The sequence below is a fragment of the Polypterus senegalus genome, chromosome 10 (assembly GCF_016835505.1).
Source record: "Polypterus senegalus isolate Bchr_013 chromosome 10, ASM1683550v1, whole genome shotgun sequence".
In the NCBI taxonomy this organism is placed as follows: domain Eukaryota; kingdom Metazoa; phylum Chordata; class Cladistia; order Polypteriformes; family Polypteridae; genus Polypterus; species Polypterus senegalus.
In genome coordinates this window covers 88496667-88640845 of record NC_053163.1, presented here as the reverse complement: position 1 = coordinate 88640845, position 144179 = coordinate 88496667, and the positions used below count along the sequence as shown (strand labels likewise).

Genomic DNA, 144179 nt, shown 5'->3' with positions numbered 1-144179 from the left:
CATCTATCCATCCATTCTCTTCCGCTTATCCGAGACCGGGTCGCAGGGGCAGCAGCTTGAGCAGAGATGCCCAGACTTCCCTCTCCTTGGCCACTTCTACTACCTCATCTGGGGGAATCCCGAGGCGTTCCCAGGCCAGCTGAGAGACATAGTCCCTCCAGCATGTCCTGGGTCTTCTCCGGGGCCGCCTCCTGGTTAGATGTGCCCGGAACTCCTCACCAGATTACTGAGCTTCTCACCCTATCTTCAAGGGAAAACCCAGACACCCTGTGGAGGAAACTCATTTCAGCCGCTTGTATTCGCGATCTCGTTCTTTCGGTCACTACCCACAGCTCATGACCATAGGTGAGGGTAGGAATGTAGACCCTCACAATACATTTGGGCCTACCAGGCCTGACCGGCATCCTCCCCCACCATCGAAGCCAACTCACCACCAGATGGTGTTCAGTTGACAGCTCCGCCCCTCTCTTCACCCAAGTGTCCAAGATATGTGGCTGCAAGTCCGACGACACAACCACGAAGTTGATCATCGAACTGAGGCCTAGGGTGTCCAGGTGCCAGGTGCACATATGGACACCCATATGCTTGAACATGGTGTTCATTATGGACAATCTGTGATGAGCACAGAAGTCAACAACATCAACAACAACATGTATTTATATAGCACATTTTCATACAAAAAATGTAGTTCAAAGTGCTTTACGTAATGAAGAATAAAAAAATAAAAGACACAGTAAGAAAAATAAGTCAACATTAATTAATATAGAATAAGAGTAAGGTCCGATGGCCGGGGAGGACAAAAAAAACAAACAAAAAAAAAAACTCCAGACGGCTGGAGAAAAAAATAAAATCTGCAAGGATTTTAGACCATGAGACTGCCCAGTCCCCTCTGGGCATTCTACCTAACATAAATTAACAGTCCTCTTTGTATTTAGGGTTCTCACAGAAGGACTTGAAGATGATGGTCATGTAGACTTCTGGCTTTTAGTCCATCAATGTTGGAGCATCATGATGCTTTGAGTAGGTGGTGGTGGCGCAGGCCGCCACCAAAAAGACACTGGAAAAAGAAACAGAAGAGAGAGTAGAGGTTAGTATGGATTTTAGAGCCAAAACCAAGTCCAAAACCAAAACACCGCTCGGGTTAAGATCGGCGGGGCCATTCCTCCCAGTCACCCCCTTTCGGGTCTCACTGTCATTGCCCACATGAACATTGAAGTCTCCCAGCAGAATGAAGGATTCCCCAGAAGGTGTGCCCTCTAGCACCCCCTCCAGGGACTCCAAAAAGGGTGGGTACAAAAAACAGTTAGCAACAGTTACCTACCTAAAGGCACAAGGAGTCTACTCTCTTGTCTACTGGGGTGAACCCCAATGAAAAGGCTCCAAGTTGGGGGGTAATAAGTATGCCCACACCCGCTCGGCGCCTCTCACCAGAGGCAACTCCAGAATGATAGAGAGTCCAGACTCTCTCAACGAGATTGCTTCCAGAGACCACGCTGTGCGTCGAGGTGTGCCCAACTATATCTAGCCGGAATCTCTCGACCTTGCGCACTAGCTCAGGCTCCATCCCCTTCCCTGGTGACCCATGTCTGGGCAAGGGAAAATGCTGTCCAAAGTTTTTATTCTTCATGGTAGGTTTTCTCTTGTCCCTCACCTAGGACCAGTTTGCCTTGGGTGAACCTACCAGGGGCATAAAGCCCCCTGACAACAGAACTCCTAGGATCATTGGGACACACAAACCCCTCCATCACGATAAGGTGGCGGCTCGAGGAGGAGAGACACATTCCTAGGACACATTAGTGTACCTGGCCAATAAAGTGAATTCTGATTCTGATTATTGCTATTTTGGAAAAAAATTAGGCAAATAGGACTTTTTTGAACTGAATGGCTTATTTCTGTCAAAGTTGTTTTAATCTGTATCCACCAGTTTTTCTTCCTGTGAAGCCAATGTCTGTTCCAGACATAATAAGCATAAGGCAAGAATATTTTCTAGATGTTATGTCTGTCCTTTGAACTCACATGGAGCAGCCTTAGAGTTGGGCGATGTGTTGCCTCACTCTGGGAGGATATTTGAGTCTTCAGAGTATATCTGTCCAAACATTTTCAAACTTGCTTAATCCAGGTCAGGGTTGTAAGGAGAAGAATAAAATAACACCCTTAAATGTAAAAAATAAATAATAAATAAATAGAAATAAAATTTTAGATAAAACAGTGGCCTATGTGTCTGTAAGTTTTTCTCTGGTTTTTCCAGTTTTCCTCCCACATTAATGTTAGATTAATTTATAAGACTAAAGACTAGCCATTGTGAATGACTGGAGTGAGTGTGAATCTGCCCAGTGGTGGATTGGCATCATGTCTGGGTTTGGGTCTTACCCTATACCCAGGATCTGACACCTTATAACACTTGTCACACATGTTCGAATGGAAGGTAGCTAATGGGCCTAAATAGTGATAATTCCACGCCAGACCAGGGGAGGGCGAGGCGCACTGACTTTCTCTCTCAATCCTCTGCAGACCATTCATGGGAAATCCCATTGGGTTCCCACCACGCCTACGACGTCCGGGGTCTATGATGACATCACTTCCGGTTCCACTGTCTATGATGATGTCACTTCCGGCAAATATGATGATGTCACTTCCGGTCCCAGGCTTTAAAGCTGCCATCTTTGCATCTCTAAAGCAGTTCTGTCTTGAACTTTGCACTAGTCATAGCTCTTGAAAAATGTACCCATTTGCAGCCAGGGCATATTACACAGGTAGCTGCCCCAAACCTTTGATGAATCCTGTATATTCTTATCACACACTGTACTGGATACAATATCATAACATTAGAAAACAAATGAAGAGAAGAACTGCCTCAGTAAAATACAACTTTAATGTGAGTAGAACTGGAAAAAAGCTGATTCAAGAAAAATATGAAAAGATAAAAGATTTTATTCATACACTCGCACTATAACAGTATTTTCAGCCTTTCTTAGTGGCTATGGTTTTGGAGTATTAAGCACAAGGTTGCCAGTGCAATGTCTGCTTCTGAATTACTGTGTTAAACTGCCTGGGATTTCAAAAATATAAATGTAAAAAATGTATGGAGTACCATAGCCAAGACCTTTTTAAATAAACGATTACACTGACATCAATATCACTGGTTAACTAGATATGCTTGCTTGTGTCTGTAATTAATTTTTGATTTTATATTATTGTTGCAGTCTTATACCTGTAAATCTGTATCAGAACTATAAGCCTATACTCAGTAAAAAGTGCTACAGTGTGAAATGAACTGGACTTGTGCAGCATTTTATGATGGTATGTACTTACTATACTGTAAAAAGGCAGTATATTAAAATAAAGGCTGTATTTTATTTTTGCACTACTTTCAAAAGCCATATTGCCTAATAGCTTAACAGCATATTCTCTGCATTCACTTTACAGACAGCCAACTCCATTGCTATGCTATTAAAGCATTCGTAGAAGTGAAATAAAAGAAAAACAGTACATATAATTCAGTCAGACGGCAGTGGAACAGAAAGTTACCTGGTTGCATTTCCCTAATTCATCCTCCTTTCTTCGTATTTGCACTTCCAACAGTGTTTCCCCAATAGAGTTGACAGTTTAAGTAATTCTTTCCACTTTCTTTATCATCGCTGCCTGGATACGATGGAGGCAGGCTGACCTTAACACCCATTTGGCTTTGTTACTGTTATATCTTACAACACAGTTTTTTTGTGTGTGAAAGAAACCCAACATAGAGGCATTTGCTGAAATAAAGAGTAGCTACCTTTATTGCAAAACTATCTAAGTATATGCTTTCTATCCTCTGCATCTTGTTCTTTTACACCCTTCACATGCATATCCCCTCTCAAAACATCAATAAACCTCCTCTTTTCCTCTTACCTGGCAACCCTACCTACAATTCAAAAATGAGCAGGTTGGCATATCCAGTTATGTTAAATTTCACCAGGGTTAATGTGGATGTGCACATGAGTGGGCTTTCTAATGGACTGGTGAACTGACCAGGGGCCTCATGTATAAACCGTGCGTACGCACAGAAATGTTGCGTAAGAACTTTTCCACGTTCAAATCGCGATGTATAAAACCTACACTTGGCGAAAAGCCACCCACTTTTCCACGGTACCTCATGCCTTGTCGTAGCATAGTTCTCCGCTCGGTTTTGCAGACTGGCGGCACCCAGCGTCAAAGCAGTGCTACTGTTCCTGTGTGGTTACACCTTATTTTCCTGACGCGGCTTTATAAATACACCGAAACTAACCGCATATTGTTTATTAGTGTAATGCATCTGATTGTAATTAACTTGTAACAATATAATGGTAGAGGGAACAGCCATAGTATTCCAAATACCATAACTGCTTTAGCGTTGTTACTCTCACTTCTCCTTCTTCTTCTTCTTGTTCTTCTTTCAGCTGCCCCCGTTAGGAGTTGCCACAGCGGATCATCTTTTTCAATATTTCTCTCACTGCACGACTCGGAGTATTTATATCACTGTATCTGAGTGTGAATCACAGCAGCAGCTGATCGGAAAGAGAATTATCGGTACACAGCTTCAAGGACACTCAGCCACTGCAAAACGTTTTAAAGCCTTTCCTGTACAGACCTCGCGGTTCAGAAACCGTTTCATCCCAAGAACTTTAAATGCACTCAATCAATTGCACCTTGTAGAACTGTTTGTACTTATAAGTACAATCACCCCACTGTAAACTTGCACTACAGTTATAATATCGAACAACCTGAGCCACTTTATAAAGCGCGTATTTACATATGATGATGATATAATTTTTAAGGTGAAATGCAGCAAAATATGTTTATTAAATTATACAGATAAAACTTTAACTTCATTTAAATAATCTATATTCTTCACTGGGAGTGTCGTTAAGGATAGAATAATTAAACATGTACTACGAAGATATTTCAGTGTTCCTTAAACGTTTTGAAGAATCAGATGGCTTAACTTCTATTACAGAGCTGATTGTGTGGCGATCGGTTACTTGGGGAAAGAAAAGCACTGACTGCAGTGACGGCTAAGCCAATATATATTGAATATAACACAGAAAAAGAAAATAACAACACAGCTAAAAACGCAGCGACAAATTTCGGCAAAAGTTAAATGCTTGTGTCATGAGCACGAGGCAGCTATGCAGTGTCTGCAACATCCACCGTGCATAAGATACCATATTGACATTGGCAGGCGAAGGAGCCAACGATTCTTCCTCTGCCCAGTGCCACCACAAGCCTAGAGCCGTACTGCTGCAATAAATTATTTCATCGAAGTGAAACACATGTTTAATAACGTGCTTTAACTCCTATCATCATGAAAATGACATCACGTATACATCTCAGTATTTTAGTTATTCAGAGAGCTGTAATATCATGAATGTAATGGAGTCTGTGTCCAGTTGGAAGAAGAGAGCCGGTTTAAGAAGCAAGTAGTGATTCACACACATAGGCACATAGAAGATCAAATACAAAACAAAGCATTTAACGTGCTACTTTAATTACGATGTGATTTGAGAAACTGGTTAATTAAACGATTTTAAGATGAAGTTTATGATGTTCTACTTTAATGACAAAATAAACTACGTGATTAAAGTGGAAATGTCGAGATTGAAGTTGACATTTCGTGCTTTTTCCCTACTGTGTGCCTTATTTCCGGAACAGTGCGATTTTGTGAATGTGAGCTTTCAAGTTTCTCCAACACGCTATATGACTCGATCAACTTCCTTTTGTTGATTATACCACGGTTTATTTGAACAAATAGTATGTTTTTCCTTTGCCTCCACTTGGTATTCGCTGAAATTCTTATATTTTCCCCTGTGCTTTTCCCATTGTCTTTTCACAGAAGGCTGAGTTTAAGGGTGATTTATATTCATTCGCATATTCAAAGAGGCGTAATTCTGGGAGGAGTTGGGGCGTTACATAAAGCGCGTGCACGAGCGTTAGTTTTCACGCTGATCGGGATTTATGTAGCGGAAGAACGTGGAAGTTGAAGTACGCACAGATTCCTGCATCTGGATTTTTCTGTGCGTAAACACATTTCGGTTTTTGTGCTTACACCATGTAATAGTGCGAGTTCTACGCACGGCGTTATACATGAGGCCCCTGGATTCAAGTTATGGCTCAAGTGCTAATTGTTTAGAGTTTATACATTCTCCCTGTGCCAATGTCTGTTTTCCTTCCACAGCAAGTTATCTTACTTGCCAGTTTTTGACTGGACGCTAAGAGTGAGTGCAGTGTGCGTGACTGGAACCAAAAACTGGGTGGGTTCCCACCTTGCACCCAATATTGCTAATGTTCCATTAGCCTTCTGACAGACTTTAAGATGTACTTATTTGTAAGCATGTAAGATCTTATTTTGCCAATATAAGCTACCTAGTGACAACTTTATGGGTTTATAGGGTCATTATTATCATGTTTTCAGAGGAGAGTGAAATTCTCATTTACTTAAATCCGCACTGTTAACACATTTTAGATGGCTATAGTAAATTCTTTTAGCTGTTTCACACACCAAGCCCACAACTTGCTTTTGTTTAGGAGTTAGGCAGAATCATAGATTCAATTCCTGGCCTGGGCATTGATATTAAGAACTCAGTATTCTCCCCAAATTCACACACTTCTGGGGCCTCATGTATAACGCCGTGCGTAGAACTCGCACTATAACATGGCGTAAGCACAAAAGCCGAAATGTGTTTACGCACAGAAAAATCCAGATGCAGGAATCTGTGCGTACTCCAACTTCCACGTTCTTCCGCTACATAAATCCCGATCAGCGTGAAAACTAACGCTCGTGCACGCGCATTATGTAACGCCCCAAATCCTCCCAGAATTACGCCTATTTGAATATGCAAATCAATATAAATCGCCCTTAAGCGCAGCCTTCTGTGAAAAGACAATGGGAAAAGCACGGGGAAAATATAAGAATTTCAGCGAATACCAAGTGGAGGCAAATGAAAAACATACTATTTGTTCAAATAAACCGTGGTATAATCAACAAAAGGAAGTTGATCGAGTGACATAGCGTGTTGGAGAAACTTAAAAGCTCACATTCACAAATCGCACAGTGCCGGAAATAAAAAAGAAGTCACATATCAAAGTCGCCGTGAAAAGCCGAGTTGTAAGCCCACTGTCTGAGTGTCATATGAAAGCTTATTAGGGTACAGAGAAAAAAGGCACACAGTGAGGAAAAAGCACAAAATGTCAACTTCAATCTCGACATTTCCACTTTAATCACGTAGTTTATTTTGTCATTAAAGTAGAACATCATAAACTTCATCTTAAAATCGTTTAATTAACCAGTTTCTCAAATCACATCGTAATTAAAGTAGCACGTTAAATGCTTTGTTTTGTATTTGATCTTCTATTTGCTCTATGTATGTGAATCACTACTTGCTTCTTAAACCGGCTCTCTTCCTCCTACTGGACACAGAATCAATTACATTCGTAATATTACATTTCTCTGAATAAGTAAAATACTGAGATGTATACGTGATATCATTTTCATGATGATAGGAGTTAAAGCACGTTATTAAACATGTGTTTCACTTCGATGAAATAATTTATTAAGGCTTGTGGTGGCACTGGGCAGAGGAAGAATCGGTGGCTCCTTCGCCCGCCCGTCAGTGAGGTAGCTTATGCACAGTGGAAGGCTACGTCCGTTGCGGACACTGCATAGCCGCCTCGTGCTCATGACACAAGCATTTAACTTTTGCCGAAATTTGTTGCTGCGTTTTTAGCTGTGTTGTTATTTTCTTTTTCTGTGTTATATTCAATATATATTGGTGTAGCCGTCACTGCAGTCAATGCTTTTCTTTCCCCAAGTAACTGATCGCCACACAATCAGCTCTGTAATAGAAGTTAAGCCATCTGTAAGCTTAGCGCTGATTCTTCAAAACGTTTAAGGAACACTGAAATATCTTCGTAGTACATGTTTAATTATTCTATCCTTAACGACACTCCCAGTGAAGAATATAGATTATTTAAATTAAGTTAAAGTTTTATCTGTGTAATTTAATAAACATATTTTGCTGAATTTCACCTTATAAATGATATCGTTTCTGTTTCTGAACCGCGAGGTCCGTACAGGAAAGGCTTTAAAACATTTTGCAGTGGCTGAGACAGCGTGTCCTTGAAGCTGTATACCGATAATTCTCTTTCCGATCAGCTGCTGCTGTGATTCACACACAGATACAGTGATATAAATACTCCGAGTGGTGCAGTGAGAGAAATATTGAAAAAGATGATCCGCTGTGGCAACTCCTAACAAGAGGAGCTGAAAGAAGAAGAAGAAGAAGAAGTGAGAGTAACAACGCTAAAGCAGTTATGGTATTTGGAATACTATGGCTGTTCCCTCTACCATTATATTGTTACAAGTTAATCACAATCAGATGCATTACACTAATAAACAATATGCGGTTAGTTTCGGTGTATTTATAAAAGCCGCGTCAGGAAAATAAGGTGTAACCACAAAGGAACAGTAGCACTGCTTTGATGCTGGGTGCCGCCAGTCTGCAAAACCGAGCGGAGAACTTGCGTATGACAAGGTATGAGGTACCGTGGAAAAGTGCGTGGATTTACGCCAAGTTTAGGTTTTATACATCGCGATTTGAATGTGGAAAAGTTCTTACGCAACGTTTCTGTGCGTATGCACCGTTTATACATGAGGCCCCTGGTCCTCTGTGAGTAAATGTGCCCTGCAATAGACTAGTGTTATATGCAGGGTGAGTTCCTGCTGTGAACCTGAAGCTACTGGGATTAGCTTTGACCACCCCAACAGTGCAAAAAAAGGGTTCATAAAATAAATGAACATAATATAATGTAATGGTAAGCATCATCACAGATTGTACAGCTAGTAGATGTTGGATATTACATAGAGAAACCTAAATATAGAATCAGTTCTCTACTGATGTGCATGAAAAAGAAGGGAACAACACATAAAAGGTTGAAGTCCCCAACATGAAAGCCCAGTATTATTCCCCTAGGCAGTTAAAAAAAAGAAGAAAAGTACGAGGGTACAAGACACTAGTTGTTGAATAATAAGCTTTCTTTCAGAAGAAATGACGTTGTCACAAATAATGCACTGAGAGAACATGTTGGTCTTCAACTGACTAACTGTCACATTTACAGGTTCGGCATCTGTTTAATATACAGACTGGACGGGGAGCAGTCCTGGAAGGAGAACAACTGATGACATTTTATGAAGGACAGGAGAGCAGAAAAAAATGCTAGTGACTCTGCAGCAGCTTCTTTCATCTCCTTGTGTATCTGATGTCCACGTAAGGCAGGCTGTTATCTGACTCACTTACTGTATCTGACAAGTGATAAAAGGAAGCAGCTTAGACATCTTAAATTTTTTTTGATTTGAGAAATACGACTAAATAGTAACTGAAGAGTAAGGCTGTTCTCAGTGGCACCTTCTCAAAAAATTATCTGTGTACAAATTAAATAAAAGAAGCACAATTTTTAATAAATAAATTTATGTAAAATTAGTTAGACTTAAATGTTGACAGAAATTCTCTTCATGCACAGAAACAGAACAACACCTAAAAGAAACAACAGGGGTGTGTACCATTAAGTCCAATGGGTGTGTGTAAGGAGGAGTGTGGTACTGATATGGAGGTTGCCTCTTGTGTGATTGTTTTGTTGTTTGTGTACACAACTCCTTAATTTTCAAAGTTTCCCAATAATTACCTCATCGTCCTTTACTTGTGATGCAAATTTTTTGTGGTTTAGGAAGAGTTCATAAAAATGGCTACAAGCTCCTTAAAAAAAACACAGTTTACTTTTGATGGAGTGGTGGCTCTGAGTCTAGGGATCTGATCTGGCAATCAGAAGGTTGCTGGTTCAAATCCCGTAAATGCCAAAAGTGACTCTACTTCGTTGGGCCCTTGAACAAGGCCCTTAAAATGGCTCCGTCCTGGGGATGACGTTAATCTACATCCAGCCTTGCATGTAGGCCCTCCAACCTGCACGGAAAAACCTGGGGGTTGGTGGCAGAATTGTCACTCCAGCCACCATAAAAAACCTCACACTGTTCCACTCCATCTGAAATAGTGTGGTGCTGAGGTGTCACCCATTGCATGTCTGCACTCGGGCGCTGAGTTGGTTTGTCATGTGGTGGGTGCTGCAATGCGTTGCATCAGCACATGCTCTTCTCTCTCTCTTACTTTTGATACATGATAAGGTTTTATAGAGTATATGAGATTATTATAGCTACATGTATAAAATAGTCCATTCATGTTGTTCCACAATTGTATGGTGCTGTTAACTTCTACAAGGCACATTGACCACTCACTGACTTTCAAGACAAACATGTCTAAGTGAGGAAACGTAAACAGGTACAAGGAGAATGTGGAAAATCCTCACAGACACCGTTCTAAATGTGCATCAGAGCTAGGTCCTTTGAGCTGTGCAGCAGCTATGTTAACTACTATGCCATCGACAGCATCTATAAATGTAATAAATTTAAAATAAAACAAAAAATAAATATGTAATATAGATATTTTATTATACACACATAAACATCTACAGTATGTATATTCAAATTCTTGCAGTATTTCTGTTTCTTAATTAGGTAGGTGGTAATACCATGTTATGTACATTAAGTTTGGGTAAATAATGATAAAGATGGATAAAAACATAATTGTATATTATATGCAGACTCAGGTGACACTAAACCTCTGGGAACACATGTTGTCTTGATAAAGGAAAAAGAAACCGAGGCTCTGTTTATGCTCATCCTCTATTATTCATCCTTATTTACTTAACTTTATTTTCCATCCATGTACTGAGATAGTTCTTCTTTAGAACATTTCTTTAACACTCATTTTTTGTAAACAAGATTCTCCCCTGACATGTTTCTTTTTAATTTCATTTTTAACCCAAAAATATAGAAGGTATTCTCTTCTTTTTCAGAGTTTATCCATGCATTCATATTTTTGTGCTTTCTGACCTCTTTCCTTCTAAAATGTTCTGTATATTGTACTCCGACTACTTGTACTTTAGTACTCCTCCATAAATTCCCTTGCCCCTATTCCTTTTATCTGGCCCAGCACACTTCCTTATATTCTATTTCGATACGTTTTTTTTTCTTTTTCAGTTCTTCTGTCTTAGCATATTTTCTGCACTTCTCCCAGCTGAGTAGTACATTTATTCAAATTCTTCTTTAAGATCTAGAGCACATCCATGTGGCCACCACAAGGAATTACCATAATCTGTCATTATAAGTGCACTTCAAGAATTGTAGATATTAGTGTTTTTTGTCTCTGTATGGTTTATTTTTTTCTATAAAACATGTAATATCTGAGATTAGTTAGTAATAAAGTATATAAATGGAAAGACAGTATAGGATCACTGGTGAATCTAAAACAAACAATTCACACATTAAGCAAAATTTTTCGTTTGTTTGTTACACAGTTCCCAATGAGTTTTAGATAAACTCCACTTTACAAAAGACCTTTGATGGAAAAGATCATTAGTTTACAAGGGTGTATATTTATTTAATTAATTTGTTTAATAAGATGCACATCTAGATTTCTGGAAAACTGGACAATAATAGACATGATAATAACTCACAGCTATAAATTGGATAGATAGATAGATAGATAGATAGATAGATAGATAGATAGATAGATAGATAGATAGATAGATAGATAGATAGATAGATAATGGTGAATGTTGACCATCAATAGCTCAATCGTTACCATCCCACAAATGTTTCACTATAGTAAGATGTTGTGGTTGTGAAGATTGCTCGATTAATTGTTAATGCAACCTTTCCAGAATTTTCTAGCTGTTTGGCATGGGGCATTATTGTGTCAAAAAGGCTAATTTACAGAAACAATTCACCACTGTCATGCAGAAATACACCCGATTGGCAGATATCCTTTGGTATTTAAATGTTTCTGTAGTTAGCCTTGAGAAACAACATATGTGCTGCAGAAACACATATCGCACTGTTGCATTGCTTTGTCTAACAGGCATTGTTCACAAGATTAACCCATAGGCTTTTTCACCATATTTGACCCAATAATCAGTATGCATCAACAGGAAGAGACAGACCTCTTCAAACCAGGTGAGGTTTTTCTAATCTCTCAGTGTTTATAAGCTCACCAGAAAAAGTTTTTTGTTTGAAAACTTGGACGAGTCATTGTTTGTCATACTTAGTCTCTATATTGTGTCAACATTTGAGAAGTTTTGAGTTGTTATGTGTCTTTTTTAGGAATGACTACTGCATTTTAATTACTCTGGAAAAGTTGAGATACCCTCTTTAACTTCAAGTATAAAAAATTTGTTTCTTGCCCCAGGGTTACCATTCCCATAAATGAAAGTCTCTTGATTGTGATTGCTCGGTTTTAAGGATATGGCAGAACTTTAATGATGAATAAAGAATGTACTGCATTTTTAGCAATATCATATTGTTAGTGTGGTATATTTTTTTCTTTTGATCAGTTTTGTTCCATTCAAAATGAATCAGAATTATATAAGTTTGATGTACTACTATATGTGACACTATTGGCTTTGAGTGTACAATGTGATTAGGTAGCTACCAGCAGCCATTTTCAGAACTGTATATGTACAAGCTCACAGTTAAATTTAGGTTTGCTTGAGTATAGTCAAAAGCACTCCAAAAAGGGTGGGCAAAACGTATAGACGTTCTTTGTGATCCTGTTTACTACTGAGCTTTGACTCTTTTGACTTAGAGTACTGTTTTCTCTTTGGATCTTGGCTTGGAAATCATAATTAATGATATTGATGGAGTTGGTCTCGTCCATTGTGAGTGATGGACATCTAGGATGGAGTTCCTCTGGCAGTGGTGTTATCTAGCTTTTTTACTATGTATTCGAGGTATCCCGTATTTAGTCATCTACAAGTACTGTATATTATAAAGCATGAGCAGGAAACCAAGGGGTCAGAATGAGAAGGAAGAGAAGGGAAAAGTAGTTAAAGTCTCATTAAAGTCTAAGCCAGCCCCTAGTTCAAAAAACAGCCTGCCAGAAGCCAAGTTGGAAGAGACAAGTGAAGGTATGGATTAGCCAGGATCTTATGCTGCAGCATATGTTCTGGCTAACAAGGATTGTGGAAAACAGCGGGTGAGGAAAGCACAGAGAATTCACTGATCTCAGATGGGATATTGGAACCAAGCAAGGCCTCTTTATCCCCGCTGTCAACTACTACTAACACCCCCAGCGAGTCAGCAGAATCAACTCCAACAGGTTACATATCTCCACTCAGAGCATGGAGAAGATCAAAATGAGCTACATGAGCTGAAGGCGATAATTATCATACTCACGAGAAAAATAGATGATATTCACAAGAGAACAGACAGAATTTATATTAGAATAGACAGTAGAGTCGACAGCAGAATGAACAAGCTGTTTCAGGAAATAAGATCAGGAGGTACGTTTAAATAATAAATCTGATGTGAACCTTAAGAAAATTCTAACAAGTAGCGATGAAAAAATACAGGAGAATATAAGCAAAATTGAGAAAAAAATAAGAAAACTCAGCGATAACCAGAAAGATGTTAAACTAAAGTTAGATATAGAAGACAAAATATCAGAATCAAAGGTCTCCTGGAAACCATGGAAGTCAAACTCAGTGAAATTCATAGCTGAATTACTTTCTAAAAAAACTGGAGAAGGCTTTAAATTGAATTCGGAGATCACTGCAGCTTATCACATACATGGTTTGAATGTCGCAAAACAGAGAAATTTGACTTTCCAATTCAAGAAACTAAGTATCAAAGAAAACTTTACGTTAATTCTCATACAGAAAGAGGAGATTATATTTTAAAATAATCACATTTGTATTTTCCCAGACTTCTCCCCTTCAACAGCTGCTAAATGAGCTGCATTCTACAGTATCAAACAGTACTTATGCAACTCAGAAATCAGATACAGCCTCTTGTTTACAGTCAAATTGAAAGTTTTTTTCTGAAGGTCAATTCTGCATTTTCATTTCTTCCAAAGAAGCTGAAAAAGGGCTAAAAGACTTGTCCAGAATGTGAACACGAGTCATGTTGTGTTCTGGTTATGCAATATGCTCACTACTTAGTCTATCTTAAGTGCCACATTTACCATAACTATACATTCTGTTTCCATTCCTTTCTATTCCCTTTCGGCCACTTTTTCTTTTTTCATTTACAGTTACCATAAATATACTGTACTGCTCAAAAGAATTAAAGGAACACTTTTTAATCAGAGAATAGCATAAAGTCAATGAAACTTATGGGATATTAATCTGGTCAGTTAAGTAGCAGAGGGGGTTGTTAATCAGTTTCAGCTGCTGTGGTGTTAATGAAATTAACAACAGATGCACTAGAGGGGCAACAATGAGATGACCCCCAAAACAGGAATGGTTTAACAGGTGGAGGCCACTGACATTTTTCCCTCCTCATCTTTTCTGACTGTTTCTTCACTAGTTTTGCATTTGGTTACAGTCAGTGTCACTACTGGTAGCACGAGGTGATACCTGGACTCTACAGAGGTTGCACAGGTAGTCCAACTTCTCCAGGATGGCACATCAATACGTGTCATTGCTAGAAGGTTTGCTGTGTCTCCCTGCACAGTCTCAAGGGCATGGAGGAGATTCTAGGAGACAAGCAGTTACTCTAGGAGAGCTGGAGAGGGCCATAGAAGGTCCATAACCCATCAGCAGGACCAGTATCTGCTCCTTTGGGCAAGGAGGAACAGGATGAGCACTGCCAGAGCCCTACAAAATGACCTCCAGCAGGCCACTCGTGTGAATGTCTCTGACCAAACAATCAGAAACAGACTTCATGAGGGTTGCCTGAGGGCCCAAATGTCTACTGCCCTGTGCTCACTGCACAGCACCGGGAGCTCAATTGGCATTTGCCATAGAATACCAGAATTGGCAGGTCCACCACTGGCGTCCTGTGCTTTTCACAGATGAGAGCAGGTTCACCTTGAGTATATGTGAAAGACGTGAAAGGGTCAGGAGAAGCCGTGGAGAATATTATGCTGCCTGTAACATCGTTTAGCATGACTGGTTTGGTGGTGGGTCAGTGATGATCTTGGAGGCATATCCATGGAGCGACTTACAGATCTCTACAGGCTAGACAACGGCATCTTGACTGCCATTAGGTATCAGGATGAAATCCTTGGACCCATTGTCAGACACTACGCTGGTGCAGTAGGTCCTGGTTTCCTCCTAATGCACGACAATGCCCGGCCTCATGTGGCAAGAGTATGCAGGCAGTACCTGGAGGATGAAGGAATTGAAACAATTGAATGGCCTTCACGATCCCCTGACTTAAACCCAATAGAACATCTGTGGGACATTATGTTTCGGTCCATTAGGCGCCGCCAGGTTGCTCCTCAGACTGTACAACAGCTCAGGGATGCCCTCATACAGATCTGGGAGGAAATGCCACAAGACACCATCCGTCGTCTCATTAGGAGCATGCCCCGACGTTGTCAAGCATGCATACAAGCTCGTGGGGGCCACACAAGATACTGAAAAGCATTTTGAGTAGCAGAAATTAAGTTTTTGAAAAAGTGGACTAGCCTGCCACATCTTCATTTCACTCTGATTTTAGGGTGTCTCTTTAAATAGTAAACTGTGGACAGTTTTGTAATTCCAGTATTAATTTACAAGCAGAAGCCAGGGGGCACACATTTCTACAGCACAGATCAAGCTGTGGAAATAAGTGTCTCCTCTGCTAGAAGAGATTATGAGACACAATCGACATGAAAGTGCTATAAAAGACTGTCTGATAGGCTTATTAAAGAAACTGTGCACAATTTTAACTGCCTGGTGTTCATTTTGTAATGGACCACTGCAGATGAGGAATGCCACAGGCTGCTAAAAGTTTTTTAAATACATTTGATGAATTTTAATCTCCCATGAAAAACGGTGCACAGAACTCCTATGTGTTTAATAGGGTAATTGCACCTGCTGTGAAAATGAGAATCCTCTCCAATGTGCAGGGGTGAAAGGGTGGGTGTGATAGGAAATGTATTTATTTATTTAAATATAACTATATTTCATTCCAATAGTTTTAATGGCTCACATGGCGGAGGTGAAATTTGAGTTCAACAACAAAACCTTTCCCGTGGAATTTCCCCCCCTTTTTTATTCCCAGGAAAAACCACCTGTGTACATGTTTAAAAGCAAGCTGTCACTTATAGCATGACAATGGATTGCTACATTTATTTTAACGAGCTGTCTTTTAAATGTCTTTGTAAAGTGTTACTGGATGTCGAGTAATGTATTATTTTTAGTCTTACTATGCACGTTTCTTTGTTGATGAGCCCCGTTGAAGAATTTTTGGTAACAGAACAGCAAACACGTCAAAACGACTGAAAACACAACTGACGACTGGTATTTTTCGATATCATTTTAACAAAGTTTACTGTCCGCCCTCAATCACAGAGCACCCCAGTAAAACGTCAATAGCGTTTAATACACCTGCAGCCTTAGAACGCAGATATCAGGACATCGATGCGCGTGCGTGTTTACTAACAGATATGACAGCATTTTGCACGGAGCATGCGTTAAAACAAATTGATTAAGATCAGCGAGTTTCAACGGTTCACATGTTTGCCGTAAGATTTTTTAAAGCAAACTAATTAAAACCTTCTTTGAAGAAATTTGACACAAAATAAGTCGACGACGCAGATTCTATACCATTTTATAGGATTTTTACATCATTATTTTAATAATATACATGTGTGGACTATAAAACAATACATGTATAATTTCGTGCATTTTAACCAGTTGACATCTCTCAACTTGTTTAAAAGTTGGATATAATTAATTTATATGAACCTTTACTTTAATAATATACACATTATGTTTGCATTGCGTGTGCACCTTGCTGTGTAATTATTTCAATGAACTCGTGGTATTGTCCCTATTCATACCCCACTACGCAGCGGCTGACTTTGATCATGCATTCACACGTATAATAAATAATAATAATGATAATATTACTATTATTATTATTATTATTGTTATGAATTCCTTACATTTCTTACTACTCAAAGCAATTTGTAAAAATAAATAAATGAATAAAATAACAGAAAGAAAGCCCCCCGGACACAAACCAGTGATCATTTAACTGCGAGTTAGTCAGTAGTGTGTGCGAACCAAGATGTGTGAGTTTGAGTGTTTGTGTTGTGTACGCGCGTGTGTGTTTGGTTTTCTCACTTTTACAGTAAAAACAGACATCAGTTATTTGTGAAGCAGGAATATTCTGATCATTCTGGTCCCTGATCACTGATAAACATTCAGAAGAAACAGCGCTATTCCAGTGTTTTTCTCCATAACATCCTTTCAGCAAACAGGACTCAGTTCCTTGCTGAAACAGATTGCCCTTTAATGAAATGCTGCCAATACGGAATAACAGAAATCACCCGGTGGCTTTCGGTCAATGATAAACCAGCGTCTGTTGAGGTGAAAAAATGGTAGGTACTGCGGTTGCTATCAATGCTTCCTGGTAACTCAGCTTTTGAGAAGAATCTGTTTTATGGGGTGAAAAAATAACCGCCCTTGACAGATACGCTTAATCAGTAGTACGTGCGACCCACGATTTGCGAGTTTGAGTGTGTGTGTGTGAGCGTGTACGTGCTTGTGTGTGGTTTTGTTAGTTTTACTATAAAAACAGGTAAACATCAGTTATTTGTGAAGCGGGAATATTCTGGTCACTTTGATCCCTAATCAACATTTAAAGAAAGTGAGCAACTCCAGTATTTTCCTCCATAACATCATTTCAGCAAACAGGACTAAGTTCCTTGCTGAAGCAGATCGCTCTTTATTGAAATGCTGCCAATAGGGAATAACAGATATCACCGGGCAGCTTTCCACCAATGATAAACCAGCATCTCATGAGGTGAAAAAATGGGACGTACTGTGGTTGCGATTGATGCTTTCTGGTAACTCTGCTTTTGAGAAGAATCTGTCATGGGTGGGACGAGAGGGAGCGAGTGAGGCGGGTACAATGAGCCGGAGCAAGGCGAAGAGGCGGGTATCTGTGCGAGTGTTTTAAATAATGAAAGGAAAAAATGTGCTTTGAAATCCACGCCCCCCAACCAAGAGGGCTTACGAAACAAAACGCGACAGACAGGCATATGCTACTTGTATAAAATGTGCACAATAATTACAACAGTGTTGAAGCAATGATGAAGCGAAAGGGAGATGCTAAACATGGGTGGTCGCGTTGTGCCTGCCCATAAATCCTAACCAATGTATATATCTGAACGGATGTATCTGAACCGATGTAAATATCTAAACCAATCTATTTTAACCAATACAGTATATACAGTATATTTAAACCAATGTATATCAACCAATATATATATCTCAACCAATGTATATATTTTAACAGATGTATTCAAACCATTGTATATATCACAACCAATGTATCTAAACCAATGTATATATCTGAACCGAAATATATATCTGAATGGATGTATTAAAATCAATGTACTGTATATATTCAAAACAATGTATCTGAACCGATATATATATCTGAACCAAAGTATATATTTACGAACCAATTTTTTTTTCCTGAACTGCCCCTCATACTATATATATATATATATATATATATATATATATATATATATATATATATATATATATATATATATATATATAATATGCCTCTATATATATATTATGGGGTGCCAATCAGTCAAATACATTGATTTTCTGAATATATAAAGTTGGTGTCAGAATATATAAAGTCAAAACTTGAATATATAAAGTCAGTGCTGGAATATATAAAGTCAGCGCTGGAATATATAAAGTCAAAACTTGAATATATAAAGTCATTCCAGAATCTATAAAGTCAAAACTTGAATATATAAAGTCAAAACTTGAATATATAAAGTCAGCATCAGAATATATAAAGTCAGCGCTGGAATATATAAAGTCAAAGTCAAAATATATTGATTGAAACGATTCAGGCACATTTTTAGTAAACTAAAAAAACTGAAACAAGTTAACAAAAACGTATTCAGAAAAATAAATTAAAAAAACACTGTTTGGTTAATGTTTTGAAAATGATGCATGTGCCCTGCCCAGGATTGGTTCCTGCCTTGCGCCCAGTGTTGGCTGGGATTGGCTCCAGCAGACCCCCGTGACCCTGTGGTCGGATTCAACGTGTTGGGAAATGGGATGGATATTCCAGCGCTGACTTTGTATATTCCGACGCTGACTTTATATATTCAAGCTTTGACTTTAAAAATTCCAACGCTGACTTTATATACTCGGGTTTTGGCTTTATATATTCCAGCACTGACTTTATATATTCAAGTTTTGACGTTATATATTCAGAAACAAGTTTTGACTTTATATATACCAACGCTGACTTTATATAATCAAGTTTTGACTTTATATATTCGGGAATGACTTTATATATTCAAGTTTTGACTTTATATATTCTGACGCCAACTACATATATTCAGAAAATCCAGGTATTTGCCTGTTTGGCACCCCATATCCAACCTGCTATATGCTAACTACAGGGTCACGGGGGTCTGCTGGAGCCAATCCCAGCCAACACAGGGCGCAAGGCAGGAAACAAACCCTGGGTGGGGTGCCAGCCCACCACAGGGCACACACACACACACACCAAGCACACACTAGGGACAATTCAGAATCGCCAATCCACCTAACCTGCATGTCTTTGGACTGTGGGAGGAAACCGGAGTACCTGGAGGAAACCCACGCAGATACAGGGAGAACATGTAAATTCCACCACTGTGCCACTGTATATATATATATAAACAGTGGAACCTCGGTTTGTGAGCATAATTCGTTCCGGAAACATGCTCGCAATCCAAAGCACTTGTATATCAAAGTGAATTTCCCCATAAGAAATAATTGAAACTCAGATGATTCATTCCACAACCCAAAACTATTCATATATAAATGATTAATACAAAATATAAAGTAAAAATACATAAAACAAATTAACCTGCACTTTACCTTTGAAAAGAATCATGGCTGGTGTGAGTGAGTTTCTAAATTCTTGTGGTATTCCACCCAATGGGACGACATGTGGAAGAACATCTCACAGCAATCGCAGTCTCCCAGCGCTGTAGCAGTTCGCTGTTAAAAGCGAATCCAGAAAGATCACAGACATGCTATAAGTGCCTGCCATCAGTGGGTGATACAAGGAACAAGGAACATTATAAATGCGCAGGGCACAGTACTACTTGGCCACAACACTGCCTGACTGCTGTGTCTGTGTATAGGAGAGTGGCAGACCCTGCTACAATAAATAACTGCGCTGTTGCTGTTTCAAGCTGAATAAAGCTGGTGGTGCAAGACGGGGACTTGCACGTCACAGCACACACATGCGCACACGTGCACACGCACGCACACACACAGTCACAATGCTGTAGTAAACAGTATATGCTCATACGGATGTTGACTATATGAGTGAGGCACGCTGACTCAGATGGAGAATAGGAGACGATTGCCTACAATCCTGCAGCGAGAGAGAGAGAGAGAAGAACCATCAGCTCAGTTGTGATTACATGATGCTCAGCAGACAAAGCGTATACATACTACTCGTATTGCAAGACGTCACTCGTTTATCAAGTCAAAATGTATTAAAAATTTTAGCTCGTCTTGCAATACATTCGTAAACCAAGTTACTCGCAAACACAGGTTCCACTGTATATATATAAAATGGGAACTCTTAAGATTTTTTTTTCCTTTTCCTTATTTCTTAAGGGGACTATATTTTACCCTAGATTTTTTTACATTTTTTTTACTTATGGACTGCACTATCATAAGATCTCTGATTTTTTTTTTTATCTTCCCTAAGAGGACTGTTTAACATCCTACCCTAATGTTCTACTCAATTCTATTCCAGAAGAAATATTGACCAGTTTTGAAGACTCAGACAGCATCTCAAAATGATATACAAATATTTTGAAGTCCCTTCCTTTGAAAGATCCCAGGGTATGGTGGGAAAAGGATTTTTTACTTACTATCTCAGAGAAGAAATGGAAGGCAGCCATGCATTGAATACACTCTAGTTCCATATGTGCAAAATATTCAATTATCCAACTTAAAATCTTTTATCGAGCACATTTATCTCATTTAAAATTGTCTAAAATGTGTTCAGGACAAAATTCAACCTGTTGCAGTTTAGCCTAGACTCACTATGCCACATGGCCTGGGCATGCACCAAATAAACATCCTTCAGGACAAAATTCTTTGAATGCCTATTTGACAGCCTTGGCGTCACAATCCCTCATTCCCCTTTAACATCTATGTTTGGTGTACTGCCAGATGGGCTTAAAGTGGAGAAGGACAAATTGATTATGATTGCCTATACTACACTACTAGTACACAGACTTATCTTATGTGTATTCCTTGATGTTCCTACTGACCTTCATTCCTCTCTTCTCTAAAGCATATCTCCACCACTCCAGGGTTTCCTTAACCTGCTCCCTGCTCTTACTGCAGATCATAATGTCATCAGCAAACATCATAGTCCATGGTGACTCCTGTCTAATCTCATCTGTCAACCTGTCCATCGCATTTGCAAAAATAAAGGGCTCACAGCCAATCCCTGATGTAATCCAACCTCCATGTTGAATGCATCTGTCACTTCTACCACAGACCTCAACACTGTCACACTCCCCTTGTACATATCCTGCACAACTCTTATATACTTCTCTGCCCCTCTCGACTTCTCCTGCCACAACTCCTCTCGAGGCACCCTGTTATATGATTTCTCCAGGTCCTCAAAGATGCAATACAACTCCTTCTGGCCTTCTCTATACTTCTTCATCAACACCCTCAAAGCAAACATTGCATATGTGGTGCTCTTTCTTGGCATGAAATCATACTGCTGCTCACTAATCATAACCTCCCTTCTTAAAATAGCTTCAACTAATCTTTCCTATAACTTCATGCTATGACTCATCAGTTTTATCCCACTGTAGTTACTACAGCTCTGCACATCCCCCTTATTCTTAAAAATTGGTACCAATACACTTATTCTCCACTCTTCAGGCATCCTCTCATTTTCCAAGATTCCATTAAACAATCTGGTTAAAAGCTCCACTGCTATCTCTCCTAGACACCTCCATGCTTCCACAGGTATGTCATCTGGACCAACAGCCTTTCCTTTCTTCACCCTCTTCATAGCTGTCCTTACTTCCCCCTTGCTAATCCATTGAACTTCCTGATTCACTATCGCCATATCATCCAACCTTCTCCCTCTCTCATTCTCTTCATTCATCAGTCTGTCAAAGTACTCTTTCCATCTGCTCAACAAACTCTCCTCATTTGTGAATATGTTTCCATCTTTATCCTTTATTACCCTACAATGCTGTATAACTTTCTCAACTTGGTCCCTCTGTCTGTCCAATAGGTAAGGTCCTTTTCTCCCTCCTTTGTGTCCATCCTCTCATACAACTCATCATACGCCTTTTCTTTAGCCTTCACCACCTCTCTCTTCACCTTACGCCTTATCTCCTTGTACTCTTGTCTACTTTCTGCATCTCTCTGACTATCTCACTTATTCTTTGCCAATCTGCTCCTCTGTATACTCTCCTGCACATCCCCATTCCACCACCAGGTTTCCCTTTTCTCCTTCCTATTTACAAATATCATGACATGCAGTCTTCTTACTGTCACCCTTACTACTTCTGCTGTAGTTGCCCAGCTGTCTGGTAACTCTTCACTGCCATCCAGTACCTGCCTTACCTTCTTCCCTAACTCAACCTTACAGTCTTCTTTTTTTCAACTGTCACCATTTGATCCTTGGCTCTGCCCTCACTCTTTTCCTCTATTTGATCTCCAATGTCATTCTACAGACCACCATCCTATGCTACTTAACTACACTTTCCCCTGCCACCACTTTGCAGTCTTCATTCTCCTTCAGATTGACTCTTCTGCATAGGATATAATCTTCCTGTGTGCATTTTGTTCTACTCTTGTAAGTCACCTATATTCCTCCATCTTCTTAAAATACAACGCTTGAAAATTGGACGTTTGCCCTTGCAATGGGGTACAAAAAAGTGAGCATATGCAAAGGATTCCTGACTATTTGCAAACAACATTATAGAAAGAAAACTTAATTCTGTGACTGCAAAAATGATTTCATTCCATACAAAGGACATCTAAATAAGCTCAAACTGACTTATAGTCAGGTCCATAAGTATTTGGACAGAGACACAAGTTTCATAACTTTGGCTCTGTGCACCACCATAATTGATTTTAAATGAAGCAATCATTATGGGGTTGAAGTATAGACTTTTAGCTTTAATTTAATTGGCAAAACAAAGCAGGTGAGATGGTTTGAATAAGGTAGTCTTAAGACATACATTAAAACAAGTGGGTCCCCAAGGTCCTAATTCAAGAAGAACAATTAAAATGAAGGCTGTTTTGTTTTTTTTCCACACAGAGTTAAATGAGAAAAACCTGATGGGTGGAACATTCAAAAACAAAGTCTATTTCTTCTTCATGCAAATATCCCATAAACAAAGTAGGGGTTATAACTTCCAAAACCTTAACCATTCGGTCCACTCTTTATTGAGTTCATTCATTCATCATTGGCTCCCAGATCTTTAACATGGTTCTTCTTTTATACTGTCTTGATTCTTTTCACAGGATGTATATCTTCTACTAGCAAAATACCCACACTTCGCAGCGGAAAAGTAGTGTGTTAAAGAAGTTATGATAAAGAAAAGGAAACATTTTAAAAATAACGTAACATGATTGTCAATGTAATTGTTTTGTCACTGCTATGAGTGTTGCTGTCATATATATATATCTATACTAATAAAAGGCAAAGCCCCCACTCACTCACTCACTCACTCACTCACTCACTCACTGACTCATCACTAATTCTCCAACTTCCCCTGTAGGTAGAAGGCTGAAATTTGGCAGGTTCATTCCTTACAGCTTCCTTACAAAAGTTGGGCACGTTTCATTTCGAAATTCTAAGCGTAATGGTCATAACTGGAAGCTGTTTGTCTCCATTTACTGTAATGGAGATGAGCTTGAACGCCGTGGGGGCGGAGTTTCGTGTGACATCATCACGCCTCCCACGTAATCACGCAGTACATAGAAAACCAGGAAGACCTTCAAAAAGCGCTGAAGAAAACATGCATTATATAATTGAGAAGGCAGCAAAACAATAAGAAGCGAGCGAGTGACATATACAACCATATTCATGAGTTCTGCTACTGAAACAAAGCACGATGTAAACCTACACTTTAAATTAAGTTCATAGACAGGCTGCCGCTGGCGTTTGTAATTTAGTGCCTGCCCATATAAGGTCAGTCCGTCAGCGGCAATCCAATAGCAAACTCCCACTAAATATTCACGGGTGAAGGACTGTGCTTATGCAGAGGAAGATGAGATGGTCAGGGTGGTGTTTGACACAAACTCAGCTTAAACTGCGAGAGAAAGTTTTAAGTGCCAGGACTAAGGTAACATTAAATACAGCCATGGACATCGCACGAGATGGCACCAGCACAGCTGGGAACCTTCGATGCATGTACACCGAGCGCTCACGGAACTGACGCAGTGCACAGATAAAAGCAACAGTTCCAAAGAGCGCTGAACAAAACCGAATTACACAATTGAAAAGGCAGCAAAAATATGAAGCGCCTGATACATACAAGCATATTCATAAATCCAACTACTGCGAAACAAAGCACACGGTGGAAAAGTCAATGTCCCGCTAAAGGAAGACAGTGTAAAAAACCCCGTGCATGCAGTGTGTCAGGTCTCAGATAAAGAAGAAGACGAGCTGTTTATTGATGCAGTAAGAAACGAATCGATGAATGAAACCTGTCATCTTTACAACGATTGACAAACACGGAATGTAACTTGAACACAACACATCCTACAAATACGAACCTGATTGAAAGAAATAATGATAATCAAATCCTTGATGACAGCAACACTCAGTAACACTCACAAAACAAATACTGTATATTGACAGTCATGTTACGTTATTTTTAAAATGTTCCCTTTTCTTTTTCTAGCTTTTTTAACACACTACTTCTCCGCTGCGATACGCAGGTATATATATATATGTATATATATCCCGATCTACATACTCGAATAATGGATACTTTATTTGCCATCAATGATTGTTTTGGTAAAGCCATACTCAGTGTATTCATTAGATGAACGGTAAAAAGTAAGAGCGAGGGGAGGATGACTTATTGAGGCATGCAGGCTGTAGTGCGCCAACTCTATCTGAATTGAAAAATATATCTTTTCAAGTTCTATTTAGTCCATATGTGTCAAACTCAGGGCCAGGGCCACATCCGCCCGGGCGTAATTATATCCGATCATTTTATATACTGTATTATTGTTATTAATGGCCCGGTATATGAAGCGCTGGTAACACAATAAACTACAGATCCCATAATGCAGCGCTTCAGCTGCCTTGCCGAACACTTACCGCGTTAATCAAGTCTAGCTTATGATGCTGCAAGTTATTGCGGCTAGCTCACACGATGCTGAAGAGAAAAGTTGATTCTGAAAATAGAGCCTTTAAAAACCGATGGGAGGCTGAGTATATGTTTACTGAACCCGTGTGTCTCATTTGTGGAGCTAATGTGGCTGTAATTACAGAATTTAATCTAAGACGGCACTATGAGACAAAACATCAGGGTAACCTGAATGCAATGCAGAAGATACAGAAAGCAGAATAATTAAATAAGAATCTGACACTTCAGCGGACGTTTTACTCGTGCACAATCACAAAGTGATTTCAAGTGAAGCTGCTTTTATGGGAGACACAAATGCATCAGTGCAACTTGCCCCACTTTCCCTATTACCAAGTAATGTTAAACCAAGTCGTCACTACGGTGTTCCCAAATATGCACTTTGCTGATAAACTGAGCGCACTGAGTTTGCACGGCGCTTTGGTGACTTTGAAGAACAAAAAAAGTCCGTCTACATGCGCTCGAACCTTGTGCATGTTTGGTAGCACATATCTGTGTGAGAAGCTCTTCTCAGTGATAAAGACTAACAAAACAGCACACAGGAGTCGCCTCACTGATGAGCACCTGCAATCCATCCTGAGAATCTCCACAACACAGAACCTCACAGCAAACAGAAACGAACTTGTTGCCAAAAAAAGATGCCAGGCGTCCAGCTCTAAAATGACATATGAGCAAAAACAACTGAATGATTTGATTTGTTATTGCTGAAAGGAACACATTTTATTTATATTTCCAGGTTTTGTTATGCAGCATGTTCATATTTGAATTTGTATAATTTTGACAGGATATATTTTTATGGAGAGCAAAATCTTTTGGGATATTTAAAATCTAAGTTTATTTTTATATAAAATTACATAAGAGTAAAGAAATTTGAATGTTTGTTCTTTTAACGTTTACTTTATTTCTAACTTGTATAATTTAGACAGGATATATTTTTATGGAGAGCAAAATATTATAAGTTGTTTAAGGTTTGAGTTGATTTATTCACGAATAATATTCCTGTCTGTTTTTACCATTCCTACCAAAGATATTTCTGTCGACTAAATAAAAATTCCTTCTATTTAAAATTTAAATAGAACTTGAACAAATATGATAGTTCATAATATCCACGCAGACTTGCACGTAAGAGCGGAGTTATCCGTTTTAACAAGCAGCGTATTGCACTGATAATGAAATAGCTGTGTGTGTATATATGTAGATATGTATGTATATGTATATATATGTTTATATATGTGTGTGTGTATGTATATATATATATATATGTATTTGTGTGTATATATGTGTGTGTATGTATGTATGTATGTGTGTATGTATATGTATGTGTGTATGTGTATATATGTAGATATGTAGATATATATGTTTATGTGTGTGTGTGTAAATATATATATATATATATATATATATATATATATATATATGACAGCAACATATCACTCACAACAGTGACAAAACAATTACATTGACAATCATGTTACGTTATTTTCAAAATGTTTCCTTTTCTTTTCATTGCTTCTTTAACACACTACTTCTCCGCTGCGAAGCGCGGGTATTTTGCTAGTATATACATATAGCAAAATACCGTGCTTCGCAGCGGAGAAGTAGTGTGTTAAAGAAGTTATGAAAAAGAAAAGGAAACATTTTAAAAATAAAGTAACATGATTGTCAATGTAATTGTTTTGTCACTGTTATGAGTGTTACTGTCATATATATATATATATATATTGCAAAATACCAACCAAGAGCGCAAAAGTACTGCCTTAAAATTTTTATTAAGAAGAAAAGTAAACCTTTTTAAACTGAGGGAAAATATACAAATAATTTGTCAAGGATCTCTTTGTATACCACATTATCAGTTCGGCCCTCCGGTTGTAATATGACCAAGCTGTGCGCTGAGCTTACTCTTGAGCATGCAACATACAGTTGGCCATGAGAAAAGTAATCTTGTTTCAAATCTCACAGCTTGGATTGCTGCTGTCATAATCGGTTTGAGTTTCATGGTTTGTTTCAATTACGACAGTATTTGCAGGACTTGAGCTGAAGCAAGTCAAGCATTGTAAGCACAGAACCGGTTTCATCGCTAACTTCACATCCAGCTTTTGAGAGTTTAAACATTTATAAACATTGAAGTGTCCACTACTGAAATCGTCACCTGTGAATCTAAGATGTTTAAGAGGCATTGGCGGTTGTCGAAAGGTGTAAAATATTTGGCCATTTCGGTACACTTGAAGCGACAACCGAACAATTCAGCAGCAGCCATCAACTCACATGCAGAACCATAGGTGAAGGGCTTAAGCATTTCACTCTTATTGTGCTCCTGTCTAGTATAATTATATCCTGTACCGTCATCAGTCCACACCTTGAACCTTTAACAGTCATTCAATACATAAGACACAATGTTCCTCTGGATATCAAGAGTGAGCCTGATATGGCCGTGCAATATGTAACACAGAGAATGGAAAAGGCAGGTGCCATCTCCGGGCATGGAAACCACTCGGTAAGTGACAGTTCTTTGATTGATGGTGATCACCTTGATAGACATGTTAATGGGGGTACGGTTGAAATGATAAAGGAAATGGGTTCCTGAACAATGTAAAGTAAGTCTAAAATACCTACACAATAACTATAATCGTAATAAATGAACAATAAAACAGCAGAGAAGCTGTGAATTAAATAAAAAGGCTGTAGTTATCAGCAGGGAGACATGAATCCCGTGGCGAGGCAAGGAAGGGAATTTAGAGACTGGAGTGACGGACGGCCTTATATAGGCAGGCAGCCAACAACGTGGGAGGCGTTGGGATGGGGAACCCAACACTGCCTCACACGGTGACCGAGCTGCAGGCTATGGACGTATATATGTACGTAAGTAGGATTCAGTTAGCGTTGGGAACCTGCGTACCAAATTTCTTGAAGATGGGCCCATAAGTAACAAAGACCTTTGAAAAGTTCAATATGGCGGCCGACAGTGGCATCATACCACTGAAATAAGTACCAAATTTCAGCCTTCTACCTACACGGGAAGTTGGAGAATTAGTGATGTTGGAAAGTTCAATATGGCGGCTGACAGTGGCGTCATACCACCGAAATAAGTACGTACATTGGTTTCGGTTAGCACAGGGAAGCCGCCTACCAAATTTCATGAAGATAGGACCATGAATAAGAAAGTTCAACATGACGGACGTTGTTGACCGTTATGACCATTACGCGTAGAATTTCGAAATGAAACCTGCTTAACTTTTGGAAGTAAGCTGTAAGGAATGAGCTTGCCAAATTGCAGCCTACTACCTACACGGGAAGTTGGAGAATTAGTGACATTGGAAACTTCAATATGGCGGCTGACAGTGGAATCATACCACTGAAATAAGTATGTACATCGGTTTTGGTTAGCGCAGGGAAGCCACCTACCAAATTTCGTGAAGATGGGGCCATAAATAAGAAAGTTCAACATGGCGGATGTTGTCGACTGTTATCGATCGTTATGACCGTTACGTGTAGAATTTTGAAATGAAACCTGCTTAACTTTTGTAAGTAAGCTGTTAGGAATAAGCCTGCCAAATTTCAGCCTTCTACCTACACGGGAAGTTGGAGAATTAGTGATGAGTGAGTCAGTGAGGGCTTTGCCTTTTATTAGTATAGATTCTGAATCCAAATATGAAACCATAGTCAGTCTTAATTACCACAGTTCAAACAACCTTGAGGATAGAAGACAACCTTTACAGAGGTGGTCAGCATCTGTTTCAGTTATGGACATTACTTTTGAAAGATGAAGTTTTCCTGAATAGCTAAGATACTAGTAAGAAATTAAAAATTGCTGGTATGGCAAAAAATAGATACAAAATACAAAAAACACTACAATTTACCTGTTTTCTTGTCTGAAAGTGAGGACAATGTCTATCTCTATGTAGCAGTTCACATTTGGCTGGAAACAATTCCAGCCTCTGACATCTCCATCTTATGAATCAATATACTCTGTGTCTATGTGGCATGTATTTCATCTGATCTAAACTCTCTGCCATCCCTTCCTCCTCTTTTTTGATGTTGTCTTCCACAAAGTATCTCCCTCTCATTGTTTGGATCCAGTGTTCCAAAAATATTGGCATACCTTTGACCCTATTTATATTTTCAAGTTCTGATTGGTGAGGGAACAGTTTTGATGCTTAGCATTTACACCTGGATAAAGAAGTGTTGAGTTAAGGTTGCAATGATTTGCGAAGTAGCTGACACATGTCCTTACAGATATATTTAACATCTCCCTGTGCCAGGCTGTTGTGCCATCTTGCTTTAAAACCTCAGAAATTATCCCGGTTCCGAAAAAACCCACAGTCACAACCATGAATGACTAACGCCCTGTAGCCCTCACACCAATAGTGATGAAATGTTTTGAGAGGCTGATCAAGGACCACATTATTTCTGTCCTACCCTCCTCATTTGACCCACTCCAGTTCGCCTACCGCTCTAACCGTGCCACTGATGATGCCATATCCATTACACTCCACCTTTCGCTGGAACATCTGGAGAACAGAGATGCTCTGGTCCACATGGTGTTTGTTGACTATAGTTCGGCCTTTAATACCATCATCTCTCACAATCTTATCAGCAAACTGGGTCTATTGGGACTGAGCACACCTCTGCTAAACTGGATATTGGACTTTCTAACGGACAGGCCTCAGTACGTACGGGTAAGGAAAAATAAATCAGACACCATCTCTTTGAGCACAGGTTCTCCACAGGGGTGCATTCCGAGTCCCATCCTCTTCACGCTCATGACCCACGACTGTTGTGCCAAGTTCAGCACAAACCACATCATTAAGTATCCGGACGACACGACGGTGGTGGGTCTCATTCGAGGTGATGGGGAGGGGGATTACAGAGAGGAGGTGAAGTCATTTGTGGAATGGTGTGATAAAAACAATCTGATACTGAATGTCAAAAAAAATGAAAGAATAGGTGATCTACTTCAGGAAGAAACAGCTGACACACACACCCCACCCGGTCTACATCAACAACACTGCTGTGGAAATTGTGCAGTCTACCAAGTTCCTAGAAATAAATGTGACAAACAACCTCGCCTAGTTCCTGTACACCTCCTCCATCACCAAGAAGGCTCACCAGCGCCTGATCTTCTTGCCCAAGAAGGCTCACCAGCGCCTGATCTTCTTGCAGAGGCTAAAGAGGGCCCATCTCCGCAAGTCAGTCCTCGTCACTTTCTACAGAGGGACCATAGAGAGTGTGCTAACCAGCAACAGCTCTCTGTGGCAGTAGAGCTGCAGCGCTTCAGACTGGAAAGCACTGAGGAAGGTGGTGAGGGCTGCTGAGAGGATCATTGGAGCCCCGCTACCTAATGTACAAGACTTGGAAAAACAATGCTCTCTGGCCAGAGCTCTGCAGAACTCTAGAGACCGCACTCATCCTGCCTCTGAACTCTTTTCCCTCATGCCCTTAGGCAGAAGATACCATAGCCTGAAATGCAGAACCACTAAGTATAAAAACAGTTTTTTTCCTACCACCGTTCGTCTTTTAAATACCATGTGTTTTTATTAATGTCTAGTGCATCGTCTTTTCGTTCTGCAGCACATATATGATGTTCTGCTGAATGACAAATAAAATTTAACTGAAATTGATTTGAATTGAAAATTTTGGCTACTCCCGTTAGGGGTTTCCACCGCGGATCAACTTCTTCCATATCTTTCTGTCCTCTGCATCTTGTTCTGTTACACCCACCACCTGCATGTCCTCTCTCACCACATCCATAAACCTTCGCTTAGGCCCTTCTCTTTTCCTCTTTCCCTGGCAGCTCTATCCTTAGCATCCTTCTCACAATATACCCAGCATCTCTCCTCTGCACATGTCCAAACCAACATGATCTCGCCTTTTTAAATTTGTCTCCCAACCGTCCAACTTGAGCTGACCCTCTAATGTTCTCATTTCTAATCCTATCCATCCTCATCACACCCAGTGAAAATCTTAGCATCTTTAACTCTGCTACCTCCAGCTCTGTCTCCTGCTTTCTGGTCAGTGCCATTGTCTCCAATCCATATAACATAGCTGGTCTCACTACCGTCCTGTTAACCTTCCCTTTCACTCTTGCTGATACCTGTCTGTCACAAATTACTCCTGACACTCTTCTCCACCCATTCCACCCTGCCTGCACTCTCTTTTTCACCTCTCTTCCACAATCCCCATTACTCTGTACTGTTGATTCCAAGTATTTAAACTCATCCACCTTCACCATCTCTACTCCTTGCATCCTCACCATTCCACTGACCTCCCTCTCATTTACACACATGTATTCTGTCTTGTTCCTACTGATCTTCATTCCTCTTCTCTCTAGAGCATATCTCCAACTCTCCAGGGTCTCCTCAACCTGCTCCATACTATTGCTACAGATTACAATGTCATCAGCAAACATCATAATCCACAGGGACTCCTGTTTAATCTTGTCTGTCAACCTGTCTATCACCATTGCAAATAAGAAAGGGCTCAGAGCTGATCCCTAATGTAATCCCTACTCCACCTTGAATGCATCTGTCGCTCCTACCACAGACCTCAACACTGTCATACTTCCCTCGTACATATCCTGTACAACTTTTAAGTACTTCTTGTCTTCCTCATACAATACCAAAGCTCCTCCCGAGGCACCCTGTCATATGCTTTCTCCAGGTCCACAAAGACGCAATGTAACTCCTTCTGGCCTTCTCTAAACTTCTCTATCAACTTCTCTATCAACATCCTCAGAGCAAACATTGCATCTGTGGTGCTCTTTATTAAATTCTTCATTAAACCATACTACTGCTCACTAATAATTACTTCACTTCTTAACCTAGGTTCCACTACTCTTTCCAATAACTTCATGCTGTGGCTCATCCGTTTTTTTCCCCTGTAGTTACTGCAGTCCTGCACATACTCCTTATTCTTAAAAATCAGCACCAGTACACTTCTTCTCCACTCCTCAGGCATTCTGTCACTTTCCAAGATTCCTTTAAATAATCTGGTTAAAAACTCCACTGCCATCTCTCCTAAACACCTCCATGCTTCCACAGGTATGTCATCTGGACCAACAGCCTTTCCATTTTTTATCCTCTTTATAGCTCTCCTTACTCCCTCCTTGCTAATTCGTTGCACTTCCTGATTCACTATCTCCACATTATCCAACCTCTTCTCTCTCTCGTTCTCTTCATTCATCAGCCTCTCAAAGTACTCTTTCAATCCGCTCAACACACTCTCCTCGTTTGTGAGTACGTTTCCATCTTTATCCTTTATCACCCTAACCTACTGCACATCTTTCCCAGCTCGGTCCCTCTGTCTAGCCAATCAGTACAGGTCCTTTTCTCCCTCCTTAGTGTCCAACCTCTCATACAACTCATCATACACCTTTTCTTTAGCCTTCACAACCCCTCTCTTCACCGTGTGCCTTATCTCCTTGTACTCTTGTCTACTTTCTGCATCTCTCTGACTATTCCACTTCTTCTTTGCCATCCTCTTCCTCTGTATACTCTTCTGTACTTACCCATTCCACCACCAGGTTTCCTTTTTCTCTTTCCTCTGTCCAGATGTCACTCCAAGCACCCTTCTTGCTGTCACCCTTACTACATTTGCTGTAGTTTCCCAGCTGTCTGGTAACTCTTCACTGCCACCCAGTGCCTGTGTCACCTCCTCTCTAAGCTCAACCTTGCAATCTTCCTTTTTCAGCTTCCAACATTTGATCCTTGGCTCTGCCCTCACTCTCTTCCTCTTCTTGACCTCCAATGTCATCCTACAGACCACCATCCTATGCTGCTTAACTACACTTTTCCCTGCCACCACTTTGCAGTCTTCAATCTCCTTCAGATCAGCTCTTCTACATAGGATGTAATCTACCTGTGTGCATCTTCCTCCACTCTTGTACTTAACCCTATGTTCCTCCCTATTCTTAAAATACGCATTCACCACAGCCATGTCCATCCTTTTGGTGAAATCCACTATCCTGACCTTCTTCATTCCTCTCCTTGACACCATACCTACCCATCACCTCCTCGTCTCCACTGTTACCTTCACCAACATGCCCATTGAATTCCATTCCAACCACCACTTTCTGTCCCTTGTATACACTGTTCATCACTTCATCCAACTCTCCTTTCTCACCCATTGGACACCCAACTTGCAGTGCATATGCACTAACAACATTCATCATCACACCTCCAATTTCCAGCTTCATAATCATTACTCTGCCTGACACTCTTTTCACCTCCAAAATACTATTGACATACTGTTCTTTCAGAATAACCCATTTCTCCTCTCATCCACACCATGATAGAACAATTTGAATCCACCTCCAATCCACCTGGCCTTACTCCCCCTTCCATTTAGTCTCTGGTATGCACAATATATCAACCTTCCTTCTCTGCAACATATCTGCTAACTCTCTCCCCTTACCAGTCATACAGCCAACATCCAAACTTCCTACCCTCGGTTCCACTCTCTTTACTTTCCTCCTCTCCTCCTATCCCCGGACATGTCTCCCCCCTCTTCTTCTCCATCTTCTTCTTCGACTTACAGTAGCCCAATTTATGCCAGCACCCTGTTGGCTGAGTTAAACAATTTTAATGCTAGTGTTTACTGCAAGAGCACAGGGTGAATTCAGAGATACAAGAGGACAATTGTTAAGAGTTTAGACGGATGTGTTTCACATTTGGTTGAACAAGATGAAACAAGTGAATTGTTCTAATGAGAGGTTGGGAGCAAGTGCTGATAGTATGTTGCCACAACCACCACACAACAAACCACCTGTATTGGAACAAAGTGCAGCAGGTGACACCTCAGCACCACAATGGAGCAGTGTGAGGTTTTTTTTTACAGTGGTAAAAAGTTTTACTGCCACCAACCTCCAAGTTTTCCCTATAAATCGAAGAACCTGCTTGCAGGCTAGATGCAGATTAACATCATATCCAATGGAGAAGAGTCACATCTAGGGGATTCGAACCAGCAACCCTCTGTTTGCTGGCGCAGATCTTAAGCCTCAGAACCACCACTCCACCCCAATTCTGTTAATATTATTGGGAAATGTACTGATCTACTGATGGCTGAAGTAAGGCTATAGGGGATTTTGTCAATTTAACATGTGTGTTAGCAAACCAAAAAAATCTAATTTTGTCATTTCTTGTATTCCCCAACAGTTTTTGTCCCATTCTTGCATGTATAACAAATATTGAGAAATGATTAGCAATTTCAGATTTTTAGTTATTGAAGTTGTAATTTTTTGCATCACAATTTAATTGTCCATTAGCTCAAGATTTCAATATATTTTTAAGTTTAATTGCTCTAGGTAAGCACACAACATTATGATATACCACTTGGAACTCATTATGGAGAAAAGAAAACTGGATTTATTGTAAACCAAGGTACAGTTACAAAGTGATATTATTTATGAATATTTTCCATAAAAATGTTAAGAGTGTTATAGTCTTCATTTTTTCCTGGTGGCATAGGCTTTTATCAATTTCTCTGTGCTTACTCATAATACTTATTACTTGTTCTTGTACTCATATCCAGTTACATATTTAGGATGTATTAATGATGGAAAAAAATGCAAGAATGAATGTCCATACTGCATTTTTTTTTCTTTTCTTTCTTTCTCTTTCTTTTCCATCATTTTGTTTGTGCTCCTTAACCTCTACCTTCTAAAAAAGGCTAAATTTCTTCTTCTTCTTTCCAAATCCTTTCATTTTCTTTCCAAATCCTTTCATCTTTTTCCCAAAGCCTTTTAACTTTTTGCCCAAGCCTTTCATTTTCTTACCCAGGCCCTTCATCTTCCCACGCATACCCTTTAATTTTTTGCCAATACCTTTTATTTTTTTGCCCACATTTTTTACCTTTCCTTTCATCTTTTTGCCCAGACCTTTCATCTTTTTCCCTAAATTTTTCACTTTCCCTTTCATTTTTTTGCCCATATTTTTTACCTTCCCTTTCAAATTCTTTACTTTTCCTTTAATTTTCTTACTCATATCTTTAACTTTTCCTTTCATCTTCTTGACATTCCCCTTTATCTTCTTTCCTGTATCTTTTACTTTTCCTTTCACCTTCTTGGCTGTATCTTTGACTTTCCCTTTCACCTCTTTAACTTTTCCTTTCACTTCTTTCACTTTCCCTTTGATATTCTTGCTCATTTCTTTCACCTTCCCAGTTGCTTCTTTTAATTTTTCTGCTCCAAGCTTCAGACTATCTCCATCACCTAGTTCAGAAAAACAATAAAGTATCAAAGTGTATTCTACATGGAAAATGAATACAATTTTAATTACCTCAAGTTAAAACTTTCAAATGGAGTCAAATGTAGCAAAAAGCAGAGAACTGATATATAAATAGCAGTCTGTCTGTCTGTCTTAATAATACAGAAACCAACATAATAATTTTAAGTAATTTTAAATAATGTGTTTTTATGTAGGACTAACACCCCATCATGGAGCTGATGGTGAAAATGACCAAAGCACATGCAAATCCCATCCACTGAAATGCCACGAACTCTGCCCCTTGTTCCCACTTAGAAAATGTGTGGAATAAGGGAGAATCAGAAATGTTCAGGGTCTTTAAACGTGTGCACAAGACAAATGTTTAAAAAGTGCAATTAAAAAAAGGAAACATAAACCTTTGAAAATGTCTCTTCACACATTCATGTATCCATTCTCTAAACTGCTTATCCAATTCAGAGTCACAGACAGCTGATAACTACTCTCCCAGCCTTGGGTGTAACCAACTCTGAATGTGATTGTAGTCAAATGAAATTTGCAGTTATTGCAGTCCTTTATAAAGATTCCAATTGATGTAAATTGTGTTCCTTGTGGAAACGAAGAAGAAAATCCACACAGATAGTGTCAAATCCCAGACCAGCACCTGTGCACATATTTCTGCATAATTTTTCCTCTCATTACAAAGATATTTAGATTAGATCAGGTGACTCTAAAGGTAGTGGGTTTGGTAGATTAGTTATCAATCGAACATTGATTGGTACTCATGGTTCCAAGAGAGTTTGGGATTATCTGTGACCCCATATTTATATAAAAAGAGAAAGGAAAATGAATTTGTGAATTAACTTTTTAAAGTGGCTCCACTACATGGTATTGGGTCTGACTCCTAGTCTGGTTACTGTGTGAAGCCACAGACCAGGGGTTTATGTTAATTAGAAACTGTAAATTCAGTCTGAATGAGTTTGAGTCTGTGCCTATTTTTGCCCTGTGAAGAACTGGCACCATGTCCAGGGCAGGATGCTGCCTTTTATTCAATACTACCAGAACAATCTCCTGCTTTCCTTGATTTTAAAACTGAATAAAGCAATGTCAGTTAAATATACAGATGGATTACTTAATAAATTGATAATTGTTTGGTAGTTACACTTGCCTAATCTGAAAATCTTTTAGATATATAGAAGTAAAATTCCATTATAATGAAAATCTTAACAACGAAAGTATTTTTATGGTCCCGACAGTTTCGCCATATAACGCGAGTCTATAGAAATCTCGTTACTATGAAGTACATTCAGCAGATACTTTAATTACAACAAAGTGTCCAAAAGACCTTGAAATGCTTGAATTAATTATCCACAGAGCAGTTAGTTCTGTGGCCGGAGCTCAGTTGTGCACAACGATCCCCAAACAGAAACATTGTGATTTTTTTTCTTTCTTTGCCTTTTTTGTTTCCTGTGGATTTCATTGATACCTTTTGCTTTTTGCTCGTCAACGTTTGAAAAACATCCATTGGAATTTAATTCATTGTCACCCTCCTATAGAAATGGCAGATACGAAGAAACGATAACAGTTCATATTAGAAAAAAAAATTACATTTTTGCAGCTTTTGATTGCAGCAAAATGAAAAAAAGTCGTTGCCAGTGAATTCGGAATTTCACCATCGACACTGTCAACTTTCTTTGTCTCAAAAGAGTTCAGAAACCTCACAATATGAAGAAGAAAAGTATGATTCAGCTCCTGATTGATAACTGTGCTGCCCACAACATGCTTCTGCATTTAGATAATGTTCGCGTTGAATTCCTCCCATCCAATTGCACAGTAGTGCTTCAGCCATTGGATTTGGGCATCATTCACAGCCTGAAAGTGTATTATTGCAAGGAAATGCTGAGAAAAATTCTCGTCAGCATAACTTGTAGGCAGGAGGAGATTCAAATTAACACGAAAGAAGCTATTGAAATGATTGCAAATGCCTGTACGCAAGAAAGCACTATAGTAACAAATATAGAATCTTATTACAATGAAATTTTTGTTACAACGTTATCGCCAATGTATGTGTGTGTATATGTATGTATGTTTCAGGATCACTTCCGAACAGCTGGAGCGATTTTCATGAAACTTCGTACACATATTTCTCATTGGTTTAAAATACTGCAGGGTGAAGTCAACCCTAACCCACCCCCTTCTGGGTAGGGAGTGGGTTTGATCTTCCTGTCTCTGTCTCTCCATAACAGATGTGAGGAGGACTCTATCCAGAGACAATCCACGGAAGGCTGCAGGACCTGACAACATACCTGGTCTTGTGCTCAAAGAATGTGCAAGTCAACTGGCTGGTGTCCTCACAGACATCTTCAACACATCTCTGAGCCAGTCGTCAGTCCCAACATGCTTCAAGTCGACCACCATCATACCAGTGCCAAAGAAGTCATCGGTGACATGCCTGAATGACTACCGACCAGTTGCACTCACACCAATCATAATGAAGTGCTTCGAAAGGTTAGTCATGTCACACATAAAGACTAATCTCCCTGCCTCCCTTGACCCTCTTCAGTTTGCATACCGCTCAAACAGGTCAACTGAGGATGCCATATGCTCTGCCCTTCACATCTCCCTGACACATCTGGATAAAAAAGACACATATGCCAGGATGCTATTCATAGACTTTAGCTCTGCCTTCAACACAATCATCCCTCTAAAGCTGGTTGTAAAACTGAGCAGGTTGGGCCTAAATACCACCCTCTGCAATTGGATCCTGGACTTCTTGACAGAGAGGCCCCAGTCAGTTCGGATGGGCCACAACACTTCCAGCATCCTCACACTGAGCACTGGAGCACCGCAGGGCTGTGTGCTTAGTCCACTGCTCTTCACCCTGCTGACTCACGACTGCACAGCCACAATCACATCATCAAGTTTGCGGATGATACGACGGTGCTGGGACTGATAAGCAGGGATGATGAAAGAGCATACAGAGATGAGGTGAAATGGCTGTCCGCATGATGTGAAGACAACAACAGAGATAATCGTGGACTTCAGAAAATCACGTCCTGCCCACATCCCGCTCAGCATCAACGGTTTAGATGTGGAGAATGTTAGGAGTACCAAGTTCCTCGGTGTGCACTTAACTGAGGAACTTATGTGGCCACATACTGTAACACCTCATCACTAATCAAGAAAGCCCAGCAGAGACTACACTTCCTGAGGCAGCTGAAGCAAGCACGTCTTCCCCCTTCCATCCTCACCATGTTCTACAGAGGCACCATAGAGAGTGTCCTGACCACCTGCATCACTGTCTGGTATGGCAACTGCAACATATCCGATCGCAACCGCCTGCAAAGGATAGTGAAGACAGCAGAGAACATTATTGGGGTGCATCTCCCTTCACTACAGGACATATTTTACAAACTCAAGTGTCCGCAAGGCCTGCAGCATTGTGCAGGACCCCTTACACCCCTCACATGGACTTTTCACACTTCTGCCATCCAAGAGAAGATACTTCAGCATCAAAGCCAAATCTGCGAGGCTGCAGGAGAGTTTTTACCCCCAAGCTGTTAGACTCCTTAACACCAGGCTGCCCCCTGGAACCTTCCACAAGGCCTCATCCACCACTAAAAACAGAACGTTTATACATGAAAACCACTATCCTGCTAAGATGAGTGTGCATGTAGAAAAGAACTGAAAATCTCATACTGACCTCTAAGGATTTTGACACTTTTGATATCCTTATGCTATGAAACATTCTGACCTGTCATTGTTTACACACGTCTTAAACAACTATTATCATACACTGATAATTTCTGTATTATCTATATCTATTATTTATTATTTATTATTTTACATATCTTACACATCAATATTGCTGCTACTTGTTTGTCCTATCTTTGCACAATGTCTTGTCTTGCTTGTGTTTTAATTTTAAATTTTTAAATTTGTATTCTATTTTTAATTTACTATTTGCACATCATGTTGTTACACTGTGGACCCTGAGCTTCACAATTTCGTCTATCTGTATACTTGTATATGGTTGAGATGACAATAAAGTATATACAGTATATATATAAAGCAGACTGTAACAATCTTGCGGTCTTACTAAATAAAACTGTCATGAAAATATTTTATAATAAAAAAACATTAAAATGAAATCATTCTAATCTGCAAGAATGATGTTTCGTTGTGTTTTGAAGTTATGAGTCAATTGCGTCAGATATAAAGTATGTAAGTTCCATTCACAAAATGATGGCATTTGACAAAATGTGCAAACTGAAAGCAGAAACAAATGTAAAACACTTCATGTGAGTGCTATCAGTGACATACTGCAGCTACAGCCCATTTATGCAAAACACACTGTCTGAAAAGGTGGCCAGCATGGAATCTGACTGGGTATCATCTTCTCACTGGGTTTGTTTAGCTCAAATGCTTTTCTGACACAGTTCACTCTCAGAAGAACTTTTTTGCTTTGAAACTTATCACACATTTCCCAGAACAATACTTACTCAACTATAAAAAAAACTGTAAAATTTTTAAGATAAATTGCATCCATTTCTTACCCATTATGTTTTCCATTGCCATCCCCATGATCTTCTGCTTCATATCTTCTTTCTCATCCTCTTCATGTTCCTCCTCCTCTTCCTCACCCTCTTCCTCTTCTTCCGATTCAGTTTTACCCTCTGAGGCATCTTCTCTGGAGTCAGTGCTGGTAGTTTCTTCATCTTTATATACTGCTTCATCATAATCATCATAATAGTAATCGCTATCCCCTTCACGATATTCATCTTCACAAGTGTCATGGTGTTTATAATCATAATCTCTATCATCAACAACTTCATGCTTTATGTCATCCACAATAGGAACCTTATCCTCTCCTTTTTTTTTCTTACTTTCTTTCTTTTCTACTATTTCCTCTTTCACAACATGCTCCAAATTCCCCTTTTGCCTGTTAATAAACAGATATTTAAGCAAACAGTCATTATGCTAATTATATGAATGACACCAATTTATGGACCATCTGCATAATTTATCAGATTTTTAAAACTCTTAATAAAATTCTCCATATGCATGGCAGATTGTGTCTTGCTGACTATCTCTGTTCTTTTTTTTTTTTTTTTATTTATTAATTTTATTACAATCAATACATAGCAATCAATTTTTACAAAAAAAAAAAAGAATTATGCTAAGAACAGATCGATCCCCACCCTTGAGAGAGAGAGCAAGCCAAACGGTGTAAAATTTAAGGCTTTTAAAAATACCTAAATCAACAAATTCTCTGTGCTTTATAAATCATTTCAAAATATTACTGATTAGATCCTGCCATGTTTTGAAAAAGTCTGCACAGATCCTCTAACTGAGTATTTGATTTTTTCCAATTTTAAATAATATAACACATCAGTTTCCCACTGACTTAAAAGAGGAGAGTTTGGGTTCTTCCAGTTTATCAGAATAAGTCTGCGTGCCAACAGTGTAGTGAATGCAATCACAATTTGTTTGTCTTTCTCCACTTTAAGACCCTCTGGAAGAACCCCAAACACAGCTGTTAATGGGTTAGGAGGGATTGTGAGTCCAAGACTGTCTGAGAGGTAATTAAAAATTTTTGTCCAGAATAATGTTAATTTGGAGCAGGCCCAGAACATGTGACCTAGTGAGGCTGGGGCTTTTGCAGCGTTCACAGGTTGGATCATGCCCTGGAAACATTTTGAGAGTTTTAGTCGAGACAGATGTGCTCGATATATAATTTTGAGTTGTATAATTGTATGCTTTGCATATGGAGCTTGAGTGAATTCTCTGCATTGCTACTTTCCACTCCTTTTCTGATATATTAATTGAGAGGTCATTTTCCCAGTGTCCTCTTGGATCTTTGAAAGGAAGGGATTGTAAAAGGATTTTATATATTGTAGAGATGGAGTCTAACTCCTTGAAATTGAGCAATAATTTTTCCAGCGTGGATGAGGGTGCAAGATGAGGAAAATCTGGAAGGTTCTGTTTAACAAAGTTCCTGATTTGAAGATAGTGAAAGAAATTTGTAGCTGGAATGTTAAATTTGGAATGTAATTGTTCATAGGATGCAAAGACGTTGTCTATATAAAGATCTCTAAGCAAGTTAATTCCAAATTTTTCCAGATATTAAAACTGCATATGTTTGTGAGGGTTGAAAGAGGTGGTTCTTTTGCAGGGTGCCACAGAAAGAAGCTTCTCCGTCTTAAAATGCTTTCTACATTGGTTCCAGATTCTAAGTGAGTGGAGCACAATTGGGTTATTAGTGTATTGCCGATAACGTGTGTTTATTGGAGCACAAAGCAAGGAATACAAAGAAGTACTGCAGGATTTTACTTCTATTGCGGTCCATGCCTGTGTATGTTCTTCTATTTGTGTCCAGGTTCTTATCGACTGTATATTTGCCCAGTAATAAAACTGGAAGTTAGGTAGAGCCATGCCGCCTTCTGCCTTTTGTCTTTGTAGGGTCGCTCTTTTGATGCGTGGATGTTTAGAATTCCAAATAAATGAGGTTATTGTTGAATCTAATTGCTTAAAAACGATTTATTAATGTATATTGGTATGTTTTGAAATAAAAAAAGGAGCTTAGGAAGAATATTCATCTTAACAGTGTTAATTCTTCCAGCTAGTGTGAGATGAAGGGTTGACCATCTATGCAAGTCTTGTTTAATTTTTTCCATGCAGACGACGAAATTTTGTTGATAAAGAGCTTTATGTTTACTTGTGATGTTTACCCGAGGTATTTAAACTGTTCTGCAATGATAAAAGGAAGGGTGTCTAATCTAATATTATATGCTTGCGAATTCACGGAAAGAGTACACTTTTATTCAGATTAATTCTGAGACCAGAGAGCTTTTGAAATTCTGTGAGTGCTGCTAAGACTGCAGGCACAGAATTTTCTGGGTCCGATATATACAGTACCATGTCATCTGCATATAATGAGATTTTCTGTTCCAGTCCTTCTCTGCTAATCCCCTTTATCTGATCAGTATTTCGACAATGTATTGCCAGTGGTTCAATGGCAATTGCAAACAGCAGTGGTGACAAAGGGCATCCTTGTCTTGTGCCACGTTCTAGTTTAAAGTAGTCTGAGCAAATGTTATTGATGCAAACTGAAGCTTCTGGGTTAGTATACAGTAATTTAATCCATGCACAAATGTTCGGGCCAAACCCAAACTTCTCCAAAATAGTAAAAGGTATTTCCATTCAATCATGTCGAATGCTTTTTCTGCATCCAATGATAATAATATTTCTGGGGTGTTTGATTTAGTTGGTGAGTATATTACATTAAACAGGCGTCGAAGATTTGAAGATAAGTGTCGGCCCCTAATAAATCCAGTTTGGTCTTGTGATATTACTGAGGGGAGCACTTTCTCCATCCTTCTAGCTATGATTTTAGAGAGTATTTTAACGTCGTTATTCAGAAGTGAAATTGGTCTGTATGATGCACATTGTAATAAGTCCTTATTTTGTTTTGGAAAGACAGTGATTAGTGCTTGGCGAAAGGTTTGTGGAAGAGATTGGTTATCTCTGGCTTCTGTAAATGTTGCTAATAGGAGGGAGCTAGCTGAGCGGAGAATTTCTTGTAAAACTCTGCAGGGTAGCCATCAGGGCCTGCTGCTTTTCCACCTTGGAGTGACTTTATAGCATCCAGTAATTCTGATAATGACAGAGGTTTATCGAGCTCCTCCACACTAATAGCGTCAATTTGTGGTATCTGTAATTTATCCAGAAATGCATTAGATTGTATATTGTCTTCTTTAAACTCAGTAGTATATAGGGATTTATAGTAGTCTCTAAAAGTGTACATTATATTTTTGTGTTCGATGATTTTATCTCCATTCGTGTTAGTAATTACCGAGATTGCGTTGCTACATCTTGCTTGTGAATTTGTTGCGCTAAAAGCTTATTAGCTTTCTCTCCATGTTCATAATAATGATGTCTGGATTTGTAAATTAGTTGTTCGGTTTCTTTAGTTGTCAAGAGGTTTAATTCTGAATGTAGAGCCTGCCTCCTCTTATGTAGAGTCTCGCTTGGTAGTCTGGCATGTTCTTCATCTATTTTAGTAATTTCGCTTTTATCTCTGCTACTTTCTTCGCTTCGGATTTATTTCTGTGGGAAAGATATGAGATAATCTGTCCTCTTAAGAAGGCCTTAAGAGTTTCCCAGAGTATTCCTGCAGAGATCTCAGGGGATGTATTTGTCTCTAGAAAGAATTCAATTTGTTTGGATATAAATTCAGTACAATTCTCGTCAGCTAATAGAAGCGGATTGAGACGCCATCTGGGGTGAGTGTATGGGGCTTAGTAATTTCAGCTCCAAGATCATCGGAGCATGGTCTGAAATAACAATAGCATCGTATTTACAAGATTTAATCTTAGGCAAGAAGTTATTATCTATAAAGAAGTAATCAATCCTTGAGTAGCAATGATGTACTGGTGAGTAGAAAGAATATGTTCTTGAATTTGGGTTTAAAAACCTCCAGGGATCTGATAAGTTGTGATCAGTTATAAACTTTGTAATTATCTTTGCGGTGTTAGTTGCCGTTCCCCCTGTGGAGGAAGTCTTATCTAAAAGTGGATTTAGAACACAATTAAAGTCCCCAGCCATTATAAGTTTATGAGTGTTCAGATTGGGAATGGATGCAAATAAATTTTGTATAAATTCCTTATCATCAACATTAGGTGCATAAACATTTATCAAAATCATTTTACAGTTAGATAAGTCTCCCATGACCATCACATATCTCCCTTCAGGATCCAATACTACATCTGATGCTACAAATGGTACTGTTCTATGTATGAGAATTCCCACCCCTCTAGTTTTCTTTGTAAAACTAGAATGGAACATTTGGCCAGTCCAGTCTTTTTGCAGCCGGAACTGATCCTTACTTAGTAAGTGGGTTTCCTGTAAAAATACTATTTTAGCATTTAGACCTGTTAGGTGAGAAAGTACTTTCTTTCTCTTTAATTCGTGATTCAGGCCTTTAACATTCCAGCTTACGAGTTAACTGTCCCATCATGGAGACACTGATTCTGAGTTTTTGGTGTCATATTATAGTCTTAACTGGAAGTGAAATAGTTTAGGTCTTAATTTCCTATTCCCCCAAGAGTTGTTGCCATGCAGCTTATTATTACGTTGATAGTTATAATTATAAAGATTGAGATGATAGATTAGATATAGATCAAGCCTGCTCTCTTTCTCTTCCCCTTAACCCCCACCCTCCCTTTTTGCCTCCCCAGGTGAGGCTAAAACCCACTTCATGCAGTCCCAGTCCTCTGACATACCCAGAGACAGAGCACGTCCAAAGCACATCAAGCCCCCATGCAGTGGCGCTTTAAGGTTAAAAGATAGAGATATCTGTTACCAATATAGTCTTTAAAAGAGGAAAAAGAAAAAAAAAAGAAAAGAATTTTGCACTTAATATATATACATATATATATATACACATATATACATACATATATACATATATATATATACATACACATACACATATACATATAATCTTCATCAATTTTAGTGCATTAAGATGATATCCCCAGATAATAAACCCAGGTGATGGTGTTAAAGATGTGTCCAAAACAAGCATAACAAGTCTTAATGCAGTAATAGCAATAACAGCAAACCAAGGGTATGATATTGAACAGTCTCATTTAGGGTACACATGAAATAATTAGAAAAGAAAAAAAAAAGAGGAGGAAAACGTAATTAAGCACAATAAAACATAAACATTTAGCCCTAGTAATACTAAGTAATGATAAGTAATAAGTAAGTAATAATAATATAAGAATATGAGAATATATGCTGATAAAAAACCCGTATTTTAAAACAAATAGATCAGACAGTAGATTATTAATCCTAGCTTTATCATTTACCGCCATGACTCACAATTATGTATCAGAATAGTCCGGGATCAGCTTTCTTAACTCATTTTCTGCCTCCTCCTTGCTAGCGAAAACATAGAAATGACCCTGCCATTCCACTTTCAGTTTTGCGGATACAGGAGGCCGTATTTGACATTGGCTTGCCGTAGCAGCTGTTTAATATTATAGAAGGCGGCGCTTGATAGCTGTTGCTGGAGAGAAGTCAGGGAAGACGCGAATGTGGCAATCTTCATATATAATATCTTCCCCTTTTTTTTTCCTGAGGAGTTCCATCACCTCTAACTTAAATGATAATCGTTCAAAACGACTATAAAAGATCTTGGTCGGGTCTGACGGTGTTTGATCCGCGTCTGCGTAAGCCGCTGCTATCTCAGATTCTGCTTTAAAGTCGCCCCGATTATTTTAGAAAAAGTTCAGTTCGAATTTCACGGGTTTAAACTTTCTCGATTCTCCGCAGGCCTTCAATTCTGACATTATACCTTCTATTCCCATCTTCTAAAGCAGCCAGTCTGTCTCCAAGTTTTTCTCCGAGTTTTTACATTCAACTGACATTTACTGCTCTTTCCTCGGCACTGGCAGCTAGATGTTCGGCTATTTCGATCCGATTCGTGAATGTCTCACTAAGATGCTCCAATCGATCAGCAAGCGTGCTCAGTTTAACTGAGTTTTTCTCAATGCGCTCTTCGATTTTACCCAGCACCTGTCGAAGTTCAAGTTGTACCTCTTGGCGCAGCCTTTCATTTGCCTGTTGGATTTCCTGTTTTAATTCCTGTTTCAGTCTCTCAAGTGCCTTTGCCGTTGCTTTCTCATTAGCCTTCTCGCTTTTCTTTATATCTTGCCTTAGCTCAGCGAGCAACACTTTCAGTTCAGATAGCTGAAATGTGCCTTCTTGTGCCGTAGATGAAGCAGCAGACTCTGCTGAAGCCGGTGTCCCGCTGCTCCAGTCCCGCGTATTGCGTAACTGAAGCCGCGGACCTCCCGCCTTTTCCAGTTTCAGGTAATCCTCTCCAATCGGCGAGCTATCCACATCTGCACTCACGATCGCACCTTCGCTCCCCTTTTCGCTCTCAGCCGGCGACGATGTAGCGGACCGTGGTCCCGAGGAGTCTGTACTTTCGCCCATCTGATCCAGGTCTGTCTCTGAGAGGCCGTATCTCGAACTAGGGCTTGCTGATCGCAGCTTGGATGTAGCTTTCGTCTTCGATTCTTTCGGACCCCCCTTCTTGTTGGCCATGTTTATATGTGTTTACATATACTGTAGCGGTCCCTCTCGGGTTGAATAAATACAGGATATCTCAGAATAATAAGCAAATAATATGAAAAATAGCACCACTGCTAGCGGAGCTCCACTTCAGACGTCCATCTCTCGCATCGGACGAGACCAACTCCCGACTATCTCTGTTCTAAAGACATCAAATTAGGAATGCACCTTGGTCACAGTACAGCCTTAATAGAGTGCTCTGTACTTTGCTTAAATAAAAAACAATTTAAAAAATAATGGTAAGAGAAATGGAAAAGCAAATGCCAATAATTAGGAAAAATAATGTGTTCTCTGTTTCTTGTGAACACCATTTCGATGATCATGTTAAACTACAAATTATATATGATCTTGTAAGCCTTTTAAGAAAAACATTTGAAAATTAAATGTCTTGATGATTGCTTACATCAGATTTGCTGCAATAAAGTCAAAGATTCTGCAGAGGGAGAATAACAGGAGGACGGAAGCAGTGCTACGGATGCCGAAGGTCGGGCCACATTTGGCGAAATTGTCCTTGGAGAATGGGGGACCAGGTGTCGAATTGGACTAATATTCCCCCTTGATTCTCCAGGGAATGCGGAACAAGGATCAGCCAAGGTCCGACCAGAAACTCCTCTTGGAGAAAGGCTACTCCGAATTATAATTCTTCGCTGGGGGAGGAGTACTGTGATATATGGCCGGCCGTTCATTCCGGCCAATACCCCCAAGCCGCCAGGTGGAGCCCTCCCTGCAGCAGGTAAGAGCCCCGAAGACCAGCAGGGCATCATGGACATTGGAGTCTTTATTCACAGCCCTGCTGGATACCATGGGGGCCGCTAGGAGACTCTGCAGGGAGGAACAACGATTATTTGCCTTACGCCCCTGAAGAAAAGGACTTTTGATCTGACCCGGAAGTGATAGGAGATCACATGGACTGTAGATTGGAACCTCTTCCGGGTCAGGGATTATAAAAGGACTCTGGGAACTCCCAGACGGAAAGCTGAGCTGGGTGGAAGAGTGGCAACGCGTCTGGGAGTGGTGGAGAGTTTATTGATTAGTTATTGCATTGTATTTGATGAGTATTGTGGATAGGAGGGTGCTTTGTGCACTGTGCAGTTTAACATTAATATAATTACATTTAAGTGCAAAAGTGAAGTTGATTTATAAGACTTGACCAAATCAGTCTTTAGATAATACATCAAAGTACAAGGTGCCTCATAAAGCAAATGTTCCTTCAGTGCATGACAGCCCAAATGATTACAGGACAATTAATAGTAATAGAAATGAAAGCAAAACAAAAATAATTTTTCTTCAATAAATGTGTTTTCATAAGTTGCATATTTTAAAATCATGACAAATATCTTGAAATTAAGGTAGTGTTAAGACAAGAGTTTTGGAATTCCAATTTCTTTCCGTTCTTATAGCTCACATTACAAGTATAATATAGTATTCATTTTAGTTTGGATTGAAAAAGTAAATGTGTCCAGTATTTACCAGCTGATTCATGGTGTAAGGAAATTAGTCACCACCTAATGTAGTTTGTGAAAATCAAAAATAATAATAAAAAACAAACTTGGTCTGATACTGGATGATATGGTACAATAATAATAACATCTTTTCAGCATTAACTACATATTGAATGTAGACTGATTAGTTTTCTTTTCTTTCCCTCCTTCACTAGACAATATATAGTATATATACTGCTGAAAAGAATTAAAGGAACACTTTTTAATCAGAGTATAGCATAAAGTCAATGAAACTTATGGGATATTAATCTGGTCAGTTAAGTAGCAGAGGGGGTTGTTAATCAGTTTCAGCTGCTGTGGTGTTAATGAAATTAACAACAGATGCACTAGAGGGGCAACAATGAGATGAACCCCAAAACAGGAATGGTTTAACAGGTGGAGGCCACTGACATTTTTCCCTCCTCATCTTTTCTGACTGTTTCTTCACTAGTTTTGCATTTGGCTACAGTCAGTGTCACTACTGGTAGCATGAGGCGATACCTGGACCCTACAGAGGTTGCACAGGTAGTCTAACTTCTCCAGGATGGCACATCAATACGTGTCATTGCCAGAAGGTTTGCTGTGTCTCCCTGCACAGTCTCAAGGGCATGGAGGAGATTCTAGGAGACAAGCAGTTACTCTAGGAGAGCTGGAGAGGGCCATAGAAGGTCCATAACCCATCAGCAGGACCAGTATCTGCTCTTTTGGGCAAGGAGGAACAGGATGAGCACTGCCAGAGCCCTACAAAATGACCTCCAGCAGGCCACTGGTATGAATGTCTCTGACCAAACAACCAGAAAGACTTCATGAGGGTGACCCAAGGGCCCCATGTCCTCTAATGGGCCCTGAGCTCACTGCCCAGCAGCATGCAGCTCGATTGGCATTCGCCATAGAATACCAGAATTGGCAGATGCACCACTGGTGCACTGTGCTTTTTACAGATGACAGCAGGTTCACCCTGAGCACGTGACAGAAGTGAAAGGGTCTGGAGAAGCCATGGAGAACATTATGCTGCTTGTAACATCATTCAGCATGAGCAGTTTGGTGGTGGGTTAATGATTGTCTGGGGAGGCATATCCATGGAGAGTCACACAGACCGCTACAGGCTTGACAAAGGCACCTTGGCTGCCATTAAGTATCAGGATGAAATCCTTGGACCCATTGTCAGATCCCCCACAACACAATCTGTCATCTCATTAGAAGCATGCACCAATGTTGTCAGGCATGTATACAAGAACACAGGGGCCATACAAAGTGCTGCGTACAATTTTGAGTTGCTGCAATTAAATTTTGGCAAAATGGACTAGCCTGCCACATAATTTTTTCACTCTGATTTTTAGGGCATCTTTGAATTCAGGGCTCTGTAGGTTGATCATTTTCATTTCCATCAAACGACGTGGCATCCTTTCGTTCCTAACACATTACTCACTCTCTATCAGTATAGATATCCAGGAGGATTGAGATCTGATGTGTTTTCAAAGTGTTCCTTTAATTTTTTTGAGCAGTTTATATATATATATATATATATATATATATATATATATATATATATATATATATATATATATATTGTCACACACGCGCATGGGAGGCAGCTAAAGGGCTTGAGTGAAGGCAGTTCTGAGGCATGCCGGGATGTGGCAGAGTGCACTGACTCTTTTTCTCACTTTCCTGTAGACCATTCCCGGGAGATTCCACCTGGCTCTCTTGACGTCACTTCCGGGACCGAGCCAATGGAAATAGACCTTACTAGCTCCGGCCCCTCTGATGTCACATCCGGGCTTGATCTAATGATTGATGAACACGTGCCCGATCCTTATGACCTCACTTCCTGTCTTCCCCTTTAAAAGCCTGCCCTTTTTCCCTTTTCCCTCAGTTTTTTTGGATTCGGTTGTATGCACTTCAGTGCTGTGTATTTCTATAAAAGAACGACTTTGCAGACAGGATACCAGATTATACGGGTGGCTGCCCCAAACCTTTATCTGAGTATGTCTCATTCTTGTGACAATATATATATATATATATATATATATATACACACACTTCATTTAGAAAAAAACAAAGACATCCATGCCATTATTAAACATATGAGGCAAACTGAAACTGCTAAAAGTCAAAAATAACATGAGTGGCATAATCAGTGAAATAAAGACAACCACAAAAATATGTAAAAGGACTAAGTAACTTCTCAGTGCAAATTAGTGTAAAGCCTATTGCTCTGTTAACAGTGTGTGTCTTGTATTTTAATAGTCCTGTGCTCAGGTTTTCATAAAGTTGAATGCAAGATCATCTGACAGATGTTGTAAATGCACTAAAATAAGCAGATGCTAAACTGACAAATTCTAATAACAACAGTGAAAAGATGTTACTATAAACTTTAATTTTACAATTTATGCCATTTGTAAAAAGTACATATTAAGTGGTAAGACTAAAGATAGCAGTGGAAAATGAGAAAAATAAGCCTACTGCAGTACCATCAGAGCCTCCAATACTGTATATGTGATTTGGTTATTGAAGGAGGATGACTGCTCCGAGTTGGCAGAAAAAATTATTTTGGGAGGATATAAACAGTTAAACTTTTCTTAACTCTTCTCCCCGTGTATTTTTTAAATGTTGAAATAGTTTTTGGGTCACCAAAAATATATCTAGTAACATTAAAGTAGCTGTTTGAATGATGGAGAGACAACACTAAGCCACAAATCTCATGTGCGCCAGTTACATAATATAGTTGCATTACCCAAATTTAGAACAACTACTTAATACAAATTTCCATATTATGTCTATATGTTTAAATTCACTTACATTATTTTAAACCACAGAAGAAGTGAAACTGCAGCAAGTCCTCCGATTATTGCAGCACTGAGAACTACCAATCGAGAAAGTCTTGGATATCCGGGAATCACTGTAACAATGGCAAAAAAAAAACAGAAAGTTTACATGTGATGTAACATTCAGGTGCGTTCGAGGGCTGTGCAAGCATTGTGGCTCTCAATGGATTAAGTTAGGTTCTATACCCTTCTCAATTCATGTTAGGGTTGCAGAGGCCAAAGACTGAAAGCAGGCCTGGTGGACAGGACTCTAGTCCATCACAAAGAACACTCTATTTCATATATACAGACACAATGACATGCACACCATATTCACACACAGTGACAATTTGCAAATGACAAGCCACATAGACTAATTTTAAAAAATAAAAACTTTTTGTTCGGTTGTAGAAATTTTCATGAAATGGAAATTGCTAGGCTATTCGCTTATGACAAATGTTAGGGAACAACAGAAGTGAAAGGCAACTCTAATGGTAAATTAGAGGGTGAGCAGATTTTCAAAGTCCCAGACTGGAACACTTGTATAGCATGCGTGCCCAAGCATAAAGCCAATTCTCATAATGCCTGCTTAATCTCATCATCATCAGTGATGATGCTTGAAGTGAGAGAAAAAAGTACTTTGTGTTTTTGTCTGTCTAATAGTCGTTCTCGCCATGCTGTTCATATTTAACACAAGTTCTTAATCAAGCTTTTCCCCCTGACCCCATAAAACAGACAATCAAGTGGCATCCATACAAGTCTTACAGAAGTGAACAGGAGGGAGGCCACAGAGATTCACATGACCCCCACACTCTTTCTGCTTCTTGTTAGTAAATTCTTTCTACACAAGCCACAGTCTGAGACAGCTGCCTAAAACATGCCATAGTCATAGTTGTTTTACTTCCATCCATCCATTATCCAACCCACTATATCCAAACTACAGGGTCACATTGTTTAACTTTATTAATAATTATATTACTTTTGAAATATTTATAAGACAAACATGTACATGTCACACGCACTGCATTATGCTTCTATTCTTACGTATTCGAATTAGTGTTAAAAAAAAGTATCATCAGTTCATAATGAATATCTATTTATGAATCTAAAGAGTTGGCATTCATTATACTACTTAAATTCCTTACAACACAGCAAAAGTTGGAAATTGTTTTTAAGATTATTTATAATATTATACTGAAGAAAATGTATTCATTCACAGTTGCTCCATCTGCTGCTCTTGTTGGTTTCATCAGTGCGTGCAGATCCAGGCTTCTGTGGCCTCTTTTGGGTGCTTGATTTCTTTACACGAACTTTTCCCAGTAATGGCCCTCCATTTCCGCTCTGTACCAGTAAGCTCCTTAATGATAACACCTTGTTTGACTTGTGTGGAAGTCTAGAATCTGACAGAAAAATAATTTGGTAATAATCCATTCAAGAAGTGTTGTTTTCTTTATAGTGTCACAACATTCCCTGTTAAATGCAGTACATGGAACAATATAAAATAATGAAATCTAACTTATACGAGATTAACGAGATTTACTGTAGAAAGGGAACACTCTACACATATGCCATAATTTTGTAATGTGTTAATAATTTTTCAAAACACTAACATTTTTTGCTCATTATTGTTGAAGTAATACTAATATTATCCTTGTTTTATTGTTGTATTATTCTGCTGTTTTGCACCACTAAATAGAACCAGTCTGAATGAGGGCATGCCCATATTGAAGACTGTGGCTTCCTCAAGGAACATATTGAAAATAAAATAAATACGAGGGACGTTTAAAACATTTCTGCACTTTTTAAAATTCTGTTTATTAAGAATTTCAACAACAAATTACATCACTTTTCTACATAGTCACCTTCGTTTGTGATGCAGTTTCCCAGCGTCATACCAACTTTTTAATGCCCAATTACTACTCTTCCTGCCTTCACCGTTCCCAACGAAAATATAAAAGTGTAAAAAATTTTAAAAATTTGATTTGTTCCTGTTACATCACAATTATGTGCCTGTTAGGTAGACTAGCAACTCTAAATTGGTCTGAAGCAATCCTGCCCTAGATAAGGGAGTTAGGAGGAATGGGCAAGTAACTTAGGGAGTATGAGTTGGTATCCTCAACAATGGACTGACATCCTATCCACTGTTGATTTCTACCAGGCACCTTATGTACTACTGGGACAGGCTCCATCACACTGCAAACCTATGTTGGAACAGGCAGGTATGAAAATGAATGAATGAATAAATAATTTCAACTGGAACTCTACATTCAGACAACGAAATAAACATTAGCAATGGGAGTCTAACATGATATTACTAAAAACATTTATGTGCTATTCAGATTTTTTTACCCTGTACAGAAGGTGGTTGGATAGGACAATTATTGTTCATCACAATTGTGGCATGCCTTATGCTTGACCTACCAACCTTTCTGTTAAATTTCAAGCAAAAAATGTCACTCAAGACTACAAGTATTTTCTCTCTAACATTATAATTTATTGTCAAATTATTATACTGTATATTTCTGTTTTAGTAATTTGATTTTGTATCACTCCATTAATGTGAATAAAAAGAGTATCCTTAATAATCAAAAATATATTTAAAAAGTGAAGTCTGTTAAAGTTATATATACTGTTTTTTATATATCTGTGGCCTTCTCTAAAAATTGGGACAGTGAAGTCAAAATTACATTTCCTGCCCAAATAGGTTTTACTGGAGTTAAAAAAAGAAAACACAGGTCAAAAGTGTGGGCTGTAACATTTTTACATTAAATTAAATTATAACATTTTTACATTACATTTAAATTAGTTTCTTTATTGTTCCCAAGTAGAGATTGCATTGTGCTTATGTTTTTGACTTGTGCCATGTTGGCCATCAGCAGACTATAAGCACTGGGAGGCTGAATACGTAGTGTTTCTTGACACCTGCCTTGCACATGAATGGAGGGGTTGTGAATTTGGTCTTAGAAGTAGCCTATGATATATCCATAAAATGTGTTATTATTTCAAGGTATAGCCAGTTGAACCAGTGAACCTTACAGCTTCAGGAGGCTGGGTTGATTATATTAGTGTATATTTAATTAAACAATTTTGCCTGCTTGGTGAGAGCTATTGTATGTATGTAGCAAGCAAGTGCCTGTTCCATCAAACAAATATCATATGCGTTCTTATTCTTGTTATTATTATTAGTGTTATGGTGTGATTTATGTCACAGATATTTAAGATTTTTGGCATGATATGTTGCCAAAAGCCAAGTGTTTAGGACTACGTGCACTGCTTTCTGATTTTAAAAATCCACATGACATCATTTTCCATTGTAAATCAACTGATTTGCTGTACATGATTTGGTGCACCAGATTTTAATTAATTTATATAGTAAAACCAAGGATGCACATTTTCACACAAAGACACTGATTTCTCACCACTTTTACTAATAAGACTTAGGGTCAAATATCCTCAGATAAAAGTTAAATAATATTTACACCACTTGCACCACCAGTTGAGACCCCCTCACCATTAAAACTAAAGAACTAAAGAAAGTATATTTATCTACCTATGTGATTCTGAACTTCTGAAAACTGTTGACTTTGAACTTCTGGAGGTAATTTCTTTGATCCATTGATATTATTTGTAGGAAATACGGTGGGATATACTGGAAGAGGTGCTAAAAGAATAAAAAAAATCATTGACATTAGTGTTTATATATATATATATATATATATATATATATATATATATATATATATATATATATATATATTTATGCATGTTTTAAATTGTACATTTATTTTACTTTGCATTTGACCACAAATATTTTTTAAACTTATGAATCCTTCCTCACATTCCAGCCCACTCTTACTCCCAATTCGGGGGTCCGGCAGAAACTGCTAAACAAAAATAGTTTCGGCTACGATAAAAAAATACTATATAGAGCTTATATTATTAGAATTGTTTATATCGCTGAAAATGCGAAATTTACACTTGTCTTGACTACAGTATGTCTTTTTTTCATAGTCCACTAGAGGGTGATCTACACACTGTTTAAGAATAAGTTCGCTACTTTTACAGTCGATCATGGCATACAATAAGTTGCCAAGAAAATAATGCCGTAAGTGAATAATGTTATATATTTTTGTTTTATACTTTTAAAATTAACGTGCCTTTTCTTACTATTTAAAAGGGGCTCAGTGAGACATCAGCGTAAACTTGAAAAAAGCCTTAAAGTCTCCAGATTAAATAATATCAGAAACCTCAATGGAGTTATGCGGGTTAAAGAATTGTTCAATGTAATGTACGGAAGACTTACCTGCGTCGGCATCTCCTGTCATTATATCTAACAGAAGAAATATTCCAAAGCAAATGCATTCTCTTTGCATCATAAAGATCGATTCATTATTAAAATAAACAACATGAGCTGATCCATGATAAACTCTGTGCACACTCATATAACGCACATTACTTCAACATCTCGTATGCTCTGCGGTGCTTCTCGCTTACCTCTTAACTAGTGGGTGGCTGTTGTGGCACTTGCTGCTTGGCAACGGGAGCGCAGAACTGCAAAGCTTTGAGGGGGTCCACTAAACTGGCTGCATTTTAAGAGGGCGAATACAAGGAATCACGTCCGAATAACATGAAATAAGTAAATATGTAATAAAAATTACCCCAAGGAAAGATGTCTCTATTAAAGTACGGGTATTCTTTAAATTAATAAAAGACGGCAAATTGAGAATCTATAAGAAGATAGTGACGATTAAAATGCAGAATAAAACTAGACTAGCTTAAATTATACTACGACCTGATGGTAAAAATCAACACGAAGAATCCGTAACGCAAATCGGTGGTGTAAATGCATCATTATGTCTATTTAGTCTTTTAAAGTCCCGAACTTATAAAACAGAGTATTATTAAAACAGAAAATAATTTAATATTTTCAGATTTAAACTGGTTAGCTTTTTCCAAATCTCTTCCATGCTGCTGTGTTCAAAATAAAAAACAAACATAACTAACTTGGCTCCACAGCCATAAACCCTTCCGCTAATAAAATAGATCAATAAACATATACCTACCTAACGGTTGAGCAATCAGATTTGTTTACAGTCTTTATTATGTTCGATTTACGCGATAGTAACATTTTACTTTTAGCACCACAATTTACCAGATCAAAAACTTAGGACTTTTTTCCCCACAAATGGTTGTGCCAAGTGAACGCGTGGCAACGAAAATCCATCATCCTTCCCTGTTTGAAACAACCCCCTGAGTGTCAATTGGTTCAGCGGCTCCGTTGCCAGGCAGCAGCATCAGCCACTCGGGAGTTAAAGGGCTGAACCGGAACCAGCGGCAAAGTAGAGGCGGCCTCGAGCTATCCGTGTACGTTGACCATGGATATGCTCGTGTTACCTCTTTTAATAATGATTCCGTATTTACGATGCTAAGCGAAAGCTTTCTATTTTGCATCTTTCTTCTGTCGTATACGATGACAGCTCAGGCTGATGCTGGTAAGTCCGATTTAGGAATCTATGGAATCTGAATGTATTCGTTTCGATGGGCGGTACAAGTAATCTTTGGGAAGGCAACCCAATGTTTGTTTTCGTGTATGGGTTAAGTTTGCCCACTTTTTTTAAGTTTCTTCTTTAGCTTGTGCCAGAATCGGTTACGGTTACAGAAAGGGCCTTCACGTGTGACAAAAGAAAGAGGACATAAGCATCGCTAGGTGTCGTGGTGTTGCTGCCCACAGGTAGTTGGCCGCTGAATAGTTTCGAGGATAGAACGAGAGGGCATGCGTGGCATTTTGGTTCTCTTTCGTTTTAAAAAGGATAACATAACTGAACATTATAAGGATGCATATTAGTTTATATATCCTCCATAATATGAATTAATAGTTTAAATTTAGAATTTAGAAGTCTGATTAAACCTTTCAGCATAATAATTAATCTCTCACCGTGGCCTGAGGTGATTAACTATCCGTAAGCAATAAATATTATAATTTAATAAGAAAGAAATTCATGTTAAGCTAAAAAGTTGTGTTTTAAATCGGCCATTTCAGAGTGAATTTATGAATTCTTCATACTACCTTATTATTTTAAGATTTAATTTTTACATATATGAGATTGAAACTTACACATTTCTCAATGTGTCATTTACAGTACTTCTTAAATTTACATTTTTATATAATTTAGTCTAGAATGCTGTAATGAAGTTTTTGATATCCATGTAATATCAAAGTGAGTACAGTTTATCTCATTACATTTAACTTTCACTTTTTAACAACTTTAAATTACCCCAGCCCACAATGTGCGTCAGTGAGTTTTGAAATGGATCAGTTGAGTCCTGCCTTTCAACCAGAGTTGTTCATTCAGGCTGTAGTCGCTAATGTTCTTGAATTGGATTAAAGATGCTCGATACTGTCACCGAATAGTATATTCAGTATGCACTGTATGTTAATGCTACATTTGCAAGATTAAAAAAGAATGAAGAAGTCTGTTTTTATTATTTTACAGCCCCCCTTCATATAATGAAACAATCCCTTGATGATCAAGAAACACAAGAAGAAACCACCCTACCTCCTTTGCAGTCATTGGAAAACATGAAGAAATCTTGGGATGATGATATGAGTAGGCTACAGGTCTTATTTTTTTCTGTCATGGTTGAAATTTGAAACAAAATGTTTTAACCAGGGTAGCTAAAAAAAAAAAAAACTTCAGATATGCTATAAATCATAAGGAAACATTCTGAGTGAAATTGGCTCGACAGAATTTTTTTTTTTTTTTATCATTTCATGAATAAAATGGCATTCATATTGACTCTCTTAATAATTCTTTTTAAATATGTGTTTTCAAATTAGGTATTAAATTGTGTTTTTTTAAAGTTGTTTAATGCAAAGAATGCATTGGTATAAGTGAACCCACACAATAAGCACTGAGTTCTTTCTGTTTTGTTTTCCTTGTTATGAATTACTTACATGTTTATTGGTCCGTCTTTTCTATCCTGCTGCATGATTTATAAAACAAATGAAAAAATAAATCAGTTGTAAACAGAACAACAACAACAACATGTATTTATATAGCACATTTTCATACAAATAATGTAGCTCAAATTGCTTTACATGCTGAAGAAAAGAGAAATAAAAGACAAAGTAAGAATTAAAATAAGACAACACTAGTTAACATAGAATAAGAGTAAGGTCCGATGGCCAGGGAGGACAGAAAAAACAAAAAAAAAACTCCAGGCGGCTGGAGAGAAAAAGCCCTCTGAGCTTTCTACCTAACATAAATGAAACAGTCCTCTTTGTATTTAGGGTTCTCTTGGAAGGACTTGATGATGATGGTCGTGTAGACTTCTACCTTTTAATCCATCAATGTAGGAACATCACAGTACTTTGATTAGGTGGTGATGGCGCAGGTCGCCACCACAGAAAACCGGGAAAAGAAACAGAAGAGAGAGTAGGGCTTAGTATGAATTTTAGAGCCACCATGAATAGTTATTATAATGAATTGAATATACAGAGTATCAGGATTAAATGAAAGTGAAGTTATGAGAAGGCCATGTTAAAGTAATGTGTTTTCAGCAGTTTTTTAAAGTGCTCCACTGTATTAGCCTGGCGAATTCCTATTGGCAGGCTATTCCAGATTTTAGGTGCATAACAGCAGAAGGCCGCCTCACCACTTCTTTTAAGTTTAGCTCTTGGAATTATAAGGAGATACTCATTTGAGGATCTAAGGTTACCATTTGGAATATAAGGTGTCAGACATTCTGATATATAAGATGGAGCGAGATTATTTAAGGCTTTATAAACCATAAGCAGTATTTTAAAGTCAATTCTGAATGACACAGGCAACCAGTGTAGTGACATCAAAACTGGAGAAATGTGTTCGGATTTTCTTTTTCTAGTTAGGATTCTAGCAGATGCATTCTGCACTCGTTGCAAACGATTTGTCTTTTTTGGGTAGTCCTGAGAGGAGTGCATTACAGTAATCTAGTCGACTGAAAACAAACGCATGAACTAATTTCTCAGCATCTTTCAATGATATAAGAGGTCTAACTTTCACTATGTTTCTTAAGTGAAAAAATGGTGTCCTAGTGGTCTGTTTAATATGCAATTTAAAATTTAGGTTACAGTTACCCCTAAGTTCTTTACCCTCGTCTTGACTTTTAATCCTAATGCATCAAGTTTATTTCTAATAGTCTCATTATCTCCATTATTGCCAATCACTAAAATTTCTATTCTCTCTTTATTTAGCTTGAAGATAGAATCACATTTGTAAAGATTCAAGTTGTGTTAACTTTAATTTAAGGTGTAGTGTTGGGTGTAATAAATTAGACCTTCTAGCAATTTACAGATTAAAAAAGATGTGACCTTTAGTCATGTTGTTACTATATCTGCTAGAGGAAAAACTTCCTGCATAAAGCAAAATGATATCCATCTTCATTAAAATGTGAATTGTTTCTTTTGTAATCTAATTCAGAATTGGTTACCTACCTGTTGTTCAGTTATCACTCCATTGAATGGGTGTTTTTTGTGCACCGTCCACTAAGCTAGAAGGTATTTGAAAAGCGTGCACAAAAGTTTAGTTTTAAGGCTGTAGTTTGTTTTTATTACATTTATTTATGCCTATTTGTTTAGCTAAGGCTTTTATAAAAGGTTCTTATAGGTAAAAATGTATAATGTATAAATTTTGTGTCTTTAGACAATGGTTGTGCTATACTTATTTTAAAAGGGGATTTAAATAGAAGCTATTGTTTTCCAGAAAGAAGTCATCAGTTCTGTAAATTATGTAGTGAAATATTGATATCTGTATCTGTGCTTTTCTAATAAAATTTAAATCTAGTGAATTATTTAAAATGCAAATACATTATATGGTATTATGACTCATTTTATGTGTAAGCATTTATACAGTTATGTTTAATAAAACAATGTTGGTTCAGTTTGCAATAGTTTTAGTTCTAAAAGGTAAACTGAAAGATCAACTGCTACATGGTACTTTTCAGGGTAGAAAACCAAAATCTTGAACACATGTAATTGTCTCTTTATGCATAATTTGCATCATTAGACATTATACAATCTGTGTGAAATTCTAGGGAGAATTAACATTTTTGTGGTATTTACACAAAACATGAGAGCTATGTTGAATACAACATACAACAAACTTGCAAAGTGGTATTTGACCTCTTAAGAACTGTTTTTATGTATTTTTTCCCTTTCAGAATACCTAAAGCAAAGCCATCAAGAAACCAGTCCCGTGTACGGAATAGAACAAATAACAGGTATGATTCTCAAATGATGCTCAAAAAGTGTAAAAAATATTTATTTTTGATGAACATTTTGAAGAAATTAGTTGTAATGAATAAGGACATGGTGTAACATAATATTCTATTATTTTATAAATATGTAACATATATACTACTCCTACTAGTACACATTAAGGACAGGTTGGACTGGTCTCAGAACACAAAGAAACTATATTAGAAAGGGCAAAGCAGGCTTGTTTTCCTTAGGAAGTGCATTCGTCTAATTTTGGAAGTGGCATCCTTTACATCTTCTTTAACTTTGATTTTCTACGTTGTGGTCTGCTGGGCTGGTAACATCACTTCAAGTAAGGCCCACGGAACCAACAAGCTAATTTAAAGGGCAAGCTCCATTATGGGATGCACTCTAGATCCACTGGAGGTAGTAGAAAAGGAGAAAGTTAAAACAAACCTGAGTGCCATTATGAACAAAGCTGCACATCCTCTCTCTGACACACTAACACTGAGGACTTTCACCCAACCAATTATTCAACAGAAGTGTATCAAAAAACGCTTGTGGGGGGTCCTTTAGATAAACAGCAGTGCACCTCCATAATGCCTCACTGAGTCTGTGACAGCCAAGTCAGAAGTTTATTTCTTTTGAATTTTCTTACTTTATAGTCATTCTGGTTGTGTTCAGACCAAATTGTGTATGTGTATGTGTTTATTTATTGACTTGCTTATCTATCTATTTTAAAAGCCATATTTCCCCCTGGGGACAATAATGATCTATCTATCTATCTATCTATCTATCTATCTATCTATCTATCTATCTATCTATCTATCTATCTATCTATCTATCTAGTCATTTAGTTAGTGAAAGAAGGAAGAAAGGTAGTCAAATATGCATTGAAGGTCAATTTAAATTGAAGTAATACTTATGATAAAGACTGTCATTCAAAGTGTGCTGAAATATCACACATTATAGACTAAAAAGAAATAATTAAAGATCACATAGGTTAGATATTCTGTTAAATCAAATGTATGTTGAAATCATTTTTAATATTAACATTTATGCTGAGACAATTGTTTTCTCATTCAGATATGGCCTTTGAATGGGATAATACGTGTTTAATTGAAGATTTTTATTTTACATACAGTAGATCCTTTTATTTTATTGTTAAGCTGTAAAATGGCACTTGAAAGTTACACATACACAATGTGGAGACTGGCCCGGACACAGACAGGCGGACACGTTCAACTCACCCAACACACGTTTATTGAACATTATGTTCAGTGCACAACCCCCAAAAGTCCTGGCCACAAAGCTCAATGCCTTCACTTCAGACCGCCTCCTTCTCTCTTCTCCAGCTCCAGTCCACTCCACTCCTGACTCTCGCCATCGTACAAAGGGAGGCGACCCCTTTTATACACACCCGGATGTACTCCAGATGCTTCCTGGCTCTCCCACCGACACGCCCCAGTGTGGCGGAAGTGCCGGCTGTGTACCCGGAAGCACTCTGGGTGTCCCCAGTCTTCTTCCCTCCTACCCTTCCGGGTGTGGCGGAAGTGCTGAGGTCCAGGGCTCCAAAGGCACAGGGGCGCCCCCTGGCAGTGACCACGGGCCCCTACGGGGTTGAGCTTCTAAGCTCTGTACCCGTGGCCTCCAAAGGAACCAGGGCAGTCGCCCCCACATGGTCTGGGGAAGGCGTAAGCCCTCCTCCGGTCTTCCTAGGCGTCCCGGCCGGGTCGCCACCCCAGCCATCTCCAACAACACATACATTATAACAGAAACCTAGAAAGTGTTATAATTATACCATATGTCAAAAGTGTGATCTTCCTCTTAATATGAGCAACTGATCATGTTTACACAGACATATTTCAGTAACATATTTCTAGAAAATAAACAGGTTTTAAAAGATAGTACTTCTGTCACACTATTCTGTCCAATTTTGCAGATTTAATGATATGAAGAGCTTGAAATAGTTAATATTTGTTTTAATCTTTTTAAGTCCCAGTGTATTTCCACTTATCATCCAAGAACATCCTCAGATGCAGGACCGAGGCACTAGCTTCAGAAAAACTTGACGCAAAATATACATGGACTAGTCCCACTGGACCTGTTGTTGAAGGTAATTCAGTTTTTTTTATTTTACTATTAGTTTATTTGTATTAAAATTATGACCTTTCATAGTAAATGTAGTTGGGAATTGGATAAGAGGGTTAGAAAATATATGAATGGTTATTTCCATTTGTACCACTCAATAATGATCAAGGGTGTTTACTTATCTGATTTCTCAAGGTGATTGTTGTCTAAGGCTTATTTTATTTCTGCTGATGGGCCCTGAGTTTCAGATTTTGACCTTTTTATAAAAAGTAGCCAAGAGAGTGTTTAATGTTGTGATTAAGGATTAAAATAAGATTTTAATTCAATTTTACAGACTTTGTAAACTGAGGAGCATATTTTTAATTCTGATGTGTTAAGAGAGTACCTGGAAAGGAGCTTACAGGGGTAATAAAGGCAACTCTGGATAATCTAGGAGCTTGAGGCAAAAAACCCCATGAGGCCCTCCAACTCACTCTCTATCGAGTTCAGATGTGGCAAAATTTTAATTTTGTGAAATCAGATTATATAAATAAAACACAATAATAAACATTTCAATAGAAAGTTGAAAAATGATAGAATAAAGTACATTTTAAAAGTCAAAATAAATGAAAAAGTAAATAAAATGCAAATAAATATAAGGTGCACCTGATATTTATTTTTAATTTTATTTAAAGAAAGCAACATTTCATACAATCAAGTCAAACTTAACAAACCAGAAATCAACCCTTGCCTGAGAGAGATGAGAGCCAACAGCAAGAGCAAATCTTTAAAAACAACAAAGAAATGAGAATGTCCTTTTCCAGGAAATAAATGCTTCTAGAATTTGATCAATTAAGTCTTACCATATTTAAAAAAAAGTGTTGAACAGATCCTCTTCATTTTTTCCAGTTTCATATAGTATACATAACATCGGTTACCCACTGACTTATAACAGGTGGCTGGGATTTTTCCAGCTGAGCAAGATAAGTCTACATGCTAGCAGTGTGGTAAAGGCAATTACAGTCAATTTGTCCTTCTCTGTAGTTAATACTAAGTAAACAGATGCCCTTGGGGGCCCTCTCCCAGTCCAGCGCCTCAGGCAATTGCCTGCTTAATTTGTCTTGTCGCTACGCTTCTGGACAGGGATTCAAGTTCATGGTTAAATATATAGAATTATTTTCCCCACACTGGAGCAATATAGTTGTTGACATATCTACAGTGTGAATCATGGAAGCAAAATTGTTAGTTTTTACCCAGATTACCAGGATAACAGCAATGTATACCTTTAAGTGTTTTTTGCCATGCTTAGGTTACATGTTACTTCATATTTATTCTATGAAACCTCCTGACATACCTATTACCAGCAATTATATATCTCTCTATATATATAAAATCCAACATCTGTCAATCTCTCTGTCCGCTTTTCACGAGAGATCCACTTAATGGATTTAGATCGGATTTTTTTCTATAATTTGCTTGAACATTCGGGTTGATTTTGCGACTGCTCTCATCGCACTGAGAATCATAGTTCTCTTGCAGGAGCAATATACTCACACTAATCCAAGACAGAGGGCTGTGGGCAGAGAGGAGGGAGAAGCTTTACGTCAGGAGTAGGGAGCAGGGTGTGGCCCTCCTCACTGTCCTGCTTCATTACTACGCAGGCAGAGGCACGGGGGGGGCGGATAGATAGATAGATACTTTATTAATCCCAAGGGGAAATTCACATACTCCAGGCTAGTTTATAATAAAAATATTTTCTGCAACTACACACTTTTTACGTTTGTTTAACATACATTTTCAACTGGGGAATTGTTGATTTTGTTATTTATTTATTTTTTTTAAAAGAGAATCAATGCATAGATTTAAAGTGTAATGATTACATATTCTGTACCAAAATAAAACATTAGGTGTAGTAATATTATTTCATAGTTCAATACTTACATAATGGACATAATTATTAAAATATTTGGATTTTGTACTAGCATGAATATAAATTTTAAATAAAGTAGGATGTAGACTTAATTTTTAAGACTATTAATATACAGAAGGAACATAAACTTGTGTTTGCATAAGTTTTGCTTTATCTGAGGCAGTAGTATAATGCACCACAGTGAATCTGTTTTCTAAAATGCCTGTCTAGACTTTATAGAGAAAAGCCAAGCAAAATGACACCTTTTATTGGCTAACTAAAAAGATTACAATATGCAAGCTTTCGAGGCAACTCAGGCCACTTCTTCAGGCTAGATGTAATAAGATGATTGCATATTGTAATCTTTTTAGTTAGCCAATAAAAGGTGTCATTTTGCTTGGCTTTTCTCTACATTCATAATGGCTAACACAGTACAACACCCTAGTACTATAGGCTTTAAGTTTTTACAGCTTGAAAGTTTGTGAACCCTTCAAGGTTAACTGTTTTAACGTCATTCCATTTTAATTCTACAAAAGAAAAAAAAAATCTTTGCATAACTATTTTTTTTGATGAAACTTGGCATATGACCTTCCTGAGCTCAGGTATATTTTTTGTTTATTTTAAACAAAATTTCTTTTCTAGTTGTACTGCATTGTAACCATACGTGCTGTGCATAACTGTGTATATTGCAGTGTCGAGAAGGTTAACTACAACATCAACAGGAGATCTCATTCTACATCACATTAAGGGATCTGATGCTGGAAACTACAATTGTTTTCTCAGGTACATCCTCGCTTCAACAAATGGACAAGTAACACTCAACTACTTAGTCTATGGTAAGTCACCTTTTTTCTTTTCATTCTTTTTGTTGTTGTTTATGGTTTCATCTTTAGATGAGACCATTGGGATTTTATCTGATCTAGCAAAGTATTATTCTTACAAATGATTAATAAGGATTACTTAGGGGTGGATTCTTTTTTCCTTAATTATAGCTAAATTATTTTCATGGTTGTAAAGCACATTTTAACAACAACAACAACAACATTTATTTATATAGCACATTTTCATACAAACAGTAGCTCAAAGTGCTTTACATAATAAAGAATAGAAAAATAAAAGACACAATAAGAAAACAAACTAAATCAACATTAATTAACATCGAATAAGAGTAAGGTTCAATGGCCAGAGGGGACAGAAAAAACAAACAAACTCCAGATTTGTCAGAAATATAGACAATTTAAACCAAAGAAAAAAAGTTCATGGTATTAAATCAGAGAAAGCTTTCTGCATTTGGTACAAGAGAAAAATGTTGAGATTATTATTATTACTATTGTTATTATATGTTTTGAGGAACTGCATGTGACATTTTTAGACCCAATATTGACTAGAATTTTAATGTAATATTGTTACTGAATGAAAGTGAATGAGTGAACATATGTACTAATATTGTGCAATGACATTAATTTTGTAAAACACTTGGAGATGGTGGCTGGTAAAGAATATTACAGAGATTGATTGACTGGCATTGTTGTTAAAATTGATTCTAATGATTTTATTGTATAATGCAGATATAATGTATGTTTAAATGACTTACCATATCAGCAGAAAATAAAATATGTTGTGGATGGGTGGAAGGACACTTGTGGATGTCAAAGAAGTGTTGAGCTGCCAGCCCAGTCGCTCCTTTTAATCTTAACACAATAACAAACAAAATCAGCCCATAATGGCACAAAATGCAACAAAACAAAATAAAAAGCAGTCCTTCAGACTTTCTCTTCCACTTAGCCTAGCAGCTCCTGGTCTTTCTCAGGATTTCTGTTGTGGTAGCAGTTTGGGTCCGGGTCAAGGTGCCATTCTCTGGGGCATCCAGCCGTTTATAGGAATGCAGCCAGAAGGTTGGATTAATTTGCACTTGCTGTTCATCTTCTTGCCCACTTTGGGTGAATAAAGAGTTGACAGTGTTAGTGACAGTGCCCCTTCCTGCCCCGGGGTGGTACCACTTACCTGTGACATGCATGTGTGACAGTTTATAAGTTAGGGGGCATGCTCTAGGTGTTTCCACATGATAAAATTAATTATAGTTCTTCTATTTATGTTGTTATTTCAGTGTATCATCATCCTGAAATCAGCATTCATGCGTCTGTGTCATTTTTTATTAAAAGTTGTGAAAGCAGCCTTATTACCAAATTTAAACAATATATTGAAGAAACTCTTGAAAACCTGGTAAAAGGATTAAATTGTGAAGAGCATCTGATGCAGACAGAGTGTAAAAAGGAAAACCGCCCTGGATCATTATCGTCATATATATTGCATTATAAATTTGGAGGTATGTACAAAGTACACTTTTGTTAGGAAAAAGTCTATCTGAAATGTTGTGTGTTATTGAGAAATATTTCCTGATGCTAAGTCATTGTCCAGAGCCTATTCTTATGCAATATATGTATATAATATTGAATCTCCTAGGTCAAGACAAAGAGAACAACGCAGACAATACATAGCATCAGAAGTTAATTTAAAAAATCATAGTAATTTTGCAGACTTAGTAACTATGAGGGTCATTGCCTGGTTTGTGACCTATGCTTGTAAGAAACATACATAAATAAATATAAGCATTTTGTCCTTTTCAGGATAATTATTACTAATCAAGCTAATTAGAAAAATGTGATTTTTTAAGTTAAACTAAATATTCAATAAATAAATATTTCTTGCAAATTGAAAACAAATACAGTACTAACCAAAAAATAAAATAGATATGCAGTAAAATTAAACAATGGGCATGAAATAATAGTGAATCATAGAATTAAAGGTTACAAAAAAGAAATCAGATATTTATATTTATGTAGCAAGTAGCAAGCTGAAAGGGAGTCTAATGATAACATGTCCTGGCAGAGATGCTGTCTTAATGGAAGAACAGTTGATGATACGGAACAAGACACTGTTCATTCTCAAAAGATAATAGATGGCAGCAACAGGGTGGAGCTGCACACATTTTGTTCAGGCACCAACAGAGTTGTTTGGTTCTTTTAGAATTAAAGGACCAGTGAGATTTTAGAGATGCCTGTGGCTATTGGGGAAGCTCTGGGAGTTCATCCCCATGAGCTTTCCAAGGCCAAGACTATCCACACAAGCGACTCCCAGATTGATCCCGAAGTGCTTCAGGACTGAAGTTTAAAAGGACTTGGAGTGTGCGTGGAATCAAGTATGAAGTACTTGCAAGAGCTTGCCTGTCAGGGAGGAAAAGAAGCCAGCGTATTTTAAGAGAAAGGTGCGAGCCTATGCTTGATGGTTTGAGAAGTGGTCCGGCTACCCCACATGTATATAAAGCATTGATTGCATTAGGTAGGCCCAGAGAGGCATAGGCCTTCTTTATTTTATTATTGTTTATCTCACCTTATTTTATTCACCTACCCCTTTCTGTGTTAAATTTAGCTAATAAACAAACTTTTCCTATTACCCAGGCCTTACATGTGTCTTTGTGGGTTTGGGGTCCAAAATTTGTGTCAGTTTGTTACCTTGAATTTGTGTAAACACTAGGGTGCTTCGCTCGCCCACCCTCGGGTTTGGTTAACCGGATATACAATTTAAAGAGATTGTTATTTTCATTTCATTCATTTTCATTCATTTTTTATTTCTTGATATTTGCCAGTAATAAGCTGTAATGAATGAGTTATTCTCCTCCCCCCGGCACACTATGCGCCAGCCACTTTGCGTCTCTGACTCTCACGTTGTGAAGAGGGGTACTGAACACACGCTAAGGAGATGCGCTCGCACCGCTGAAACCCCCTCTTAAACGGTAATACAATGGGAAACACATTTTTTTATCTCAAATGTTCCAGATTCCTTACAGATTCCATATTAGTTAACTTTTGTATGTTTTAGAACATTAATTTATTAAAATGTATTAAAGTGGAGCCTTGCTGAAACATACTATGCAATTAAAAGGAGTATGGATGTGTGATAAGTTCTTAAGTGTAATCTCTGATGTAATAAGAGCGCTATACAGGCTGACGCAGAGGCACATACAAAATAAACAGAGGCTTTATTAATTCTCTTCGGCCGTGGGACACATCTTCCCCGTGCCACACAGCCCAACACAGTCCCAAAACACAATTACAACAACACCAAATATTCTTTTTGTCCACCACTCCTTCTCACCAAGCTTCCTCCTCATCTTGACTCCAGCACTGAGTGCTGGTGGCTAGCCCCTTTTACATCTCACCAGAAGCGTTCCAGGTGCTTGACTACCTGGTCCTAATTGCACTTCCGGGTGGGGCTGAAGACTCGTCCAGCCGGGCTTTTGACTCCACGCAGCACCCCCTAGCAGCCATCCCATCTCCCAACCTGGCTGTGGAGGACTCCATCTCCCATGAAAACAGGCGGGAGGCTGGGGAATCATAGTCGGCACGGGAGGGTGCCACCAAGCGCCCCAGGGGAGGTATTGAGCTGTCCATGGTTGCTCCCCCGGAACATATGCAGCAGGGCATGGGACCCAGCCATCCATCACACTGAAAAAGATAAAGATTTAAGTGGGTTAAAGACAAATATGGTAATATGGTCATTTCTGCTGCTGCCTTACACCTTATAATTGGAGTTTATTGTCTATTTACACCCTAATAGGCAGTTCAGAGAATTCAGCACTACTTTGAGAAGCATGCTGATAATCCTTCATCATGTATATCTAGTGCTACCATAGAAAGAGTAAATACTATTAATAATGTTTCTCTTGTTAAATGAAACTAAATAGTTTGTAATCAGAATGCTATTTTTGTTTATACAAAAAGTTACTAATAAATTCTCTGTGTGTTTGTTAAAGAAGGCTCTGTTTTCTCCCTAGTTTACCCTAAGCAGAATGTTCTACCTCTTGAAAGTGACACTGTATCCTCAATGAAGCCCAAAAATGGAGTTAAAGAGGTGAGAATTCTAATAAAGTGAGACATTTGAAGAAAATTATAAGCCATGTTGTAAATGTTGACACTTTTATTGTTTATTGTAAACTGTTAAATTATTTGAAGTGGCAAGGTGCCTCAAGATTACAGTATAGAATCAGTCTGTCTTAATTAATGCATATTCATGTTCAATTAAAGAGACTTGAATTGTTGTGTGAGTGTGCTATCCAGCTGTACTTTTTGACTTACAGGATACATATTGTGTGAACATGGTAGGCACCTTCCTCACAATATTTGGACAAAAATCATGAAGATGACAAATATGAGATGAAAAACGTTCCAAATGCTTCTTATTTTTTGCCAGACTGAAATGTAGTTGACTAAATGTTCCCGCTGCAACCACAGAAAAGATTTCCATCAGCCGGACGTGATCTCACAATATTTGTCCTGTCTCCTCGCTGGACTCTCTGGGTGTGTTCATATTTGCAGTCTTATGCTGTCCTTCATGCATTTTGAACAGTTGCTCCTTAAGAAGATTCCCCACTGCTCTTCTTCTTGGCAGAGACTGTTCAGATGAGGCATTTAGAATTAAACATTGTACTTTGTGCTTTTTTTTCTTTTCTTTTTTAGTCCTTCATCTTTCTCTATATTTTGTGAACCCAATGTCATTTTATGTTTACAATGCATGGTAACTCCATACATCAACACAACCCAAACCTATTTGGTTGTCTCGTTTGGTGTGCATTATAAATTTTGGAACGTAAGGCACAAGGGCAGGGAGTGTAAATTAGTTCTTTAACAGCCACATTGATTGAATGTTTTTGTTCTAATCGCTCTCTTGCATGCACCTCTAAATGAAGTAATTGTTTAATTATTAGCTCACCCACTTATTTCTATATACTTTGGGTAAAAATGCACAATAGATATTTAGATTAGTATATATTTGGTATAATGCATTTGTGGTTGTATCCTTCTAAAAATTAGGTAACATTCATCCATTTTCTATATATTTGTTTTGGGGACTAGACCCTATTCCTGCAGCAACTGGCACTACTTGAGAACAGATGCAAGAAGGAATACTAATTCATCAAAGACTACAACCAATAATAACTTTTATTTCTATAGCACATTTTCATACAAAGAATGTAGCTCAAAGTAGTTTACAGGATGTTAAAAAAAAGTTGCAAGAAAAAAAAAGAAAACACAAAACAAGTTAGAAATAGATGAGAAAAAAACTGAATAAATGACCTACCAAAAATAGAAGGTAAGAATTAATCAATATGCACTTACTTAAAACAAATATGCAAGTAATCAGAAAAAGTAGAGGCCTTGCTAACATTCACACTATCCCTGGCTCTGGGAATATTTCTTTAGGTTTAGCAGATTAATTATTTGCTTTTAGTTCCTGGACAAGTGCGGAAGAGCATGATGTGTGCATCCTAGAGGAGCAAAGGCTCACAGTTCAGAATAACATAAGACTAGAAATAGCGTCATGAATATAAACTCTGTAGATACTGAAGTATCCATTAACCAAATAAAACCAGGATTATAGAGACTTTTTCAAGAAATGAGGCATAATGTTGAAAAAGAGAATGTGAAAATGAGGAGATCAGGGTAAGTTGTTCAGCCACCCCAACATATAGGAAGGGGTTTATATTTATTAAATCAGAGCAGTGTTTGCACTGTGTTCCTCTGTGCTCTTCCATACCCATTTGCAGGCAAAGATCAAGTCATTTAGTAAAGATAACAGCTTTTAGATTAATACTGACATGGGTAATCCTTTGACTATATATAGCATCATAACATGATTGCGTTCTTCAGCTCAGGGCAGACCAAGAACTTGTTTTATACATAAATACCACCCAAGAGTAAGCAGATTTTTAAATAGTGCATCAAGTGGTTACAGCTTCTTTACTTTTTATTAACCCTAATAATAAGGGATTACCATTACTGCACACTGATTTATTGCATCTGGGACTTTTTTTTTTTAATTACATACATATACAGTACACCCAGGTATAAATGAAATCATAATGAAGCATCTGTCGTAAGATATGTAAAATGAAAAGTTTCTATTGATTTCTTTTATATATGAGTATTACTCTACAGGGTAACATTAAAATTGGAGTTTATTGTCTGTTTACACTCTAATAGGCAGTTCAGAGAATTCATCGCTACTTTGAGGAGCAGGCTGATAATCCTTCATCAGAGTTTAGTTATATGAAGAATTCCTTCATTGAAGAAAAAATACTCATTTGTAAAGAAGGCTTTGGAAAAGGTTTAGTTGGCGCTGCTTCATGCCCAGAATGTTGTGGTAAGTTAGATTTTGGATATCTCTCAGGATGTAGTTAACCCACTGTGAAACAGTTTATGAAATCAGTATGTTAATCTCTTTATTGTTTCTCCTTTTCATTAGTTGCATGCTTTCCTGGTTTTTATAGCACCAATGATCAATCAGTGTGCTTGAGATGTCCGCCTGGAACATACAACCCAAGCCATGGACAAACACATTGCAGAAAATGTCCACATAAAAGACACACATCCAAGGAAGGGGCTGAATTTGTGACTCAGTGCTACAGTAAGTTCCTTGATTGATTATTTTAAAAAATCATTTCATGTTTTCTAACTTGCAGGAGAATATTTTTGGTACCGTGGGGCATTGATGGAGTGCCTAGGAAGGGTCTAGATGGCTGTTTTACAAAAAGCACTCAGCTTAGAGTGGAATTTTGTGTTTCTCTTTTTCTTGTTAAATGGTCTAAGCTCAATAAGTTCATACTTTGCTATTTAAATATTTATATGTAGGTTCATTACAAAGCTAATTTGTTTAAAAATGTCTAAATATTCAATCTGTTTTCATGTTTCTGTATACCTTTTGGTGTTATCTTGTTCAACGAGATATTCTTGTTTTTGATTTCATTGTATGTGCTTTTTTATATATCTGTACTCGGTAAAGTTGTGCAGTGCTCTGAGACTGTAACATAGTCTGCTATATAAGAATACACTCTGGCAGTATTTTTAAAGTTAAAACACTGTGTGAATCACAAAACTGAAGTGACTTTATCCAAGTTGTCATTAGTAGTTTGACAGGTGGATGGCGTAACGTAAAATTCAACTACATATCCATTCTGCTTCAGTTATCTATATATATAAAAGCCAAATACCACTGACTCACTCATCACGAAATCTCCGGAATCATGAAGACTTGGGATTTGAAATTTGGAATGTAGATTACCCTTTGCCCATAGGTGCTCAAATTTTGTGGTCTAAGCACGTTCTGTCTGTATGTCTGATTGCTTTTCACGAGAGAGTTACTTAGATTTAGATCTGGTTGTTTTCTATAATTTGCTTGAACTTTACGGTTGATTTTGCAGCTTCTCTCATCGCGTTAAGTACCATAGTTTGTTTGTGGTGCCGATGTATTTATACAAATCCAAGAAAGTGGCTGTTGGCCGAGAGCAGGGGAGGCGGGACCTTCCTCATTCACTCGCCAGCCTCTGTTCGAGTTGGTCTCCATCTTGCCACGTGTTGGAGTGTACCTGTTTGTTCAACAGACATTATCATCTACAGTTTGTTAAGGAGTAATGTTTGACATTTTTGAGAGATCAGAGCTGTATGTGTTTTAGAGGGTAGCTGCTGATTGTTAGAGATATCACGCCCGTGTCCTTTTCTCCCCATGCAGGGAACGCTCTCCCGTCAGAGCTGAGCATTGATCCGTCTATTGATTTTTAAAGTTTGTCCTGTTTCATTACTATGTGGGCACAGCCATGGGGTACAACTATTCCTTTCTTATAAAACATATATATTGCAATTTTTACATTTAGATGTACTATAGCAACCAGATTGCTGTGATTTCACAATTAGCTTAACATGCTACCAGATTTTCAAGAAAAATGAAAATGTTGGGATATTTAAAAGGTAACAACATTATTATTATAAATCTAATATCTTTAATGTCTCATTTTATACATATAATTTGAAATTTGTATTATTAGTGCCTCTTTTACACCAACACAGAAAAGACCTGGCAACTCTGACAGAATTCATCAGTCTGTCTCATGGTGTTTATTATTAAAAATACTTACAGTATATACTGATCACTGATCAAATGTAAGAGAATAATATTTTAACACCAGCTAAAACATTAAACATGGAACAAATTATCATGGAGCCAATTTTTCTTTTTGTATCTTTTTTTAAATCACTTTGCTGAAGTTGTTTTTTATTTTTACTGAGCAGGACTTTTGTTTCTTCTAGCCATATTTACATACCCACTTTGGTAGAGAAAAAAAGATATGTGTGGAGAAGTAAGGCCACAAATACAGGCTTAAAGTCCGAATAATGACATGGATTGTGCATCTAGTGGTCACACTAAAGTGGAAACAGCCTGGTGTAAGCTCTGTATGTAGAACCAGGGAAATTCTCATGTGTTCCAGGGAATTTCACATTTGGTTTCCTGAACATTTGTAGAAGACATAATGCAAACAAAACAGGGCAACCTGGACTCTGCCAACTAATAGAAAAGAGGCATAGGTTACCTATCCCGGGATGTGAGTGTGTTTGGCTTGTTCACACATTATGAAAGACCCATTAATACCTCTGATTTGTAGCCTTGACGTGTGACTGTTTCATGATCCTAAACACTAGTATTCAAAAGTTGGGAATTACACCAAATTGTCATGTTTTTGATATAAATTAATTTGTTTTCTATCAAGATACCATTCAATCCACTTAAACATATGGCCAAAATATTGCAAATGTTTGAAATGGCTGATTTATATTGTATCATTCATAAATGACTACAAAGCTCCATTTTCAGCTTCCATTATTTAAGTGTCCCAAAGATAAATGCTCTTATCCTATTCTTATTTAATCATATTTAAATCTTGATTATTAAACAAGAGTTGTGCAGTGATATTTTCATAATGAAAACAAGAACTAAAACTGAAAATATTGTTTTTCGTTTTACAAACGAGAACTGAAATTAAGGCAAACAGAGAAACTAAAACTAAATAAAAATAAAAATTAGTGATACGTGAACAAATTAAAACAAGAACAAAAACCGAGTAAAAATGAAAAAAACAGCAATAGCATTTTCAGTTGTGCAGAAGGGTTGCTTGTAGGTCGCCCTGAGCGTTCAGTTACATTGCGCTGTTCACTATGCATTGATCTTGTACCTTGGGCTCATTTGGTTCGGTGGGTTGAAGCAGTAAGCACGTGTGGTTGACAATGGCTAGTTCTGCACAGATGTTTGTGGGTAGAAAGTGAGAAAGTAATGTGTGGAAATACTTTAATTACAGCGCAGATGATAATAAAAGCAAATGTTGCGTGTGAGAAGAAGAAAAAGAGTCTTGGAGTTTCAGTACAGAAACAGCTGAATCAGTACTTGGTGGATACTGGTAGCAGAAATCGTCAGCATACAGTCTGCTGATGCCAGTAGCAGAGGACTTTGTCTGTGCACCTGCATCACAGGAATTCGTCGAGTGAATATTTTCACTGTGTGGCCATCTGTGCAACGGACATTGTTACAGCATTAACAAATGTCTCAAAATGTGTGCTTGTTTAAAACTTAACAGCAACATGCTAGCACAGACTGGTTTCTTGGGTTGAAACATTTGATCTTGCTGACAATACTCATTAAGCCACTTAACCTGTTTGATCATTGATAGTCAAGCTGTGTTTCACAGCATTATGAACCGTGAGTGTATTTTGTTGACAGAAACATGACTTGCATTGTAATATGTGTAGGCCAAGGTTTGTGGTCTTGCAACAGAAAAAAACTATAATTGTACTAATATTATGTAAAAAGGCCAGAACTAAATAAAATAAAAACTAAAATTTTAAACACAGAACTAAATAAAAATAAAAATCATTGACTCCACTGATAGAATGAAATAAAAATAAAAATTAATTTTATAAAATAAAATCTAAAACTGCAATTAATACCAGAACTGAAATATCACTGGAGTTGTGAACAGCACAAACAAATTATTTTCAATAATTCAAGTAAACTGTTTCTCTGTGATTTGTAAATACTGGCATTCCAAATGTTCAATCCTGGGTTCAAAAATAGCCAAATGAAACAGCTTTCTCGAGAAACACATCAGTCTAGTGTTATTTTGTAAAATTAGGTTATTCTATCTGACGGATTTCCAAGAAACTGAAAATTTCCTACAAAGGTGTCCACTAATGTCTTGAAAGTCTTTATGGATGATTTATTCTGCATTTTGGAGTATTTTTGGCAGACTCAGGTCAGGTCAGGTTGGGGAGCATGCACTGGTACAGCGTGTTGCAGTACTCGCCACACGATGAAACAGTGATTGAGGTTGGCAACTCTCCAGGTAGACACACAGTCCAGTCCCACCCTTTGGAAATGACCCTCTATCTACTGCAGCCAGGTGTTACGTGGGCATCCCCTTGGCCTGGTCCAGCCACTCTGGTCCTCAATAATAAGGATCCTGTGAGTCGGATCACCTTTGGGGAATCATGTCACATGGCCATAGAGCCGTAACTGACATTGATTCACAATGCAGGCAACGTGCCTCATTCAGGACTCCGTGAGCAACCACTCATACCTCCAACTTTCAGTGAAATCATGGGGGTTGTTGGCAGGATTGTCACTTTAGCCACTGTAAAAAAAGGACTCCTTTCTGCTCCCCATAGGAAAGCTGCTCATGTTATGAAGGGGATGGGGGAAAGCACTCAGGAGCCCCAGCCCTGGAAGAGTCAAAACCGCCAGAGAGCTGATGGGGTTGGGCATGTTGGGGAATAGTAGCGCGTTGAAAAGAGACCCAAAAGAATGCAGAAAAGAACAATAATAATCTATGTGCAAATTCTGAAAATAAGTAAAGTAATAATCAGCCCGAACCAAGTGGAACTGAAAACCTTGCAGGTCCAATCGTGGTCAGAAATAAAAGACCAAGAGTAAAAGACAAAGTCAAACTTCATGCAGAGCAGTTTAGAGATTATGAAAGCAGTGGAATTTGAAAGGCTCAAAAAAGACATGTTGGTATGATACACATGCAGAGCAAGTTAAAGATTATGAAAGTAGTAAAATTGTAACGTACCAAAAAAGAGGGTAAAGATCATATTAGCAATAAAAAAATGGAAATTATTACTTGGTGAAATATGGGAAAGTAATAATCATCCCGGACCAGGTGGAATTGAAAACCTAGCAGGTCCAAGCAGGGTCAGAAATAAAAGACAAAGAGTAGAAGACAAAGTAGAACATCGTAAAGAGGTTCAAAAACGTTGGCGCGAAACACATGCTTGGGTCCCCAAAGGCCATGGCACTCACATTGGAGCTGTCAGTTCAAGCCTCATTGAACCCTGGTCTTCCTGGTCTTATGCAGTAAGTCATTCACAGCCTGAGTGACCCACTTCAACAACTGCCACACACCTCTCTCCCGGGGCTCTCCTCCCAAATCCTCCATCGGTAAACTCTCTCCCCCTCACGTCTTCCTACCTTCTTCTGTTTCTTTAACCTCCACTCTGATGTCGCCCTGGGCTGACAATGAGACCATCAGACTGCTTGTACGTGTCGGCAAGGCAACACATGGATGGCTGACAACCTCACACCAACCCAGAGGCAAGCTATTTTCTCAGCAGATCGCTCGCACTAGGTCCACTCCCCAGTGCCAGAGCATCCAATTATTTATTTATTTAAAACGCCCACTTTTTCTTTAGGCCCCCGGAGCTGCTACACCACAGGGATGTTTCACATTTTGAAGAAACCTCATAGAATCAAACAGAGATTGAAAAATTTCACTGAAGGTTTCATATCCATCTACCTGAATATTAAAGACAAAACAAGATCTATTACTTTTCCATAATTAATAACTAGGGGGCTTCTCCCCCTGCTCGCTTCGCTCGTCAACCCCCGTTTTTGTTTTTCCGGATACACACTTTTAAGATTTTTTTTTTCTGTAAAAACAATATTTTGAATCTTTCGAGTCCCAATGTGCTGAATCTTTTTAATGAGGTCAATGAGACATGTGTTTAATGACTTTGTACCATAATTCAGGAGGTAAACTCAGTTTCTGAAATTCTCAAGATTCAAGATTCTTTATTTGTCACATGCCTAGTTATAAAGAACAACACACAGTGAAATGCATCCTGATCCGCTTATCAAAAACTGTGCAAAGTTAGAAGAATATCAGATTAACAAAAAGTCATAGATTGAAAGATAACAGTATAGTAGAACATAATAAATAAGTAAAATTATGTGAATAAAGTGTTAAGTGTTAGAATTTAAACACTTAAAGAATTAAGTGTTAAGGTTCAATAGTGCAGTGATTATTGTGCAAAACCAAAGTTAGACAGGTGCATAGTTAAATGAGGCAGTTTGTTTGTTTGCACTACTGTGATCTTTGCTTTCTTTTTTTTATACTTTCTAATTTTCCTACTTTCACATTCTTTAACTTTTTCCACATGTGTATCGTGCTGCTTTTTTTTTTTTTTCTTTGAGCCTTTCGAATTCCACTGCTTTCATAATCTCTAACCTGCTCTGCATGTGTTTAGCGTCAACGTCCAGATTGGACGTGCTTTTTTTTCAGTTCCACTTGTTCCGGGCTAATAATTACTTTCCTTATTTTCTGAATTTGCAACTAGATTATTCTTTTTCTTTTTTGTCTCTCTTTTCTCCGCGCTGCTTTCTTCTTCGCTTTGTCATCTTTGTTTCATTTATAACGTATTGTTCTTATACACTTTATATGTGCTGAGAGCCCTGGATCTGTGTGCGCTCAAAGCCAAAATACGACTGAGTGTGTGACTGGCTGCCCTTGCTCTTATATTTTTGTAAGTAGGGCGTGTCTTGCAGGAATCTCATGTTCTACGTCATCGCAAGACGGTCCTGGGTCAATCTGTTGGCACAAAGTCTCATGTTTAAGGTCCCCGCGGGACGCTCTGTGGCCAGTCTCTCTAGTCTCGCGTGTCTTTTAAATGTCTTCCGTGATCTTAACGTGAAGATCACGTATCGTCGCTCTACTGTTTCTCTCCAGGATTTTTTTTATAATAGACTATTTTAGAAGAAACATTAAGAATTTGAAATAATAAATAGGCACTATTAGTCAACTTTTTATATAGTGTTCCATTTCTTGGCAATCTGTCAATGATATAACCTTCATTCTATAAAAAAAGCATGGCAATTGCCTGCATCCCTGTTAAATCTGCTTTTTTAACAGACCTGATGTGCCACAAAAGCCTAGCAGAATAGGTAATGAACACTTTGTCTTACAACCGTAAGAGAGAACCGTAGCGCGTATGAGAAAATGAGGGCAACCATTAAGAAGGATATCAGAGAGGCTAAAAGACAGTTGGAGAGGAATATAGCAGATAAGGCGAAAGAAGACCCCAAGAGATTCTTTCAGTATTTTAGTAGTAAAAGAACAGTTAAGGAGGAGGTCAAGTTCATCAGGAATAGTAAAGGGGAATTAAAAGATACAGACAATGAAATAGCAGATGCCCTAAACTTACATTTTTCTGAGGTGTTTACAAGTGAGCAAGTGGATAACCTGCCAGAGGTAAACACAACTACTAAGGAGGTACTGAGGGATTTGGAAATTGTAGAGGGAGAAGTGCTGCTCAGATTAAATAAGATAAAATCAAACAAATCACCAGGCCCAGATAATATTTATCCTCGTGTTCTTAAGGAGGCTAGTGAGTACATATATAAACCCTTGACACATATATTTAGGAAGTCACTGTGCACTGGAGAGATTCCAAAGGACTGGAAAATGGCAAATATCATCCCATTATATAAAAAGGGTGACAGGGCAGATCCAAGCAACTATAGGCCAGTAAGCTTAACAAGCATCACAGGAAAATTAATGGAAGGAATTATTAAGGATAAGATTGAGCAACACATGACAAGGACAGGAGTTATTCTGAACAGTCAGCATGGGTTCAGAAGGGGAGGTCGTGTTTTACTAACATGTTGGAATTCTATGAGGAGGCAACAAAAGGATACGATCAAAGTGGAGCTTATGATATTATTTATCTGGACTTTCAGAAAGCATTTGATAAGGTGCCACATGAGAGGTTGGGCATCAAGTTAAAAGAAGTGGGAATTCAGGGTGATGTTTTTAGATGGGTGCAGAATTGGCTCAGACACAGGAAGCAGAGGGTGATGGTGCGAGGAACCTCATCAGAACTGGCCGATGTTAAGAGTGGTGTTCCACAGGGGTCAGTGCTAGGGCCGCTGCTATTTTTAATATATATAAATGATTTAGATAGGAATATAAGTAACAAGCTGGTTAAGTTTGCAGATGATACCAAGATAGGTGGATTAGCAGATAATTTGGAATCCGCTATATCATTACAGAAGGACTTGGATAGCATACAGGCTTGGGCAGATTTGTGGCAGATGAAATTTAATGTCAGTAAATGTAAAGTATTACACATAGGAAGTAAAAATATTAGGTTTGAATACACAATGGGCGGTCGAAAAATCGAGAGTACACCTTATGAGAAGGATTTAGGAGTCATAGTGGACTCCAAGCTATCAACTTCCAAACAGTGTTCAGAAGCCATTAAGAAGGCTAACAGAATGTTAGGTTATATAGCACGATCTGTGGAGTACAAGTCCAAGGAGGTTATGCTCAACCTTTATAATGCACTGGTGAGGCCTCATCTTGAGTACTGTGTGCAGTTTTGGTCTCCAGGCTACAAAAAGGACATAGCAGCACTAGAAAAGGTCCAGAGAAGAGCGACTAGGCTGATTCCAGGTCTACAGGGGTTGAATTATGAGGAAAGATTAAAAGAGCTGAGCCTTTACAGTTTAATTAAAAGAAGATTAAGAGGTGACATGATTGAAGTGTTTAAAATTATGAAGGGAATTAGTACAGTGGATCGAGACTTGTATTTTAAAATGAGCTCATCAAGAACACGGGGACACAGTTGGAAACTTGTTAAGGGTAAATTTGGCACAAACATTAGGAAGTTTTTCTTTACACAAAGAACGATAGACACTTGGAATAAGTTACCAAGTAGTGTGGTAGACAGTAAGACGTTAGGGACTTTCAAAACTCGACTTGATGTTTTCTTGGAGGAAGCAAGTGGATAGGACTGGCGAGCTTTGTTGGGCTGAATGGCCTGTTCTCGTCTAGATTGTTCTAATTCTAACCGTTCATTTTCCTTTTTATATGAAAATTATTTTTTGATTTTGTTGCTTTATTTTCTCTTTTTTGTAACAGGTCAACTACCAAGCTGGTCAATTATTTTAATTACTGTAACTGTAACAGCTGCAATACTCATCTCTATTTTTGCGTAAGTATTATCAAATTTTAAAAGCGGTTTATACAATATAATGCATGTACTAAGTTAGTTTACATGGTCTTCTATTTAGATTCCAGCCAAAAAATACTGTAAATCATGCTGTTTTTGTATGTTGCCAATTGGCCGGTTCAGCCCACAATATCTCTTTTTCACTATGAGCTGAAATCCATGAAATGTTATTAATATAGTATATTTTTTATGAAAAATTACTTCTCATCAAAATGTAAGGTTTATTCTCCAACTTGTCATTTACTCATGCCATATTTTTTATTTCAAAACAAGCAGACACACAATTTGACAAGCACATTTAAAAGTTACTATTCAAGTCCATTTTATCATTAACTGTTTCACAATTGGATCATCTGTGCCAACTCTGTGGCTGTAATGAAGTACTTCAGACTGCTATGCAGAATTCAGAGTCTGTCTTCCAAAGGACTTTTTTCACTTAACACAAGAATATCATCGTCCATTTGCCAAATGATTATTATAGTAATTTTTATTAAAATAAAATCACAAGTTTTTTTATGAAGCCTGTTTTGTCATTTGCAAAGACAAAGCAGAATACATAATGTATTGTTAAATGAGTCCAACACTGAGAAGTTACTGGCACTAAAGACTGGCACTATTGTTGTCTTTCTCTATGATGGCAGTTATAGCTGTTGGTCTGCCTGTCATTTTCAAATTTAATTTATAAAAATAATATACACTTTTCTTTTAATAAATGGAGAGTGGCAATTCATCTTGGCTAAAGTTATAAATTGAAGCAAAGGATCATCAGCAAATATAGTATATTTCCACCTGCATGATCCTGGAACCGTTAAGTAAATATGTAAGATTGTTTTGATTAGCCATTTATTGCATATCAATATTTTAATATTCATTTGAATGATCATGTAAGCCCTGAACATTGAGATCACCCCACATACAAACCTTATTAATTTACTGTATGATACATAATTCATTAAGTGTTAAAGAATTGTGAGCAGTGTTAGTTATTGATGAATATAAACCAACATTTCTGACAGTAATTTTTAATGTTTTTGAACAATACAAAACATTAAGTACAGTTCCATTAAGATTATCTGTTAAAGAATATTTATTCTTATTAAACTTGAATAAATATATATTTTTATTTTAACCTTTTTATCATTATTACTGTACATATTTAAATGCACTGTTTAAGCAGTATGATACATCACCCAGTGTTTAAGAACTATAAGCTATATAATTGTCATTGATTGATCTGAAATAACATTTTTGTTGGTGTGATAAGTAAAGTGAATAAAAAGATTTTATTTGTTTATGTTGACCATGGAATGTTATGAAGAAGCTTGTGACCATAACCTCTTTATAACAGTGTCTAACAGTGTCCGCTGCCTCGAATACTTTAATTCATTTATTTCCAAACTCATTTGTTCTATTTCAGAGTCATTGAGGACAGGGTGTATGTGGGCAATTGATTCAGAAGGTATTCAGACCACTTAATTTTAAATGGATACATTTTCCATTTTTTCCCATCAATCTACACTCAATAACTCATAAGTTAAAACACATTTTCAGAAAAGTTTCCAAATTTATTGGCCTTTCATGCATATGCCCTGAACGATCATCAATTTAACTGATGTAATGGAAGGTAGGGATGGAAAAGAATCTTGGTTGGAATGAAGGATGTTCCCTTGCACACCTGGGAGCCATTGATGGACAGCATTAATAGATGAGCATCCAAACCACGATGGTTACTGTTCCCTTTGCTGACCAGGAAGCTGGTATTATGGAAGAACAGCAGTAGACTGCCTCTTAGGGGCTGTGTCTTCCCCCAATATATGGGTTGACAGCATCTCTCTGACATAGCTCCTGTTTGGAAACCCTCAGGGCAACATGAGAGATGTGTTTCTGAAGGGCAGCCCTGTTGAGGTGCTTTGGGGCTGATAGAGAGAGGTACTGGGAGGGTGCTCCCCTGTCTGGTGGAACTTCCACTTCACCCAGAAGTGTTTCCTGGCACCAGCATTGACATACTGGAAGTACACCCAATGACACTGTTAAAAGGGAGCTCTCTGCTCATCCCAGGGAGTCAGAGTTGGGGGTCAAGAAGAATGACGCTTACCTGGGGTGTATTGGGTGGAGAAAAAGATAACATGAGAAAAGAAAAGACTATTTTATTGTTCATTCTGGAAGAAAGGAAACCTGTTCATTAAGTAAAAAGAAAATGACTCTGTTTGAACCTGGGACTGTTGTCACTGAAGTTGTGTGTCAGGTTTGACGGTCTGAGACACAATTATCCTAAAAAGCACATATTTAGGATGAAACTAAGAGACCAGTCAACTGCTCCATTAAATAAATATGTTGTTCACTTCAAATATTTATTTTTTATAAAAAACATTTACAATCATGCATTTAAGAAAGTATTTTATGGAACATTAGAAAAGTGTTGCAATTCCTAATGTGAACTATTATATAGTCAGGTCTATAAAATAAGTTGTTGTTTTGTCTTGGTAGAGTAATATTTTACTGTACTTTCCCCTATTATATTAATAATATGTAGCCTTTGTCAGAAAGCCTCAAATCTCCCAGACTTACCACTGCTCCTAAGGTATTGTACCATATAACTTCCCCCATCCTTCCCTTCTACATCTATAACCTCAGGCAATTAGGTGTAGTAAAAGACAAGCAGGAGTTAAGTTACAATTTAAACAATGTATTATTGATGATATTCAGAAATAATAACAATATGCAAAGTTCATTTGAATATTGGCAACCATACAACATGATACATGGTGATGTGTAGTTTCAGGTGGCACACAGACTTGTTAGTTATTTAAGATGTCTCTAGTTAAGACATCATTTGTGGTCAGCTTTCTTCAGAACAGGCCACATGCCTGTCTCAATATGGCTGCCAAGCTGTGCTCTTCATTGTGTTGTCCTTTTCAGTTCATGGTGTGAGATGGTCTTTCAGCAGTTTGGTAAGAGTTAAGAGAGAGCTTATTTATAGGTTTTCTGTCCAACCCCTAGAGCCAATAAGGCATCGTTGTACTTAAAGGCTTCTGACACAAGCCAGTTCCAAATAGCCATACTTCAGACCAATAGGGCAACAGAAAACATCCCCCCAAAACCATTTGTTGAGCTAAAGTTTGCCAGTTAGGCAGCCTGACTTTCCTATGGTCGGATGACTGAGAATCCTGCAGAGAAACACTTAACCAAACTTGTTTGAGGCCCTGTCGTAAAATTCAAAGAGACCCATTCTTAAAGGGGGGTAAACATGAACGCTTCTAACTAATGTAACACTAATATTACATTACTTTGCCTAAGTTACAAATAAAGGCATACAAAATATTTATCAAGTTCTATGCAAAATTTCACATCACAACAGTTGTGAAGAAAAAATTATTCTATACAATGTGGACAAATTCATCCCTCTTACCACTAATAAACTGGATTTGTTGTGCTGACTAGCATATCACAGTGCAATTTGAAAGTCTTTTTTTTTGATCTTCTAGGTTATTTTGGGTATTTCGGCGAAAATTATTGGCTGCAACCTATATTAAGGAGATAACCCCTGAAAAAAAGAAAATTGTCAAGGGACTTGGAAAAGTTGTTCAGAATGTGGATTTGAAAGAAGCTATAGCTCTTCTTAGACCCGTTCCTTGCAAACTTAAACCTAAACCCAAACTGCCTTTTCTGGAGGAGATTGCATGTACATCTGCTACTTCTAATGTGAGTGAGTCCTCAGGGGAAGAAAGCACACCTGCTACTAGCAATCCGACTGAGTCCACTGAGGATGAAAGTATGTCAGACTATGACAGTTCTTGAAAGAAGAATGAGTATTCACTGAAGGTAACTGGAATTCATTTTATTTAGTTGTGATCTTTCTTTATATTATACATTTCGCTCAAATTAAGTGTGTTTTCCATGACCTGAGCCTAATGAACACAGAAGTATGTACAAGCCAAAGCATGCTGATAATAATTTAAGCCTCAAGTTATTTTAGAAATCTACAGCTTTGTTTTCATAACTTCTTCAGAATGATGTTCAAACTTGTTCACCACTAGTAGAAATATAGTGGAAGCAAATTTAAAGATGGAAGGTAGAGAGCATTTCATAGCTTTAAACATTTTTATAAGACAATCTAGCTAATAGTTAACTAAATAAAATGGACAGATTGGATCTTACTCTCCCATATGTGCCATGTTTTATATATTATACTGAGAATATAAAAAGGTGATACAGTAATCCCTCCTCGATCGCGGGGGTTGCGTTCCAGATCCAGCAATCAAACCCAAAACCGCAATAGGTGTAAATACAGGGAGTGCAGAATTATTAGGCAGATTTTTGAGGATTAATTTTAATATGGAACCACAGCTAATCAAACCCAAAACCGTTTATTTTCATCTGTTATAGTGAGAATAATAAACAAACACCTCAAAATTTACAAATAAACATCTCTGACATTTCAAAAAATAAATCAATCAATCAATGACCAATATAGCCACCCTTCTTTCCAATAACAGTCATAAGCCTTTCCATTCATGTCTGTCAGTTTCTTGATCTGTTGACGATCAGCTTTTGTGGAGCAGTGACTACAGCCTCCCAGACACTCTTCAGAGAGGTGTATTGTTTTTCTCCCCGTAAATCTAGCGTTTAAGAAGTGCCCACAAGTTCTCGATAGGGTTTAGGTCAGATGAGGAAGGGGGCTGTCATTATTCCTTCATCTTTAAGGCCTTTACTGGCTGGCCACGCAGTGGAGAACTATGCAAGTGATGGAGCATTGGCCTGCATAAAAATCATGGTCTTTTCCTGTATCACTGTTTGAAGAAAGTGTCTTCAAAAACTGGCAGTAGGTTTGGGAGTTGATTTTGAGTTCATCTTCAATGCAAAAGGTCCAACTAGCTCATCTTTAAAAATACCAGCTCATACCAGTACCCCACCTCCACGTTAGTGGAGCTCTGTGCCCATTACTGATCCACAGGTCCATCCATCTGGTCCATCAAGAGTCACTCTCATCTCATCGGTCCATAAAACCTTTGAAAAAATCTGTCTTCAGATATTTCTTGGCCCAGTTTTGACAACTTATGTTTCTTGTTTGGTGGTTGGGTTTCAGCCCTCCTTACCTATGTCTTTGAGCACTGAACACCTTGTACTTCTGGGCACTCCAGGTAGGTTGCAGCTCTGGAATATGAAAGTACTGGAGGATAATGGGTTCCTGGTAGCTTCACGCTTGATTCTTCTCAAATCTTTGGCAGCTAATTTGCGTGTTCTCAACGACCCTGTTGACTATTTGCAACAAAATGTTTGATGGTTCTGTGATCACACACCAATATCTTAGCAATTCCAAAAGTGCTGCATCCCTCTGAAAGACTTTTACAATTTTTGACTTTTCAGAGTCAGTTAAATCTCTTTTTGGCCCATTTTGCCTGAGGAAAACTAGCTGCCTAATAATTCTGCACACCTTGATATAGGGTGTTGATCTCCTTAGGCCACACCCTCCCTCATTACACAAATACACATCACCTGAAAATCCAATAAGCAGTCAAGTTAATACAGCTTGGAGTTGGAATATACGCATTAAAAATGATGATATGGTCAAAATACTCACTTGCCTAATAATTGTGCACACAGTGTACTAGAAGTAGAAACCATATGTTTGTATGGTTATTTTTATATATTTTAAGCCCTTATAAACTCTCCCACACTGTTTATAAATATTCCCATTATACAGCATATTCCCTTTGTATTCTCTTAGATATTAGGTAAGATTCATTGAAATTATGTATGTAAACACACTGTTTATATACAGTAAAACCTAAATATTATTTTAAAGATATCGAGTGTCTCCGATATCACATGTTACAGCCATTACTCACCAGCAATAAATACGCCAACAGTATGTGTACAGTGACACTAAACGACTTACTAAGTACTGTCAGAAGAAAATGAATTATGGTTACTCACCAACAATGACACGATGACTTGTGTCGATAACAATGAGTTTAATTTTACTGCACAACAAAGGAGAGTGTTACAGCTCTTCTAAAGGAGCCTCTTCAGGCGACTGTGTAGCACCGCCGTTATTCTTCTTCAATCCAAATCCCTAAAGCAGATTCCATCCAGACTACTGCCTTATTAAATCCACTTACAACTCGTTTTGCACCCTGGTTAAAAGGACACTGCAGCCGTAGATCTTCTATTCCTTTCCTACTTTTTAAATAAAAAGAATCATAGCCTCATTGATGCTGTAATGGCGTCCTACAGCGGTGTAGCTTTTCCCTTCCTTCAACAAATCCAAAACGTTTACCTTTTCGGCAATCGTTAACATCTTCCGTTGGCGCTTGGGCATGGCCCCGGAAGCAGTAGCAGGAGCAGATCATTTGGAGCCATAATGAAGGGCTTGACTATGCACAAAGATAAACACAAAAGAGCACAAAAGTTAACTCTTTACACAGCAAAACACGTTGATGCTGAATGAGCGAGACGAGACTTCCTGGTTAACACTGCATTCAGCACACAGGAACTTAACTGCGTGCTCTGATTGGTTAGCTTCTCAGTCATCCGCCAATAGCGTCCCTTGTATGAAATCAACTGGGCAAACCAACTGAGGAAGCATGTACAGGAAGTAAAAAGACCCATTGTCGGCAGAACCCGCGAAGTCCCAAACAATCCGCGTTATATATTTAGTTATGCTTACATATAAAATCTGCGATTTGTGAAGAGTGAAGCCACGATAGTCGAAGCGCGATATAGCGAGGGATTACTGTAGTTTGATTCAAAAGTAAATTTTGCTCAAGGACAAATTCAGAGCTCAATGGCTTACAGTGGAACAATTATGTTTTTTTTTAATAGAACACAACCCAAATTCAGCCTGTGGCTGAATGGCAGTAGACTCAAACACCTATAAAAGGCCATGCCACCAGCATAACTCTCACAGTTCAGTAGAAAGATTGACTGACTAGTGATGCCCATAGCAAATAGGGAACATTTTAATTGTTTTTCTTAGCATGGTGCAGACATCAGTTACATGAAGACTCTAAATTAGCCCAATATGACTGATTGAGTGTATATGTGTGCATATGTCTTTCTTAAAGTAGGCTGGTATTACATTCAGTGTAATTAATAGTTTATTATTTTAATTGCTGTGGATTTACCTTTACTAAAACCTAAATGTACTATTCAAATATTTGCTGATTATAATGGTGTAAAGAGTGTCAAAGTCTGCCAAGTAAGTGAACAGAGTTGAATCTCTCCTAGGTTTCTCTGAAGACTCTCCATCAAAGTGCTGTATGTGGTCAAGTACGCAGCACAAAGCTACATCTCGGGAAGACAAGGCAAAGTGCCGTGTTGTCGTCCAGAACAGAAGAAGATCACACGTCCAGGTGGCTAAAGCAGGTAAGAGGCAACAGAGTTAGGGGCATTCAAAATCTGAATGGATTTGATTGACTGGCATCTTTGACTTTGCCCAATATGAGTCAGCATGTGCCTACTGATAGACTGACATCTTACATACTGTATAACCGTTTGTTGTAAAATAGCACATTATTTTTAAGAAGTAAAATTACTGTAGTAATAAGCAAAAACCAGAATTATGATTACTAGAAGCAATACATGCCATTAGATGTTCAAATGAATAGAGTTGCATGGCTGTCCTTTTTAAAAGATAAGGTAACAACAGCTGTTCATATATATTTTTAGCGAGTTTATTACTTGAACCTTTTAAACATTAACAATATGGATTTTCCATCATTATTATTTATCTGTTTAAATGTTCTTCTGTTTATTTATATTAATATGGCCTTATGACACCCCATCTGCCAAAGTTGGTCTTTGGTAAGCCTTAGTTGCTGCCATTAATTCAGGCCAGAGTCTAATTCTTGGTTATAAACAGACAACATTGTTAATGGGGTGACTTGTTTGTTTATTCTGCACCCTGTAAACTGAGAATTAACCAGGTATATACAATTTATAGAAATATTTTGCTCTTTGTAGATTTATTAATATTTTGTTGCTGCTGTTTACTTTCTATAATGCACGAAAATTACGTCCGTCGTACTCAGATTCTATTGACCTTGAATATGTTGCTCCCTTGCTGGACGTGTATCATCACAGTTAAATTGTTCAGTTGCTATTTTCCATTTTTAAAATTCAGTTACATAACATAAAGAGCATAAGAAAGCGTTTTCTTTTTCTTTTTTTGTATGTTTTGTTTATTTGTTTACCCATTTATGTATGTTTACACAACATTGCACATTGATAGGCATCATGGATTGTGTATATCTGTATTTCTGTGCTGGGAACATGCACACTTTCACTTGTTTTCACATTTGTGTAAGTTTGAGATCTTTATTAAAGTAGAGGCTCTACTTTGTTTTTGTAAAAGAAATTGGAGGAAAACACATTTTTATTTTCTTAACATGTGTTTGAGGAAAAACCTTGTGGAAGCTGAGTGTGTATTGTTAATGCTAAAGAAGCATGTAGTTTAAGATTTTATTTGTTTATGTTGACCCTGGCATGTTATTAAGAAGTAGGTTCTATCACTGCTTTGATACCTACATTTGATTGTTTCCCTGGTTTGAATTTTGACATTTTGATTTATGAAATGATTGCTTAATCTCAGGTAAACATTTACTATCTATACACTTAGTATTTAAAAATCTTTTTTTATTTTTTCCATTGGCTACATCTCGTCTTTAGACTGAACCTAAAAAGAAGGAAATAGGAAAATACAGTGCATCCGGAAAGTATTCACAGCCCATCAGTTTTTCCACATTTTGTAAATTCATTTTTTTCCTCAGAATTCTACACACAACACTCCATAATGACAACGTGAAAAACGTTTACTTGAGGTTTTTGCAAATTTATTAAAAAAAAAAAATTGAGAAAGCACATGTACATAAGTATTCACAGCCTTTGTCATGAAGCTCAAAATTGAGCTCAGGTGCATCCTGTTTCCCCTGATCATCCTTGAGATGTTTCTGCAGCTTAATTGGAGTCCACCTGTGGTAAATTCAGTTGATTGGACATGATTTGGAAAGGCACACACCTGTCTATATAAGGTCCCACAGTTGACAGTTCATGTCAGAGCACAAACCAAGCATGAAGTCAAAGGAATTGTCTATAGACCTCTGAGACTGGGACTGTCTTGAGGCACAAATCTGGGGAAGGTTACAGAAAAATTGCTGCTGCTTTGAAGGTCCCAATCAGCACAGTGGCCTCCATCATCCGCAAGTGGAAGAAGTTCGAAACCACCAGGACTCTTCTTCCTAGAGCTGGCCGGCCATCTAAACTGAGCGATCGGGGGAGAAGGGCCTTAGTCAGGGAGGTGACCAAGAACCCGATGGTCACTCTGTCAGAGCTCCAGAGGTCCTCTGTGGAGAGAAGAGAACCTTCCAGAAGGACAACCATCTCTGCAGCAATCCACCAATCAGGCCTGTATGGTAGAGTGGCCAGACGGAAGCCACTGCTTAGTAAAGGCACATGGCAGCCCGCCTGGAGTTTGCCAAAAGGCACCTGAAGGACTCTCAGACCATGAGAAACAAAATTCTCTGGTCTGATGAGACAAAGATTGAACTCTTCGGTGTGAATGCCAGGTGTCACGTTTGGAGGAAACCAGGCACCGCCATCACCAGGCCAATACCATCCCTACAGTGAAGCATGGTGGTGGCAGCATCATGCTGTGGGATGTTTTCAGCGGCAGGAACTGGGAGACTAGTCAGGATAAAGGGAAAGATGACTGCAGCAATGTACAGAGACATCCTGGATGAAAACCTGCTCCAGAGCGCTCTTGACCTCAGACTGGGGCGACGGTTCATCTTTCAGCAGGACAACAACCCTAAGCACACAGCCAAGATATCAAAGGAGTGGCTTCAGGACAACTCTGTGAATGTCCTTGAGTGGCCCAGCCAGAGCCCAGACTTGAATCTGATTGAACATCTCTGGAGAGATCTTAAAATGGCTGTGCACCGACGCTTCCCATCCAACCTGATGGAGCTTGAGAGGTGCTGCAAAGAGGAATGGGCGAAACTGGCCAAGGATAGGTGTGCCAAGCTTGTGGCATCATATTCAAAAGACTTGAGGCTGTAATTGCTGCCAAAGGTGCATCGACAAAGTATTGAGCAAAGGCTGTGAATACTTATGTACATGTGATTTCTCAGTTTTTTATTTTAATAAATTTGCAAAACCTCAAGTAAACTTTTTCACGTTGTCATTATGGGGTGTTGTGTGTAGAATTCTGAGGAAAAATGAATTTAATCCATTTTGGAATAAGGCTGTAACATAACAAAATGTAGAAAAAGTGATGTGCTGTGAATACTTTCTGGATGCACTGTATATTTAAGCAAGAATTAGAATTAGAATTAGCCATGCATTAAGAGTCTGGCTAACAAGAAAAACATCTCCTTCTGTGGATCCCGATGGACTGAGTATCCAGGATCTCTTCTGTATTGCAGATTCTTCAACCTATTTGATGCAATTTTAAAAATGCATATTATAATTTAGATTGTTTTTAAATGAGTATTATCTTTATTGGTAAGAACAGCGAGTGGAGCCACTTTTAATTGTACAGACAAAGAATCATGCAGTGGCTGAAGGAGCTGCAGTTAGCGCCACCATTAAGGCGGAGAGGGAAGCACAATGGGACATTTTATATTGTCGTTGGGAAATTTTTACAACAGTAAAATGTAAGTTTCATATGTAAAAGCTTACTTTTCTTCTTGATGACTATTGCTGCTTTTCTGTTAGTACCAGAAACTTGGGGCGTGGGACTACACTGCTATGCACTGCATTTTTTCCAAAAGTTCCTGAAATCACTTGTGAAATTTTTTAGCTTATTTAGTTCCTGCTTAGGAAGTAGTAAGTGACAACCAGTGTAATTACAATGTTTTGATGCTGCTGACAGGTTTTTCTGAAAACATTGTTTTTTTTGAGAGCTGTTTTAAAGACTCCTTTAGTTATTTAAAAAAAAATCCTTTGCATTGCTGTGAAAGGTTCTTTCTCTTTTGTGAATTACTTTCAAATGCTGCTGTTGTATGTCAAGGAATCACTTGGTCACCAGTAGATTAGAATCCTTATCCATTGCCATCTCCTGAACTGGGGCATAGTCAGTACCCAGGATGATTTCACTACCCAAAGAGAGTACTGTAGATGATAAATGGCCCATTTAACTATAAGAGCTTCTCTATCCACATAAGCTTACTTCCCAGTACAGCTGTTTCCAACTCAGAAACATTAGGACTATCTCAGTCAGTTCTGCTCCCACTTCAATTTTAGAATGAATCTGTCTGGAGAACACGAGAAAAAAATAGGGACTGTCAGCATTCTCAATGGCCCATTTCAAGTCCTTAAATCAAGTCTCAAGAATTTTTAACAAAGCTTAACAATTCCATACCATTGGGGTTGGTGCATCAGTTGCTCTTGTTTCAGCTAGAACAGTCGGTTAGTTGATCAAATGTAACTGTTAATTGGAGTCCACCTGTGGTAAATTCAGTTGATTGGACATGATTTGGAAAGGCACACACCTGTCTATATAAGGTCCCACAGTTGACAGTTCATGTCAGAGCACAAACCAAGCATGAAGTCAAAGGAATTGTCTGTAGACCTCGAGACAGGATTGTCTCGAGGCACAAATCTGGGGAAGGTTACAGAAAAAATTTCTGCTGCTTTGAAGGTCCCAATGAGCACAGTGGCCTCCATCATCTGCAAGTGGAAGAAGTTCAAACCACCAGGACTCTTCCTAGAGCTGGCCGCCATCTAAACTGAGCGATCGGGGGAGAAGGGCCTTAGTCAGGGAGGTGACCAAGAACCCGATGGTCACTCTGTCAGAGCTCCAGAGGTCCTCTGTGGAGAGAGAGAACCTTCCAGAAGGACAACCATCTCTGCAGCAATCCACCAATCAGGCCTGTATGGTAGAGTGGCCAGACAGAAGCCACTCCTTAGTAAAGGCACATGGCAGCCCGCCTGGAGTTTGCCAAAAGGCACCTGAAGGACTCTCAGACCATGAGAAACAAAATTCTCTGGTCTGATGAGACAAAGATTGAACTCTTTGGTGTGAATGCCAGGTGTCACGTTTGGAGGAAACCAGGCACCGCTCATCACCAGGCCAATACCATCCCTACAGTGAAGCATGGTGGTGGCAGCATCATGCTGTGGGATGTTTTCAGCGGCAGGAACTGGGAGACTAGTCAGGATAAAGGGAAAGATGACTGCAGCAATGTACAGAGACATCCTGGATGAAAACCTGCTCCAGAGCGCTCTTGACCTCAGACTGGGCGACGGTTCATCTTTCAGCAGGACAACAACCCTAAGCACACAGCCAAGATATCAAAGGAGTGGCTTCAGGACAACTCTGTGAATGTCCTTGAGTGGCCCAGCCAGAGCCCAGACTTGAATCTTATTGAACATCTCTGGAGAGATCTTAAAATGGCTGTGCACGACACTTCCCATCCAACCTGATGGAGCTTGAGAGGTGCTGCAAAGAGGAATGGAAACTGGCCAAGGATAGGTGTGCCAAGCTTGTGGCATCATATTCAAAAGACTTGAGGCTGTAATTGCTGCCAAAGGTGCATCGACAAAGTATTGAGCAAAGGCTGTGAATACTTATGTACATGTGATTTCTCAGTTTTTTTTTTAATAAATTTGCAAAAACCTCAAGTAAACTTTTTTTCACGTTGTCATTATAGGGTGTTGTGTGTAGAATTCTGAGGAAAAAATGAATTTAATCCATTTTGGAATAAGGCTGTAACATAACAAAATGTAGAAAAAGTGATGTGCTGTGAATACTTTCTGGATGCACTGTATATTTAAGCAAGAATTAGAATTAGAATTAGCCATGCATTAAGAGTCTGGCTAACAAGAAAAACATCTCCTTCTGTGGATCCCGATGGACTGAGTATCCAGGATCTCTTCTGTACAGGGAGTGCAGAATTATTAGGCAAGTTGTATTTTTGAGGATTAATTTTAATATGGAACAAACACAGTGCTATCAGTCAATCCAAAATGTTAATAAACCTGAAACCTGAATGTTTCACAACGGAAATGTGAGTGTGAACATCATCAGGGGAATACATATGTGCGCACAATTATTAGGCAACTATTAGTGTGCAGATTTATTATGCAACTAAAGGAAAAATGAAAATTTTCCCATCTCACTTGTTTATTTTCATCTGTTATAGTGAGAATAATAAACAAACACCTCAAAATTTACAAATAAACATCTCTGACATTTCAAAAAATAAATCAATCAATCAATGACCAATATAGCCACCCTTCTTTCCAATAACAGTCATAAGCCTTTCCATTCATGGAGTCTGTCAGTTTCTTGATCTGTTGACGATCAGCTTTTTGTGGAGCAGTGACTACAGCCTCCCAGACACTCTTCAGAGAGGTGTATTGTTTTTCTCCCCCGTAAATCTAGCGTTTAAGAAGTGCCCACAAGTTCTCGATAGGGTTTAGGTCAGATGAGGAAGGGGCCATGTCATTATTCCTTCATCTTTAAGGCCTTTACTGGCTGGCCACGCAGTGGAGAACTTCAAGTGATGGAGCATTGGCCTGCATAAAAATCATGGTCTTTTTCCTGTATCACTGTTTGAAGAAAGTGTCTTGAAAAACTGGCAGTAGGTTTGGGAGTTGATTTTGAGTTCATCTTCAATGCAAAAGGTCCAACTAGCTCATCTTTAAAAATACCAGCTCATACCAGTACCCCACCTCCACGTTGGAGTGGAGCTCTGTGCCCATTACTGATCCACAGGTCCATCCATCTGGTCCATCAAGAGTCACTCTCATCTCATCGGTCCATAAAACCTTTGAAAAAATCTGTCTTCAGATATTTCTTGGCCCAGTTTTGACGTTTCAACTTATGTTTCTTGTTCAGTGGTGGTTGGGTTTCAGCCCTCCTTACCTTGGCCATGTCTTTGAGCACTGAACACCTTGTACTTCTGGGCACTCCAGGTAGGTTGCAGCTCTGGAATATGAAAGTACTGGAGGATAATGGGTTCCTGGTAGCTTCACGTTTGATTCTTCTCAAATCTTTGGCAGCTAATTTGCGTCTTTTGTTCTCAACACGTTTCTTGCGACCCTGTTGACTATTTGCAACAAAATGTTTGATGGTTCTGTGATCACACACCAATATCTTAGCAATTCCAAAAGTGCTGCATCCCTCTGAAAGACTTTTACAATTTTGACTTTTCAGAGTCAGTTAAATCTCTTTTTGGCCCATTTTGCCTGAGGAAAACTAGCTGCCTAATAATTCTGCACACCTTGATATAGGGTGTTGATCTCCTTAGGCCACACCCTCCCTCATTACACAAATACACATCACCTGACGTGCTTAAATCCAATAAGCATTCAAGTTAATACAGCTTGGAGTTGGAATATACGCATTAAAAATGATGATATGGTCAAAATACTCACTTGCCTAATAATTGTGCACACAGTGTATTCATCTATTTAAACTTTCCCTTATAGAAGTCAGAAAGTGGGAGCCATTGAAAGAAGAAGAAGATTTAAGAAAGAAGAAGAACAGATGTTGAATGTTGCTGCAGAACATATTAAGTCAGGTTAGGTTAATATCTGTTATTATAATCTTAAAATGTGTATTACTTAAAATGTGTATTACAGTAAGATTCAAAAGTCTTACTTGGATTTGCAGATTCTTCAACCTATTTGATGCAATTTTAAAAATGCATATTATAATTTAGATTGTTTTTAAATGAGTATTATCTTTATTGGTAAGAACAGCGAGTGGAGCCACTTTTAATTGTACAGACAAAGAATCATGCAGTGGCTGAAGGAGCTGCAGTTAACGCCACCATTAAGGCAGAGAGGGAAGCACAATGGGACATTTTATATTGTCGTTGGGAAATTTTTATAACAGTAAAATGTAAGTTTCATATGTAAAAGCTTACTTTTCTTCTTGATGACTATTGCTGCTTTTCTGTTAGTACCAGAAACTTGGGGCGTGGGACTACACTGCTATGCACTGCATTTTTTCCAAAAGTTCCTGAAATCACTTGTGAAATTTTTTAGCTTATTTAGTTCCTGCTTAGGAAGTAGTAAGTGACAACCAGTGTAATTACAATGTTTTGATGCTGCTGACAGGTTTTTCTGAAAACATTGTTTTTTTTGAGAGCTGTTTTAAAGACTCCTTTAGTTATTTAAAAAAAAATCCTTTGCATTGCTGTGAAAGGTTCTTTCTCTTTTGTGAATTACTTTCAAATGCTGCTGTTGTATGTCAAGGAATCACTTGGTCACCAGTAGATTAGAATCCTTATCCATTGCCATCTCCTGAACTGGGGCATAGTCAGTACCCAGGATGATTTCACTACCCAAAGAGAGTACTGTAGATGATAAATGGCCCATTTAACTATAAGAGCTTCTCTATCCACATAAGCTTACTTCCCAGTACAGCTGTTTCCAACTCAGAAACATTAGGACTATCTCAGTCAGTTCTGCTCCCACTTCAATTTTAGAATGAATCTGTCTGGAGAACACGAGAAAAAAATAGGGACTGTCAGCATTCTCAATGGCCCATTTCAAGTCCTTAAATCAAGTCTCAAGAATTTTTAACAAAGCTTAACAATTCCATACCATTGGGGTTGGTGCATCAGTTGCTCTTGTTTCAGCTAGAACAGTCGGTTAGTTGATCAAATGTAACTGTGGTAAACTGCTTCACTAGTTGTCCAAGATATTTTTTTCTGATTAGATATTATCAGAGCTCACTGTGCCACTGTAAAACATGAGACAAGAGAAAAAGTTGGAGATTCAGTTTTAAAACTCCAATTATATCCAGTCTTAAAGTGAAGTGTGGGCTAGTGTGCTCCGGGGAGCAACTATTAAACTGATATTGTTAGCAGTTGCTCCCATCATTGCCTAGAGACAACTCGGTGTTTGTTGGTGTAGCCTTAAATTAAGTTAGACAAGTTTCCTTTAAACCAGCCCCTGTAAATACTATAAAATGATTACATTCATGACTGAAAACTATAAAGATTTTTATAACACTCAAATGGCAGTTTATGTGCCAATTTTTTACGTCTTCCATTAAAGTTGCATTGATTCAAAATAAATAGTACTCTCAACTTGTTCTGTTTCCACACAGTACAGTTTGGTTGGAGCTGGTTGTGAACAAAGACTACCTTTCTTCTGAGCATTTGTCACGTTCTTCCAAGGACAGCAGGGAAAGGATGGGTGTGACACACTGACTGCTCCTATTGTGGTAAGTTAATTACGCAAAGCCTTTTGATGCTCATACCCACTGATGAATGTCTTTTGGTGTTTTAGCCAAATAGAAGAATTTGACAGACAACTGACTTTAAGGACACTAAAGGACATTTATCTGGCAAAGGATAAGTTGCACAAGATTTGTTTCTCTTTTTTCATATCAATTGCCTTCAGAAAGGCCCCTTCACTTTTTTTGGTGTTTTGTTTTCACTTTGTTATTCTAAAGGTATTGATTCTTACTTGATGAGAGAATAAAATGAATTTAAATAATTTTAGTATATGGCTGCAGCCTAACAAAAAATATGTAAAAAGTGAAAGTGTTTGAATACTTTCTGGAGGCAATGTATAAGGCTGTTTAGCCTTGGTAGACAAACAGATTTGTGAAGGTTACGTAAATGGGATGTCATGCCAGTTCCATAACAATAAATTCCCAACATTATCTTTATATATTGCATGCTGTATCAGTTTCAAGCTGTGATGTCTTTTTTCTAAGAAACATTGTACTGCAATCTGAAAAAATGATGTGGTTGGTTGACAAAAATATATTGTACTGTTATAAGTTTTTAAATAAACTTTGCTTCAGGTAAAAAAAAAATACCTTGAAGGAGAAAAAATAAATAAATAATGAGCCTGTCAGTTGTTAGGTCATTAGATTTATATATAATTAAGAATTCATTTTTGTTGAAATAACTTATTTCCACAGATTCATTTGGAAGAATGTCAAAAAAGGGATACGATCACAGAACTGAGTTAACGCCCACCTATTTCAATCAGCTTGTGATTTATGGTAGGCTTGTATCACATGGAAAGAGCAGTTTTCTAATGGATCCATCCAAAAGTCTGTGCATACGAGAACAATTTCATGCTGTCATGTATGGATCATAACCAGCTATTTTTAAAGAGATTACGTATTCAGCAAAAGCAAAGTATTTTTACTAATCTTTTGACCGGGGCAATGTATTCATGGAGTACACTGAAAGAAGATCATCCTTTGCCAAACAACCTACCTTGGATTCTTTACTGGAATATTCTATTGCACAATCTCTGTTATAAAAAAGTTTACATTCAAATCTTGTCAGTTCACAAAGTTTATCAGATTTAATTTGTTCGAATGACAACAATGATTAACAATGTAGAGCTGGTAAAAAAAAAAAAAAAACATGCATTATGTTACAGGTGGTCTCAGCACCATATGAAAATATTTTAATAATGATTTGTCCTTCAGTAGTCCTTCACTTTCATTTTTTAATAAAGGAAATATCACAGCTGCTTAGGTCTTGGAATAATCTCATCCGGCCAAAACAGTGACCTCAGAATGAAGCCAAAAATGTAGGTTCTGTGTACCATGAAGATTCCACATTTGGTTGGGTACGAACAAAATATTTGCATGTGGTCAAGCACCCAGTCGCTAAAAAGAATATACCATTTGTATGAAAATAAATGTACACAATAACATGCCTTGACAAAACTCTTTAAAAACAAACTTCACAGGTAACTATTTAACTCTTTTTCCCTACAAACAGGATGATAGATCACTGCAAGGCGACACCATTTTTCATGAACCGGTCTTTTAGGAAGTTGCTTCACCAGACGCAGATTGATCTTTGAAATGAAACATATTTCATTCTTAAAAGTGACTAAAAGAATTTTTTTCCAACACAGAAGTGTCCTCCCCAGCCATATGTAAAGCCCAGGCCCTGTTAATGGGGTCAGTCCTTCACCCAGAGGCGCACAAAGTCATTTAGCGTTAAAGAAGCACACAAGGTTTTTTGTTTGTTTTTTTTGATAGTGAAATGTGGACCAATCTATGAGTGAATGAATAAGAAGCAAAAGGAGAAGGAGAGACAAGATGTAACCATGTGCCCTCTGAAATGCATTGTATTTGCACACTGGATGGCACCTTAGCTGTTCCAGCATTATTATAGATGTTATGTTTATAGCAGTTTTTGTTTGTCTACTTTTGTATGTCTGTGTGCAGGACACACATTAAAAATAAATCATTCCAAGTGACATGTTGTACCTCCTGTCTTGTTTTTTTATTGGACAAATCAAAAAGCCAGAAATAAGCATTTAAATATCCTACGACTTTACATTACACATATAAATTACCTTTATCATGACAACATACTTGTCTACACCACTGTTCTTTTCTTTTCTTTAAAATATTCTTAAACCAGAATGCAGGGCCTATAGGCTAAATCCCACCCATCCATGTTAAAACCCACATGTTCCTCAAGGATTGTACAAGATGAGCCACACTAAAGTGACAAAAAAATACCCTGCAATTTCCTCCATCCATTCAATCTTGACCTCTTTTAATCTATAGTTAGTGTGTCAGGGTCCAGCACCTACACTAGTAACACTGTACAAAGGCAGGAACCAACCTTACACTGGTCAACAGTTTATTATTGAGCACACTCACACATGTAATCAAACTAACCCTTTGACATGAACTTAAAGTTGCCAATTAACATTGTCAGTGCCCATGAGGAGGACAAGCATCCTGGCAGGGATAACAGAAGCTTTCATACCCGACCAGGAGGCTGGACTCACCAGGAACAGGTTGTTTCCCCACATGGCAGGTGGCAGTGTTCCACAGGACTAAACCTGATTAGGACACTCACATGGGAAACGGAGTCTGGAAATCCAATCCTGTCGGATTCTTTGGGGTCCACCAAAGGATGCTGTCGAAGGAGGACTGCACTGTTTTCCACATGACCTGGAATTGCACCGGATGACTGGGACAAGAAACAGGATGCAATTCACTGGTCGAGCTTGAAAGAAAGCCCACTGCCTCATTTGAATTGTGTCAGAGTCAGGAGACTGTGGGCTACACTCTTAGAGAAGGATGAAGTATTGTCATTGTGTGTTTTTCATTATTAATCTTGTAAAGAAGGTGTTGGGGCTCAATAAAACCCCTTATTGGAGCATATTGTGTATCTGGGGAGTTATTGTGTCTGTGGTTTTGGGCTCAGCGGTGCCCCCTTGTGGTTACAACATGCACATCCTTGAAGTGTGGAAGGAGAAGCTGGAAGAAATCCAGACAGGCAAAATGAAACTGAGCAGTGTCTGTAGAGATGGTGAATGGGGCTGCAATGCCCCTTCTTTCTAAAAGGCAATGAAAGTAAACAAAAAAAAAAAAAACAGTACACAATGCAAATTGTTCTTAAGACCTTAGGCTTAGATATAGCCTGAAATATAACATTGTACAAAATTTTCTAGACCCTAAATGAATTTGAAACATTTTATATAATCATAGATAAACTACCTTTACTACTTAAACGTTCATTTTAATCTAGTTAGTGTGGCAAGGTCCAGTGCCAGCAACACTTTGCAAAGCAACCTATCAGCTGTTATAATAAAGGGGGATGTGTTCTATTATTGACTTTCTTACATTACATTAAAAAGAGGTGAAAAAAGTTGATTTTATTTTGAAATTAAAGATAATCATTTGTTGAACTATGAATAAAACAAATTTCATTTTTTGTATGCCCCATATGTCTGTAGACTCGAGCCAAATTATTAAAGTTCACAGAAGGTGCATACACAATACAAAACTGCAGGGAATATTTGCCACATACAACATGTGCAGCTTCCACATATTGTAGAATTCCAGCATGTTGGTAACACATGACCTCCATCTTCTGATCCCATGCTTGACTGTTCAGTAACACTCCTGCTCTTGCCATGTGTTGCTCAATCTTATCCTTAATAATTCCTTCCATTAATTTACGTGTGATGCATGTTAAGCTTACTGGCATAAAGTTTCTTGGATCTACCTGGACACCCTTTCTATATAAGGGGATAATATTAGCTATTTTCCAGTCCATCAGAATTTCCCCATGCAGTTACTTCCTAAAAATATGTTTTTTCTATGTACTCAATAACCCCCTTAAATAAATATTATTTGGTCCTGGAGATTTGTTTTGATTTCAGCCTTTTTAATCTAAGCAGTACTTCTCCCTGTACAATTTCTAAATCACTCAGTACCTCCTCAGTAGTGCCTTTTTCCGCTGGGAGGTTATCCTCTTCCTCACATTTGAAGAGTTCAGAAAAATGCAAGTTTAGAGCATCTGCTATTTCACTGTCTGTAGTTTTTAATTCTCTTTTACTACTACTGATGCACTTCACCTCCTCCTTGACTGATCTTTTACTACTAAAATACTGAAAGAATCTCTTAGGGTCTTCTTTCGCCTTATCTGCTGTATTCCTTCCTCTCTAACTGTCTGTTAGCCTCCCTGATATCCTTCTTACTGGTTTTCCTCGTGTTCTCATACGCTCTTTGATTCACATTGGGGTTAACTAATCTTATACACCTTATACAGCTGTTTGTTTTTTACTTTGCAGCTTCTTTATCAACCTTTTATTAACCTACTACAGAGTTTTTTTTTTATTTTCTACTAATTTCAAATTTAGGTATGTACTTGTCCTGCATTACATGTAAATTGTTTTTAAACCTGTTCCACTGCTTCTCGAATGTCTTGACACTTAAAAGCTTATCCTAGTCTATCCTGCTTAGACTTTGCCACATCTGTTCAAAATTTGCTCTACCAAAGTTTAACTTGTAACCATTTTTTCGGCTACACTTCATTAAGTTTAACTAATGATTGCAGGTCAACCTCAATCTGCCTTCAACCCCTTCCCACAGCGCAGAAAGGTGATTTATAATAATAAAAACAATATTAACTAACCCACACAGAGAAAAAATGCAAAAACAAAAAACTATAATTAATACACTTTAACAACACCCCCACTTCCAATATATACAATGAACACAAAGCATAAAATTATATTTCCAAGAACTTTCCCCTCCGTCCTTTTGATTTAGTTTTTATTTCCCATTTTACTATTTCTCCATAGTCCAGTTCATTAGACATGCCAATCCCAGAATAAAAAGATTTACGGCTCACACTGCTTTCGATCCCTTTACCGGTAACTTCACCGTATCCAGAATCTTCAAGGTGGCCACCCCAGACTGCAGTTGACTTGTGGTGCTCCCTGAAAACAAATCTTTCTCCTGGACTTAGAATGGTCATGTCCTTTCCTCCTTTGCCATAAAACTCGGGCTGTCTTTTCTTTCTCCTCTTCCTGCCTTTTCCCGCCCCTATTTAAATGGTGAGTCTGTTTCCAAGGCACTCCCGGAAATCGTAAATGACAGCCCTGTACCTCCCAAAAGGTCCTCTCTATTCAACCCGCCTATCTTATCTTCCGTATTTTCTTTAAATGACAACAGGATTTTACATAGAGAAAAGAAGAAAAAAATATATATATACTTTTTTTATGTGGCAATGCTACAAACTTAACAGTTTTAGTCTTTGTGATCGCACTCTTACAAAACACTGAGAATTGTACCATATTATGGTTACTTGACCCTAGTGGTTCAATCACTACTAAACTCTCAGTTCTATCCTGATTATTACAAAATGCTAAATCTAAACAGGCCACACCCTGCATTGTTATTTTAACATACTGTGTGTGAAACTTTAAAAAATATAGTTATCTATTAGACATTAATAAAACACCAAATGTTATGGGAAGATGTTGCCTTCATAGCTGAAACCTTTAGTTCTTGCTCTTCAGTACATTTATCTCTGTGCCTTCTGACAAGGTCCAAAACAGAAAGAGGACAATTTTTTTGGGTAAAGCATGAAGGAGGGAGTGCAACCTCCAGTCAGGGTGCCCAAGATCCCTGCAAGCGTTTGAAGCCTCACTGTGTTCAGTATGCACCTAGTTGCCTGAATCATGTCCAAAGCGCAGTCTTCCAAGTGTTTCAGGAGGTTTTATCATTTTATGCAGTTGTGATAGTGAAGTTTCCATAAGCATAACTTTCTTCAGATAATTATTCCAACAGGACACTCCATTCCTAATGTTGTTTCCTGTTTTTAAAGATATTCTGAGCACTACTGCACACTGTACCCAGAATCTCTGCCTTATTTTATTTGAATACTAGCTTTCTCCTAGCCTCTTTATAAGTGAAACTTTCAGGTAAACATAAATGCAAAATATGTGCAAGTTTTATTCTATCTTTGCTCCCTTTTTAAGTTTTCCTACCTCAAACTTAGGTCAATTAGAAATTTTAAGGTGTCCAGATACAATTCAGCAGGCATTTGTATCTGGACTGCTGTCCAGTACAAGGCAGGATCTTGCCTTGTCACAGCTATTGCCAGGATTAGCTCCAACTCCATGCAGTCCTCAGTTAGATTATTAAGGTTTCAAATTAACAGTTTTTTAAGAAACTGTACATTTCAAATGTTGACATAACAAGCTTATTTATTTTAGTAAATGTAAGAATTTGCTGATTTATAAATTAATTGCTCATCTGACCACAGCATACATTACCAGCGGTATAAAAAATATAACAAGAATGGAAAGACAAGTTTACAGCAAGCAGCAAGATTGGCCGTCAGCTTTATGAACAGACTTAACTCAGCTATGGTCTTTATGTGTGGTTTTGGTGTAAAGAAATGGTGTAAATTATTGCATTAGGAGTCTAATGTTTATCATATTATGCAGTAAATTTTCTATAACCCACTTAATTCAATCCACATCATCAAATTGGCTTGAGCCTATGCCAGCAGAACCAGACACAAGGTGGGAACCAGCCTTGGATATGGGGACTTTTTGTGCACATACCCACAGGGGGCCAAGTTAGAATCACAAATTAATGTAAAGCACATATCTTGTAGCAGGAGAACACGACACAGGCTCATAGGGAATATGCCCAGTTATTGAACACATTCAATTGACTGGGCACAGGATTAGAGCCCAGGACACTGGTTCTGTGGGGCCGGACTGCAGACCACTAAACCAACAGCTATTATATTATAACCAGTTTATTTGATTGTCTAGCAATCTTGTATCTAAGATTATGTAATACAGTAAATTAGGATTGCTAATTCTAGAATCAACATCTTTGAGCAGCAAAGGTGGCAGCATGGTGGTGCAATTTTTATAAGTAGTGCCTCCCGGCTTTGATACCACATGTAGAGTGTGCTTATTTTATTCCTCTGTCCACAGAGATTTATTTATTTATTTATTTTTTGTAGGTGTGCCTTGTAGTGTATTCTACACTACACAGATATGCAGGTTGGCAAGCAACGCTAAATTCATTATGTGTGGGTGAGTGTGGGTGAGTGTGGGTATGTGCCTATGAATATGACCTGCATTGGCTTGGTACTCCATTCAGGACCTTGTGTGACTCCAATGAGTATGAAATTAGATAAGTGGGATTAGGAAATACATGAATGAAAGGAATGTCAAATTATATACCACTTCAATAAAATAAAAAAGTTTTAGTCAAATGATTTTTATTGTCAAAGTTTTAATATGGAAAATAATTACACTTTCTGAATTCTTCAGCACAGCAGTTGAAATATTTACAGCAATAAGCACCCATACATGAAAGGATTTGGATTCATTCTTTTATAAATAATATCATTTACTTTTTTCTGAAAGGCTGTGGAATATGTTACTTTTTCTTGTTGCGCTCTGAATTTTATTCAGTCTTTCCACTTTTTCTCCTTTCCACAACTGGATTTTTATAACTGACATTCTTTTTTTATGCGTAATTCTTTTTAATAGTATCTTCTTTGTAATGCCCATCCATCATTTTGATTCATTTTTCAGTTCAATTCACAAAAATGTATTCAAATTAGGTGCACTTTCGTGTAATAGCCCAGTGCTATTGTAAAAGAACCCTGCACTGTAAAATACAACAGTTAACATGTCTAAAAGACATGCTACACAATACAAAAGGTAATTTTAAAATACAACCATATACTGTATATGTGTGTGTAGTTTTTTTGATTTTTGTAAATTCAGATTACAAATACCCCAAAATCGACCATAAATTCATGTTGAAGCTGTAGTAGTAATCAATGTGATATCAGCTACTCACCATTGACCATTATTTTCTTTTTATTTTCTGCAGAATTAAGCAGTAAAGGCTTTTGCTTCTTCCTGTATATTTTGTATCTTAGTTCATGAATATACATAATTAACATCCATAGCACTGGAGCATCAAGAAACTTGGTCACTGCAAAGGTGCAAGAAGCTTGTTCTGCACTGAAAACAATCTGCTCAAAGATTACTTGTGTTCAGCCTTCTCCTTTTTAACATACTGTATATCATACTTTTTAGAAAACGTCATTTGCAATGAAAATATAAAGAAACAAACCATAATCACAAGATATTTTATATTGTATTAAAAATAACACAACCATATTTTATGCATGTATGAATTTACACTTAATTGGCTTTTCACTGTTTACAGTAGAAAATTTCAACTCAAACTCACATTTCAGCTTTTATTGCCTATACATTATGAAAGTGAAAAATCAATTCAATATTTTTACTAAATTGCATAATTTTCTGAATTGAAAGTATAAGAAGTGGCAATTAAAAAAAATTACACATTATCACATATGTGCAAATAGGAAACAACTTCAGGGCATATGTGATTCCACCCCGAGTCGAGGGTTGGCGCTGTCTCCTAATGCCTCTTCTTGTTCTTCCTCCTCAGACCCCAAGATCCATGGCAAGAAGAATGATAACATTACTTCTGGTTATACCAGCTTGAACCTTCCTCTTCCTCTGGGGCGGATATAAATACGACGTCACCACTCACATCTCAGTGTCCGAAAAGACCTTGTCTGGAGGAGATACTGCAGCACTTGTGGACAATTTTGATATTTTATTGCAATTGATTTTTCTGTTTTTCCATAAAATATGTGGGGCTCACCATGGACGCCCCAACTCAGTATGCTTCTCTTGCCTTTTATATTACAACATAAAAGCCTAAATGTTTCTGTATCTATGTGGAACAAAACAATTTCACGTAGGGGTCTCACTACAGTAAAACATTCAATAACAGTGTTAACAGAACACAATAAATGAACTCAGCAAGAACAGAAAATATTAAAGGGAAAACAAAAGTAAAATAAAAAGTAGCTATCCTAATGTGCTTAGATACTGTAGACCCATAAGTTTATGATTTGAGGTGACTACCTCCCTTTACCATCTCCAGATACCTCACAAATTCACTTCCTCACACCAAAAAACAGGGGCTGTTAGGGAGTAGGGGTTTAGATAGTTATATCGATGTGTAGGCTGGCCAGAAACCCTCTTCTGGGCATCGGTCATTTTAAAGTCAAAAGACAGAGCAGGAAAAAGGTATAGTAGGTGGTACAAGGAGGGTCTGAATGCTTGATGCTGATGGGTAATTACCATGGGTACTCACAGGGGTGAAACACTTGTGTTTTCCAAGAACTCATGGAGTAGATAAAATTTAGTTCCTGTGTTTTTATTTGGTATTTTATTTCCACCTTTTGCTTTTTCCCTTCCCTGTGTTAATATTTTCTTAATATAAAAACACTCATTTTATATCTTTGGTCTCAATGGTGCTTCTTCAATGTTTGGTGATGTATATCTGAACATATCTGAACTGCCTTCTACCTTGCTAATGAGGTTTCTTCTAAACTCCCCTCACAACTCTTGACGCAGTTATCACTGGCAACAGCCCATCTTACACCACGTCTGAAGTTCACTTTAGGTTAGGTCCCAGTGTGAGTGGTGGACCAGTGTGCTCTCTGGCTGTTTGAGACCATTTCACTTTTGCCCACTGATCTGCCCTTTAGCAACTAGACATTTAAGGCAGGTTTCAGGAGTGCCTGCTCCTATTTCCTCTGGGGCCTTGCACACATGGAACAAATCTGCTGCCAAAGGCCAGTCCTGGTCATGCATGTAGGGCTATTGCACTCCACTAATAGTCGGATATCTTTAATCATAGGCAACAGTGAACAGCCAAACACACACATCTAAACCCAGGGACTCTTTACTGCCTTGTGGTGATCCAGATAAACTTAAGTTTTCTGGTAGCCCAATTTGACTTTTTTCTCTCTCTATTGCCCTTGTAATATTTACAACCAAAACACCATTCTCATTGTTGGGTCTCACAGCTTCCTGATCTTCCCATGGTATGATGTGTAGGTATTCCCTGGCAGCTGCTGTTTGTGTGTCTGTCTTTCTTGGCCCTTGTTAGGCTCCTTCCTGTCTTGTGCTAACCTACTGTTAGAATTGCAAGCATGTATGTACTGTACAGTACATAAGGACAATTTTTTTGTTGCAGAGAAAAGCAAATATTGGGTGAGCCTTACATTTTATGTGATTTTAATTCTGGGTGGCAGGACATCACAGTGGTGTCTTACACTTCCAGAAAGCTTGGTTTGTATCACAGCTAGGGCCCAGTGTGGGTTTTGTATATTTTTCATGTCTGTTTGTGACTTTTCTTTGTGTGCTCTGTTTTTTCTCCCATGTCCCAGACTTAGGTGTGTTAGTTTAAGTGTTGACTATAAATTGGTTCAGTGTGTGTGAGTGTGGCTATGGCATTAACTGTAATGGACAGGCACTATACATATAATCCTAAATTTATTACACAGGTTCAGGAAATTAATGATGTTAACAAACTGTAATTATTAGATAATAACCTGAAATTTGAACTAGGTATTGAAAATCACATGAAGTGTTAAATTTGACTTTTAAAAATGGCACCCACTGTGTGTCACTCCTCAATGGAGTAACTCTGTTACGATCAAGGCTCCAAATCCATTTTCAGCAAGTCAGCAAAGGTTAACAATGTGTTTATTAGGAATATCTAAATGAACTAAATGTGTATGGCAGTTTCTGAGGTTTTCAAACAGCAATATTTTTGAACATCTATGTGCAGGTAAAATTTGAAATGTAAGCCAGTAGATGTAAAATGAAGCTAGCAGTGCTTAAAACGAGGCCTTGTCATAGTGAGAACAGCGGGTGCAGTGTGAACACTCATACCTGACATTCTGCTGCAATGTAAGCAAAAGCTGTGCACAGTGAATCTAAAGAAAGAAAAGAAAACAAGCCCTGGAGCTTTATGTGCCGCAGAGTCACATCAGGTAAAGTAAAATAAAACATATGGCAATCATGTAGTCAGGCTAACAAAATCCAGAAAGCAAATTGTTTACATACACTTTTCTCACTCTATTGGGGAATACATTTCATTTTCATGTGCTTTTCATAGAAACAAATTTAAAAGATTTAATTTCCCAGCATATAGGTGACTAGGCACAAAATCATAGCATGCTTTGACCTTCCCCCTTTCAGGTTTGTGTATTTTGTACTGTAAAAACAATTGCAGAACTAATCATTTGGATATAAAGCATGCAGCAGTGGTGATGTGGGGTATGAGGTGCAAATCCTGTGCATGACAAAAACATAAATTTCTCTTCACATTCAAAAAGCAGACAAAGAATGCCTCAAACCTATTCACAAATATAAATGCCACTGCGAATGACAGCTGTGCTACAATTTTGATTTCCATAAATGTAAGTCATCTCCTGATGGCTCAAATTAAAAATGTAATCATTTTGAAGGGCATGACCTAAAAAGGTGAAACAATGAAATTCATTTCATACATCAACTTATAATTATTAAACAAGAGAAATAGTCCTCTTTATATTTGCTTATATGTTTTTTGTTTTGAGTTTCATGATTTCTATTTATTTATTTTTATCTCACTTAGCCTTTATTACACATTACCAGGAGTGATGATTTCTCTTTTAAAATATTTTTTCTTTGTATCTGACTTGTTTTATTTTTTATTTTTAAAAGTATAATATGGACGAATAACTGAATTTTTCATTCAGAGGTAATAGATTTAACTTAACTTTGACTGTGAGTTAATTTTTACATTTGAAATTCCTTCTAAGTTCCAATATTAGTATCATCTACAATTTCTAAGCTGGAAGGCCAAAGTCTACTTCTATTTTTATGAAGACAGTGTTATGGAGTTTGTTGAGTGAAATTACATACACTATACATATAAAAACATAATACTCTGTCCATGCATCACCGTCCTTTGACTGTCACATTTTCCATTATGTTCCTTGTATTACCTTTTCATAGATATGATATTCCTTCCTGATCTTATATTTTTCTTCCTGTTTTAATAGTGACAAGTCATTGCCTTCATATGTCCATCATGTCAGGTTTTATTTAAATTGTGCGTCTTGACAATTATCAATAGTTGGCTTTCCTGCTATCGCTTAAACATATAATAGTAGTACAGGAGAGCCAGTGAGTGCTTATTCTTTGAGATTTTTTACATAACACTAAAGATACAAAAAAAAAATCAAAATATTCATAATCAGAAAGTAATGAAGGGGAAGATGTTGAAGAAAAAAGGAACAAACGAACAGTTATTAAAACAAACAAACAAACAAAAAAACAGTTGTTAGAGGTAATCTCCTGAAATTCCTCTTGCCTTTAGACTTGAACTTTCTTGATCTTTGAAACATTATCCTATATGTACTGATGTTTCTTCTGTTTTTATTTTGCTTATCAGTTTCCTTAAAAGTTTAAGAAATATTAATTTGGTGATTTCACATATTGTTTCTTTGTGTGCATCTTTCTTCCTAATGTAACATTTCTATTTCACCAGTTTCTTTATTTTCATAGAACTTTTTTGCTTTATTAACACTCTCTTTTTCATTCTTCTTCTCCTTTGTAATTACATTGACTGCATCTTTTTTAAAAAGGTCCATCATTTTATTACTATTCACTCCATGTGCATCATTGACATTCTTCGATTTCTGATCTTTTTCATCTTGCGTCTTTTGCTGACTCTCTTTATTATGATGAGGTTCTATCTCTGTTGCTTTTATGAACCCTTTTTTGCTTTCCATAGACTCCAATCTAGGGCGGGTCTCTGGCTTGTACCCAAAGTTATTAATATAACCTTCAGCTCCACTGTAAAACTGAGCTGGATTGAACAGTTTTGACAGTGGATGGATGGGTCGATGAATATCCATTTTATTGTACGCCATCTTTTGCTGAACATTTCCTTCATTTTTATAATACTTCATTCTGTGACTGTCTTGTGTCTCCTGCGTTTCCTTATATTTTTTCAGAATATCTTCCTCCATTTTATGATGCATTGCTAGTTTTTTGCCAGTCTCTATTTCTATCTGATGTAGTGTTTCCTTTTTATTACAGTTTTCCAAACTAATTTTACTTTCCATCTGCTTCATTTTGCAGTCCTCTTCCTTTTTGTAATGCTCTAGATATTTTTTTTCACTCTCTTTCTTTTTGTGATGGTTGGTGTCCTTTTTACCACTCTGTTCTTTGCTATCCTTTTCATGATCTTCAGTCTCTTTCATTTTGAATGTTTTAAAACTCACATCAGCTTTCTGTAGTCCTTTTACTTTCTTTACATCATTTATATCATGTATTTTACTTTTATTATTCTCTTCTTTTTTGTGAAGTACTACCTCTTTGTTTCTACTGCCACTGCCGTCATTTTTATGATGCTCCTTCTCCATCTTTTCCCCACTCTCTTCCTTCCTCTGATGCACCATCTGCTTTTTGTCAGTCTCTTCTTTTTTGTGGTGCTGCAGTTTCTCCTTTTTCTTACTGTCTTTTTTTTTGAGATGGCCAATTTTCTTATGGCTATCTTCCTTTGTTAAAAGTTTAAGCTCTTTTGTTCTACTTTCTTCCTTTTCTTGATGTTCCATCTCCATTTTGTGATGTTTTATTTCTTTTGTGTTACTACTATGTTCGATCTTCTTCATTTTACTGTTCTCTACATCTTTGGGATGCTCTACTTCAGTTGTATTTCTGTCTCCTTTTGTACGATGTTCTTGCTCCTTTTTACTACTTTCTTCCTTTTTATGATTCTCAGTCTCCTTTCTGTGATGATCACTCAGTTTATTACTAATCTTTTCCTTGCTGTGGTGTTCCTCATTTTTCTTTTTTATACCAATTGCTTCTTTTTTGAGGTGTTCCAGATCCTTCTTTCTATCACTGTATTTTGCTATATGATGCACTAATCCTTTTTCAGGGTTTTCTTCCATTTTACAGTGCTCCACCTCCTTCTTTTTATCATTGTCTTCCTTTTCGTTATGTTCCAATTGCTTCCGTTTAATGCTGTCTTTTTTATCATGTTGTTTAATCTCTCTTTTTTCATGATGCTTTTTACCATCATCTCCCTGTTTATTTTTTCCTTCCTTTTTCTGATGCTCAGTATCAGTGTGTCTACTTTCACCTGTTTTATGATGATCCATTTCATTCTTTTTTCTAGGATCCATCTCCCTTTTAGTTACCTCTTGCATTTGTTGATGTTTCTTTTTATTGCTTTGCTTTTTTTCTTGATTTTCCAGTTCCTGGTTTCTATCACTGTCTTCCTTCTTGTGATGGTCCATTGCCTTTATATTTATCTCTGCATGTTTGGGATGTTCAGTTATCGTTTTTGTAGTGCTCTCTTCCCTTTTATGATGCTCTAATTCCTTTTTATTACCATTGTCTTTTTTCTGAATTTGCTGCTCCTTCTTTTTAGTTTCTTCCTTTTTCTGATGTTCTTTTTCCATATGAATAGTTTCACCCTTCTTATAATGCTCCAGTGTTTTCTTGGTACTACTGTCTTTCCTTATGCAATGTTCTTCCTTTTTACTGCTCTCTTCCATTTCATGCTCCATTTTCTTTTTTATGTGACTGTCTACCCCTCTCTCCACCTCCTTCTTTGTATCACTCTCTTCCTTTTTATGATGCTCCATCAACTTCTTTTTAACAATCTCTTCTTTTTCATGATGCTCCATCATTTTCCTTTGACCACTCTCTTCTTTCCTGTGACACTTCATTTGCTTTGTATCAATCACCTCTTTTTGGTAATGTTCTATCATTTTCTTCTTATCACTATCTTCCCTCCCATGATGCTCCATGGGTTTTTTATCAGTTTTATCAGTCTTTTTCTTTTCATGATGTTCCATTGGTTTCATATCAATCAATTCCTTTTTGAAATGCTCTGTCATTTTCTCTTTATAACTCTGTCCCTTCATGTGATTATTCACTTGTTTTTTATCAGTCACTTTCCTATTGTGATGCTCTATTTGTTTCATGTCAATCATTTCCTTTTTATGATTCTTCTTGCCATTCTCTTCCTTTTTTTGTTGCTCCACTTGTTTTTTATCAATAATTTCTCTTTTGTAAAAATCAGTTTGTTTTTTAGGAGCCATTTCCTTCATGTGATACTCCATTTGCTTTTTATCAATCATTTCCTTTTCACAATACTCATTTTTTTTCTTTTTGTGACTCTCTTCTTTCTTGTGATCCCATGTTTGTTGTTTATCTATAATTTCTTTTTTGTAATGTTTCATTTGTTTATCAGTTCCATCCTTTTTGTGATGTTCTATCAGTGTCTTTTTCCCACTCTCTTCCTTCCTATGATGCTCCATTACATTTTGATCAGTCTCATTCTTTCTCTGATGCTCTGTCATTTTCTTTTTGACACTGTCTTCCTTCCTATGATGGTCTGGTTGCTTTTTATCAATCACTTCCATTTCATGATGCCTCATTATTTTCTTTTTACCACTCTCTTCCTTCTTGTGATGTTCAATTTGTTTTGAATCAATTACTTCCTTTTTCTGATGCTCCACTTGCTTTTTATCAATCATTTCCTTTTCACGATGACTTATTATCTTTTTCCCACTCTCTTCCTTCCTGTGATGCTCCATTACATTTTGATCAATCACATCTTTTCTCTGATGTTCTGTCATTTCCTTTTTGACACTGTCTTCCTTCCTATGATGCTCTGGTAGCTTTTTATTAATCACTTCCTTTTCATGATGCTTCATTCTTTTCTTTGAACTGCTATCTTCTTTCATGTGATGCTCCATTTGTTTTTTATCAGTCACTTCTTTTTTGTGATGCTCTGTTATTTTCTTTTTGGCACTATCTACCTTCCTAGGGTGCTCCATTTGTTTATCTGCCATTTCCTTCAAGTGATGCTCCACTTGCTTTTTATCAATCAGTTCCTTTTCATGATACTCCATTTTTTTCTTTTTGTGACTCTCTTCTTTCTTCTGATCATGTGTTTGTTGTTTATCTATCATTTCCTTTTTGTAATGTTTAATTTGTTTATCAATTCCATCCTTTTTGTGATGTTCTATCGGTGTCCTTTTCCCACTCTCTTCCTTCCTATGATGCTCCATTACATTTTGATCAGTCTCATTCTTTCTCTGATGCTCTATCATTTCCTTGTTGACACTGTCTTCCTTCCTATGATGGTCTGGTTGCTTTTTATCAATCACTTCTGTTTCATGATGCCTCATTATTTTCTTTTTCCCACTCTCTTCCTTCCTGTGATGCTCCATTACATTTTGATCAATCACATCTTTTCTCTGATGATCTTTCATTTTCCTTTTGACACTGTCTTCCTTCCTATGATGCTCTTGTTGCTTTGTATCGATCACGTCCTTTTCATGATGCCTCATTATTTTCTTTGAACCGCTGTCTCCTTTCATATGATGCTCCATTTGCTTTTTATCAATCATTTCCTTATCATGATGCCCTATTATTTTCTTTTTACCACTCTCTTCCTTCTTGCAATGCTCTATTTGTCTTGTATAAAATATTTCCTCTTTTTGATGTTCCATTTTCTTTTTATCAACCATTTTCTTTTCATGATACTCCTGTTCTTTTATTTTACTACTATGTTCTATTTGAGGATGTTCTGTCTCCTTTATTTTACTGCTGTGTTCTTTTTTGTAATGCTTTACCTCTGTCTTTATGCCGCTATCTTTCCCTACATGATATTGCTTGTGTTTTGTACCATTCTCTTCTTCTTTATGATACTCCATTTCCTTCTTAAGGATCTTTTTCTTTTTTTGCTGCTCCTTGTCTTCTTTTTTATGTTGTTCCAGTTCCTTTTTACTATAATCTTCCATTTTGTGATATTCCTCTAGTGTCATTTTTGTTTTTTCCTCCTTTTTTTGATGCACTGTGCCCTTATGTCTAGTTTCAGTTTTTTCTTTATCTACTGGCTCCTTCTTTTCATCACCATCTTCCTTTCTGCCGTATTCCAGCGCCCTCTTTTTACTGATCTCTTCTGTTTTATGATATTCAGCCTTACCTCTTTTACTTTTTTCTTCCTTTTTGTCATGTTCTGTGTCATTTTTATGATGGCCAGGCTTCTTCTGTTTACCATCAACTTCTGTTTTGTAAGATTCCAGCATCTTATTATTGATCTCTTGCCTTTTGAGATGCATCTCCTTGTCTTCACTGATTTTTTTCTTGTTCTGATGTTCCATTTCCACCTTCTTACCACTGTGTTCTTTTTTAATGTGCCCCCTCACCTTAGTCCTACTCTTTCCCTCTTTGTAGCTATCTGTTTCCTTTTTATCATGCTCTTCTTTTTTAAGTTCTTTTATTTCCTTCATTTGATAAAAGTCTTCTTTCATTTGATGTTTCATCTCACTTTGACACCTTTCATGCTTTATGAGCTTCTTGTCCTTCTTCTTTCCACCATTTTTCTTTTTCTCATGTTTTGCCTCATCTTCATCTTTGTCAGAACATGAGATGCTTTTCTTTTTACTAATCTTTTCTTTTTCATAATGTATTTTGTCTTTTTTAATTCTAATCTCTTTTGTGCCATTACTTTCTCTGTCTCTTTTTATCTTCTTTTTGTCAAGTATTTCCACCTTTTCACGTTCTTCCCTCCTTTTGTTGTCCTTTGTAGTTTGTTTTTTTATATTTTTCTTCAGACCTTGTTTAGTTTGTTCTCTTTTTTCAATAATTTTTTCAGTTTCTCTATTATATAGCCCTGCCATTAAAATAAAATACATGGCATTTTATGTTTTCTTAAATCATTTAAAAAAGGAAGTATTAAATATTGAAACAAGTTTAGCTTAATTAGAATTTTTTAGATTACAAACTGTTGGTCATTGCAATTGAAAGTAAGCAAAAATAATTTGTCCCATTTCGTACTACTCTGATTATATTTGAGTACTTGTGCTAATTTACATTGTACACACTTCATCCTGAAATAATACACATTTAATATAATAAATAGCATACCCTGATTAGAGCTGATGATCAGCTGTGCTTATTTCATTTCTGTTGGTTTGTTATTTGTATAAAAATACAAGTAATATAATAATTATGAACACTTGCTAACAAAGCTAAAAAACAGGCAATGTTGGATGTGACAGCCTCCCACGTATATAATTCTGATCTTGTAGTAGGTGGTATGTAAATTCTTCTTCCGTATGAATTTAATAAAAACTATTCTACTGGTATGCTAAACAAATTTGACGAAATGTTGATGTAGAAGAAAACTGGAGATGTGTCAGTTTATTTGAGACTTTTTGTATCAACTCGTATGTGACTTGTGTGAATTACATGAGCCTACCCTTTTAATAGCATCACCCAAATTGCTGTGCAGTTGATGTAGACAGAAGAAGTGAATAATCCTTATGCTTTAAAGTTGTGCTTATCTGGTAATAGCAGTAGTGTATGAACAAGTGTGTCAGAGGAAAAAAAAACTTTTGTTTCTGTTTTGAGAGAGATGAGTAGCTACTATGGAATCAGTAAACCCATGCTTCCTGCTCATGTTGTCACTATCTGCAAGAAATTTTATTGTTCTAATATTTAACCCTTATTAAATTTATCTCAAGGAGGCACTAAGCTAGTCAACCCTAGTTTAGTTTCTCTTCCATTAACTTCAACACATTTTTCAAAGTTTGGCAGATTTGCTGAGCATTTATTTGATTTCAACAAACTCAAGGCAAAGTGAATTCTTAAGGGTTCACTCATCACCAGTCTTTACAAATATTCATTATGTAATTAAATAAATCATTATGTAATTAAACAATTATAAATATGCATTAATCTGTGAACAATTTATATGCAGCCTTATCCAGTTTGGAGGCACTGTTTATTGCAGACAATTTTCTTTTGGCTTTATTGGGTGACCAGAGGTCTCATGTACAAATGGTGTGTATGCACAGAAATATTGCACATGCCCATTTCCATGCTGACTTCGAGATGTATAAAAGCTGAGCGTATTTTTAATCCATTGTATCTGTGTGTGGTGTCACAGCTGCATAGCAGCTGATCAATAAGCTCTAAAGCGGGCTGTCGAGTGCACAGAGGATTATGGGATACAGCTTCCAGCCCTGGAAGACATTGATAGCACATGTTGCAGCCTCTGGAAATCCACCATCATCTGTGTGGATTCCACTCACCCATGCCACAGTCTATTTGAACTTCTCCCAGCAAATACTTCAGAGCCTTTCCTGCATGGACCTTGAGGCTCAGAACCAGTTTCTTGGCAAGGGCTATAAACGCATTCAATCAGTCCATCAAGTGCTCCCAGGATAACTGTTTATACTGTAATTACCATTACTTCACTGTAAGCTTGCACTACAACTGTAATATGATATAACCTGAGCCACTTTATGAACCATTTGCAATATCTGGACTATATGTACATGTATATTGTACTTATGCTTTCATAGTGTACATTTTTCATTGTTTTTTATTATTTTATTATTATTATTATTTTACCATTTTATAGGAAAATTGATTCATGGAGAAGTTGCATATTAATTTTCATTGTACCATACAATGACAATAAAGGAATTCAATTCAGTTCAATACAAGACAGAGCATATTTACAAATAATTATGACTGGCTTCTAAGTTGATTTAGATTTCCATGACCTATCCTCTTGGAGCTGTGTGCTTATAGTATAATAGGACGTATACTTGCATTAAAGTATGTATATTAAATTTTACACAAAAATTGTTAACTTTATTTAAATAATGTGTACTGTTAATAATTTAAGATGTGGGGGCACAGTGGCACAGTGGAAGTGATGAACTGGCGCCTTGTCCAGTGAGTGTTCCTGCCTTGCGTTCTATGCTTGCTGAGACTATTGTATGGTGATCCCTGCCTGTCTGCTCCTATCAGCATAAAAGAAAGTCTGTTTAAGAAGCATGTAGGGAGCACAAAGAATACAGAGTGTTTAACGTGCTACTTTAGTTATGATGGGATTTGAGAAAGTCTATTAAATTAAACATTGATTTTAAGATAAAGTTTATGATGTTCTACTTTTATGGCAAAATGAACTATGAGATTAAAGTGGAAATTCTGAGATTAAAGTTGACATTTCAACTTTAATCTCGACATAGACCTTTTTGTTCTTCACTGTGTCCCTATATTTCCCCACTCTATGGCCCTAATATGCTTCCATATGACATATGACACTCAGACACTTGTCTTTTCACGTTGACTTTGACATCTGACCATTTCTTTTTTTATTTTGGGCACTGTGTGACTTTCTGAACTTGAACTTTTGAGTGACACTCCATTAATTTCCTTTTGTTGCTCATACCACTGCCTAAGCCACCAAATAGTATGTTTAACCTTGCCTCCATTTCACTGAGTAGAATCTCTACTTTTCATTTGGTGAAACTCTTCTTTAATACACATGCTTTTACCATTGTCTTTTAGCAAAACACTGAATGGAAGAGGCTACTTATAATAATTTGCATATTAAAATATGCTAAATTCTGTGAGGAGACAGGGTGTAGCTGTAGGCGCATGCATGTGGTTTGAAATTCATGTTGATTGGGTATTATAAAAAGGAGTGTGAATTCTATACATAGCGTTATACATGAGATCCTAGGTGTGAAATGGTAGGGACAGAGATCAGCACCTCCAAATCTGAGGCTACGGTCCTCAGTAGGAAGAGGTGGACTGTCCTCTCTAAACGGCAGGTGAGTTATGGTCTCAAATGGAGGAGTTTAAGTACCTTGGGGTCTTGTTCATGAGTTGGGAGAAAAGGGATGGTGAGATTCACAGACAGATTGGGGTGGCAAGCATAATCAGGTAGTCACTATACTAATTCATAGAAGTGAAGAAGCAGCTGAGACAGAAGTGAAAACGTTTGATTTACCAGCTGATTTGCCTTTCAATCCTTACTTATGGTCATGAGTTTTGTGCAAAACTCGAAAAAAGGGTACAAACAGAAAGAAGGATACAAGCAGAGGAAATGAGCTTTCTCTGCAAGGTGGCTGGGCTCTTCCATTAATAGAGATGTGGTGAGAAGCCCAAACACTCAGGAGAATCTCAGAGTAGAGCAGCTGACCCTTTGCATTGGATGCCTCCAAGGTGACTCCAATGGAGGTTTCACGGTTGCGACCAGTTGAGAGGAGACCCCAGGAAAGACTCAAGGATACTGGGAGGATTACATCTCCCAGATGGCCTGGGGACACCTTGGAATCCCACAGAATGAGTTGTCAAGTATGGTGTGGAAAAGGGATGTATGGGCCTCAATGCGGTCTTAGATCCGGTCTTAGATAACTGATGGAAAATGAAAAATTAAATCAATTGAATTTAGTTTATTTTTGTTTAGCACTAATCACTGAGTGCAGGCTCAGATTTGTGTAAAAAAGTAGACTGAATTGAATTATGTCAATATTAAATTTAAATCAGCATATATGCATTGAAAACACAACCTTCAATTTTACCAAAATTGAAATGGACTACAAAAATATAATGTTTAATAAAACCAAAAGGAGGTGGACAGGCAAAAAGTAACCATACAAAACAAAGATTTTGATTAATACTAATACACCTCAGTATTTATCTTCCTTTTTCCTTACTCTGCTTTACATTCCTTTCCTGCATAACATGATATGTCTGAGCAATGTGGATTTCCCTTGTACGTAAATTTTTACTGTCCTTGGTGTTAAATTACATTTGATATACTGTAACATGTGATGCTTCATCTTAACTGAGGCCAATTTTTTTATGAACAAGCCAGTTTTTTAATTCCTTACCTTTCACTTTCTCTTTCAGTATTTCTATGACATCCTTATCAATGACATCTGATTCCTCTGTCAAGTCAGACTCAACATCTGTGATGTCACTGTTGGTTTCAACATTGTCATCATCCTCTTTTTTTATTTCTTCATTTTCAAAATGTACATGTTTTTCTTTCTTGTGAGTGATTGTATTAATTTCCTTTTCTGCAGCAGGCAAGCTGTCTTCAGCATCATCTGTCTTCTTTTCCTCTTTGCCACTGTTTAACCTACAAAATAATTAATTAATGAATGAAATATAAATTCACATTCAAAAATGTATATTGGGCATAAATAATATATTTTTTACCTTTTTACTGAACTCAAATTGAAAGGGTTATTACAGTAATTCAGAGTTAAGTCATCCCAACATTCCTCAAGCTTCTCCTAACAAATTTGTATGCCTAAGATTGAATATGCCATCAAATCCAACAGATGTCTGTCTTACGTTATGCCAAATTCTGTTTAATGGCCTGAATAATAAAAACAGCTAACGGTGTAATAAGTCATAAAATTATGTAAATTTCAATATATTTTTATACTTCTTAAAGAATGATTTTAATAAAACTAGTTTTGAATTCAGCCCATTTTGCTTATGGTGTTAACAGGAATCATACCTGTAGTGTCGTGGATTTTAGATTTTATTTTATTTTTTGCTCACACAAACAAAAACTTAATCTTACAAGGACGACTAAAAAACTGTAGCACATTAAAGCAAATATTTTGCTCCAATGGAAAAGATAAATTTAACACTTAAGAAGCAGGAGATCAAAGCATCCCGTTTTCTTGAATTGTACCATTGTCAGTCATAGTAGCATCTGTTTAAACAAATCAAGGAGATGCTTCAAGAAGAATCAATGACTTTATAACCATGGCTTTTACCTTTCAATACTTTGTCTTCATATCTAGAGTAATTGAAATAATAAAGTAGATATTAATAATACCTGGAGCAGTCAGAAGTTTTCCATATTCTCCAATCTACAAGGTTTATTAAGGCTGAGGATGAGCGTTCCATCCAGTAATAAGAAACAGTATGTAAATTAAGGTATTTTTGGTTGATGAATGGCCTATAACAAAGAATGTTAAATCTTTGTATGTATGAATATATTCTTAGAGACCAAAGTAATATTTAGGTCTGAGATATATTTTAAACGTTGTATGTTGTTCGTGTCGATAATAAGTAAGTCTCTTGAAGTATTAGTGAAATCGGACTGTGTACAATTATCTCTGAAGAAAACAGGTAAAGGGTAAGTAGAGGGAAATATCACAACAATACATTTTTGGCTCACAGAGCAGAGTACTGGGAGTAATCATATGTTGCACTTTTGTGTGTACGGTTTCTTTCTTTAAAGTCAGGGATGGATAGTTCGTGGGTAGCGAATATTCTGGAACCGCATGCTGCCATTCAGCAAGCTTGCATCAACAGTATCTCTAAAGTTTTTTAGTTTTATAATGCAATCAGCTGTTGCAGCTCTGATTTTTTTTTGCAAAAAGCAGATGCAGCCAAAATGGTAAAGGCATCAGCAGCAATGGTAGTCGAAGATGCAGCTGCATAAAGCAGAGGCAAAGGTGACTAGAAAAGAAATCCTATACTTGTCTGCTGGCCAGACAAGTTGTATGTGATTAATCATTACAAATCAATTAGATAACCAGGTAAGAAGACATGGAAAAAAGTTGCGAAAATCTAGCAGTGTGTGTTAACAATGTCTAAGAAAAATGCCATACAGAATAGTCAGTGAGCTTTCACTGTTAAAAGTATGTGCATTAATTGTGGGGTCTTTTGAGAAATGCAGAAGAACTGTCACCATTTAGTTTGTCTTAGATCGCTGCACTCTCAAATCTAATTGCTGATAAGACAGCCACTTCTGTTAAGACTAAGAGTAAAGAAAAACACACTGAATAGCACAGCTTAGCAGCCATATTGAGACAGGCATGTGGCCTAGCCCTGAAGAAAGACATTTAAGTAACTAACACATCTGTGTGTCACTTAAAACTAAAAATCAGCATTTATCAGGTTGTATGGTTGCCAGTATTCTCTTGTACTTTGTTTATTGTTATATTATGAGTATTATCAATAATAATACATTAAAATTGTAACTTAACTCCTGCCTGTCTTTTACTTTATGTAATTGCTTGAGGATATATATGTAGGAGGGAAGAGGGGGAGACTATGATGGTGCAGTGGGTAGCGCTGCTGTCTCCCAGTTAGGAGACCCAGGTTCACTTCCCGGGTCCTCCCTGTGTGGAGTTTGCATGTTCTTCCCGTGTTTCTACGTGGGTTTCCTGTGGGTACTCCAGTTTCCTCCCACAGTCCAAAGACATGCAGGTTAGGTGCATTGGCAATTCTAAATTGTCCCTAGTGTGTGCTTGGTGTGTGTGTTCACCCTGTGGTGGGCTGGCGCCCTGCCCGGAGTTTGTTTCCTGCCTTGCAACCTGTGTTGGCTGGGATTGGCTCCAGCAGACCCCCGTGACCCTGTAGTTTGGATATGGCGGGTTGGATAATGGATGGAAGAGGGGGAGATGTTATAAAGTATAATACCTTATGAACAGTGTTAAGTCTATGGAATTTGAGGCATTCTGCCAAAAGCTACACAATAAAGAATACAAAAGGGGAAAGTAGAGTAATATAGAACTCTACCAAGACAAAACAATTGCCGTAGTCGGCAGGATTATTGGGTAACCATGTTTTGTACCCTGTTTGAGAATACTGTTTTGATGTATGCATGTTAATTTTAGGGAACCCAGTGTACAAATGCGGTGGAATTAAAACATTGTTTGGATTATAAATGTTATATAACCAAAAAAGTGTTGAGACTTCATGTTTGTCACAAGGACACCCACATGTTTGTTAGTGGTAGTGAGGCCCTAATTGGAGTGCTAGGGAGTGTCGGGCAGTGGATGCATCATTCATATGGCACTTATGTGGTTAAAGTGCTAGGGAGTGATGGGAAATGCATGTGTCATTCATACAGCACTTATTTGTTTATGATCTATGTGTATGCAGATTTTTATGCATGTGTATATCTGCTTACAGCTACAAAAGTAGGCCAACCCATAGCGAGTTTGGCAAATTGTATTACAGTAGCATTGTAGAGTCAGAAATGTCTAAATTCATAATAAAGCAGCCACCTTCCAGTGGAGTGGCAGAGACAAACAGACTAAAGCCAAGAAATGGAAATCTGTAGTGCAGGTAGAGAAAACAGAAAGCTGACCCAAGCATGCGACAAAATGGAAGGGAGCTGGAAGGATTAAAAGTAGGGAAACAAAGATCAGGTATAAAGAACACAGCTACTGTTATAAAAGGTTTACTATCTTGCATTATTTGCTTACTATCTTGCATTTGCAATAAGGAAGAACAGTGTGAGAAAGAAAATAGCAAAATGGATGAAAGTGAAAATAGAATGATGTGTGAATGTTTAAGTTTTGAGAGATTTAACAGTTGGTATGAAAAATGTGATGTGCTAGCATGTAGAACACTGTGACACCCCATGTAGTGGCAAGGTTGGCACTACTACACAGTGGGTGTCTTGCAGTTCAGGACCGACTGGGATCAGACTTGAGAGAAGTCACATATGGAGACACAGACACAAAAAGGTGGGGCTTTATTTATAGGTGCAAAAAATACAAAAATAATACCCCAATCAAAAATAGTGAATTTTGAAAGTCTCAAAATTAAAAATAAAGACAGAAACATACACAAAATACACAAAAAGTGCACACACCAAAATCCAAAAGGTGCACAAAAATATCTCTCTATTACATAAAAAAACTTGGGACAAGACGAGACCTGTTCAGAGAGACAAGACGTGACCTTCTCAGAAAAACACTTTCACATCCCGCGAGATGTGATTTTGTACAAAGAGAATTAACCAGGCCCGGGGCAGAAAAAGACAAAGAGTAGACGACAAAGTAGAACATCGTAAAGAATTCAAAAACGTTGGTGCGATACACATGCAGAGCATGTTAGAGATAATGGAAGTAGGAAAATGCGAAAGTCTAAAAAAAATGATAGGAAAGATCGTATTAGCGCAAACAAATGGAAAATATTACTTGGTGAAATAGTGGAACAGCGAAAAGAGATTGAATAGTGTTTGAGGATGTCTGGGGGTGAAGAGAGACAAGGCAGTGAGACAAAAGGACAGCTGCTGTACAGGCTTTTAAATGTTTGAAGTGCCGCACGAGATGCAGATCACACGGCACGGCAGAAGCAGCAAGCCAGCAGCTGATCGAGCAAAGAGTAGGTAAAAAAAAAAACTGCATTTGCTTCCTATTGTATCACCATTTAAGAGGGATTTCGGAGGAGCGACTGCGTCTCCTTGGGGTGCGTTCAGCCCTCCTCTTCACAATTGCATGTAGCGCAGGCGGAGGGGTTGGTGAGCAGGAGGCGAAGCCTCCTAGTTTACCAAAAAAAGTACATATACATGAAAAACAAACAGTGCACCACAAGCCCAAACTATAAGATACCTCCATCAAAACAATGCTACAACTAGAAGATATCTACTTTTATGCAAAAATATTTACGAATATAGTCACAAGCTGCTATTTGGTATACTAATTGAATTCGCTATATTAACCATGCTATCCACACCACCAAGTCTAAAAACAAACCCTAAACCAAGGAAGTGCCTCTGGGAACAAATCTTCAGCCAATCCTGCAACACGCTGCACCCTTACACCAATCGTGATTGACAAGGGTGCATTCTGCACAGGTGTTACACTCAGTTCCTGCAAGGCAAGTATTAAACAGCGCTGGCAGCCCCATGAGCGCAAACGGGAATGCATTCCAATGTGCTCCCTTCGGATGAGCCGATACCCATTATAAAAGTAGGTTACTTTTTTTTTGGGACTTTATTCTCAAACTAATGTATACACTAACTTAACTAAACACTCCGCTTCTTCTTCTATGCTAACAGCATGTGACTAAAAAGATGGTATCCTTTATGACGGGTTACACGCAGCGTCCTCCAGCAGGTCTGATCTGGATGTGCGTCCGAACTGTCACTGGCGTCCAGGGACGCTGTGTGAACCTGCCGAAGTCAAAGTTAAAAATGACCTCAAAAATGTACTCCATACTTCAACGACTAAATAGGTACTTGTAAGTGCTTTAGCTTTTTATACCACAAAAGTTAAGTCTACCCTATGCTTAGGACTTTTTCCCTTTAAAGCGGTGATGCCTGATAGGCGGGTTACCACAAACACCCACTGTTAAAGCAGAAAGCAGAGAAGACAGGGGAAAAAAGGAGTGTAAACCGCCAATTGTAAAAGTTAGGGCAGTAATATAGTGATCTGACTGGAACCCTAAACATGGGTGGGTGACTTACCTGAGACTAGATAAAGAGTGGGAATGTGAAAGGAAGGAAAACAGCAAGGATGTTTCCTTCCATTATTCTCCACTCCATTGCATTCTCCATGTAATTCTGAGGTCTGTCCATTATTTAAAGAACATCTTAAGCAATGAAATTTGATTTAGAAAAATAGAAATCAAATAGAAGGTAGGGTGGCTGGTGAGTTTGAATGGCCATCGCTGACTGCAGGGCATGAATTGGATAATGGAATATAGGAACTAAGTAAAGAATGTGTTGAATTAACAGAAGAGACAGTGGAAATGAAAGAAATTCAATTGCTTGTGTGTGGAAGGTCTGAAAATGGAAGTGTAAGAATGAATGAGTTGGAAAGAAAGTGCACCAGATCAGCATTTTGTATGAATGAAAAGGACAAGAGGGAAAAAGGAAAAGGGTCCTGTTTCATGTCTGAAGGTGTGTGCTATGAGGAATGGCACAGCCAAGTTGAAAGAATGTGTGAAATGGGTCTCTTTGTCAGAAAAGCAGCAGCTTGTAAAAGTCACTGCAATTAAAGGGAGAGAAGTAAGTTGACTCTGAGCAAAGAGCACAGGTTACTTTTAGGAGAGATGCTGGTTTTGGCACTTGGATTTTGGAGAGGTTTTAGCCCACAATTTCAGGCAGCACTTATTATTCAATAAAAAAGGAAAAATACACTGAAGAGCACAGTTCAGCAGCCATATTGAGACAGGCATGCGGTCTAGTCCTGAAGAAAGCTAGAAATGATGACTTAACTACATTACTTAAAGTTGTAACTTAACGCCTGCTTGTCTTTTTAGTTTATCTAATTGTCCTAGCTTGTAGATATAGAAGAAAAGGTGGGGAGAAGTTATAAAAGCGTTTCTCAACCTTTAAGTATTTGCGACCCGAGTTTTCATAACAGTTTTAATCGCCCCCCCCCCCCACATTTTTTTGAAATGTACATGCATATTTTATTATACCTACTTAACTTTTATCGACATTTATCTAACTCTATTGTTCTAGTATTAGAATGTAGTTTAACTTAATTTGCTTTGGTTTCAACAGATGTTTTTTTCATATTTTTGATTCTTGTTTTCTTTTTTTCACATCTTCGCGCCCCCCTTTTTGTTACTTTGCGCCCCCCTAGGGGGGCCCGCCCCACAGGTTGAGAACCACTGAGTTATAAGGTGCAATATGTTATAAACAGTAGTAATTGCATGTAATCTAAAGCATTCTGGCAAAGGCTACACAATAAGAATACAAAAGGGGAAAATAGTGTAATAAAGAAACTCTAACAAGACAAAACAATATTGATTAATATTTAACACATTTCCCTAATCTGCTTAATGCAGTTCATGGTTATGGGTCAGTCTAAACCTATTCCAGCCTCACTTGGTGCAAATCTAGCGTCAATTCTGGATGAGGTGCTACTTTATCGCAGGGTATACTTTTGTATACACACACATATTCTTCAATAAGGACAATTTGGAGACACTAATCAACCAAACCCACACAACCTTATGTAATTACAGTTAATTCCAAATCAAAGTTAAACAATATAATAGTTGCAATAAAGATAATTTACTTACATAAATCTATACCATAAAAATGCAGGAATTATTAGTACTCCAAACATTAGGCCGCTGGTGACTATCAACTGTGCAAGTTTTGGATGACCAGGGATCACTGTGACATAAACAAAATTTAATTTGTTATTCCAAAAAATTAAATTAAGCAAACAAACAAAAAAAAAAAACATATTTATTTGTATGAAGGAACATTTGAAAAACAAGAATTTTTTTTCAGAAGGCTTTCTCGTCAATTTTATAACAAAACTCAGCACTAGCTGTTAGGATTTGTCTTTTGTCTAACAGGAGGAAGAATTGGATGAAGTTCCCAATTCTTAGGTACTTGGTATAGTTTTGTGGGTAGGTTTCTGATAATTGTGAACTACCATTCCTTTTCTTCGGAATACTATTACTGTATATTGCTTTTAGTGTACATGACCACATGGGGCAGTCATCTTGCCTCTTTCTGACCTTTTTAACAAGGTTGGATCCACAGTACATTTGATCTCCTTTCTGAGGTGGCTTCTCATGATTCATTACAGTTTAATCATAAAAAGATGACAGACTCCCAAACACTCAAACTTCTCAACTTCCATTTTGTTAGCATCACCTTTTTTCCCACTACATTTTGATGAAATACAAGGGACTGTTAGTTTTCCTCAACCTTTATAGGGCTGAGGACGGGCCCTTGCAGTAATAGGCAGGTGGACCTGCCTTCTAGTGCACCAATCACAAAACGTAAGGGACACAGCAGAAGATGCATCAACACATAAAAACTAGATAATCCACACTGTTAATATTAAAAAATAGTAACAAATGAGACATTTTAATACCAGTCAGACCCTGGCTGAAAAACAGCAGCACGATTACTGTTTCTAGACCATCCATGATACACAGTGACAATCACTACAGTCACTACAAGGACGGCAGAACATTCTGACGTCTCTGAGTTCTCAAGAAGTATCTATAATTGAAGGAGAGTGCCAACGTCTATGAAGGACAGTTGAAGGCAAGGCAAAGCAAGAAAAAGGTTGTGGAGGGAAGTAGATAAATACCCCTTTCAGTAATATTCCTTCTAGGTAATTGGCTTGTGACAGTAATGCAAAGTTGTAAGAACTATAAAGAAGTTTACTTCAATTGAATTCAAAAAGACATGACTGAGACTCTATTTCTGGCATTCTAGAAGGGAAGTATGCCTGATAATAATGATAAGTTAGTGTTAGAATTTAGCTGTTTCTTTTTTCAACGTTCTCAGACTTACACACATGTTATGGAACAGTTAGACAGACATAGATCTCGATGGTTGATGGTTATAAACACAGTTTTGATAACATACAAGACAAATAAAGGGTTATATTTGTGATTTGGAATATATACAAACATGCACAAAAGCTTACATTTAGGTTAATAAATTTAACTTTGTGAGTTTCAGGTCAATAAAGAATGATTTGCATTTAATATATTGGGATTTGCAACTTCTACCTAAGTACAATGTCTTTGTTTACCTACTTATTAGTAGTTATCTATTACCTAATATGTGCCTTTCCTTAAAGTGATTTGCAAAATTCTAAATTTTACTATATTAGAATTTTCCCTTGTTATTTACAAAGATGAACATCCTTTCAGGCATATTACTGTATATGCAACTCTTTTATAACTGGGTAAATGATTTAAGAAAATGTATAGTACAGCTTATCACACTTACACAGTGTTTCTTTTGCTTATCTCAATTTTTAACATATATATTATTCATTTTTTATATATACCTTTGTGTTAGTTTCACTCTGATGTTAAAACACATTAGGCAACAAGATCTGTTGAGTGAAATATAATGTTCACCTTTATTCCAGTTGCTTTTCTGGATTTTCACTGTGGTTACAACAGAATCTTGCAAAGTTGTTTTCTCTGATACCGCAGAGACGTTGTCTAAAAGAAGAAGAATGTGTCACAATTACCGGCTTAGAGAGAACAGCAATCATTTGATATAGTGTCTTTCCACAGTAACAACAATGTATAGGGTTTTAATTCAACTGTTTTGATTTATTTACAGTCAGGTCCAAAAGTATTTGGACAGTGGCACTATTTTGACAATTGTGAATCTATGTGCCACCACAATGGATTTGAAATAAAGGAAACATTATGTGATTTAAGTGTAGACTTTCAGCTTTAAGAGGTTTACCAAAAATGTCTCATGAGCTGTTTAGGCATGACAGCCATTTCTCAGCATAACATAATCCCCCCATTTTGAAGCTGTTACATATTCAGGTGGGAGCAGTTCCCTCCTCATTTCATTAAAGATTAAGCAGGCAAAAGGTCTGGAACTGATTCCAAGTGTGAAATTCGTATTTAGAAGTTGCCACTGTGAACACTCAATATGAGGTCCAAAGAGCTGCCTGTGCAAGTAAAAACAGTCCATCATTAGGCTGAGAAAACAAAATAAACCCTTTAGAGGGATAGCAGAACAGTGCATATGCACAGAAATGTTGCGTAAGAACGTTTCCACGTTCAAATCGCAATGTATAAAACCTAAGCTTGGCGTAAAGCCACGTACATTTCCATGGTACCTCATACCCTGTCTTACGCATGTTCTGCACTCGGTTTTGCAGACTGGCGACAAACCAGTGCTACTGTTCCTGTTTGGTTATCTTTTCTTTTTTAGATCAACATACCTGACACAGCTTTATAAATACACTGAAATTAACCACATATTGTTTATTTGTTTAATGCATCTGATTGTAATTATTACAGAGCTGATTGTGTGGCGATTAGGTATTTGGAGAAAGAAAAGTTAAGACAGGAATTGGAGGTTGGTACGTTTGAAAGAGACAGTACTTCTGTACTAAAGCATTTCATCGAAGGTCATGCATGGTTCAGCAAGCATCTGAGACATGAACAATCACTGTGCCACCGTGTTCCCATGTTTAATAACATGATTTAACTCCTATAATCATGAAAAATTATATCACGTATACATCTCAGTATTTTAATTATTCAGAGAGCTGTAATATCACGAATGTAATGGATTCTGTGTCCTGTCGGAGGAAAAGAAAGTGATTCACATATATACAGTAGAGCACATAGAAAATCAAATACAAAACAAAGCATTTAATTTTCTACTTTAGTTACGATGGGATTTGAGAAACTAATAAACAATTTTAAGATGAAGTTTATGATGTTCTGCTTTAATGACAAAATAAACTACGTGATTAAAGTGGAAATTTCGAGATTAAAGTTGACATTTCATTCTTTCTTCCCACCGTGTGCTTTTTTTTTTCTCTGTACCCTAATAAGCTTTCATATGACACTCAGCCGGTGGGCTACGACTCGCCTTTTCACAGCGACTTTGATATGTGATAACTTCTTTTTTATTTCAAGCACTGTGCGACTTTGTGAACTTGAGCTTTCAAGTTTCTCCAACACACTATGTCACTTGATCGACTTCCTTTTGTTGTTTATACCACTGTTTAAACCAACAAATAGTACGTTTTTCCTTGCCTCCACTTGGTATTTGCTGAAATTCTTATATTTTCCCCTGTGCTTTTCCCATTGTCTTTTCACAGAAGGCAGATCTTAATGGCTATTTATATTGATTTGCATATTCAAAGAGGCGTAATTCTGGGAGGAGTTGGGGCGGGACGGCAGGCGCGTGCACAAGCGTTACTTTTCACACTGACTGGGACTTATGTAGCAGAAGAACATGGAAGTAGGCGAACGCACAGATTCCTGCATCTGGAATTTTTTGTGAGTAAGCACATTTCGGCTTTTGTGGTTACATCATGTTATAGTGCGAATTCTACGCACGGCGTTATGCATGAGGCCCCAGGAGTGGTAAAATCAACTATTTGGTACATTCTTAAAAAGAAGGAATGCACTGGTGAGCTCAGCAACTCCAGAAGGCCTGGACAATCATGGAGGACAACTGTGATGGGTAACTGCAGAATTCTGTTCTTTGTGAAAAAGAACCTCTTAACAATATTTATTCAAGAACACTCTCGGCGAGATAGGCCTAACATATTAGTCTACAATAAAAGTGAAGACTTCATGAAAATAACGACAGAGGGTTTACCAGAAAGTGCAAACCACTAGTAAAACTCATAGCATAGGAAGAGCAGATTAGACTTTGCCAGAAAACATTTTTAAAAGCCTGTCCAGTTCTATAACAATTTTCTTTGGACAAAGGAAACTAAGATCAATATGTAGCAGAATGTAGGAAAGAGAAGAGTTTGGAGAAGACAAGAAATGGCTCATGATCCAATGCATACCACATCATCTGTGAAACATACTGGAGACAGTATTATGGCATGAGCATACCCTACTTTTTATTGATGATATGACTGCTGGCTGAGGGAGCAGGATGAATTCTGAAGCGTAAAGGGCTATACTATGATGAGATTCAGCCAAATGTTGCAAAACTGATAGGCCAATGCTTCACAGAACAGATGGACAATGAGCCAAAACATTCTGTGAAAGCAAATCAAGTGCTTTTCAACACAAAGAAGATAAATATTCTTCAAAGTCAAACAACTGACCTCAACCCAATTGGACATGCATTTCACTTGTTGAAGACACAACTGAGAGCAGTAAGTCCTACAGACAAGCAGGAACTGAAGACAGCTGCCGTGAAGGCCCAGCAAAGCATCTGTAGGGTGGAAACTCAGATCTTGGAGATGGCCATGTGTTCCAGGTTTCAGGCAGTCACTGACTGCAAAGGATTTTTAACCAGATATTAAAAACAATCATTATATTTATTATTATGTTAGTTCCTCTAAATACTTTTGAGCCTCTTAAAATAGATGTATAAAAATGTGTGTCTTTTCTAAACAGCTCATACAATATTTTTGTTAAACCCCTTGAATTAAAGCTGAAAATCTATACTTCATTCACATCTTGATTACTTTGTTTTGAATAAATTTTGGTGGTGTACAGCAATAAAATCATGAACATTGTGTCACTGTCCAAATACTTATGGACCTGACTGTATTTATTTAACAATTGAAGCATCAGCAAGAAGTACAGTAGCATGCCCAGATGTCAGGACCTGGGGTGGCTTATTCTATAAATCCTGCACTGGTGAAAACTTATAGTTTGATTCCTAAACTACCTACCACATAAAATCTAAAACATAATCAATGTCATGACCCAATCTGCTCTCCCATACCTGATTTGCGCCATGTCTTGCGCAGTACTAGAATTATAGTGCTAAAAAGGTTGGTACTTGGTATGCTTGCCAGATGTATGGGTTTTCCACCAAATTGGAGTAGTTAGAAAACAACTCCACATGCAAAAATATTGACTATGTGAAGTACAGTTTTTGTGCTTCTTAGAAAATACATCACAGCCACAAAAAAAACACTTAACTGTAATGTCAGAATTAATAAACTTAACAATTCAGTCTGAGTGAAGACTAAAGGCTGCAACAAAAGTAGGATGTTGGGGTAATGGTGGTTGTAGGACTGCCTTGTGCTTGCATCTATACACCCATCATATATGGAATGTTCTATGTGCATCTTTTTCTTCTGTTATGTGTTTTTTTTCATTCATATACTGTATTATGTTCAAAACAGAAAATATGTCATTTATTGGACTTGTTTTCATCGCCTTTACAAGAGTTATATTACAAATTTGAAACAGTGAATATTTAAATGTTTTAAAAAGTATGGTATTTTCAGGGTGTGAAAACAAACCTCTTTATGTGCTTACATTTTATTTATTTAGGAGATGCTCTTGACAGAGGGAAGCATTTTTGTACAATGGGTGGTTTTCTTTCTCTCTTAGGCAAAAAACAGGTAATAATAATTGTAAAAGTCAATAGATGAAGGGGCAACAGGCACCATTTATTGAGACTGGGGTGATAAGTAAAAAGGCAAATTTCCTGAATAATTCTGTTGCAGGTTATTGTGTTGGCTGTCTACAGGACGTGGATATTCATCTGTGTTGCAAAAGAGTTACCTGCTTTGATGAACAGACTGCTTTGATTGGTATCTCATTAATATAACATATTGTAATACAGGACTGCCTGCTTCCTTTAAAAATTAATATGTTCTGGGGACATTTGTTTCTAAATAGCATACAGTAGTATATGAACTTCTTCATAGCTAACAACACTACTTTTTTTAATCAATGAAAATGTGTTGACACTATTAATAAGCAAAGGAAATTGATATGTACCAATGTAATTGATCGCCATGTTGATCAAAGCAGAGACTGAAGCAATTATATACTTCTGGGCAGTGGGTGGTGTTTGGACGATGCAAAGAGGGAGTGAACAAACAGTAGGGATGGAGCGAGTCCAGAGGATGGTGTGAGGGGGCAGACAGTGTAGGAGAGAGATGTTCCACCAAGAACACTGTCAAAGGCACTCGCTCTGAGTGCAGGGAATCACAGGCAGATGAGGGTACGTGTCTGACAAGACGCAAGGCACACGGACTGTGACACCTACCTCCAGGGAGAAAGAGACAGTATCACCAGAGAGGCGCCAGGTGCAGTGACAGTGGGAGGGCTCATGAGAGTGACTGAGCGAAGCTGGTGGATGTAATAAGGAAGGACACCAGACATTGCAAAGGTTTGGGGCAGCCACCCGTATAATGTGTTCCTGGCTGCAAAAGAAATTTAGAGCAAGTAGCGTTTTCAAGACAGAGTACAAAACAGAACTAAAATCCAGAGGGAAGGAGTGAAGTTTTATAGGGAGTCTGGAGGAAATTACGTCATCCTCAGGGCTGGGACCGGAAATGTGTCCCCTGTTGATGTAGCGGCTCCTGGTGGGATTTCCGAGGTAGGATCTGTAGGAGACTAAGAAAAAGAGTCAGTGCACCCCACCGCCCCGTGAGCAGATATGTTACTATCAGTTGTTAAGTCCTTCAGCTGCTTCCTATTCACACGTGTGTGACAAGGATCCCCCTAGGCCCAGACCCGTTGGATCGGGCAACCTGCACCGAGAGGTTGTGAGCCCGAGAGAGGGTGTCAGCGTTGGCATGAAGAGACCCCTTCCGATGAACGAGCGAAAACTTATACGGTTGCAGGTCAACAAACCACCTAGTGACCCGCGGATTTGACTCCTTGTGAAGGGCCATCTACTTCAGCGGTGCATGGTCAGTCACCAGAGTGAATTCCCATCCCAAAAGGTAGTACCGCAACTGGGTAATCGCCCATTTAATCACCAAGGCTTCTTTCTCCACCTCTGCGTACCTGGTCTCCCGATCTAACAGTTTCTGGCTTATGTACATGATGGGGTGTTTAACACCATCGACACTCTGGCTCAACCCGGCTCCCAAGCTTGTGTCCGAAGCATCCGTCTGGAGGATAAATGGAAGAGAAAAGTTAGGGGCTATCAATACAGGTGCTGAAGTTAGAGCCTGTTTCAAGTCACCGAATGCAGTTTCCGTCTTGTCGGTCCATACCATGTGGTTGGGAGTACTTTTCTTCATCAATTCGGTCAAGGGCGCCGCTCTCTCAGAAAACCTAGGTAGAAACCGGTGGTAGTACCCGGCCAAACTGAGAACTGATTGGACCTACCTCTTGTTTCTCAAACGGGGCAATTTCAGAATGGTATTTAGTTTTGAACACTGTAGCTTCACAGTACCCCGGCCCACTAGGTAGCCCAAATATTTGGCTTCTCTCAGTCCGAAGAAACATTTCTTGGGATTGATTTCGAAGCTCGGCCTCTCCTAGTGTCCGTAATACCGCTGTGACCTGCTGCACATGTTCCCTCCACGTGCTGGAATAGATGACAACGTCATCCAGGTAGGTAGCACTATACGCGTTATGGGACCGGAGCACTTTGTCCACCAGATGCTGGAAAGTTGCAGGAGCCCCATGTAACCCAAATGGAAGGACACAATACTACCAGTGTCTGCTAGGGGTACTAAACGCGGTCTTGAATTTCGCATACTCTGCCAGTTTTACTCACCACCTCTGGGACGGAGTGGATAGCTCATTCCAGCTCCTGCCTCTGTCTGGATGATAATTTCTCGCCAAAATTAAGGGGATCTGTTTGAGCAAAGAGTGAGCGGGGCTGACTGGAGGAGGGATCGGGGTCCCTTTCCTTTCATGGTTTCAGGCAGTTTAAATGATACACTAGCTTGATTAGGTTGTTTCACTAAATAATCAACCAATCCTTTGCTCTCCTTAATCTCGTAAGGGCCTTGCCAATAGGCAAACAATTTGGAATGAGAGGTGGGAATCAAGACCATGACCCAATCCCCTGGGCGGAACTCCCGGAAGGGTCATACCACGATCATAAAGGCGGGCCTGTGCTGTTTGCGCCTCCTCCAAATGACTCTTTAGAACCTGTCTAATTTTGTCAAACCTATCCCGTAACTGTGCGATATATTCGAGTATGTTTGTTGAGGGAAGAGTCTCTCCTTCCCATCCTTCTTTTAAGATATCCAATATTCCCTGGGGCTGCTGTCCGTATAACAACTCAAAAGGGGAGAAGCCCGCAGAGGCTTGTGGGACATTCCGATAGGCAAAGAGTACGATGGGGAGGAGTTGATCCCAATTCCTCCCATTCTTGTTAAAAACCTTGCACAGCATCTGTTTGAGAGTCTGGTTGAACCTCTCTACTAAACTGTTGGTTTGAGGATGGTATACCAAGGTTTTTAAGCACTTGATTTTCAGCAACTTGGCAGTCTCCTTGAACATTTCCGAGGTAAAGGGAGCCCCTTGGTCCGTCGGGACTTCTCTAGGGATCCAGACTCATTCAAAGACCCCTACTAGTTTCCGTGCGATTGCTTTAGAGGTAGCCAAACACAAAGGAGCAGCCTCTGGGAATCGGGTCACATAATCCACGAGGACTAATATATATTTATGTCCTCAGGCTGAGGGCACCAAGTGTCCTATTATATCAACCCCAATTCAGTCAAAAGGAATGTCAATGAGGGGAAGGAGAACAAGAGGAGCACGGTTCCTTCTAGGAATTTGCCGTAGTTAACACTCTGGACAGGAAATGCAAAAACAGTGAACCTCTTCATTGATCCCCGGCCAGAACAATCCGCTCCAAGGTTTTTTCGGAGCTGAGATGGCCTCTAAGTAGGTGTGCGTGTGGAAAACTCACAAACCTGCCTCCGGTAGGTTCATGGGATAAGAAGTAACTTCCGGTCCTGCCCTTCATGCTCAGTGACCCGATACAACAGATCATTTTCAATAACAAAGTGCGGTCCCTGTGGCATGGGCTGATGCGTGCGTTGGCCATTGATGAGAACGACTGCATTCTTTGCATACTTCAGAGAGTCATCATTCCATTGCTTTCTCTTGAAAGAAGCTGATGACTTTTTAAATTGAAAGTGTAAGTCATAGAGAGGATCTGAAGAGACTTCAAGGGGTGGAGATTCCTCCTGGCTCGTCGGAGCACGGGTAGATGACGCAACTGCATGCGATGGACCAGGAGTCTCTGCGCCGGCCTCGTGGTCTTCCATCTCGCTCTCAGCCGGCTGGTTACATGGCGTGGGGGCAGCCTGAGACAAGTCACCCTCATCTATTGCGAGGCCGAACCGCTGACTGGGAGCGCTTAGTAGTCTATCGCATTTACTATCTGACTGGGAGCGCTTAGTAGTCTATCGCATTTACTATCAGGCCAGTCCCGCCCTAGGATTACAGGAAAAGGGGGGTCTGGAAAGACGGCCACCAAGAGTCTTTTAAGTTTGCCCCCCTTGACACATGTAACACCAGGTGGATATACTGTATATATATACAAACTTTACAATGTATGCTCCTAAGACTGGTCTTCTGTTTATTCCACTGTCACGGTAAGACATAACGGTGAGCAACAACGGACACGTTACTGCCGGAGTCAAACAACGCTGTAACCTTGTATCCATTTACCAGCACTTCTCCAGTAGGTGAAGCCGCCAGGGGATTGCTAAGGGTACACAAACAATATCCCCACGTCCTCCTGCAGTCTGCCTTGCTCCCAGACGTGTTACACACCGAGGGGCCCGGGGACTTCAGGACGTGCTCCGATTTGAGTGGGAGAGATCTATTAAGTGGGAAATAGTCCCTAGGTTTTCCACCAGAGGGTCTTTCTGTCCTTTAAGATTTCAAAACTGGCCTCTGTTTTTGTAGGAGCCCTTTGAGCTCAGTGATCGAATGGAGGTCTCCCCAGACTGGCTGGGCAAAGGTCCGGGTTAGACACTGAAGCAAAAGAAGCAGGTCACCTGCTCTGCAATCTGATAAGGGGTCCTTTCAAATGGCCATAGCCACAGAGCCACCTATTCCCACAGAGACAAAACCTGCTCAGGGATTGACCCGTCTACTTTTAATTCCCAGCATTAAATTTGCTTTACCAGGGAGGGCGGCTCAGCCCTCTTAGCTGAGAGAGCATTACAAACCCGCTTTGTTTCCTCCCCAGAAATCAGTCCACATCTGTGGGTCCCTTCCACCTTCTCCTTTCTGTAGAACTTATGTCCAGGGATGTGTTTGTGAAGCGGAGCCCATACCTGGTTGTTCCTGACCCCCTGTCGCACTCCCCATCCAGAAACTCTGCCCTGGTACTTTCCTATCTTTGTTGCTTTTGGGTTCCGTCCTGGTTTTCTCTGGGACATCCTCCTGCCAATTACGCTACTGTAATAAGGAAGGACACCAGACATTGCAAAGGTTTAGGGCAGCCACCCGTATAATGTGTTCCTGGCTGCAAAAGCAAAAGGAATTTAGAGCGAGTAGTGTTTTCAAGACAGAGTCCAAAACAGAACTAAAATCCAGAGGAAGGGAGTGAGGTTTTATAGGGAGTCTGGAGACAATGACATCATCCTCGGGGCGGGAACCGGAAATGATGTCGTCCTAGGGGCCGGGACCAAAAATTATATCATCCTTAGGGCCGAGACCAGAAATGTGTCCCCTGTTGATGTAGCGGCTTCTGGTGGGATTTCCCGGGAAAGATCTGCAGGAGACTTAGAAAAAGAGTCAGTGCACCCTGCCGCCCCCTGGGCAGATATGTTACTATCAGTCATTAAGCCCTTCAGCTGCCTCCTATTCACACGTGTGTGACAGCGGACAAGAAGCAAGACTTCTGCTGGGAAATAAACATTCAGTGAAGTGTTTCAGTGGGACAGTTGGAAGGCAAATCATTGTGTTACCACAGCGTGCAACTTGGCCTTCGCACCACCAAAGGTTGGATCCTCCACTGTACTATTTTATTGGTTTTTTAAAGTGTGGACTGTGTGTTCTCTTTTTAAAAGGTTTTCACTCCTAATATTGTTAGATTCTTATGTACTTTTATCTTATTGCTAGATTTTATATTATCTGGTGTAATACAAGTTATTGTTGTTTTTCTTAAAATTGCTGTCATGTCTTTCATTGTGTGATAACTGACTGCCCAATTTAAAGAAGCCTGTGCACTGTTATGTTTAAAGTTCAAGATTTTCCAGACTCTTAATAACAGTGGGTGGCATAGCTGCGTTTAGGTTAGATAACCTATAAGTGTGACCTAGACTCCCATTACACTTTTACCATAAGAGATCGTGCACCCATTCATTAACCTACTTAGTCTAAAGTCACAGTCATGACCAGCCAGATCCTATCTTTTCCAGGAGCCTGGGGTGCAAGGCAAAAACCAATTCTGAATGAGACAGCCATATATCACAGAGCCCACTCATTTACTTATACGTCTACATCCATTGACTTGGGTACCTCACAATCTGCAAAAAAAGAAAAAAAGGAATAAAACTGCAATGCTTAAAAAAACAAACATGGGATTTGGATTTGGGTACAGTCTCCTGGACATGTCAGGCATCAATGTTAATCATTCTCTCAGCCTGTCTCCCTTTGGAAGTCACAATTTGTTTGCAGTATTCAACTATTTTAATATTTGTTGAATTACTGATTTGCTCAAGTTCACATAATCAGTCGGTGATTGAGAATGAGCTAACAGTTTAATGATTAACATCCCAGCACCTCAACCACTGCCTTACAAATGAAAGGGGTATTTGCAACATGTCTTTCTTTAAGAGAGGGCTAGAGCATTCAATGTACTGCACTGTTATAATTTCACAAGCCACCTTGCCTGCATACACTACACAGACTAAGGCACATTATTGGCCTTCACACAGCAGAGGACTATTGTTACAATCACCACAGGAACCCACTATACAACAGTTACAGTTCTGGGTAGCAGAAATAATGCAGATATTCTTTTTTCCTTAATTCACAGATCACTACAAATTATTAATGACAAAATCAAACCAGACCAAAAACAAAAAAGCAAATAAACATATTTGGACACAATATGTAACTGACAAGACATTTTTTGTGTGAAAAATAAGAATTATTGCTTATTGTTATGGAAGCTTGTTCCCACCACTGAAAAAAATAAATATTGCTGTACTTTATAAAGAAACTACCTTCATACCGCTAGTATCATTGTGCAAACATGTGCTTTGGTCGTCTAGTGACGGGTAATGGTAGAGAGGACCATCAAGTGTGCAGTCTGCAATCAAGTGACAAAAACTGAACCAGTGTTACAGTATATGGACATAATTTACCTCACACCCCATTAAGAACTAAATGTATTTTGGCAATTGCTTTCAATGGAAAACTGAAGCACAAGTATGCACAAAGATACTGTGACAACAAGCAGGCCATATTGTCACGAAACAACACAATAATTAATGCAAAATATATTTTTTCTTTTGGTTAGCAGGAATAAGCTTCTGTATATTGTTATGAACTGTAAATTTATCAATAAGTAAAACCATACAGTGTTTTTGAAGTTTCAGCAAAATGTTACTGCGATATCATAGCACATTTTAATAACAATAAATAAATAATATTTCCCCTTGGGTGTGAATTTCCCCTTGGGATTAATAAAGTATCTATCTATCTATCTATCTATCTATCTATCTATCTAAATCAGTGGTCTCTTTGGCATGAATAGTCTGGTAGGTTACAAAAACCTGGCAAAAGGATGTGCTGCCAGAAGAGGCAGAGCCATCTTGAGAAGCCTTCTGGAGTGTGTGTGTGTGCACGCAAGTGAATAAGATAGAGTTGCAGTATTATTAGTATCAAATTTAATGAATAAAAGAATGTCTTTGTTAGTGAATTGAAAAAAACACATCTGATGTCATACCTTCACTGCGCCCTGCAGAATGGGGACAGAACTAGACATTTTAGGATGGAGCTGGATGTTGGGTTCAGGTAGATACTTATTTACACAAAATCTACGCACAGATTTTTAGCACATTTACTGTATTATATGAAACCTACAGAACTACCGAATCATGGTCTAGCCAAACAGAAAACCATGGCTAAGACATGAACTGGAAAGCTGTTGTATTAAGAAATATAATCATGGAGTTATGAGGAAATTCTCAAACCCACTTTTCTAATTATGCTAGCTTACAAAGCTGCTCTATCATCACTGTAGTAAACATTAGGCTGCTGTTGCAGAACTCTTATTTGCATGATCTGTCTGCTTCTACATAATGTTCACCTTTTTTATCAAATCAAGTAACCCTCCTTAGCGTTAGACCCGAGCATCACTTGGGCTGTAAAAACAGCGCTAAAAGCGTTAGTCCCAAGTGTTACTTGGGTAATGGTATAGAATCGTTCTGCGTAACACCTGAGGTTTATTTGGGCTGTAAAAGTGCCAACAGCTTTCGTGCCGATCGCTACTCAGGCAACGATATAGGCATGTGCTACGTAAGTGTCAGGCTGAAGAGTTACCCAGGCAAAGGTGTAGATGTGTCTTCTCCTAGCCTCATAGTGGCATCTCATAAGAAACACCTCTCATCCACAGTGATGATGGAGTGAATCTGCCCTCAGGCAGTCAAATTGAAATAGTCAGTGAAACTAAGAGTGATTCTGGTGAATCTGTAAGTGACACTTGCGTCACTTGCATATTTGCAGTGTGCTGTTCATATTATTATTATACAATGCAATTTATTTTTGTATAGCCCAAAATCAGACATGGAGTGCCACAAAAAGGCCCTGCCTTTTGACAAAGCCCCTCCCAGCACTGACTCTCTAAGAAGACAAGGAAAACAACTCTTGTAGGGAGAAAACAAAAAGGGTAGAAATCTTGAGAAAGGTAGTTCAAAGTGAGACCCCTTTCCAGGTAGCTTGGGTGTGCAGTGGGTGTCAAAAGAAGGGGGTAAATACAATAAAATACACAGAACAAAACACAAGTAATCCTCAATACAATACAACAGTGAAATAGAATATTACAAGTAAAGAGCAGAATTCAGTAGTAGATGATATCACATATCCTGCGGTGGGTTGGCACCCTGCCCAGGATTGGTTCCTGCCTTGTGCCCTGTGTTGGCTGGGATTGGCTCCAGCAGACCCCCGTGACCCTGTGTTCGGATTCAGCGGGTTAGAAAATGGATGGATGGATGAACAACTCAGTGCCTAGCCAGGCCTGCACTACACACTACAGCTGTACCCATGCTGACAAACCTCACCAGCAGACACATGTGCAAAGCCTGTCAGCGACATACACACCTCCACCTTCATCACCAGCCGAACCGATTTTACCTGCCTCACAGATACTGATGTCTGCAGCTCCAACACCAGTCAGCCCTATATGGCCTCCTTCACAATTATCTGTGCATCAACCTCCACCATCAGCAGGACCTGTGTTGTATCCTTCATTGACAACCATGACCTTCACCTCCATCTAGCTAGCTGGTCCTCATTACATTCTTCACAGATATTCTTGCCCCTTCCTTCTAATTAGGTGACTCTTTTCCATTCCTACATTCTTGACCAGCAACCTTAATGCCACCTTCAGCTAAAGTACAATGCAAAAATAAAGTACATTGTGGGGTGGAAATTACCAGCAAAGAATTTGAGGACCCACCTTGTAAGAAAGCACATGGGCATTAAGGAGGAGACAACAGCATGTAACATGCAGCTATTGCATGCATCCTGTAACCAGAGTCTTTGATGTGGAAAAGGCATTTTTGCTGTCCAGCTACACCAATTCATGTGCAGTTAAAAAATATCAGCCAAGCCATTCCATAATCTGTGAAATATATCAGTAAAATACAGAATCAGAATTTGCTTTGAGAAGTAGAATCCTGCCTTTCAGCCATATTAAATCATTCAACTTTTATGATCATAATGTTAAGAAAGCAATTTTCCCAGAAGAACATGTTCTGAAACTGGGTGGTACTACTAAATTGATTTGGAGATGAAAAAAATATGATTTGTTAAAGACCAAAATTGATGGCTGCTGCTCATTCTGTTCCAATTAGCCATGAAGGATCACCAATATCCATACTCTCAGATATCAGGGTATGAGCCAAAATGTTCCTACTACAGTAGATTGTGTAGGCTCAATGCTAAATATGACAGCAGGAAAAATATTCAGACCTGCCCGTGTAGCAGGGAACAACATTAATAAGACAATTTCTAAGTTATATCTCTCTTCCAAACCAACATTACCAAAATACATATAGCAATGGTAAGAGTGCAGAGAGTGATGATGGGATAAAAGCTTTCCCACAAAGCCCAATGGGGTCCCTTGATGCAGAGGACCATGAAGAGTCCAAGGTGACCACCTGCACACCTAAGGCTGCTTGACTGGAAAGATTGATGATTCAGTAGTTTTTAACTGCATAGTAAATCAGAATTCACTTGTGCACAGCGTCACTCTTTAGTTTTTGGCTCCAGACAAGGATTAGAGATGTTAACATTATTAGGATGTTGAGTTGTAGTGATATTTGGCATACTACTTAACATTGTTACTAATGATGTTTTGTGTTTGACTGACTATTTAATTTTAAATATGGTTGTTTAAAGACGTCTGACAGAATAAATGAATCCAGGATATTGTTCTGAATAAAGCTCTGATAACAGTGAGGTGTTATCTTTTATTTTGCTTTTTAATGATTAGCCCATTAAGTGATTGCACTATTAATTCTGTCAAACACTGATGTTGGAATAGTTTTAATCTTATTAACAGAGCAATCTTAGACAGCTGGGTCCCATTAACTGTGTTGTTTTTGTGCTCTTGGCATGAATAAATTATAATGCTGCAATGCTGTTACTGAGTTTTGTTGAAGTGGATATACTGGATTGTTTAAGTAAATGTTTCATATTTATTCAGGGCGTTTTGGTTTGATCCTTGGCTTGATGTAATTTATGCTGTTTTTTTTTTTTTCATTTTTAGTGTGCACTATTTATTGTCCAATGTTCGGACTTCAATTTCTCAGAAGCACATATATAAAAATTACCCTAAATGCATTTTCAGTATGTATATGAACACCATACATTTCTTATTTTTTAATATATATGTTAGGTTTAACAGGTATTAGGCACTAGGGGTGCTTTCATATCTTGAAAAATGGACAGAATTTTTTTTTTTTAAATATTCAGTTAAAATGTTAGTATCTTCAAGCTAATGCTTCTTAGTTTTTTGCTACATTTAGAAATTCAGCCCCACACTCAACCACAAATAAAATGAGACTGTAGACCAATACAACAGACCATGTACTCAATATTATTCTTGCACAGCTTGCCATTAAAGATATCTTATTCTAGTCAGAAGTATACCTTAATGATGGTTTAACAGTAAAGACGGTTTTCATTTTTGAAGACCTGCGGAGTTATTTGCTTGCCACATTAAGAAGATATTTGCATCTTGTTACATTCTTATTAAGTATTTCAAGTCATCAAAAAATGCATCCTACTTATAATGCTACCCAGTGGGCAGAAACTAATTGACTGACAAGGTAATCGTTTTCAAATGTTTCTCAGACCTCTACTGATACTTTCTTTCATATCGTGCTAAGAGATAGAGACCATGCATAACTCAGGCTGTCACTGATCTGCCAAAGGTTTAAAGATGTTATATACCAGCCACACTTTAGAAGAGAGGTCCACTTTACATAGGGTCCCATAACAGAATGACAGTGGTCCCAAGTGATCAAATATAAAATGAGCTTGCCTTGTGTGACATTTTTATTGGTATGTTACACATCAGCTGGTTGTTATTATTATTATAGTGACATTCTGCCAATGTTATAATTCACAATAACAACATTCATTATTTTTTCAAATTTAAGAAAATACATTAGGGTAAGTGGCATGTGAATGGGTGTATTGTTAAGCATTGGGGGGACTGTGCCTCTTGACACAAGCTGTCATGTAACTGCCCTTTAAAATATGATATTTACAGATGTATTCAATAGGAAAACTCTTATTTGCATACAAAGACAGATCAGATTGATTTTGTAATCAAATAATGTTTCTGATGCTCTAACTACTGCTTTTATTGTCCTGAAAAAGGAAGGCTATTATACTAAAACAAAAGTAGGTGGTCTTATTTAGTTGTCGTCTTTTACCTAAATAAAAAGATCTTAATTACAACTTCAAAGCCACATTCCGTTTAGATTATACGTAATAATGTATCTGTTGTCAAATTCCAAAATAAAATAACCAACCCTGATCAGAATTTGCGATGGTCCTGTTTTTTTGAACAGTAATGGCGAAATTTTCTGGACCAGTATTTGCTAAAAGAAAGCACGTTTCATTAAAGGATGTTTTAAAAGTGTTTTACAGTGACAAACGCTTCATCGCGTTATTTGATAGCTTGAAATGACCTACATAAACCAGACTAAAGCAATTGCTTACATTTTTGGTTGAAACGATTTTACTGAATAATGCAATATATGCTTTAGGGCAACAATGAATGCAGTAAAAAGGTAATGTTTGTAAGAAACAGTTATATATTTGGGGAGCATTATGCAGTTAACTCTTAATGGTCGTGCATGGCACTTACAGTACATGTAAACCCAATCCACAAGAAGCGTGCATCAGAAAGAAAGAACAAGATAAAACCGGTCCACTAGGGGGCAACACATACCACACAGTAAACCTTCAGAGCTCGCAACGAAATTACAACGCAGCCCACTTCGTGTGGAAACTGTCGTAAACTGTTGGCCAATGCCCAGTTCGTTACCTGGCACTGTGTTACCAGTGAACTGCAGGTTTTACGTTTGCTTGGAACAGAATCGTTTCAGGAACCTGGTGCGCAGACTATTGTACTCGATCCTTACCAGGTTTAGTCCGTACTGATATCGTATAAGACAGTAAATGTATGCCAAACAGAACGTTCTCGCACTGCATCGTAATACAACACTGACTGAATGGAGATGTGATCCACGTCTTCCGTGGTGTAAACACACGCAGTACGCGCGATGACGTTTTAGCTCCACGCGTCCTCGATCCACTTTAAAATTTCCCAGGTGGCGCTCATGTTGCCTAGTGACGAGACAGCGGAACTAAAGTGCTTAGAGGGGGAGTTTTTCAGGACGTTCAACTATCCGCACATAAAAGTTAGCATTTCATTTTGTGTAATGTGAGGCGTAGTAAGCAGAATATTCCACCAGCCACCTTCGACGGCCACTTGAGACCTAACTTGTGTCATCCGCGCGTCCATCTCTGGATTGTAGGGCAGGTAGATGTCAACCTGAACAGTACGGAGGTTTCTGTATTATACTCTGCAGGATCCAGCTGTTCCAAATGCAAAATTGTGAAAAGAAAGGTCCGCGCAATTTGAAATTATGAGTTGCACATCGTGTTCATAATGAAACACGTCTACGAGTGCGGTTGTTCACAGCTTCACTATTCGGCACTCTACTACACGTACAGGTAAATAGCCTAATATAAAGTCACTTTTTAGGGGCTTAGGCTATCACATGCCCCCAGAAATCTTTTTACATATGAAATCTCAGCTTATTTATAAAAAGGTATGATCTGATCTGTAACTCATTGTGTTATCCCAAATAAGTCAATTCAGTTGTTATTGCGCTTAATTATTACATATAATGTAAAACATTTTATCACAGCCCCTGTTTCTTGTATAAAGATTATTACCTGGTGTGTAATAATGTAAAACATTGTATCAGACACATACTGTAAATACCTAAAGTGGTTCAAATATGGCTTTTGATAGTGCTAGGTCATATGGTGAGTTTTGTTGCTGCTGAGTTGGCCAATGCGTAGACTGACTGAATATGGCTTATTCATAGGGGTATTTTGTTCCT

General features: G+C 38.1%; 3 protein-coding genes across 4 annotated transcripts; 1 reads left to right on the top strand and 2 right to left on the bottom strand.

Moving 5' to 3' along the window:
* Nucleotides 1–35116: 35116 nt before the first annotated feature.
* On the bottom strand, nt 35117–55535 carry LOC120538201 (neurofilament medium polypeptide-like). The gene is made up of 6 exons (XM_039767654.1): nt 55396–55535; nt 54643–54753; nt 52310–52492; nt 51088–51187; nt 40216–40601; nt 35117–35667 (listed from the first exon to the last, which is right to left on the bottom strand). The coding sequence occupies exons 1-6, from the start codon at nt 55532–55534 to the stop codon at nt 35117–35119; spliced, it is 1470 nt and encodes a 489-aa protein (XP_039623588.1). The 5' UTR covers nt 55535.
* Nucleotides 55536–56432: 897 nt separating this feature from the next.
* On the top strand, nt 56433–105268 carry LOC120537303 (zona pellucida-binding protein 1-like). 2 transcript variants are annotated; one of them, XM_039766147.1, is made up of 15 exons: nt 56433–56584; nt 57587–57700; nt 60291–60350; nt 62324–62443; nt 64999–65142; nt 66414–66632; nt 69141–69217; nt 71347–71506; nt 71609–71770; nt 80382–80454; nt 83958–84294; nt 87703–87840; nt 94909–95000; nt 96539–96655; nt 105182–105268. In XM_039766147.1, exons 1-11 carry the CDS (start codon nt 56515–56517, stop codon nt 84268–84270), a joined length of 1512 nt encoding a protein of 503 aa, XP_039622081.1. In that variant the 5' UTR covers nt 56433–56514; the 3' UTR covers nt 84271–84294; nt 87703–87840; nt 94909–95000; nt 96539–96655; nt 105182–105268. The 2 variants fall into 2 exon arrangements, with proteins under 2 accessions (XP_039622081.1, XP_039622080.1); XM_039766146.1 differs by lacking the exon at nt 105182–105268 and adding an exon at nt 97364–98938.
* Nucleotides 105269–108776: 3508 nt separating this feature from the next.
* Nucleotides 108777–133839, bottom strand: LOC120538200 (trichohyalin-like). Its single transcript, XM_039767653.1, has 8 exons — nt 133428–133839; nt 127039–127125; nt 125233–125317; nt 118459–118561; nt 113244–114194; nt 110105–113123; nt 109206–109843; nt 108777–108803 (listed from the first exon to the last, which is right to left on the bottom strand). Exons 1-8 carry the CDS (start codon nt 133837–133839, stop codon nt 108777–108779), a joined length of 5322 nt encoding a protein of 1773 aa, XP_039623587.1.
* Between the last annotated feature and the right edge of the window lie 10340 nt (nt 133840–144179).

What these genes read in the sequence shown, in the direction of transcription:
- LOC120537303 (XM_039766147.1), top strand. Translation starts at nt 56,515, where the DNA reads ATGCTAAGCGAAAGCTTTCTATTTTGCATCTTTCTTCTGTCGTATACG. An exon ending in GACAGCTCAGGCTGATGCTG is followed by an intron (nt 56,585 to 57,586) that starts GTAAGTCCGATT and finishes ATTATTTTACAG; the next exon opens with CCCCCCTTCATATAATGAAA. An exon ending in ATCTTGGGATGATGATATGA is followed by an intron (nt 57,701 to 60,290) that starts GTAGGCTACAGG and finishes TTTCCCTTTCAG; the next exon opens with AATACCTAAAGCAAAGCCAT.
- LOC120538201 (XM_039767654.1), bottom strand. Translation starts at nt 55,534, where the DNA reads ATGAGTGTGCACAGAGTTTATCATGGATCAGCTCATGTTGTTTATTTT. An exon ending in CTTCTGTGGTTTAAAATAAT is followed by an intron (nt 40,602 to 51,087) that starts GTAAGTGAATTT and finishes GTTTATTAACAG; the next exon opens with GCAAAAGGGGAATTTGGAGC. An exon ending in GGCAATGGAAAACATAATGG is followed by an intron (nt 35,668 to 40,215) that starts GTAAGAAATGGA and finishes TTTCTGAACTAG; the next exon opens with GTGATGGAGATAGTCTGAAG.
- LOC120538200 (XM_039767653.1), bottom strand. Translation starts at nt 133,839, where the DNA reads ATGTTCAAGGAGACTGCCAAGTTGCTGAAAATCAAGTGCTTAAAAACC. An exon ending in GAAAAGCAACTGGAATAAAG is followed by an intron (nt 125,318 to 127,038) that starts GTGAACATTATA and finishes TTTATGTCACAG; the next exon opens with TGATCCCTGGTCATCCAAAA. An exon ending in CTCACAAGAAAGAAAAACAT is followed by an intron (nt 114,195 to 118,458) that starts GTACATTTTGAA and finishes CAAACTACAAAG; the next exon opens with GACAACAAAAGGAGGGAAGA.